Source organism: Amblyraja radiata, chromosome 15 (assembly GCF_010909765.2).
Source record: "Amblyraja radiata isolate CabotCenter1 chromosome 15, sAmbRad1.1.pri, whole genome shotgun sequence".
NCBI lineage: Eukaryota > Metazoa > Chordata > Chondrichthyes > Rajiformes > Rajidae > Amblyraja > Amblyraja radiata.
In genome coordinates this window covers 36,489,761-36,604,969 of record NC_045970.1, presented here as the reverse complement: position 1 = coordinate 36,604,969, position 115,209 = coordinate 36,489,761, and the positions used below count along the sequence as shown (strand labels likewise).

The 115,209-nt window shown below is 45.5% G+C and overlaps 3 protein-coding genes and 2 long non-coding RNA genes across 7 annotated transcripts; 2 read left to right on the top strand and 3 right to left on the bottom strand.

Annotated features, from left to right (window-relative positions):
• Positions 1-3,770: 3,770 nt before the first annotated feature.
• On the bottom strand, positions 3,771-22,637 carry LOC116981209. Its single transcript, XR_004414183.1, has 3 exons — positions 22,627-22,637; positions 15,755-15,764; positions 3,771-4,160 (listed from the first exon to the last, which is right to left on the bottom strand). It is a non-coding gene; the product is annotated as an uncharacterized LOC116981209 (long non-coding RNA).
• Positions 4,589-15,560, bottom strand: borcs7 (BLOC-1 related complex subunit 7). Its single transcript, XM_033034049.1, has 5 exons — positions 15,383-15,560; positions 10,390-10,452; positions 9,237-9,280; positions 8,370-8,390; positions 4,589-5,052 (listed from the first exon to the last, which is right to left on the bottom strand). Exons 1-5 carry the CDS (start codon positions 15,512-15,514, stop codon positions 5,001-5,003), a joined length of 312 nt encoding a protein of 103 aa, XP_032889940.1. The 5' UTR covers positions 15,515-15,560; the 3' UTR covers positions 4,589-5,000.
• A 1,496-nt stretch (positions 22,638-24,133) lies between the features above and the next one.
• Positions 24,134-42,251, top strand: LOC116981207 (steroid 17-alpha-hydroxylase/17,20 lyase). The gene is made up of 8 exons (XM_033034048.1): positions 24,134-24,796; positions 27,345-27,483; positions 29,374-29,603; positions 30,212-30,298; positions 33,543-33,752; positions 35,817-35,986; positions 37,574-37,677; positions 39,492-42,251. Exons 1-8 carry the CDS (start codon positions 24,488-24,490, stop codon positions 39,761-39,763), a joined length of 1,521 nt encoding a protein of 506 aa, XP_032889939.1. The 5' UTR covers positions 24,134-24,487; the 3' UTR covers positions 39,764-42,251.
• Positions 42,252-48,491: 6,240 nt separating this feature from the next.
• On the top strand, positions 48,492-49,505 carry LOC116981206. The gene is made up of 2 exons (XR_004414182.1): positions 48,492-49,356; positions 49,403-49,505. It is a non-coding gene; the product is annotated as an uncharacterized LOC116981206 (long non-coding RNA).
• Positions 49,407-111,145, bottom strand: wbp1l (WW domain binding protein 1 like). 3 transcript variants are annotated; one of them, XM_033034045.1, is made up of 4 exons: positions 110,929-111,145; positions 59,539-59,647; positions 51,703-51,864; positions 49,407-50,799 (listed from the first exon to the last, which is right to left on the bottom strand). In XM_033034045.1, exons 1-4 carry the CDS (start codon positions 111,064-111,066, stop codon positions 49,985-49,987), a joined length of 1,224 nt encoding a protein of 407 aa, XP_032889936.1. In that variant the 5' UTR covers positions 111,067-111,145; the 3' UTR covers positions 49,407-49,984. The 3 variants fall into 3 exon arrangements, with proteins under 3 accessions (XP_032889936.1, XP_032889938.1, XP_032889937.1); XM_033034047.1 differs by lacking the exon at positions 110,929-111,145 and adding an exon at positions 71,471-71,509; XM_033034046.1 differs by lacking the exon at positions 110,929-111,145 and adding an exon at positions 64,396-64,699.
• Between the last annotated feature and the right edge of the window lie 4,064 nt (positions 111,146-115,209).

Here is a 115,209-nt window from a genome sequence, read left to right as displayed (position 1 = left end):
AAGGTGAGGAGCAACTTTTTCCACATATATATGGAATATGGAATGAGCAGCCTGAGGAGGTAGGTACTACAACAGCATTTAAGAAACACTTGGGAAGGTACATGAATAGGAACGGTTTAGAGATAGATATGGGCCAAACGCAGGCAGGTGGGACTAGTGTGGATGGGCATCTTGGTTGGCATAGGCAAGTTGGGTCGAAGGGCCTGTTTCTATGCTGTATGACTATGACATTTGGATAGACTTCTTCTTGCATGTGGCGTGCAAAGCTGAAGGACAACTTGTTCTATTTGATCTCACTTGATTGTGCACACCAGGTTGATTGCATTCGTCGAAACAGGGCAGACCACATGAAGGTTGCAATCTCCCATCCCAATTTGGATAGACAAATGGATAGAAAAGGTTTAGAAGGATAAGGACCAAATGTAGGCTATGGGACTAGCTCAGTTTTGATCCTGACCTTGGGTACTTTCTGTGATGTTTACATGTTCTCCATGTGACCGCGTGGATTTCTTCCGGGTGCTCTGGTTTGCTCCCACATTCCAACGACGTACAGGTTTATAGGTTAATTGGCCTCTGTAAATTCGCCATAGTGTCAGATGCGAGAGTGGGAATACAATAGAACTAATGATCGATGGTCCTGGAAAGGATGTTTCTCCAGCAATGAGAGTCTAGAGCCACAGGGCACAGCCTCAGAATAAAAGGACATACCTTCAAAATGGACATGATGATGAATTTCTTTAGCCAGAGGGTGGTGAATCGGTAGAATTCATTGCCACAGATGGTTGTGGAGTCTAAGAAATTGGGTATTTGTTAAGGCAGAGATTGGTAGGTTCTTGATTAGGAAGGGCGTCAAAGGTTATGGGGAGAAGGCAAGAGAGGGGTTGAGATGAAAAAATAGATCAGCCATGATTAAATGGCAGAGTAGACTCGAAGGGCTGAATGGCCTAATTCTTATCCCATGTCATGGTTGGTGTGGACACGGAGGACCAAAGGGCCTAGTTCCACACTGTATCTGTAATGTAAATAAACTGAAGTACCAAGCAGCAGATCTTTGGGATTTAACACCAGAACAGTGTCATTCATTTATTCACAGTCTGACACAGAGTAAAGCTCTCTAGTTATGTACAAATGGGACTTCTAGTGCAATCGCTTACTCAGACTATTCACTATCAGCTTTTTGATTGTCCATGAGCAAATATAGATTTAAATCATAAAAATAAGTACAGTATTGTAGATGTAGAATCTTTATTTCAAGCCTTTTGAGTTTCAAGAACACTACAGATAAGGGATAAGCATGTTTACAACAGCTGTTACTGAGAGCGATAGAATGTGAAGCATCTTATCACTCGCAGTAATAACTGCGGTAAACAGATTTTCAAGGCTCTACAATGGAACATTTTCAAAAGGCAGGAGATATGTTGCAGAGCAAAGTTCAAGGAGTTGAATGGAAAGTTAAATCAGTACCAATAGTGCTGTAACTTCAGGCAGCTGCTGTTCATTCAGTTTGTAAAGTTACAAATACAGTTTTTCACATTATGAGTCCGTATTCCCCTCAAAGTATCTGCAGTGTGAGCTTGAAGGGAAAGCAAAATAAATTCCCTCCTAAAAGCAAAACAGACAACACCAGAAACACTCAAGTCAGGTCAAGCAGCATCAGTGGAGAGAGAAACTAAGTTACTTGGAGAAACTAATAAACATGGATGTGGAGAGGATGTTTCCATAGTGGGAGAATCTAGGACTAGAGGCCACAGACTCGGAATAAAAGGATGTACCTTTAGTGAAGAGGGATTTCTTCAGTCAGAGACTGGTGAATGTGTGGAATTTATGGAAGCCAAGTCATTGGGTATTTTATAATGTGCAGACTGACAGATTCTTAATTAGTAAAGGTGTCAGGGGTTATGGGGAGAAGGCTGGAGAATGGGGTTGAGGAAAAAAATAGATCAACCATGATTGAGTGGTGGAGTAAATTTGATGGGCTGAATGGCCTAATTCTACGTCTATAACTTATGAACTTAATGCTACAGGCGCCTGATATCGGGCAGTTTCAATCAAACTTTGCTAAAATCTGACCGCTGAAGTTTGGGCAACACAGAATTGCTGCCTCACAGCGCCAGAGACCCAGGTTCGATCCTGATGTGAGATGCTGTCTGTGTGGAGTTTGCACGTTCTCCCTTGCACGTTGGTTTCCTACGGGTGCTCCAGTTTCCTCCTACATCCCAAAGACGCAAGGGTTTGTAGCTTGATTGGACTCTGTAAATTGCTCCTGAGGAGTAGTGAAAGGGGGGTAACATGGAATTAGTGTGAACGGGTGATCAATGGTTGGCATGGACCTGGTGGGTTGAAAGACCTGTTTCCATGTTCCATCTCTAAACTAAACTAATAATATTCTGGTGGCAATTGAGGAGTAGCAGCCAGTTAATACTTTCCTGTTTTTGTTCTCAGATACACTTCCCAGGCTGGGAAAAATTCCACAAACACCGTCATGTCAGCTGGTAATATTGGTAGATTCATCCCAGTACTACTTCTGAGAGGCAAAGTAGACACAAGGAACTGCAGATGCTAGAACTTTGAGCACAAAAAAATACACAAAGTGCTGGTATAACTCAGAAGTGCAGGCAGCATCTCTGGAGAACATGGATGGGTGACATTTCGGGTCAGGAAGAAAGGTCTGAAGAAGGGTCCCAACCCAAAACGTCACCCATATTTTTCTCCATAGATGCCACCCGACCTGCTGAGTTACTCCAGCACTTTGTGCTTTCTGAGAGGTCTTGATTAAAATCACATCAGTTTAACACACAAAAAAGTTCAGAAACACAGAAAAAAAAATGTAATGCACATTTTACACACTTGCTTTAATACATGTAGTACAAGCAACTCTACAACAGTGACGAAAACTTTACTTTAGAGTTACAGCATGGAAACTGGCACTTTGGCCCAGTGAGTCCACGCCAACCAGCGATCATCCCATACACTAGCACTGTCCTACAAACTAGGGATAATTTACAATGTACAGAAGCCACTACAAACCTGCACATCTTTGGAGTGTGGGAGGAAACCGGAGCACTTGGAGAAAACCCACATGATCACAGGCAGAACGTACAGACTCCATACAGACAGCACCTGTAGTCAGAATCGAAACCGGGTCTCTGACGCTGTAGGCAACAATGCTACTGCTGCACCACTGTGCCACCCTATTTGATTTATACTTTTCTAGGACACTAGTTTACAGAAGCTACTGTATAACATTATGCATCCTTTGATGTCTTGTAAACACTTGCTGTCGCACAGGCCCAAGACAAGTGGAGATCCTGGCTGCAGTTATGTGTAGGCAGCAAAAGTTAAAATCAATACTGAAGCATGGAGAGACATACACAGATATGAAACCTGCCAGTAGAACGCTATGATACCACTTAGCTATCCATCTGAAGGATGATGTGACATGTAAACAACTTGTCCACTTAAGGGACGCGGCAACTGTACAACAGCAATATTATGCACAATAAATGTAATAAACTTTCAAAGATCCTTTTACAAAGCAGTTTTAATTCCAATAAATGTTCGATACAATATTGCAACTTTGAGCTTACATTAAACTCTTATAATTCCCCATGGTGAATTGACCGCTTGTGTTAACAGTTTGGTGGGTATACATGTAGAAACAAGGATATGGATTTACAAAAAATAAAAGACAAAGTGCTGGAGTAACACAGCAGGTCAGGCAGCATCCTTGGAGAACATGGCCGGGTAACAAAGAAGAGTCCCAACCCGAAACCACACGCATCCAGGCTGAGTTGGCGGGACCTGCCCGAAGGCTTGTCGTTATCGGGAGGGAGCTGGAGACATTGGATGTGAGGAGCAAGGGCCGGTAGGTGGGTGAACCGAGGGAGGGGGGTGGTGTGTGAACCGGGGTAATGCCTCCAGTGCCTTGGTGCCCAGGGGACACAAAGGTGGCCGGGCCGGGAGAGGGACGTTGGTTCGCGGGAAATGCCCCCACCAGCACATCAAGCAGGCGGGCTGACCAGACTTTGGAAATGGTGCTAAAATATGGCGGCGCCTGCATGTCTAAATGTGCAAAAAGAATTTCACTATGCAGTTAGATTTGTGACAAATAAAGTACCACTGAACAATATAACAGTCAATATCAACCAATAATGATGGACCTGAAGCATTCGGGAATCAGTCCTCTGTGACGACCCGGAGATCACCGGTGGGCTCCGGGGGTAGAGAGAGGACGCGAGGCCTAGGAGCTGAGGCTGACTCTGAGGCCGTTGGCTGCTGCTCTGGACCTACGCAGTGGGCTCCCAGGGGCAGGTAGATCATGGGGAAGTGAAGAGGGAGAGTGGCGGGATTGAGGGAGAGGAGGGGGTAGGGAGAGAGAGGGGGCGGGGGAAGGGGAGGTGAGGAGGGAGAGTGGGGGAAGAGGGTAATAGAGGGAGAGGAGCGGGGGAGATAGGAAGTGGGGAATAGAGGGAGCGCTTAACGTGTGTGCGGGGGGGTAGTTAGTGTGTGTTTGAGGTGGTTAGTGTGTGCGACGCCTTATGCCGCTCCCCCCCCCCGCGTTGGGGGAGACAGATCCAACGGGTCTGCACTTGATCTAGTAACTTATAAAGTTCTGAACACCAATGATTACATTATGTTGAAACAAGGAACTGCAGATGCTGGTTTACATAAAAGGACAAGTTGTTGGAGTAAGTCAGCGGGTCAGGCAGCATATCTGGAGGACATGGATAGGTGATGTTTCGGGTCGGGTCCCTTCTTCAGACTTCAAATACATTATGCGTTCAAGTTCAGAAACCGCTGAGCATTCCTTCTCAGCAGCAGATCTAACCCCACACTTGGTAAGGTTCTGGTTGGTGCCTTTTAGAGCTCAATGAAGATGCATCAACATCCACGATCCTTGCTATTGTGAGTGCACACCGCACTCTCCTTCCACCTCTCTTCCCCCAAATTCCAAGCAAGGACTTCATCTCCTGTGAAGAGTTATCTTGTCATCTTCCAGTTCACTTTAGTAGATGCTTCAGCTGGTCCTGAAGGTTTGTAGAAAGTTCAACGCTATTGAAACATTTGAGAGAAGAAACACCCATTTATATTTAACCTGGTAATATGCTTTCACATCAATGGTCATTTAAATGCTGTTATCAGGCAACTTAACCATCCCACTAACAACTAGAGAGCAGTCCTGAGCTACGATCTACCTCATTGGAGACCCTCAGACTATCTTTGATTGGACTGTACTTGACTTTATCTTGAACTAAACCTTATTCACATTATCAAGATGTAACTGCATATTGTGGATGGCTCGATTGTAATCAAATATTGTATTTCCACTGACTAGTTAACACGCAACAACGGCTTTTCACTGCACCTCGGTACATGTGACAATAAATAAACTCAAATAACAGAATCGTTCTTTCCGCTCTGATTTAATTTTGCATCATTCATGTTACAGATGATGAAGTAAATATATATTAAGTGCCTGTTTCATGTATGAACAAAAATCTTTTAAAATTTGTAGGCTGAACTACAAACTGCCTTGGTTGCACTAGAGACTTTGTGCTATGTTTTTCGCACATTATTGGGTTCATTTAGAAATTGAACTTTTCTTTGTTTATGATATTATCTATTGAGTATGGTGTTTACAAACTTGTTGTGCCTCATCATTTAACTCAACTCAATTAAGTGTCTCCTCAGCCTCCTCTGTTCCATACAATGCAACCCCAGCCTATCTAATATCTCCTCACAGCTAAAAATTTCCATCCTGGTAACATGCTCAAAAACCACCCCTGCGGTAAAGTTTCCCATACCAAGAAATGCAAACTCTTTATACAGCTCATGCAACATGGGTAAAACCTCTCCAGAACAGCTTGATCAATCGCAGATGGCATGGGGAAATAAAAAGGAACTGCAGATGCTGGTTTATAATAAAGATAGACTCTAAGTGCTGGAGTAACTCAGCGGGTCAGGCAGCATCTCTGGAGAAAATGGATTGGTGACTTTTCGGGTCTGGACCCTTCTTCAGACTGATTAGAATAGGGAGCAAAGCGTAATAAATTGAAGAAGAAAGAGGCAAGTGAAATGAAGGTGGAAAACAGATGACCTCAGGCGAGGCGGTTCCCTGAAATGCAGATTGTTGGATAGAGACTGGTGTGAGTCTAAGAAGGATGCATGCTGCGAAATGTGAAGCTACTTAACGGACTTTCAGTGGGGAGGGGGAAGAAACTTGAGTAAGGTCAGCCCGGGTTCAGGGGAAGGGAGTGGGGGTAAATATAGGGGATGGGAGACGGGAAGGTGTTCGTAGAAGTGACTTAATATTGGAGAATTCTGTTCATGCCATTGAGTTGTAAGCTACCTAAGCAAAATATGAGGTGCTGTTCCTCCAGTTAGCGTGTGGCCTCACTCTGGCAATGGAGAAGGCCCAGGACAGAAAGGTCAATATAGGAAGGGGAGTTAAAGTGGTTAGCAATCGGGAGATCCAGCGGACTGAGTGACATATTTCTGTGAAACGGTCGCTGAGTGTTTGGTTGGTCTCACTGATGTACAGGAGGCCACATCAGGAACATCAGATGCAGTAGATGAAGTTAGGGGAGGCGCATGTGAACCTCTGTCTCACTTGGTAGAACTTATGGCGTCCCTGGATGGAGGTGGGAAGGAGGTATAAGATCAGCTGTGGTTTGGGTGGGAAGGGATGAGCGAAGATTCCAGCATCTGCAGTTCCTTGTGAATTCTCTATGTGGTAGCCAGATCTAACGTTGTTTGATCATTCTCCTGTGGGACATCTAGGAATGTTTTACAATGCAATTTGCTGATATTTGGATTGTTTAGTTTATTGATATAGCATGGAAACAGGCCTACTGAGTCCACGCCGTCCATTGATTCCCAGTTCGCAGTAGTTCTATGTTATCTCACTTTCGCATCCGCTCCCTACACACTAGAGGCAATTTATAGAGGGCCTATTAACCTACAAACCCGCACGCCTTTGGGACGTGGGAGGAAATCAGAGCACCTGGAAGAAACCCGCGCGATCACAGGGAGAAGGGTGCAAACTCCACGCAGACAGCACCTGAAGTCAGGATCGAACCCAGGTCTCTGGCTGTGTGAAGCAGCGGTTCTACCAGCTGCACAACTGTGCCGCCCGCTTGAATTGAAACCACTCACAAAGTGTGAACAGCTGGAGATCATGAGAAAACGTTAGGACAGGTTGGGAACATCCTGTGAGAGAGCGGATCACAAACACGGAGCCGCAGAACATCTTGTTACGATGGTGATAAGGCACCTGTGAAACGACCTTCCCTCCTCATGCACAGTGGGGGAACATCAATGCTTTGGCCACCAGATGTTACCTCCCTCTCTGGGTGGCCGTCTCTTTCCTTATCTACTCTGGCAAGAAGCTGCAGGGAGCTCTCATTGTGTTGAAAAAAAGTGAAAATATCTTGAACCATAAATCTGGAATAGAAGGTCAACCTGCAAACTGTGCTGACCTGCCCCCAACTTTACAACATTCCCGCTAAGGTCTGTAAGACATGGGAGTATAATATTTGTCTATCCATGTGTTTATCACAGCGTTAGGAAACTGAACATAAATTTGGTGGAAGAAGCGTTTTGTGCACTATTGAATGTGCTGGAATTGCAGACAGCGGGGAAGGCTGTCAAAGTACACAGCTGGATATAGATCACCTATAGAATTGGATGGAGAAATAGCAAATGTGTGAAGAACCAGCATATTGGCTGGTTGCATCACAGCCCGCTTTGGCAACCCAAATACCCAGGAATGAATCAGATGTAAAAAGAGGGACATTGGTTCATGGGAACTACTCCAGTACATCGAGCGTGCGGGCCTACTGCACATTGAATAATGGCGGCACCTGCATGTGTAGTATATGCAAAAATATAATTTCACTGTGCAGTTGCATATGTGACAAATAAAGCACTATTGAATTATTGAACTGTAAAAAATGGTGAACACTGCCCAGTCCGTGTGAATAACTCTACCACTGCTCCACTGTGCAGAAGGTCAGCAAACAGTGATCAGCGAGCGAGTCTTAACTCCTCATATCAATAATTTAGTTGAGGGAACAGAAAGTCATGTTTCCAAATCTGCTTCTGATACGAAACTAGGTGGGACGTGAATACAGGAGGATGATTTAAAGAGGGTTCATGGGGAGATGGACGAGCTGAGGGGGTGGGAAAATGGCAGATAGAATAACATGTGGTTAAATGTGAGGGGATCCACTTTGGCATGCTCAAGAGAAAAGCAAAGTATTTGAGAGAAGAATGATTCACGCCCAGTGAAAAAAAGATGAGCAATAAGCACACAGTGGAATATTTTAATTAGAGTAGAGTTCATACAATGCAGTGCTGGAAATACTTACTTTTTCTGTATAGCCTCCTGCCTGTAGAAGACAACACAAACTTAGAAAGTCAGAAACTTAGTAAATGTATTAACTTATAAACCAAATGTAGTATATTTTATTCTTGACACAAAATGCATTTTAAATAAAAATAATTTTATTTTATTTTCAATTCTTTAATTCCTCATATTGGAAGGAGCCATTTTACACTGGTCTTGACCTTCTGAATAAAGGAACTAGTGGTAATATTTGTCAGTTACAACACAGATTAGTTTAGATACATAGCGGCACGGTGCCGCAGCGGTAGAGTTGCTGCCTTACAGCGCTTGCAGCGCAGGAGACCCGGGTTCGATCCCGACTATGGGCGCTATCTGTACGGAGTTTGTACATTCTCCCCATGACCGCGTAGGTTTTCTCCGAGATCTATGGTTTCCTCCCACATTCAAAGACGTACAGGTATGTAGGGTAATTGGCTTGGTGCATGCGTAAATTGTCCCTTGTAGTAGGATAGTGTTAATGTGCAGGGATCGCTGGTCGGTGCGGACTCGCTGGGTCGAAGGGCCTGTTTCCGCACTGTATCTCTAAACTAAACTAAAACTAAGCATGGAAACAAGCCCTTCAACCCACCATGTCCATGCCGGCCATCAATCACCCGTACTCAATAATTCTATGTTATCACATTTTCTCATCCATTTCCTACACACGAGGGGCAATTTACAGAAGCCAATTCACCCACAATCTGCACGTCTTGGGAGGAAACCCATCTGTGCATTTTTCACGAAGCTCACACTGGACATAGCATTGGCGTGTGAAATTGTATTGGGATGGAATGGATGGAGGGAAGGGGAATGAACAGGAATGACAAGTTATAAAAGGAATTATACTTACTGGTACTGAAGGTGTGTTGTTATAATTGACATTTTACGTAGACTCTGCCCAAAACACGAAGAAAATAATGAAGAGAGCATTAATGAGCAGTATAGCACAGTATAGTCGCTTATAGGTTTAATTTACGTGTTTTTGAATCACACATTGCTTTTCATGCAGGTAAAACACGGGGTTGTGAAAACATGAAAATATCAGCAAGAATAAGTGATTAGAGTGGCACAGCGGTAGTGTTGCTGCCTCACATCGTCCGAGACCCGGGTTCGAGCCTGACGACGGGTGCGGTCTGCGCAGAATATGATAGATCTAGCGTACGGGGTGACTGCTGGTAGGCGTGGACTCGGTGGACCGAAAGACCCGTTTCCACGCTGTATCTCTAAACTAAAGACTGATGGATACCAGGCAGTATGGAGGTCAACTGTTGTCATCCATCATGTTATTAAATGGATAGTTTGAAATTCCCTAAAGGAGCAGTTACCACATATCTACATTCAATTAATTAATGTTCAAACTTCACTTAGATCTCAGTAACAACAAAATTAAATTCTTATGCCATTTACATCAATCTGATACCAATGTTTAATTCAGATGAAAATACAAAGGGCCTATGAATCACTTGTAAGCGTAAGGTAGGAAACGTGACGTGACAGGATGTGAGGAATTTCTTTAGTCAGAGGGTGGTGAATCTGTGGAATTCATTGCCACTCACGGCGATGGAGGCCAAGTCATCGAGTATTTTTAAAGCGGAGATTGATATGTTCCTGATTAGAAAGAGTATAAAAGATTATGGAGAGAAGGCAGTAAAATGGGTTTGAATGGGTAACAAATAGATCATCTGTGGTTGAATGGTGGAACAGACTTGATGGGCCAAATGGCCTAATTCTGCTCCTAGAACGTATGAACTTGTGAATGACACAAATATTCAGCCAGCATTTGGACAGAGAGAGGGAGAGATCAGGTGAAGTATAAGAACATAAAGTGCTGGAGTAACTCAGCGGGTCAGGCACCACCTCTGGAGAACATGGATGGGTGACGTTTCGGGTGAGGACCATTCTTCAGACCCGAAACGTCACCTGAGATACTGCCTGACAAACTTTGTGTACTATGCAAGATTCCAGCATCTGTAGATCCTTGAATCTGTAAGATAAGTACTTACGTCCTCTGAGTGGAGTATGGAGTCTTCTTGCAGCACCATGTTTCTGGCTGCCTGGCCAAGGAGCTGCAAAAATGGAAAATCAGCTCACAATTTACTTGCTTACACACTGTAATGTGATGTCAAGAAGCACAAGTAGTCAGGATCATTTATTTCCTAGACACAAAGAACTGCCGATGCTGAAATCTTGAGCAAAACACAGAGTGCTGGAGTAAATAAACAGGTCAGTCAGCATCTGTGGAGTGAATGGAATGCCATCTTCAGAATTCCATTTCCCTCTACAGATGTTGCCTGGCGCACTGAGTATCTCTAGCACTTTGTGTTTTGCTCAAGATCCCAGTATCAGCAGTTCCTGGTGTCTATTAATAATTTTCAACTCAGCCTCTTTATTTCCCCCTCCTCTCCTTCTTCTCCTCTCCCCCATCCATCCCCTCACACATATCCTCCTTCCTTTCCCCATGCCTATCCCGTACCCAGCACGTCCCTCTTCCCTGCCCCCTTCTCCCCAACCCCCTCCCCCCCCTCTTGACCTACTCTCGGCCTCAATACACCTCCCCTCCCTCCATTCTCTCCCCCACTCCACTCTCCGTTCCCCTTCCTCACCTCCCTCCCATCTTCCCCTTCCCTCCCCCCTTAACTCAGAGCTCAGGGATCTGCTTGACGAGCACAATTCAGAACATCCTTGAGAGAGAAGGTGAACAGCCGGCAGTAGTTGTGCACGTACGCACAAACGACATCGGGAAGAAGAGGAATGAGGTTCTTCAACTTGAGTTCGGAGAGTAAGAAAGAAGACTGAAAAGCAGGACTTCTAGGGTGGTTATCTCTGGATTGCTTCCAGTACCTCGTGCTAGTGAGGACAGGAACAGGGAGATAGGGGATCTGAATGTGTGGCTGAGGGGCTGGTGCAGGGAACAGGATTTAGATTTATAGACAATTGGGATCTCTTCTGGGGTAGGGGTGACCTGTACAAAAGGGACGGGTTACACCTTAACTGGAGGGGTACCGACATTCTGGCAGTCAAATTTGCTAGGGCTGCACGTGTGGGTTTAAACTAAATAGTGAGGGGGAGGGATTGACAAATTGGGATTATAAAGATGGGAGTTGAAGGGGAAGTGACTACAGGAAAAATTACAAAAGATTCTCGAATTAATGGGAAGGAAAGTTCGAGAAGGGATAAAAGAGTAAGGTCAGGGCCAATTGCGAGCGATGCGAGGGGGGACGTGAATACGGAGGTCAAAGTGTTGTATATGAATACGCAAAGTATAAGAAATAAAGTGGACGTGCTTGAGGCTCAGTTAGAAATTGGCAAGTATGATGTTGTGAGAATTACAGAGACATGTAAGACAAGGGTAGATCGGAGGTGTCAGTGTTACAGTTGAATAAAGGGGACTATGGGGCCATGAGAGTGGAGCTGGCCAAAGTTGACTGGAAAGCTAACCTAGCAGGGATGACAGTAGAACAACGATGGCAGGAATTTCTAGGAATAATACAGAAGGTGCAGGATCAGTCCTAGGAGGCAGAAATATTCCAATGGGAGTAAGGGGAGACCTTGGCTAACAAGGGACGTCAGGGACAGTATAAAAATAAAAGAGAAGTACAACGTAGCAAACATGAGCGGGAAGCAAGAGGTTTGGGTAATGTTTAAAGGGCAACATAAGGTAACATAGAAACATAGAAACATAGAAAGTAGGTGCGAGAGTAGACCACCAGGTCCGTCGAGCCCGCACCGCCATTCGCTCATGGCTGAACACTAAACAGACACACTTACCCACAAACAGTAGACACAAGACACAGAACACAAGACACTACCCTCCCCTTTATACCGCTATCACCCCTCTCCACCCCAAGAACCGCGTGATCTCCTGGGGGAGGCAAAAAAACGGATAAAAACCCAGGTCCAATTCGGGAAAAAAAATCCGGGAAATTCCTCTCCGACCCCAATCCAGGCGATCGACACTTGTCCAGGAGATCACTCAGGTCTTACTATACTAACCATACCTAGGTCCATATCCCTGCCCTCTCCCCGTAGCCCCTTATCCCCTCGGCAGCTAAAAAACCATCTATTTTAGACTTAAATATATTTAACGTTTCTGCTTCCACTGCTCCCTGGGGCAGTGAATTCCATAAATTAACCACCCTCTTGGTGAAGAAGTTCTTCCTCACCTCAGTTTTAAAAGAGCCCCCCCTTATTCTGCAACTATGTCCCCTAGTTCTAGTTTCCCCGATCATTGGGAACATCCTCGGTGCATCCACCCGATCAAGGCCCCTCACGATCTTATATGTTTCAATGAGATCGCCTCTCATTCTCCTAAACTCCAAAGAGTAGAGCTCCAGCTTACTTAACCTTTCCTCATATGTCAATCCCCTCATTGCAGGAATTAATCTTGTAAACCTTCGCTGCACTGCCTCCAGGGCTAGTACATCCTTCCTTAAGTATGGACCCCAGAACTGTACACAGTATTCCAAATGTGGTCTCACTAATACTGTGTACAGCTGCAGCAAGACCTCCGTGTTTTTATACTCAATCCCCCTAGCAATAAAGGCCAAAACGAAAAAGACAATACGGGAAGAAAAGATGAGGTACGAAGGTAAGCTAGCAAAGAATATAAAGGAGGATAATAAAAGCTTCTTTAGGTATGTGAAGAGGAAAAAATTAGTTAAGACCAAAGTTGGACCCTTGAAGACCGAAAAAGGTGAATTTATAAATCAGAGCATTGAGTATAGAAGTTGGGATGTAATGTTAAAATTGTACAAGGCATTGGTGAGGCCAATTCTGGAGTATGGTGTACAATTTTGGTCGCCTAATTATAGGAAGGATGTCAACAAAATAGAGAGAGTACAGAGGAGATTTACTAGAATGTTGCCTGGGTTTCAGCAACTAAGTTACAGAGAAAGGTTGAACAAGTTAGGGCTTTATTCTTTGGAGCGCAGATGGTTAAGGGGGGACTTGATAGAGGTCTTTAAAATGATGAGAGGGATAGACAGAGTTGACGTGGATAAGCTTTTCCCACTGAGAGTAGGGAAGATTCAAACAAGGGGACATGCCTTGAGAATTAAGGGACAGAAGTTTAGGGGTAACATGAGGGGGAACTTCTTTACTCAGAGAGTGGTGGCTGTGTGGAATGAACTTCCAGTGAAGGTGGTGGAGGCAGGTTCGTTTTTATCATTTAAAAATAAATTGGATAGTTATATGGACGGGAAAGGAATGGAGGGTTATGGTGTGAGCGCAGGTATATGGGACTAGGGGAGAATATGTGTTCGGCACGGACTAGAAGGGTCGAGATGGCCTGTTTCCGTGCTGTAATTGTTATATGGTTATGGTTATTACGGGGAACAAGGAAATGGCAGATGAATTGAACAGGTACTTTGGATGCGTCTTCACTAAGGAGGACCCAAGCAATCTTCCTGATATAGTAGAGGCCAGAGGATCTGGGGTGACCGAGGAACTGAAGGAAATCCACATTAGGCAGGAAATGGTGTTGGGTAGACTGATGGGACTGAAGGCTGATAAATCCACAGGGCCTGATGGTCTGCATCCCAGGCTACTTAAGGAAGTGGTTCTAGAAATCGTGGATGCATTGGTGATAATTTTCCAATGTTCTATAGACTCAGGATCAGTTCCTGTGGATTGGAGGGTAGCTAATGTTATCCCACTTTTTAAGAAAGGCGGAGAGAGAAAACAGGGAATTATAGACCAGTTAGCCTGACATCGGTGGTGGGGAAGATGCTGGAGTCGATTATAAAAGATGAAATACCCGCACATTTGGATAGCAGTAACAGGATCGGTCCGAGTCAGCATGGATTTACAAAGGGGATATCATGCTTGACTAATCTTCTGGAATTTTTTGAGGATGTAACTAGGAAAATGGACAAGGGAGAGCCAGTGGATGTAGTGTACCTGGACTTTCAGAAATCATTTGATAAGGTTCCACATAGGAGATTAGTGGGCAAAATTAGGGCACATGGTATTGGGGGTAGAGTGCTGACATGGATAGAAAATTGGGTGGCAGACAGGAAACAAAGATTAGGGATTAACGGATCCCTTTCAGAATGGCAGGCAGTGACTAGTGGGGTACCGCAAGGCTCGGTGCTGGACCGCAGCTATTTACAATATACATCAATGATTTGGATGAAGGGATTCAAAGTAACATTAGCAAATTTGCAGATGACATAAAGCTGGGTGGCTGTGTGAACTGTGAGGAGGATGCAATGAGAATGCAGGGTGACTGGACAGGTTGGGGGAGTGGGCAGATGCATGGCAGATGAAGTTTAATGTGGATAAATGTGAGGTTATCCACTTTGGCATAAAAAACAGGAAGGCAGATTACTATCTAAATGGCGTCAAATTGGGAAAAGGGGAAGTACAACGGAATCTGGGGATCCTTGTTCATCAGTCTATGAAAGTAAGCATGCAGATACAGCAGGCAGTGAAGAAAGCGAATGGCATGTTGGCCTTTATAACAAGAGAAATCAAATATAGGAGCAAAGAGGTCCTTCTGCAGTTGTACAGAGCCCTAGTGAGACCACACCTGGAGTATAGTGTGCAGTTTTGGTCCCCTAATTTGAGGAAGGACATTCTTGCTATTGAGAGAGTGCAGCGTAGGTTTACAAGGTTAATTCCTGGGATGGCGAGTCAAGATAGCGGAGTCAAGGGATATGGGGAGAAGGCAGGAACGGGGTACTGATTGGGGATGATCAGCCATGATCACATGGAATGGCGGTGCTGGCTCGAAGGGCCGAATGGCCTACTCCTGCACCTATTGTCTATAATTCCTTCCTCTCTCCCACTCCACTCCTCCCCCACCTCTTTCCTATCTTTCTCTCCTCTCTTCCCCAATCTATCCTCTCTCTTTCTTTCTTCCTCCCTCTCTCTCTCATTCACCCTTTCCCTTCCTTCTCCCTATTTATCCCTCCCTCCCTCCCTCTCCCCCCCTCCGTTTCTCTCCACCCTCCTCCACCACCACCTCTCCACCCTCCTCCTCCCGCCCCGCGGTACCTCGGAGCTGCGGGAACCCTTCAGGATCTGCTTGGTGAGGGCGATCACGTCGGTGGTGCAGGCGGACACTTTATCGGAGAGATGCCCCTTCACCGACTGCCCGAAGCGGCCCTGCGTCTCGGCGGCCGCCATGTTGGTGGCGAGGGGATGTGATGTGATGGGCGGCCCGGAGCCCCGCCCCGGTACATGGAGGAGGGAGTGAGAGGGAGGGAGCTACAGATGCTGGTTTACACCAAAGATGCTCCTCTATAACCTTTGGTTTACACCGGGGGGACACACAACCAAGTGCTGGAGGAAGTCAGCGGCTCAGGCAACAGCGTCGCGGGGGAGAAGGAATGGGTGTCGTTTCAGAGTCGAGACCCTTCTTCAGACTTGATTAGGTCTGTAGAAGTGTCCCGGCCCCTAAACCATGTTCTCCACAGATGCTGCCTGACCCGCTGAGTTGCCTCAACACTTTGTGTCTTCTTTCACAAAGTCAGCATCTGCAGTTTCTTGTGTGTACAATAATAATAATAATAATAATAATAATAATCAACTTTATTACGGACTCAAGGTCCAGACAAGGGGCAACATTACATTAAAAATGCATTGCATATCAAATATCAAAAATATATATAAAATCATGGTATATCACATAAAAACATCATAATTTATATTTAACAAAAACCCACAATACTTAAGTTAAAAATCCAGATTAAAAGATGATCAATGTCCTACAACGAGACAACGATACCAGTGTCTCCACAACTGGGATTCGTAGCGTGTAGTGCTAACCCTTATGTTTGTCAAGGCCACAATAAGCACATTTTTAGAGTCATTTATCCTGCAAATGAATTTATACATGTGGTGTCTTAGGATAGCTTCTAAAGTACTGACTCCTGCAGCCACAAACATATTACCGGCACTACACCATCTAGGTTGCCTTAGCAGTGTTCTCCTGGCATCGTTATATGCCACCTTTATCTCTTAATTCACTTTAGTCTCTGCATACTTGTCTTTAAATAGTTCGACCACAGGTGCGCAGTGTAGAGGGGTGTGCAGTATGCTCTAAATAGCGACATCTTCACCACATCTGCACACGCACCAAATTTACGCAAGAGGATATTTGCCTGTACATACAGCATGCGTCGTTGCCTATAAATATCCTCATCATCTGTCATTGTTCTGTAATAAATATCCTCATCATCTGTCATTTGTACTGTAATAATATGCCCTAGATATTTTATCTTATTACAGACACTAAGATTGTTGTCAGACAATTTAAAAACAGGATATTTTAGGCATTTATCCTCTTTGGTTCTACAGACCATAACAGCACTCTTACTAGCATTATATTTAATGTCATGTTCCACACCATACACGGAACATATAGTAAGGAGCTGCTGGAGACCAGCGCTAGATGGACTAAAGACCACAAGATCATCTGCATACATAATATGGTTCACTAAAATATTACCAATCACGCACCCAGTGTTAGAGGCTTTCAATTGTTTAGACAGATCATCAATATCTATCTATCTTCTATCTATCTATCTATCTATCTATCTATCTATCTATCTATCTATCTATCTGTCTGTCTGTCTGTCTGTCTGTCTGTCTGTCTGTCTGTCTGTCTGTCTGTCTATCTATCTATCTATCTATCTATCTATCGTCTATCGTGTGATGTCACAATGCCCAATGCTCGCCGATGTCCAATCACAATGCCCAATGCTCGCAGATGTCCAATCGGAATGGATCAATTTACATGTACGGCTTCCGACTGCATTTCTTCCTTTGATTCCCTGCAACTCCGAAACCAGACGCAGAATCGCCGACATCTTTTCCATTTCGGTAGAGATTTCACTTTTCTTTCTAAGTATCCGCTCCTCATTACATTTCGTCGTGTTTAAGTGCACGTTTTTAATCAAATCCTTCTCCCCCCCCCCCCAATATTTCAAAAATAAACTGGCTTTTCACCCATAGAAGCAGCACCAGCCCCAGCCCCTGCTGAACGTTCCATCGTGTGATGTCACAATGCCCAATGCTGCCAACATTGTTGCCATAGAGGGAGTACAGAGAAGGTTCACCAGACTGATTCCTGGGATGGCAGGACTTTCATATGAAGAAAGACTGGATAGACTCGGCTTGTACTCGCTAGATTTTAGAAGATTGGGGGGGGTTCTTATAGAAACTCCTGATTACATTTCGTCGTGTTTATGTACACATTTTTAATCAAATCCTTCCCCCCCCCCACCAAATTTTTTTTTTTAAACTGGCATCTCACCCGTAGAATCAGCCCCAGACTCGGTTTGTACTCGCTAGATTTTAGAAGATTGAGGGGGTAACTTATAGAAACTTACAAAATTCTTAAAGGGTTGGACAGGCTAGATGCAGGAAGATTGTTCCAGATGTTGGGGAAGTCCAGAACAAGGGGTCACAGTTTAAGGATAAGGGATAAATCTTTTACGACCGAGATGAGAAAAACATTTTTCACACAGAGAGTGGTGAATCTCTGGAATTCACTGGCACAGAAGGTAGTTGAGGCCTGTTCATTGGCTGTATTTAAGAGGGAGTTAGATGTGGCCCCTGTGGCTAAAGGGATCAGGGGGTATGGAGAGAAGGCAGGTACATGATACTGAGTTGGATGATCAGCCATGATCATATTGAATGGTGGTGCAGGCTCGAAGGGACAAATAGCCTACTCCTGCACTTAATTTCTATGTTTCTATTTCCCTCTCCTCACCCCTCTCCCTCTCCCACCCATCACTCTCTCCCCCACCCCCTTCACTCTCTACCCCACCCCCTTCCCTCTCTTCCCCCGCCCCCTTCCCCGACCCCTCTGTCCCTCTTCCACCAGTCCCTCTACCCCTCCCTCCACACTTTTCCACTTCTCTCCGCTTACCCCACCCCTCTCCCTCCCACACCCCTCTCTCTTCCCCTCCCAGTCCCACCCCTTCCCCTACCCCTCTGTCCCTCTTCCACCACTCCCCCGTCCCTCTTCCACCACTCCCGCTACCCCTCCCTCCCTCCCCACTCTACCACTTCTCTCCCCCTTCTCTCCTCCCCCTCTCCCTCTCCTCACCCCTCTCCCATCCCTCACTCCCCCACCCTTCCCTCTCTACCCCACCCCTTCCCTCTCTCCCCCGCCCCCTTCCCCTCTGTCCCTCTTCCACCACTCCCCCTACCCCTCCCTCTCCCACTTCTCTCCCCTTACCCCACCCCTCTCCCTCCTCCACCCCTGTCTCCCCGTCCCTTCCCCTCTCTCCCCCACCCCTTCCCCTACCCCTCTGTCCCTCTTCCACCACTCACCCTACCCCTCCCTCCCCACTCTTCCACTTCTCTCCCCTTACCCCACCCCTCTCCCTCCCCCACCCCTCTCTCTCCCCCACCCCTCTCTCTTCCCCTCTCTCCCCCACCCCTTCCCCTACCCCTCTGTCCCTCTTCTACCACTCCCCCGTCCCTCTTCCACCACTCACACTACCACTCCCTCCCTCCCCACTCTGCCACTTCTCTCCCCCTTCTCTCCTCCCCGTCTCCCTCTCCTCACCCCTCTCCCCCATCTCTCTCTCCCCCACCCCCTTCCCTCTCTACCCCACCCCCTTGCCTCTATCCCTCTGTCCCACTTCCATCACTCCCCCTACCCCTCTCCTCCTCCCTCCCCACTCTTCCACTTCTCTCCCCTTCCCCTCCACTCTCGCTCCCCACTCTTTCCGCTCTCTCCCCCCACCCCTCTCCCCCACCCCTCTTCCCCTCCCTCCCTCCTCCCTCCCCATCCCCCCTCCCCCTCATCTCTCTCCCCATCTCTCACCCCCTACCCCGCTCTCCTTTCCCTCCCAAATCTGTCCCGTTTCCTCCTCCTCCTCCTCCTCTCCCCTCCCTCCCCTCTTCTCACCCCCCCTCCCCCCACCTGTGTGTTTGGGGGGTGGTTAATGTGAGTGTGATGCCGCAGCCCCCGCCCCCCCCCCACATAAACGCCATTTTGGAAACAGACCCAACGGGTCTGCACTTGGTCTAGTATAGATTAAAAAGGACTGGGGACAAAATTCCCCCTTGTCTAACACCATTGCTAACCCCAAATGGGGCTGAGACCCTATTGCCCCATTTTATTTGCATAGTCTGGTGGGCATACCAGTAGGCCAGAATTCTAACAATGTATTCAGGCACCCCTCTTTGACTCATTTTACCAAACAGCTTTCTGTGATTAACACGGTCAAAGGCTTTGGAAGCATCAATAAAGCACATAAGGATTGAAGAGTTTTGCCTCTATATTTGTTTACAATCTCCTTTAGGGCATATATGCATAAATCAGTGCCATGTTTAGCTTTAAAGCCAAACTGGTTATCTGTGGAGTTAACAAACTCATTTATTCTATCCAGCAGAACTCTTTCTAAGACTTTTGACAATATGCTGGCTAAAGCTATGGGCCTGTAATTATTTAGGCTGCCTACTTTACCAGCTTTGTCCTTAATGACCGGCACTAACAGGACAGACAACATTGAGTCTGGTAACAAGCCATGAATCATAAAGCCAGTAAAACAAATAGCTAGGAGAGGAGCTATCCTCATACTCGCATACTTAAGATGTTCAGCAGAGATATGATCCAAGCCACTTGCTTTGTTGTTGGACAGCTTGTTCATGGCATGATACACCTCATGTGACATAATCACCATCGAGTCATTACTCTCAATATTTTCCACCCTATACAAGTCACCCTATACAAGTATACCACACATCACCCCAGACTCTGGAACAGCTTCTTGATTTAGCTCTTAGGGCTAAAGGAATTAAGGGATATGATGGGGGAAAAGCAGACCGGGTTACTGATTTTGGATGATCAGCCCTGATCATATTGAATGGCGGTGCTGGCTCGAAGGGCCGAATGGCCTACTCCTGCACCTATTTTTCTATGTTTCCATCAATTAGTGTCCATTTCCCCCCTAGTACAGACCACCAGCCCTGCTGCACCATGCAGAGGACACAAAGTGCTGGGAGTCACTCAGCAGGTCAGGCGGCATCCCAACAAGGATCTGAAGAAGGGTCCTACTCCTGACCCTAAATATCATCTGCCCATGTTCTCCACAGCTGCTGCTTGGCCCACTGAGTTGCCTCAGCACTTTGTGTCTTCTTTCATAAAGTCAGCATCTGCAGTTCCTTGTGTCTATCCCACACATCACCCCAGACTCTGGAACAGCTTCTTGCCCTCTGTTTTCAAGCTTATGTGACAATAGACCATAGGTGCAGGAGTAGGCCATTCGGCCCTTCGAGCCAGCACCGCCATTCAATGGGACCATGGCTGATCACCCCCAATCAGTACCCCGTTCCTGCCTTCTCCTCACATCCCCTGACTCCGTTATTTTTAAGTGCCCTATCTAGCTCTCTCTTGAAAGCATCCAGAGAACCTGCCTCCACCGCCCTCTGAGGCAGAGAATTCCACACTCACCACTCTCTGTGAGAAAAAGTGTTTCCTCGTCTCCGTTCTAAATGGCTTACTCCTTATTCTTAAACTGTGGCCCCTGGTTCTGGACTCCCCCAACATCGGGAACATGTTTCCTGCCTCTAGCGTGCCCAAGCCCTTAACAATCTTATATGTTTCAATGAGATTACCTCTCATCCTTCTAAACTCCAGAGTGTACAAGCCCAGCTGCTCCATTCTCTCAGCATATGACAGTCCCGCCATCCCGGGAATCTCATCTTTTATAATTGACTCCAGCATCTTCCCCACCACAGATCACCTTGCTCAGAAGGTGAGAAATTGCAGAGTTGTGGACGCAGCCCAGCCATGAAAGATAATCGGTGAACATAGTAATAGGTAGAAACAAAGAACTGCAGATGCTGGTTTATGCCAAATCATGTATAAAATCATGAGAGGAATAGATCGGGTAGATGCACAGAGTTTCTTGCCTAGACTAGGGGAATCGAGCAGCAGAGGACATAGGTTCAAGGTGAAGGGGAAAAGATTTAATAGGAATCTGAGGGGTAAAATTTTCACACAAAGTGTGGTGGGTGTATGGAACAAGCTGCCAGAGAAAGTAATTGAAGCAGGGACTACCCTAACATTTAAGAAACAGTTAGACAGGTACATGGACAGGACAGATTTGGAGGGATATGGACCAAGCACAGGCAAGTGGGACGAGTGTAGCTGGGACATGTTGGCCGGTGAGGGCAAGTTGGGCCGAAGGGCCTGTTTTCACACTGTATCACACTATGACTCTATGACAAAGATAGATATAAGCACTGGAGTAACTCAGCGGGTCAGGCAACATCTCTGGAGAACATGGATAGGTGACGTTTTGGGATGGGACTGTTTGAAGAAAAGTTCCAACCAGAAATGTCACCTATCCATTTTCTCCAGATATGCTGCCTGATCTGCTGAGTTACTCCAGCATTTTGTGTCTATCTTTGGTACTATAAACCAACATCTGCAGTTCCTTTTTATTACATTTTGTCCCGCCTCTGCTCTCTTCCAGTTTTTTTCCCCCCTCCTACTATCAGTCTTCTGAAGGACCCCAACCCAAAACGTCACCTTTCCATGTTCTCCAGAGTTGGTGCCTGACCCGCTGCACGGTGGAGCAGCGGTAAAGTTTCTGCCTTACAGCGAATACAGCGCTGGAGGCCCGGCTACGAGTGCTGTATGTACGGAGTTTGCACGTTCTCACCGTAACCTACGTGGGTTTTCTCCGAGATCTTCGGTTTCCTCCCACTTTCCAAAGATGTACAGGTTTGTAGGTTAATTGGCTTGGTAAATGTAAAAATTGTCCCTAGTGGGTGTAGGATGGTGTTAATATGCGGGGATAGCTGGTCTGTGCGGACCCAGTGGGCCGAAGGGCCTGTTTCCGCGCTATATCTCTAAACTAAACTAAAAGATGCTGCCTGCCCCAGTCTTTCCACTTTGTGTCTTTTTTTGTAAACCAAGTTGTAGTTCCTTGTTTCAGCATTTCGGTAAACTTTTGTTGCACCCTCTCCAACGCCTCCTTAAAATGGTGCGGGCAGAACTGCACACAATACTCCAAATGCGGCCTAACCAAAGTCCTATAAAGCAGCAACATGAGTTCCTGACTCTTATACTCAATGCCCCGAACAATGAAGACAAGCAGACCATAAGCCTTAAAAAAACGGTGTGAGTTTTTCTTCGGGGCCTCCGGTTAGTTGGCCTCTGTAAATTTTCCCTAGTGCGTTGGATAGAACTAGTGTACAGGTGAACGTTGGACTCGGTGGGTCAAAGGATCTGCTTCCTTGCTTTATCTCTGAAGTAAACTAAACAACACAACACATGATCAAACCCAGGATAATGGAATCTTGGCGTTCGGGTACAACTAACTGTTGTCATACAGTATATAAGCACAATCCCTTGGTTAGTACACAATGTGCAGAACAGCCCACTATATGCAAGAGGCCACATTTTGGCACCATTTTTCAGATATGGTATATAAAGGCCCATTGCAGCCGTCACCTCCATTCCGGTCGTCCCCAAACAATCGTCCCTCTTCAGCCCTGGTTCCCTGGGGAGGAGGGGGCGGTGGAGTGCCTCCCACAGGCGACCTTGAGGGCGCAGAAGGTAAGACCCCCCACTTCTTCTTACGGGGGCCTTTGTCCGACATCCGCCGCCATCTCCCTCCATCCCCCTCTCCATGGATTCCCTCACCGGGTGGGATCTGGTTCCTGCCGTTGGGATACAGCCGCAGCTCGCCGGGATTCATTTTGCCATGCGTGGCTTGCCGGACACAAGGACACAGTGCTGGAGTAACTCAGCAGGTCAGGCAGCATCCCTGGAGTAACATGGCTAGGAGACGTTTTGGGTCAGGACCATATATATCGGCAAGACCAGGTGCAGAGAGGACGATCATTTTGTTAAACACCTTCCCTCAGTTTACCATGGCTTATGTGATCTCCCGGGTGCCAAACATTTTAAATGTCCAAAGACAGGCAGCTCGATTTGTTACTAACACCTATGAGAGAGAAGCGAGTGTCACCAAACTTCTGAATTCTCTGGGGTGGAACCCTCTCCAAGACAGACGTGAAACTCACCATTTGACCTGTTTTTACAAAATGTTAAATGGTCAGCTCGACATAGATTACAAGACCTACACCAAACCCAAACCAATTAGGAGCAGACGAGGGCATTCAATCCAATTTGTGATCCCAGCTACAAAGACAGATGTATACAGCAATTCGTTCTTCCCCCACACAATTAAAGCATGGAATAATCCCCACCCAACTATAGTTACCCAACCAGATGCAACTAAATTTAAAGTAGCTCTTTCTTCCCAATAACCCTTTCTGGCTTAAGCCCTCCCTTCACCACCTCCAGTTTAAATTCCATTTGGAATATTTTGGAGGACCAAGAAACCAAGAACCAATCAACCAAGAACTCCCCATCCCATTCCCATACTGACCTGTCCTGGGCCTCCCCCATTGACAGAGTGAGGCCAAACACATATTGGAGAAACTGTACCTCATATTTTGCTTGGCCAGCTTACAACCCAGTACATGAATATTGATTTCTCCAATTTCATGTAACCCTTGCATTGCCTCTCTCTTCATCCCTCCCCCACCCTAGTCGTTGTATTAATTTAACTGTCAACCTGCTGAGTTTCACTATTTGTATCACTCGTTATCACCTTCTCCGCAGCCAACAATGGACCATTGTGGGCTCCACATTTCCTTGATCATCATTGCTGGCTTTGATTTGTCCTCTTGCATATGTTCTATGTACCTTTGCATTCACATGTTCTATGTACCTTTTCATTATCTCTCGTTTCCCTCTCCTCTGACTCTCAGTCTGAGGAAGGATCTCGATCCGAAACGTCGCCTATTCCTTTTCTCCAGGGATGCTGCCTGGCCCGCTGAGTTAGTCCAGCTTTTTGTGCCCTTCAGCAAATTGTTTCAAAAAATGTTGGCGGTACACTGTTGGAATTATAGTGCCCTCTGCAGTTGAAGTCTGTACTGAAATCTTGCTGGGTAACAAAAACAGTGAGATATGAATTAAGGCAACAAGGGGAGGGATATCTCCTGTGTGGTTATTGAGCCTGCCAAGGCATTGACTTGCAAATGTATAAAAGGGTCCACATCCTTTGATCCACTGCAGTCTGAGAAGGTTCCAGTTAGTGCTTTGGGAGCTCAGTGAAAATGGATCTGATCGTGACGGCACTGATCCTTACTGTGGGCTTCGTCATCTTCTTCACCAGCCTCGTTCAGAGAAAGCTGAAGGGAGAGAAATATCCGAAATGTTTGCCTTCCTTCCCGTTGATCGGAAGTCTGCTGAGTCTAAGGAGCAATCTCCCCCCTCATCTCCACTTCCAAAACCTCCAGAAGACATATGGCAGCCTCTTCTCCCTCATGATGGGCCCACGATATGTGGTGGTGATCAATAATTACCAATACGCCAAGGAGGTCCTGCTAAAAAAGGGCAAATTATTTGCGGGGAGACCCAGTTTGGTAAGTTTTCATCGAGTGACGAAATTATTGTGTTTAAAAATTATATCATTGAAATAATGCAGTCAACAATGATCAGACTTGACTTGCTAGGTTTAAGGTTTATTATTGTCATGTGTACCGAGGTACAGTAAAAAGCTTTGTTTTGTGTGCTAGCCAAACAGATCAGATAATACTATGCATAAATACATTCAAGTCAAACTCAAGTAGGTTCAGTTTTATTATTGTCATGTGGACTGTAAAAAGCTTTGTTTTGCATGCTAACCGAACAGATCAGAATACAATACAGAATACATAAATACAATCAATTTAAACTCAGTAAGTTTAGATTTAGAAAGGTGGAACTGTAGTTGTTGGTTTACACAGACGGACACAAGGTGCTGGAATAACTCAGCAGGTCAGGCAGCAACTCAAGAAGTTTGAAAAAGGGTCCCGACCAGAAACATCACCAATGCATGTTCTCCAGGGACGCTGCCGGACCCACTGAGTTGTGTCCTTTTAAGTTTAGGTTTATTATTGTCACGTGTACCAAGTTACAGTGATAAACTTGGTATTGCATGCTATCTGATCATATCAGAGAATACTAGGTATAAATACACTCAAAACCAAACTCGTGCAGTAGAGAGAACAAAGGGGGAAGATACAGAGTGCAGGATAAGGTTCACAGCAAAGATACTCCGCTATAGGATCTTTGGTTCACAGCATTGTAGCACACCAGTTTCAGAGACCAATGTCTGCAATGGGCTCGAGATGAATCGGGCATATGGAAGGGCCGTTCCGATTAATGACTCACATCATCTATGTTTCTCTTTAAAGTGATTTTGCATTTGTTGTTTAATCTAAAAGATTTGATATTTTACATGACAGTTTTGTTTTGTCCTGTTTTTCAACCTCTAATCCATTTTCATAAGCAGAGTTCCAAGTTTCTTCCACAATGACCGTACAGAAATACTTACTCTTCTGAACAATTTATGCCAATTTTTAAACTTTCTCCCTTATCCCAGCCTCCCTACCAGTCAATGCACAAGAGAATGATTGAATGATACTTTATTGTCTCGTATACCTACGTACCGTGAAATGCTTTGTTTTGCAGAGTACCCAGACAGTTTGCGTGTCTGCTGCCAACAGAGTTACAAAAGCACTGAACAGTCCTATCTACTGCCTGTCGCTGCGTGTGGCAGCCCCCCCTCCCCTGCATCCCCCATCGCTCTTGGCAGCTTCCCCAACCAGTGGAGACACAAGAGGCGGCAGAAGCTGGAATCTTGAGCAAAAAAACAAAGCGCTGGAGGAACCCAGCGGGCCAGGCAGCATCTTTGGAGGGAAATGGACAGATGATGTTTTAGGTTAGGACCTTTCTTCAGACTGATGAAGGGTCCTGACTCGAAACGTGGTGCGTCCATTTCTCTCCACAGATGTTGCCTGACCCGTTGAGTTCCTCCAGCGAGGTTTTGGTTTTTTGCTCCTTACCAATAGAGATCATTTCTCTCTAGCCACTAGAGGGCAGCACAGTGGCACAGCGGTCGAGTTGCTGCCTTATTAAAGTGCCAAAGACTCTGGTTAGATCCTGACTCCGGATGCTGTCTGTATCAAAGATCAAAGACCTATGATCTTTGGTCTGTATGGAGTTTGTACGTTCTCCCCGTGACTTCGGGGGTTTTCTCTGGATGCTCCGGTTTCCTCCCACACCCCAAAGACATAAAGGATTGTAGGCTAAGTGTTCAAGAAGGAACTGCAGATGCTTGAAAATCGAAGGTACACAAAAATGCTGGAGAAACTCAGCGGGTGCAGCAGCATCTATGCAGCGAAGGAAATAGGCAACGTTTCGGGCCGAAACCCTTATTCAGACTCAGTCCCAGGATTGTAAATTGTCCCTAGCATGTGTAGGTTTGTGCTAGTGTACAGGGTGATTGCTGGTCGGCATGGACCCAGTGGCCGAAGGACCTATTCCCGCACTGTTTCTCTAAACTATACACTAAACATTAGTCGCTTTATTTGCACTAAACGTTATTCCATTTTATCCTGTATCTGTACACTGTGGACGGCTTGATTGTAATCATGTATAGGCTTTCCGCTGACTGGAGAGCATGCAACTAAATGCTTTCCACTGTATCTCGGAGCACACGACAATAAACTAAACTCTCGCAATTCCTATTAATACCTTAAAAATATTGACTGATCTTTTCGTTTGCCCTCTAAACACTGTCAATATGATTCTAATTTGTGCAGTCTGCTTAGTAATTTAACCCTTGAAGTCCCGGTGTCATTCTGGTCAATGATGGGCCCAGTACTCATGCCGCCTTCGTGCTGCTGGCAGGAAACCAGGTCACCCGAGAAAAAAAAACACACACGGTTACGGGGAGAACGTACAAACTCCGCACAGAGAGCACAAACATAGTCAGATCTCTGGCGTGCGCCACCGTACTGCGCCTGGCCGCTCATTCCATACACCCACTCTGTGTGAAGAATTTAATGTTCATACCGTTGGGTTGTAAGCTTCCCAAACTCTTCCTCCAATTTGAGTGCATCTCTCAATTGTTCTCTCTCTGCTCAGGTGTCAACGGACTTGCTCTCCAGAGACGGAAAAGGCATTGCATTCGCAAACTACAGCCCAACCTGGAGATTCCACAGGAAGCTCGTTCAATCGAATATCTATCAATGTGGCAATGGTCTCGAAACTCTTGAGGAACTAAGTGAGTGTGAGCAGTATAACATGGGGCACAGTATCTTGGTATTTCCACCAGTGGAAGAGTCTAGGACCAGGTGGCACAGCCTCAGAATAAAAATACCTACCTTTAGAATGGAGATGAGGAGGAATTTCTTTAGCCAGAGGATGGTGTATCTGTGGAATTTATTGCCACAGATGGCGGTGGAAGCCAAATCATGGGGGAATTTTTAAAGTGGAGATTGATAGGTTCCTGATTAGGAAAAGCATCAAAGGTTACAGTGAGAAGTCAGGAGAATGGGGGTGAGAGGGAAAGATAGATCAGCCATGATTGAATGGCAGAGCAGACTCGATGGGCCGAATGGCCTAATTCTGCTCCTACTGTATGTCTTATGGTGTTGGCATTGGACAGTATAAAAGAGACCCGGACCATTTATTTGGAAGCATGAATTTACATTTCATTACAGCGAACAGAGAACTGAAAATCAAGTAATTCAAAATAAAATTCAGGGATAAATATTATCGGAAATGTTAACCCTGAAACTACCAGATTGTTGCAAGAACTCGTTCCTTTCAGGAAATAAAAATTCTCATTCTTATTTAATCTGAATTCCTGCATGAAACCAGCAGTACCATAGCGGCGACCAAGGCCCCCGACCACGGGCGAACAAAGGAGGAAGACTGACAAATGTCTTGCCCGCGGTGAATGTTTATGTAAACATTCTATTGGGAATTGTGTTCTTTTTAATTATATGGCTGAATGGTAACTCATTTCACTTTACCTTAATTGGTGCATGTGACAAATAAATGTGAACCTTGAACCTCTAACCTACCTCCATGAAACCAGACCAGCTAATGTGGTTAACTTGTAATTGCCACCACTGTTCAAACATAATTTGGCATTGGCAATGTTCATAGGAGCAGAATTAGGCCATTTGGCCCATCGAGTCTACTTCACCATTCAATCATGGCTGATCTATCTTTCCCTCTCAACCCCATGCTCCTGCCTTCTACCCATAACCTTTGGCAGCCGTACTAATCAAGAATGTGTTTAAATAGTCACTTTGCCATCCATTTCCTGTGCATGAATAAATAAAAAGAAAAATCCCAGCCACCAGCAGAGGTTTAGGGTTCCCAGAATCATGGAGAAAATAACACAGACACAAGCCCTTTGACCATCGGCCATCCATTAATACTATTCCATTTATTTTATTCTCATCATCTCCTCACCAGATTCTACCTACACACTAGGGGCAATTTATAGCAGCCAGAAGGTCACCACTTTGGGATGTGGAAGGAAACTGGAGCACCAGGTGGAAGCCCATGCAGTCACAGGGGAGAACATGCAAACTTCACACAGGCAGCACTGGGGGGGTCAGGCTTCTTTAGACTTTAGAGATACAGCGCAGAAACTGTCCATTCGGACCACTGAGTCCACGCTGACCAGCGATCACCCAGTACACTAGCACTACCCTACACACTAGGGACAATTTACAATCGGCAATTAACCCACAAACCTGCATTTCTTTGGAGTGTGGGAGAAAACTGGAGATCCCAGAGAAAAACCACATGGTCACGGGGAGAACTTACAAACTCCATACAGACAGCACCCATAGTCAGGATCAAACTTGGGTCTCTGCCACTGTGAGGCAGCAACTCTACCCCTGCGCCACTGTGCCGCCCTAGAGGAACAAACATGCTCAAGTACAAGTGTGTACAATAGCAGGTTACGCTGAGACAGTACACAAGAGTCGCCACGCTTTCCGGCGCCATCTTTTACCATCTACCCATGTGGCTGGCACTATGAGGCAGCAGCTCTACCTGCTGCACCACTCTGCTGCCCTTTAACATATTCAGTGAACATACCTGCAATGGCTCTTCTTCCAATGATAATATTCTTCTTTCTGTTGGTGAACAGTTTGTAAAGAGGTGACTTCCATTTGCACCATGCTTGAACAGTTCGTAGACGCCCCGCTCGACTTAATGACCGAGGTGTCACGGATGGTGACAAATGTAATCAGCTTGTTGTGTTTCAACTCATCCTATGAAAAGGGTGACCCAGAGTTCCAGAAAATGCTTGATTACAGCCAAGGAATTGTGGAGACTGTCGGAAGAGACAACTTAATGGACGTCTTCTCCTGGCTACAGGTAATCTCTTCCCAATCATCATCTCCATCCATAACATTTGAATGTTTACGCCCAAGTGTTTTCATGTTTTCTTTAGGCAGTCCCTGTGTCGACTTAAGATTTTTTAGATACATTTTGTTCATGTTTTGTGAAACAGACCCTTCGGCCCATCAGGTCCATGCCGACCATCGATCACCTCTTTGCACTAGTTCTATGTTGTCCCATTCAGAAGTTTAGTTTAATTTAGAGTTGCAGAGTGCAAACAGGCCCATCGGGTCCATGCCGACCATCGTTCACCTGTTCACACTAGTTCTATGCTATTCCATTCAGAAGTTTAGTTTAGATTTAGTCTTGAGATACAGCGTGGAACAGGCCTTTAGTCCCACAGAGTAGACGCTAACCAACGATCACCCATTACACTAGTTCTATCCTGCGCACTAGGGACAATTTACAGAAGCCAATTAAACTACAAACCTGTACGTCTTTGGAGTGTGGGAGAAAACCAGAACACCTGGAAAAAAACAGCACCCATAGTCAGGATTGATCCCGGGTCCCTGGCTCTGTATGACAGCAACTCTACAGCTGCGCCACTGTGCTGCCCTTGTTATTTCTCACTATTTTTATTGCAGTATTTTCCCAACGAGGCTCTTCAAACTCTGAAACGATCCATTGCTTCTCGAGACAGTATCCTTCACAGGAAATTTGAAGAGCACAAGGTAAAGTATGCAATGTGCAGCATCTCACTATGATTGGCATGGCGGTTCCAGCTGAACAGATGTGCTGTGGCCCTTAGAACACAAGAATAGGCTGTTCGGCCCACAATGCCTGTGAAACACATTGTAACAAGTTAAACTAATAGTCATAGATTGATACAGTGTGGAAACAGGCCCTTCGGCCCAACTTGCCCACACCAGCTACACTAGTCCCACCAGCCTGCACTTGGTCCATATCCCTCCAAACCTGTCCTATCCATGTACCTGTCTAACTGTTTATTAAATGTTGGGATAGTCCCTGCCTCAACTACCTCCTCTGGTAGCTTGTTCCATACACCCACCACCCTTTGTGTGAAAAAGTTACTCCTCGGATTCCTATTAAATATTTCCCTCTTCACCTTAAACCTTTGTCCTCTGTTCCTCAATTTCCCCACTCTGGACAAGAGACTTTGTGCATCTACCTGATCTATTCCTCTCATGATTTAGAACATCTCTATAAGATCACCCCTCATCCTCCTGCTTGAAGGAATAGAGACCCAGCCGACTCAACCTCTCCCGAAAGCTCACACCCTCTGGTCCTGACAATATCCTTGCAAATCTTCTCTGAATCCTTTCAAGCTTGACAATATCTTCCCTATAATCTCCTCTGCCTGCACGTGATCCATATCCCTGCATTCCCTACATATCCATGTGCCTGTCTAACAGCCACTTAAACGCCACCATTATATCTGCCTCCAGCACCATCCCAGGCAACGTGTTCCAGGAATCCACCATTTTAGTTTAGTTTGGAGATAAGGCATGAGTTCAGTTTAGTTTTGAGATACAGCGTGGGATCAGGCCCATCGAGTCCTCATCGACCAACGATCACTCGTACACTAGGGACAATAGAAATATTCTGCACACTAGGGACAATTGACAAATCCACTCTTCCTCGGAATGTGGCAGGAAACCGGAGCACCTGGAGGAAACCCACATGGTTATCAGGAGAATGTACAACCAAATAAATCAGGGAAGGTAGTGCATCCGTGGATAACAAGGGAAATCAGGGATAGTATCAAAACAAAAGATGAAGCGTACACATTAGCCAGAACAAGCAGCCTACCAGAGGACTGGGAGAAATTCAGAGTCCAGCAGAGGAGGACAAAAGGCTTAATTAGGAAAGGGAAAATAGATTATGAAAGAAAACTGACAGGGAACATAAAAACTGACTGCAAAAGTTTTTATAGATATGTGAAGAGGAAAAGATTAGTTAAAACAAATGTAGGTCCCTTGCAGTCAGAAACAGGTGAATTGATCATGGGGAACAGGGATATGGCGGACCAATTGAATAACTACTTTGGTTCCGTCTTCACTAAGGAAGACATAAAATGCTGGAGAAACTCAGTGAGTATTGCGTACAGTTTTGGTCTCCTAATCTGAGGAAAGACATTCTTGTCATAGAGGGAGTACAGAGAAGGTTCACCAGACTGATTCCTGAGATGGCAGGACTTTCATATGAAGAAAGACTGGATAGACTCGGCTTGTACACGCTGGAATTCAGAAGATTGAGGGGGGATCTTATAGAAACTTACAAAATTCTTAAGGGATTGGACAGGCTAGATGCAGGAAGATTATTCCCGATGTTGGGGGAAGTCCAGAACTAGGGGTCACAGTTTAAGGATAAGAGGGAAGTCTTTTAGGACCGAGATGAGGAAAACATTTTTCACACATCTCTGGAATTCTCTGCCACAGAAGGTAGTTGAGGCCAGTTCATTGGCTATATTTAAGAGGGAGTTAGATGTGGCCCTTGTGGCTAAAGGGATCAGGGGGTATGGAGAGAAGGCAGGGATGGGATACTGAGTTGGATGATCAGCCATGATCATATCGAATGGCGGTGCAGGCTCGAAGGGCCGAATGGCCTACTCCTGCACCTATTTTCTATGTTTCTATGTTAGTCAGGATTGAGTCCGGGTCTCGGGCTCTATACAACAGCAGTTCTACCACTGCATCACTGTGCCGCGTCTTCACTGTAAAAAAAACTTTCTCTGAACTTCCTGACCTCTCGGTGCTTCTCATGGCTGTAACTGTCAGAATTGAATGCAATATTCCATTGTAGCCACGCACGGATACAGATTATGTCCCTGGATTTTGTGAGCAGCCTAGTTTATCCTTGCAGCTGGGAATTTGTGTTTTGTTCCCCAATTGTGTGGCTTTGCTCAGATGGCATGAAGTTGCAGAGAGTTGTAGATGTAGCTCAGTCCATCACACAGATCTGACCCCACCACTGACTCCATCCACACTTCACGCTGCCTCGGAAAAGCTGTCAACATAATCAAAGACTTGTACCACCCCGGTAATTCTTTCTTCTCCCTGCCCTCAGTGGCAGAAGGTACAGTAGTCTGAAAGCATGCATCACCAGACTCAGGAACAGCTTCTTCAGATCTTCTATAAGCTAGGGTACTGTCCAATTCACCTCTACCCCATTGTGGACATTGCACTAGGTCTATGGAATTGATGCGCTACAATGTTGAGAACTACAGAGAACGGGGTTCGATCCTGACTACGGGTGCTGCCTGTACGGTGTTTGCATGTTCTCCCTGTGACCACATGGGTTTTCTCCATTTCCTCCCACACTCCAAAGACGTGCACGTTTGTAGGTTAATTGGCCGGTTAAATTGTCCCCAGTGCATAGGAGAGTGTTAGTATACGGGGTGCTAGTCGGCGTGGGCACGATGGGCCGAAGGACCTGATTCCACACTCTACCTCTGAAAGTGTAAAATAAGTAAAAAGCAATGCTTTTCAGTGTACCTGGATACATGTGAAAATTATAAATCTAAACCTAAATATAATGTCCCTTGATAGACACAAAATGCTGGAGTAACTCACAGGTCAGGCAGCATCTGTGGAGAAAAAGAATAGGTGAAGTTTCAGGCCTGAAACCTTCGACTGAAGGAGTCGACTTGAAATGTAACCTATTCCTTTTCTCCAGAAATTCTGCCTGACCCGCTGAGTTACTCCACCATTTTGTGTCTATCTTCGGTGTAAACCAGCATCTGCAGTTCCTTCCTGAGTTTGAGTTTAGTTTATTGTTACATGTATCGAGGAACAGTGAAAACCATTGTTGAATGCTAACAAGTCAGCGGAAAGACAATACATGATTATAATCCAGCCATCCACAGCGTACAGATATGTGATAAAAGGGATAATGTGAATAACGTTTAGTGTAAGATACTGAGACACATAATATCCCTTGGTTCCTCTTTCCCAGGCAAATTATAACAGTGAATCCATCAATGACTTACTGGACTCTCTGCTGAAAGCTCAGGAGAATGTAAAGAACAACAACAGTCCGATCCCTGGACCACACCTGACCGACGACCATTTGCAGATGACCATGGCAGACATATTTGGAGCGGGGGTGGAGACCACGAGTACTACTATCGCCTGGATCATTCTCTACCTGCTCCACCATCCACAGGTAAAAGGGATTATTGCAGAACAGGCCACTTCACTCTACAATGCAGTCTGTGTCTTAGTTGGGGCACTAACATGGGCAGGGCCTACACAACGGTAGGCCTCTGGAGAGTGCAGGTACATACAGTAGTTTGTTGAAGGTGGCGTCACAGGTAGACAGGGTGGTCAAAAAGGCTTTTGGCCTTCATCAGTCAGAGTATTGGGTATAGAATTTGGGGGGGGGGGGGTCATGTTACAGTTATAAGATGTTGGTAAGGCCGTATTTATGGCATTGTGTTCAGTTCTGGGCACCATGTTATAGGAAAGATGTGGTCAAGCTGGAAAGGGTGCAGAGAAGATTTAAGAGGATGTTGCCAGGACTCAAGGGCCTGAACTATAGGGAGAGGCTGAGCAGGCTATGACTATTCCTTGGATCGCAGGAGGATGAGGGGTGATCTTATAGAGGTATACAAAACCATGAGAGGAATAGATCGGGTAGGCACAGAGTAGAGGAATCGTGAACCAGAGGACATAAGTTTAAGGTGAGGGGGGAAAGATTTAATAAGAATCTGTGGAGTAACTTTACCACACAAAGGGTGGTGGTGGGCATATGGAACGAGCTGTTGGACGAGGTAGTTAAGGAAGGTTCTATCACAACAGTTAAGAAACATTTAGACAGGTACATGGATAGAATAGGTTTTGAGGGATATGGGCCAAACGCAGGCAAGTGGGACGTGTGTAGATGGGGCTTGTTGGTCGTGGTGGGAAACGTGGGCCGAAGGGTCTGTTTCCACGCTGTATGATTCTATGACTGTATAGGATTACAATTAAGCTGTCCGCAGTGCTCAGATAAAGGATAAAGGGTATAACATTTAGTACATTATGTAGCAACGTTACAAAATTTAGAGATTTAAAAAATCAAGTCTGCAATTTATCCCATCAGATAAAGCATAAGAAGTTTAATTTGACACCTAATTCACTTTCATATCTTCAGTATTAAAAAAGTTATGGCCATTTTCATACTGAAATTAGCATCTTGTTCCCTATTGCTTTTCCATTGACAACTCAAAAGCTGTGATCGAGGACAGTCTAAAGCCCATAACTTTATTAAAAATTAAGAGAACTGAAAGACATTTTCAGTTATTATAGATTGAAGCATTCTGAAACAAATATGAAACAATCTTACTTGGATGACCTGAAATTAAAGCAGATAATTAGTTAGTTACCTAATTGTAGCTAATTACAAAATTCAATTACTAGATCTAAACATCTATCCATTTCTTAAGAAAAGGTTAATATTTTTGAATTAGCCTAAGTGTCCAAATAACATTCACACAATAATTCACAATATAACATGATTTTTAAATCTCATTGTCATGAATTTATAGGCCAAATGGAAGGAATTTAGTGTTTAATTCCCATAAATTAATGGGCATTTTAATCATCTTGCGAGTGGGTTTTTGTGGAACGCGATCGATTGGAACGTTGCGGTTTGCAGTGAATTTGAACCCCCATATCGGCAGGAAAAACACTGCCGGTTCGTATGAGGCCCAAATCACATTTTCGCAAAGTGAAATTTTGATTAAAGGCATCCTAAGAAGCAAGTTTATATGTAAAATAAACGGCTTACCTTGCTTCGTATGTGAGATCCGTCCCGTTATCGGCGTTGACGGCATTAGAAGTCGATTTTTATTTTACTCCAGCGCTGAAATTGTCCCGCGGTTTTTAAAACAAAATTCCGAGAACGGCAGTCGGAACGAATTTTCAGCATTAGGTAGAACGGCATTTTAATCCCGCCCCCCTCCTCATAGGCGCCAAAGTCACGCACACGGCCAGTGACAGAACTGCAGCGCCGCTGAAGGTAAGTTTTGTAACATACCTACATTATGCACATATGCACCCAAATATATTCATACAACACACACATATATTATTGAGCTGCAGGATATGCTGTTTTATTCCAGTGTGGGCTTTTAATGTACGTTGATAGACACAATGTGAACGTTACATGGGTAAATGCGACAACAAGCTGTCAGTGTAAAACATAATTAGTAAGACAGTTGAATAATGTGACTTTCTTCTATTGTAGGTGCAAACTAAAATACAGGAGGAAATTGAGAATAATGTAGGACATGAAAGACCCCCTAAAATAAGTGATCGATGCAACCTGCATTTTCTCAATGCGACCATAAGTGAAACGCTGAGGATCCAGCCAGTGGCACCTCTCCTCATCCCTCATGTGGCTTTGGTAGACACCAGGTAAATGCACCTGAGAGATCCAGGCTCCCATTGGGATCAGAGCGGCACGGCGGGTAGAGCCGCTGCCTCACGGCGCCAGACACCCCAGTTCGATCCTGACCTCAGAATCTGTTCATGTGGAGTTTGCACGTTTTTCCTATGACTGCATGGGTTTCCTCTGGTTTTCTTCCACATCCCAAAGGCATGTGGATTTGTACATTAATTAGCCTCTGTAGTTAACTAGTTAGTTAGTTAGTTCAGTTTATTGTCAGGTGTACCATGATACAGTGAAAAGTTTTTTAACAGTGTGTTATCCAGTCAGCGGAAAGACTACACATGATTACAATCAAGCTGTCTACAGTGTACATATACAGGACATAGGGAATAACATTTAGTGCAAGGTAGAGTCCAATTAAAGATAGTCCGTGGGTCACCAGTGAGATAGATGGTAGGTCGGGAAGCTCCCTGGTTGGTGATAGGATAGTACAGTTGGCTGATAACAGCTGGGAAGAAACTGTCCCTGAATCTGGAGGTACGTGTTATAGGGAGTGGATGAAAAATGGGATAACATAGAAATAGTGTGAATGGGTGATGGATGGTCGGCATGGACTCGGTGGGCCGAAGGGCTTGTTTCCATGCTGTAACTGTCAACTAAACATGGGAACATTATTTAACCACTTCAGCCCTGTTCCAGCATTCTGCCAGTTCATGGCTGATTCCTGTTGGACTTGTTTCCCCAATGCATTCATCCCCCCAACACACAGAACCCCAGATGTCCTGAAGTCCAAGCCTGGTCAACCTCCCTCTGAGTGGGAAAGTTGTCTAAAATATTTGCATAACATTGAAGCACGATTTTAATATTCACTAGACCAAGTGCAGTCTGTTCCTCCAAAGCGCGGTGGCGGGGGGGGGGGGGGGGGGTGGCCTGCGACATCACACACACTAACCACCCCTCCCCCCCACACACACTCATTACACCCCTTGATATTATCTTAATTTTATTAATTGGCTTCTTTTACCCCATCCCCACCCTATCCACGGACGAATAGACCTCACCTCGCAGGTGCGTCTAGAAGGGGGGGGGGGGCAGAGAGAGAGTGCAGAGACAGAGTGGAAGAGAGAGAGAGAGGGCACAACGTCTGCTTGAATCGAGAGCGGGTGGCGGTGCCCTGAGCGCAAGGGCATTGTGGCATCCGCAGCTGGGCGGCGGCTCTTTGAAAATAAATGTTAATGTTAAACAATTAGTCCAGGACTGAGTGGGGGGGGGAGGGGGATTGAAAGTGCGATGACAGCGTCTGCTTGAATCGAGAGCGGGTGGCGGTACCGCGAGCGCAAGGGCATTGTGACGTCCGCAGCTGCTGATTTAAAGATAACAGTAAGTTTTGTGAAGGATTTTATTGAAAATGTGTACAGAAAATTTCCCAAATTTAATGAGGAGTGGATATGCGATTGTAAAAGTAAAATCGCTAGCGAAATGGTAAAAATCTCGGCGTTTTTGCGTCTGGTTTTTGCGGAGTAACGAATCAAAGGCAAAATGCCGTACACACACACACACACACACACAGAGTTTTAAAAGTATATAGAAGATTCCAATGTATTTGTTTATAGCATTGGTGACTACACAATCCCCAAAGATTCAAATGTGATCATCAACCTCTGGGCTATTCATCACGACGAGAAGGAATGGAAAAGTCCAGGCACCTATGATCCAAGTAAGTATTGCATTGAATAGTAAAGAAAGCAAACTCAATGCTAGCATTTATTTCAAGAGGGCTTGTATACAAAAACAGGGATATAATGTTGAGGCTCTTTAAAGAGCTGGGAAGGTCGCATTTGGAATATTGTGAGCAATTTTGGGCACCATATCTGAGGAAGAATGTGCTGGCACTGGTGAGGGTCCAGAGGAGGTTTACAAGGATGATCCCAGGAATGAGTGGGTTAACTTCTGATGGTCGTTTGTCAGCAGTGGGGCTGTACTTGCTGGAGTTTAGAAGAATGAAGGGGACGTAATTGGAACAGAATAGTGAAAGGCTTGGATAGAGTGGATGTGGAGAGAATGTTTCCACTAGTGGGAGAGTCTATGACTACAGTTCATAGCCTCAGAATTAAAGGATGTTCTTTTAGGAAGGAGATGAGAAATTTCTTTAGTCAGAGGGTAGTAAATCTGTGTAATTCTTTGCCACAGAAGGCTGTGGAGGCCAAGTCAACGGATATTTTAAAGCCAGAGATAGATAGATTCTTGTTTATTACGGGTGTCAGAGGTTATCGGGAGAAGGAAGGAGAATGGGGTGAGGAGGGAGAGATAGATCAGCCATGATTGAATGGTGGAGTAGATTGATGGGCCGAATGGCCTAATTCTACTCCTATCACTTATGATCTTATGACTAGACTTCATCACTCTACACCCAAGGGTCTGTTTCCATGCTGTATCAAACATTCAATCTATGCCCTCTATCTAGTCTTTGACATTTCCACACCAGAAAATAGATTCTGACTATACATTTTCCTAAAAGCTATTCTGTGATCAGTTTATCACAGGCATGAAACAATAAGATTGTTGCTCTTGCCAGCTAGAGGAAACTACATCTGGGCAACCATCTTGTCACGATAGAGTCAGGAGCTGGGAGGTGATCAGTGGAGACACTAGAGGCTGCAGAAGGAGGAATCTGATAGGAAGGAATGTTAGGTGGAACCAGAGGAGGGAGGATGAGGAGCAGGTGGAACCAGAGAGGGAGGGGATGGAACTCATAGTGGGTTAAATGTGTGTGTGATAGATAGAACAAGGTGAAGGGAGGGGAATGTTATTGGTTGATGTGGAGGAGAAAAAGGTGGATGAGGGAACCTGGGTACAAACAAAATGAAAGGCAAAGGACCACAAGGGGGATGGGTCACTTTGAAGTTAGAAAATTCAATGTTTATATCATTGAGGTGTAGGCAGAACATGAGTGAGATAGAGTCATACAGCAAGGAAACAGGCCATTTGGCCCAACTCGTCCATGATGACCAAGATGCCCCATCTGCCGTGTTTGGGTCACGTCCCTCCAAACCTTTCCTATTCATGTACCTGTCCAAATGTCTTTTAAATGCTTTTATAGGCCTAAGGTCAATGGTTCCTTTATTATCATGTGTGCCAAGTGAAATTCCTTTTTTGCATTTAGATCAGTAAGCTTATTGCCATTCATAAGTACAATTCCCGATTAAGTACCATATGTACAGAAATAGCCCACTGAGTATGTATATATATATATATAATGCACCAAAGTGCGTGTGTGTGTGTATATATATGTATATAGATATAAAAAAATATTTCTAGATAGACAAATGTATAGGTAGATAGATAGGTGCGTGTGCGCGTGTGTTAAGATGTGTGTGTGTATGTATATACACACATATGCACACACATACATGTTAGTATATACATCCATACATGCACATCCAAGGTCTGCCACATAGACGTTCTTGAAAAAAAAAACCTTGGGGTGGGTATTTCTATATATTTCTATAAAACCATCTTTATTTTCTCCAGCTCGTTTTTTGGACACAGAAGGAAAGTACATGCACTCACCTTCGCCCAGTTTCCTGCCCTTTGGCGCCGGCCCAAGAGTCTGTGTCGGGGAGGTGCTGACAAAGATGCAACTATTCCTCTTCTTTGCCACCTTCCTCCAGCGCTTCACCGTGGAGGTTCCCGCCGGGCACCAGCTGGCGGGCCTGATTGGGAAATCTGGGATCGTCCAGCAACCAGAGAAATTCAAAATCCAACTCAAGTCCAGGAAGGCGTGGAAAGGCTGCGTCTCGTAAGACTGACAGCAAAGTGTTGCCCCGTTTGCAACCTTCCTCAGTGAGAAGGAGCATGGAGAGTAACTGTAAACCGCTGAGCCCCGTATCTTCTAAATGTTGTCATTCGCACTTGGCATGCGCATGTTATGTCCAAAGTGTCTTTGTAAATTTTCTCGTGTATTCTCCACTGGAAAGAGCAACAAAATGTTACCTTCAACCTTGTGTGGAGAGGTTTGCAGTTGGTGGGGTGAGGCCTTAACTTCTCTTCGGGTTTACATGACTAGGTGGAAAGACTTGGCTGCAGGGTCTGCCCCATTAGAGTCCTCGTAAATAAAAGCCTCGAAGCGTCAAATGGAAAGCTCTTGTAGAATGAGGTTTACTGTGATTGTAAATCAGATCTCCAATCTCAACACCAGGAGAACATCCATTCCCTTTCCCTCAACGAGGCAACTCAAGTCGACATTCACGTGCAACACCCACAGCCTTTGAGTAGTGAGGGATTTTAAGGGCCTGTCCCACTTTCACGACCTAATTCACGACCTTTTTTACTCGTGGACATTTTTCATCAGGCTAGAAAATAGCTCCGACCTACTTGATGCCACGAGTACCTACGATTAGCATCACGACCTACCTACGACCTCCTACGACCTTGTGATGACCATGCTGCGAGTATGAGTCAAGGGCAAACTCGGCAGAGGTCGTGAATGTGGGACAGGCCCTTTAGCAGGCAGCTGCTGGTTTTAGTTTAGTTTGCAGATTTAAGCGTGGAAACAGGCCCTTTGGCCCACCGAGTCCACCCTGACCCTCGACCACCCGTTCACACTAGTTCCATGTTATCCCACTTTCACACCTGGCCTGGCATGTGTTTGTATATAGTGTAGAACTCAAAGTGCAGGAGTAACTCAGCGGGTCAGGCAGCATCTCTTGGAGAACATGGGCAGGTGACGTTTTGGGTCGGGACCTCAGTCTGCTGATTATAGTCACGGGGGGGGGGGTGGGGGGTAGAATATTGGAAAAGAGGTGGTGGTGGGACAAAGCCAAGCAAGTGGTAGGTGGATGCAGCAAGGGGCGTGGGAGGAGTTGATTGCTGCAAATCTCCATGCCGCTCTCTCCCTCACCCCCCCTCTCTCTCCCTCCCCCCCTCTCTCCCTCCTCCTGTCACCCACTTTCCCTTTCCTCCTCTCTCTCCCTCCCTCTCCCTGCTTCTCTCCCTCAAGCTTTTCACTGTACCTTGATATACGCAACAATAAACTGAACTCAAACTCAATGAGAGAGGGATTGAGCAGATACTTGGTTTGACAAATGTTGCAGCATCGACATATTTGAATAGTTTAGTTTATTATTATTCTCATTTGTTCTTGATTAGTACGGGTGTCAGGGGTTATGGGGAGAATGGAGGAGAATGGGGTTAGGAGGGATTGACAGATCAGCCATGTTTGAATGGCGGAGTAGATTTGATGGGCCAAATGTACTAATTCTGCTCCTATCACTTATGACCTTTTGAATCCTTGAATATGGAACAGTCCCCCAACACAAAGCCGTTTTGAAGTATCATACATCTAAAATAGAAAAGTCTGCTAAACACGTATTTGAATATTAATAGCCACATTTTCTGATAGTCAGAAGCTCTGCCAGTCAGGTACTGAGACGCCAAATTGCTGGACATTACATTGGCCCTGGCGTTTTGATGTTTTGAATAAAAAGCCTCATTCTCCCATCTGAAGATAGGTGAATCCCTCTCAATCTTCTGTAGCAAAAACAAGTACTGCTAAAATTGTCACATTCAAAGGCAGGTAGAACCCGGCAGGTCAAGCAGCATCTGTGGAAGCAAAATTTAGCAAGTTTGCAGGGTTTTGAGCCAAAATATCGCCTATTTAATCTACTTTAGTTGAAAAATACAGCACGGAAACAGGCCCTTCGGCCCATCAAGTCCACGCCGACCTGCGATCACCCCTTACGCTAGCATTATCCTACATACTTTACTAAGCAGGACAATTTACCGCTGCGACACAGTGCAGCCAATTAACCTACAAACCTACATATTTGGAGTGTGGGAGGGAACTGGAGCACCCAGAGAAAACCCACGCAGGTCACAGGGAAAACATGCAAACTCCTTACAGACATCAACCGTAGTCAGGTTCGTACCCCATGTCTCTGGCGCTGTAAGGCAGCAACTCTACCACTGCGCCACCGTGCTGCCCACATCTGACATCTTTTGCCTCCATAGATGCTGCTGGACCTGATTTCTTCCATCATTCTGATTTTGTTCTAGATTTCAACATCTGCAGTCTTTCAAGTCATCACATTGATTCTTATCTTGTAATTATCTCTCATTGATGAATACTTCAGGGGGTCACAGCTTCACAGTGACGGTCATTCAAAATCATGATCCAAAGCTTGGGATGTTTATATTAAATATTTGCATGAAAAAATTCTATATAAATATATATTGACTATTACTACTTGATTTCATCTTTTGAAGCTCAATAAAAGGTGTGGTTAATGGTGATTTGTGGTCTTTCGTTCTCCAAACGACTTTCAGAAGTTAATCCCCAGTCTTTGTTTTAGAGATGCAGCTTGGAACCAGGCCCTTTGGCTCACCGCGTGCGTGCGTGCCGACCAATGATCACCTGTACACTAGTTCTATGTAATCCCAGTTTTGCATCCTACATGCTCGGGACAATTTACAAAAGACAGTCAACCTACAAATCTGCACGTCTTTGGAATGTGGGAGGAAACCGGGGCACCCAGAGGCAAACCCATGCGGTCACAGGGAGAACACACAAACTCCACAAACACAGTGCCCATGGTCAGAAACGAACCCACTTCTATGGGACTATCAGGCAGCAACTCTACCGCTGTGCCTCCTTATAGTATTGAGGTATTCATCCACTGACCAAAGTCTAACGTCCGCAATGGGGTAGAGGTGAATCAGACAGTACTCTAGCTCAGTGGTTCCCAACCTTTTTTAGCTCATGGCCCCCTTGGGATCTTTTAATTTTTCTGTGGCCCCCCTGACATTATTAGCGGAAAAAACGTACTTCAATATTATAATACCTTCCATAAAAATATCAGTGTCTATTAATTGCACTTATATTCTCTTTTATTCTATTCCCCAAACATCAAAATATATTTCAACTACATAGATTTAAATTTATTAGAACTGAAATTTAGGAGGCAACAGGGTGGTAGCTCTGTGGCCCCCTTCATTAAACCTGTGGCCCCCTAAATCCCCCAAAAATTTCTGTGGCCCCCCTGAAATTTGCCATATGGCCCCAGGTTGGGAATCACTGCTCTAGCTTATGGAAGGACCGATCAGAACTCTGATAATAGAGGGGAAGAAGCTGTTTCTGAGCCTGAAAAGTGATTTACAACAGCCAAGTACTTACCAGTACATCTTTTGGTTGTCGGAGGAAACCGGAGCACCCAGGGAAAACCCAGAGAGAATGGGCAAACTCCGTACAGACAGCACCCGAGGTCAGGTCTCTGGCGTTGTGAGGCAGCAACTCTACCTTAGCGCCAGTATGCTGCCCTGTACCTCCTTTAGTTAGCTATTTTAAGACTCTGATCAAGGTTTTAATCACCAGTCAGAGTGATAAGGCCTGGGATACTGCTGTTCAATAACATGTCTATGAAGGGCATTGAAATGACCGTGGTGTGTAAAAGGTGCTGAACACTTGCATTATAGGTACTGACACCAAATGGCAGTAAAGTAACAAGAACTAACTGAATAATAACTATTATAGCACAGTTAATCTAACCAAACATCCCAACATACTGCACACAAGAGCTTAAAAAGCCGAATGTTTTTCTCTCTGCCTGCCTTCCTCTATCTCGTCTGCACTGCTTCACAGCAGTAGAGTTGCTGCCCTTCAGTGCCAGAGACACGGTTTCTATCCTGACAATGGGTGCTGACTGTGTGGAGTTTGTACGTTCTCCCTGTGAAATGGATATTCTCCGGGTGCTCCGATTTCCTCCCACACTCAGAAGACGTAGAGGTTTGTAGGTTAATTGGCTTTGGTAAAATTGTAAAATTGTCCCTGGTGTGTCGAATGGTGCTAGGGTAAGGGGATCGCAGGTCGGCGGGCTGAAGGGCCTGTTTCTGCGCTGTATCTCTAAAGCCTAAAGTCTAAAATGAAGGTAGGAACAGGGCTGCCGACTCTCACGCTTTGAACGTGAGAATCACGCATTTCAACCAATTCTCACGCCCTCACGCCGATGACAGAATTCTCACGCTGTCTTCAGTCCCTGCACAGTTTGTCTCTTTGCGTCACATCAGGGCGATCTGTACGGTCTGGGGAAGCGCATCGGTCGACGGCTGTGAGTGACGTCACATTTCTTCTCTTCTCTTCTTTCTTGTTTGGATGTGCAGCCGCCGACAACATGAAGCACCCGGAGATGGAACTAACCAGGTGAATTGGTTGTAAAACATGGGGGGGACCCAGCTGTTATTAGGCAACTGAACTATCCTATCACCAACTAGAGAGCGGTCCTGACCTCCCATCTAGCTCATTGAATCTTTAATCGGTCTTTACTGGTCTTTAACTTGCATTAAATGTTATTTCCTTTATCCTGTATCTGTACACAGTGGGCAGCTTGATTGTGATCATATATTGTCTTTCCTCTGACTGGATTGCCCGCAAAAAAAAAAGCTTCTCACTGTATCTCGGTACACGTGACAATAAAAAATTATCAATTATCATGTTCGGGAAGCATTTGTGGAGAGAAAACAGAGCTAATATTTCAGTGCAAAGACCCTTCATCAGAACAGAAGACCTCAACCTCTTCCAAATGGTGCTTTAGCGAAGGACTTAGAGCATCTGCCTCACAGCAGCAGCAACTTGGCTCGATACTGACCTGGTGTGGCATCATGTGGCGTTTCCTTGTTCTTATCCCATAATCCACATAACTGGATATGGAGTGGATGTTTCCACTAGTGGGAGAGTCTAGGACTAGAGGTTATAACCTCAGAATTAAAACAAAGTTCCTTTAGGAAGATGAGGAAGAATTTCTTTAGCGGTGAATCTGTGGAATTCTTTGCCACAGAAAGCTGTGGAGGCCAAGTCAGTGGATATTTTTAAGGCAGAGATAGAGAGATTCTTGATTAGTACGGGTGTCAGGGGTTATGGTGAGAAGGCAAGAGAATGGGGTTAGGAAGGAGAGATAGATCAGCCATGATTAAATGGCGGAGTAGACTTGATGGGCTGAATGGCCTAATTCTGCTCCGATCACTTATGACCTAACAGTAGGGATTTCTCCCGGGTGCTCCAGTTTCCTCCCACATCCTTAAGGCATGTGAGCTAGTAGGTTAATCTAAATAGATTGTAGATTAAATTACTCTATATCTGTCACTGACCTGCACAACCAGAGTGCAGGCGAGTGGGAGAATCTGGAAGGAGTTGGTAGGAATGTTGTTATTATAAAGTGGGATTACTGTAACTGGGTGTTTGATGGTCAACGTGGACTTGGTGAGATGATGTGCCTGTTCCTGTTCTGTCTGAATACCATACCTCTGGTTTCCCCCTCCCTGTCTCTCAGTCTGATGAAGGGCCTCGACCCGAAACATCACCTATTCCAGAGATGCTGCCTGACCCGCTGAGTTACTTCAGCTTTTTGTGTCTATCTTGGCTATGATCAGTTGCTGTGATGGACCTTTCTACCATAAGCACAAGTACAGATTGTTGACAAGAAGGAAAGGTCACCCTAGTGGTAAAAGAACATGTAGACATAAGGGAACTGCAGATGCTGGAATCGTGTGTAGAACATAAAGTGCTGGAGTAACTCAGCGGATCAGGCAGCATCAATGGAGGACATGGATAGACGACGTTTCGGGTTTGGACACTTCTTCAGACTCAGACTGAAGAAGCATCTTGACCCAAAACGTCATCTGTTCATGTCCTCCAGAGAAGCTCCCTGACCTGTTGAGTTACTCCAGCACTTTGTGATCTCGGTAAAAGAACATGGATCACCACACAAACACTATCAACAACACCTGGTAGGAAGCAATGACCTGGAAATCATACTACAGCACGATACTGGGATGAAGTACACCGTTTGCACTTTGATCTACCTTTCCATATTCTATTTCTTATTCTTTCCATGTATGTACCAAGAAACATAGAAAATAGATGCAGCAGTAGGCCAATCGGCCCTTCGAGCCAGCACCGCCATTCAATATGATCATGTCTGATCATCCAAAATCAGTACACCGCTCCTGCTTCCTCCCCATATCCATTGATTCCGTTATCCCTAAGAGCTAAATCTAACTCTCACCAACTACAAACTGCCTAGGTTGCTCTAGAGACTTTGGGCCTTGTATTGTTTTTGCTTTATATTGGGTTTTTAATTTATTTAACTTTTTTGTGTGTTTAAAAAGCCACAAAGTGCTGGAGTAACTCAGTGGGTCATGCAGCACGTCTGGAGAACAGGTGACTTTCCAGGTCGGGACACGTCTTCAGATTTTGTTCGTTTGTTGTGTTATCTATTGATTACAGTATTTCCGCGTCTGTTATGGTGTGGCTGCAAGTAAGAATTTCATTTTTCCGTATCGACATAAGACAATAACAGGGCGGTACAGTGATGGAGCAGCAAAGTTGCTGCCTTACAGTGAGAGATCTGGGTTCGATCCTGACTACAGGTGCTGTCCCTACGGAGTCTGTACGTTCTCCCTGTGACCGTGTAGGTTTTCTCCGGGTGCTCCGGTTTCCTCCCACACTCCAAAGACGTGGAGGGTTATAGGTTAGTTGACTTTTGTTAATTGTCAAATGTCCACGCTGTATCTCTATACTAAAACACTCTTCACACTGGACTCCTCTAGGTGGACTGACAGTCTTGTGGAACCTCCGCTGCCTGTATGGAGTTTGCACGTTCTCCCTGTGACCACATGGGTTTTCTCCGTTTTCCTCCCACATTCCAAAGACGTACAGGTTTATGGGTTAATTGGCTTCAGTTAAAAAATAAAACAATGTAAATTGTCCCTACTGTATAGGATAGTGTGCAGGGTTTGTAGGGTCATTGGTCTCTCTAAAATTGCCTCTGGCAATTGTGGATGTGAAAGTGGAATAATATGGAATTAGTGTGAACAGGTGATTGATGGTTGCCGTGGACAGTGGGCCGAAGGGCCTGTTATACATGCTGTATTTTTCAATCAACCAATGCTAGAGTATTAGAAGTGTCTGCTGGAGGTGGGTGTCATTGAGTGATACAGTGTGGAAACAGCACAACTTGCCCACACATGCCCCATCAACATTAGTCCCACCCGCCTGCGTTTATCCGTCTCAACCTGTCCTATCCATGTACCTGTCTAAATGTTTCTTAAACGTTGCAATCGTACTTGCCTCAAATACCCCCTCCTGCAGCTCATTCCATGCACCCACCACCCTCTGTGAGAAAAAGTGCGTGGAAACAAATCAATGACTTCAATATTGTGGCTACTTAAAAACGAAAAATAATGACCAGGACATCACAGGGCTCTATTGATTTTTTAATAAATCATTAAAATATCTATTGAAAAATTACAATGTGATGTTAAAACCAAGTGCAAGCGAGCAGTTGGCAGAAGCACTGCACGTGTGAATCTCCACATGAAAACCACAATTTCTTGACCACTCTTCTGTGCATTATGAAAGTATTTTTGCATTCTGTAGGTTATGTCTATATACGCTCCAAATTCTGTTTGAAGATAAAAAGTTTTCAAATCGAAAAAAACAAACCTAATTTTAAACCCGCACGTAGCCAGTTGACGTTAGTGCTGCAGAGATGTTATTTCCCCACTTCACATCCCTCTTTTTAAAAAAAAGAAAGAAAAGAAAACCTCAAAACTGGTCGTGAATGGACTGGAAGGCCATTCCCTGAAAAGGTCTTTGTGCTTTGCCCATTATGGACCTCAACATTGCAGTGCTGTTCTCCCAGCTCAGCTCCCCCTACACCAACAAATAATAGGGTTACTACAACAGCTGTGTTGTCAGTTAGTCCACCTCAAGGTCTCAATCGCCCACAACGGTTGCTGATGAGCAGCCAATCTATAGTCTACTGCTTTGGAGAACTTCCCGAGTTCCTTTGGCTTTATTGCGCATCTTGGTTTGGTCGAAATGAAAGTGTTTTCCTGCCTGGTGTCACCCTTCCCTGGTCCACCAGTCAATGGCTTCCTTCCCCCTTGGGAGGGGGGGGGAGAGGGTGGGAAGGGGGGGGGGGGATGGTCAACACCCCAAGGTTACACATACGGACCCTTTTCCAAAGCAACTGAGACCAAGCCGTTGGGTGGATTTACCACAAAGCATCTCCAACATGGAGAGGAATTAGTCTTTCCCCAAAGTCACTGAACATGAAACAGAAGATGGGCAAGTCAAAACATGGATATTAATCCGAAACTCAGCGTGTAGTAATTGATATGATGTGAGTAACAGGAGCAGGTGGGGACAGGGAGGAGGAAATCGAGGAAAAGTGAGCTGTCAGCCACACAGTGGTGTGAACCGATGGTCACGGATGGACTACAGAGGTGTGACTGGTTCTATTTCAGATTTGGCATCATTGTGTGCAGTCAAAACAAAGTAGGCACACATGCAGATACAAACTCAAGTTCACCCACCCTGTCCCGTTTGGACTCGGGCATGTTATTGCACAATTGAAGGAAACATCGTATGGCTGGGATTTATATTGACAACCCATAGAGGAGTGGATGTGTAGGAAAGAACTGCAGATGCTGGTTAACACCGAACAATGGCACAAAGTGCTGGAGTAACTCAGCGGGTCAAACAGCATCTCTGGAGTAAAAGGGTTTGGGTCAAGACCTCTCTCCAGACATGAGAGTCCCAGACTGAGAAGTAGAGGAGTGGAGCCGTATCTGACCTCTCGCCAACCCTTCCCCCTCAACCAACAACCTGCAACAGAGGTGGTCATTTGGCCTCACAGCTGTTCGAGAGAGCCTGCTGTGTGCAAATTTGAATGCCAAGTTTCCTGTGGTGCTTATAGTGGCTTGTTTTCAAAAGTACTTGGTTTGCTGTTAAGCGCTTTGGGATATGCTGAGGTCATGTATGCAATTAAGAGCCTACCCTTGCCTTGTACACCCACACTTTGTGTACATGGTGTAAAGAAGACAAAACAGCCTGCAATTCTGTTGCAAGGTACAAACACACACACACACACACACACACAAGTGCACACAAACAGGTGTACATGCACACACGCGGGAAATGTTCTCCTGTCCAAAGGATCGTAGGCATAGGACTAGCGGAGTTCGCCTGCTCTGCTGCCGAGTCCATCAACCGCTCCAGTCAAACACCATTCATAGGCACCCAAGTTTCACATAGGAAACACTTAAATCATCTCTGAAACTGCACTCACATCAACCAGGCACTCTCCACACTACGGACATCTTTATACCGAAAGATCTAGCAGAAGTTTTAAAAAGTATAAATTGCATATCCCAGTACATTTCTCACATTCTTTTCTTTTTTTTTTGCTAGGTTGACTTCCAGCCAACTCCAGGTGAGGAGGTCACATTGTCACTCGCTGCACCTCCTTAATCTTCCGACGCGACGCAACGAATCGTGGACGCAAAACTGTGACAAGCAAGTAAACCCTCATGTTTCGGTACAGAAAGAGTGCGTGTGTGTGTGTGTGGGAGAGAGAGGAGAGAGTAAGAGAGGGAGAGGGAGAGAGGGAGAGAGGGAGAGAGGGAGAGAGGGAGAGAGGGAGAGAGGGAGAGAGGTGATGCAGGAGGATTGCCTTTTATGCAGTTTAAAGCTGTTGTGCATAGTCCCAGGAGAAAAAAAACCCATCACCCCCCTTCTACAGGAAAGTACACAGTGCATCAGATCCAAAGCCTCCCACATTGTATTAGACCGCTTGCAACTTCAACTCAGACGGACAATACCGTCACTCCTACAAGGACACAAGTGGTCTCTTCATATAACTCAAGGTGAACAAAGGGTCACAATCCCATGCAAATACATTTTGATTAAAATTTTAAATGCTGGATATAAAATTCCAGTTGCTGTTATAATTGCTTCTACGCCACCATGTCTTGTGCACGGAGCGACATTGTTGGTGGGGTTCAGTACTGTCGATGCCAGCGTAGTTGAGCAGTGATCCCACCCAGTGCTTTGGCATCTGCTGTCTTTTCCTTCAACCCCATCCAAGTTACACTCGACACCGGAAGCGATTGGGATGAAACAAGAGCACAAGAGAGCCCTCGAGTGCGACACATCAGACCAGGGCGGCGGAGAGTCGGGGCCGCGAGTTTTAAGTCTGGGGGTCGTGCCGTTGGTGGGCTTGCAGCAGCTCGTTCTCATTGATGGTGTCCAACAAGAGGCAGACGGGCTCGTCCAGCCCCGTGCCGTGCTGCTCCTTACGCTCCTCGGCTGTGCCATCCCCTTCCTCCTCCCCTTCTCCCTCCTCCCCCGTGTCCGGACGGGGACATGCGTCGCAAACGTCGCAGGTGCTGCAATACTCCACCGCGCCACCCGTGCCGTCCATCAGCCCGTCCACCTCCCTGGCATCGTCCCCGTCCCGGTTGCAGACGCACACCTCGATGCCCGAGTCTCCGGTGAACCTGCGGTGCCTCCCGGGGGTCTTGTCCGTGTCTTTGATCTCGGGGCTGGGCTGATGTTGCTGTTGCCAGGTCTCGATCTTGGAGGATGAGCCGGGATAGTAGTCGTTGAGCTGCTCCTTCTCGGGGCAGTCAAACTCCTCCTCCTCCTCCTCCTCCTCCTCCTCCTCCTCCTCCTCGTCCTCCTGCTCCAGGTCTGGGCGACAAGCCCGCACCGGCTCCCGCTCTGAGCCCAGCACCAGCTCCTCCGCCCCGCCACCGCCGCACGGTGCCTTGAACGACCGCCGCGGCGAGTCCAGGCCCAACGAGCTGTCCTGCCGAGGCACTGCCTCGCACACTGTCAGCACCGCGTTACCGGGGGCGGCCGGAGCCCGTGGTGGCTCCGAGATGGAGGGGCCGTTGCACTGCGGGACGGGCTGCTGATGGAAAGCGCTGTAGGGGGGCGGAGGCGTGACGGGCCGGTTCACCACTTCCTCGTACGGAGGCAGCAAATAGCTCGGCAAAAACCCTGTGGGTTGGAACGGGGTGAGGAGAAGAGAAGGGAAAGAAAAGCTTTTAACTAATTGATTTTTCTAATTTCAAGTAACCCCTGCATTTCCTCTTTCCCCCACGAGTTTTACTGCTCGCACCCTTACAGCCCTTCCATACCACCTCTTCACCAGCTTACAATGGGCCATTATGGGCTCCACCCTTCCTTAATCATCGAGTGCAGGCCAGGACAATTACAATACAATACAATACAATTTATTTGTTGTCATTTGAACCTCATTGAGGTTCAAACAAAATTTGGTTTCTGCATTCCTTGGAGCACAGGGGGATATGGGGTGATTTGATAGAGGTGTACAAAATCATGAGAGGAATAGATTAGATGCACAGAGTCTAGTAAAGTTGGAAAGGATAGAGAGAAGATTTACGAGGATGTTGCCAGGACTTGAGGGCCTGAGCTATAGGGAGAGGATGACTTGGCTGGGACTCTATTCCTTTGAGCGCAGGAGGATGAGGGGTGATCTTATAGAGAATATACAAAATTATGAGAGGAATGGATTGGGGAGGATGCACAGTCTCTTGCCCAGAGTAGGGGAATCGATAACCACAGGACATAGGTTTAAGGTGAGGGGGAGAAAGATTCAATAGGATCGAGGGATAACTGTTGCACACAAAGAGTGGTGGGTGTATGGAGTTGCTGGAGGAGGTAGTTGAGGCAGGTACTATGGCAACATTTAAGAAACATTTGGACAGGTACATGGATGGAATAGGTTTAGAGGGATATGGGACAAATAGGCAGTGTGGGACTAGTGTAGATGGGACATATTGGTCAGTGTGAGCTAGTTGGGCCGAAGTGCCTGTTTCCACGCTCTACGACGAAGCATCATTTTCACAAGGAACTAAAAAGCAAGAAAGAGACACGTACTCAGGTAGAGCGGGAGCAGGGAGTAGTTGCGTGCTCCCTGGTAGGCAATGAGGTTGATCTCGCGCTGCCTCTGTTGTTGCTGCAGTCGCAACTTGGCCCGTCGATGGTGACAGATGCAGCAGCAGCTCAGGATGATGATGATGGTCCAAACAAGCCAGAACCCTGAAGAGAAGAGAGGAGAAATATCAGTAATTGTTGACACAAGCAACTGTAGATAGTAGACAAAATTGCTGGAGAAACTCAGCGGGTGAGGCAGCATCTATGGAGCGAAGGAAATAGGCGACGTTTCGGGCCAAAACCCTTCTTCAGACTGAAGAAGTGTAACGGCCCCTCCATCTCGGAGCCACCACGGGCTCTGGTCGCCCCCGGTAACGCGGTGCTGACGGTGTCTGAAGGAGGGTTTCGGCCCGAAACGTTGCCTATTTCCTTCGCTCCATAGATGCTGCCGCACCCGCTGAGTTTCTCCAGCAATTTTGTCTACCTTCGATTTTCCAGCATCTACAGTTCCTTCTTGAACAACTGTAGACAGTGGTCTGTGAAGCAAAACAAAATACACAAAGTGCTGGAGTACTTCAGCAGGGCAGGCCGCATCTGTGCGGCACGGTGGCGCAGCAGTAGAGTTGCTGCATTTCAGCGCCAGGGCCCCGTGTTCAATCCTGACTATGGCTGCTGTCCGTACAGAATTTGAACGTTCTCTCTGGGACCATGTGGGTTTTCTCCAGGTGCTCCGGTTTCCTCCCACATTCCAAAGAGGTTAATTGGCTTTTGTAACCAGTCCCTAGTGTGTAGGATAGAGAGACTCAGCTCTATTTCAATCCCTAATTTAAATCTCTGGAGAACATGGATAGGTGAAGTTTCGGGTTGGGATCATTCTTCAGACGGATTGAAAAATGTTCACACTCTACACATCTATTTGTGATGACCTTTCAGCAAAGCAATCATTCGTACACCTAAGGCACCAGGAATGAGATGGATCTTTGAGTTAAGAGCCATTTTAACCCCTCTTGATTTGCTGGTGTCTTCCATGCTGAGTACTATATTCTGCACTCTGTATCTTTATCCCCATTGCTCTATCGTATTTGAGTTCAATTTGATTGTATTACTTGATTTTTCTAGATAACATGCAAAACAAAGCCTTTTGCACTGTACCTCTGTCCACGTGGCAATGATAAACCAAAACCTACTCATGACCATGACGAACATAAAGTGTCGGAGTAATTCAACAGGTCAGGCAGCATCTCTGGAGAATATGGAAAGGTGAAGATTTGGGTCGGGACCCTTCTTCAGACAGATTGTAGGGGCACATTCAACATGGCATGCATGGACAAAAGCATTGGTCAGGAATGAGGAGGAACTGGGACCATGGAAGTGAGAAAAAGTGGGGGCACAAGGAACTGCAGATGCTGGAATATTGAGCAAAACACGAAGTGCTGGAGGAACTCAGCGGATCCGTGGTGGGAACAAACAGGCGATGCACCAAGTTGGGGAGCCGTCCTCATACCCAAAATGTTGCCTATCCATCTCCTCCACTGATGCTGCCTGACCCGTCGAGTTACTCCAGCATTTTGTGTTTGGCAAGTGAAAGTCAATGTCTGGAGAAAAGCAGCCGACAAGTTTTCAGTGCTCCTGTCTAATTATGTAAGGGTCATGAAGTCAGGGCGAGGAGGGGAAAATTTGTTTTTGTGTGCAAGTTATTTTATAGTCCAATAAATAAAGCAGTCTGGCAAAGAATTTTAGCAATGCTATCTATTTGGTGGTTGATCATTACAGGATCAGTGCACTGGTTACAATGCATCACAGCTTTCTGGAACTTGTAAAGCCTTTTACTTCAGCACAATTAGTCCCGAGAAGTATGTTTATTTGCGTGCAGAGGGGCCAGTACTAGAGATTATGTTTTAGGAAGCACATTGCCCTGCTTGGAACAGCTGTCTCTCACACCATGTGCAGAAGCAGAACTAACTCAGCAAATCTCTCCCTCCACACAGGATGTATAAAAAAAGAGCCCTCTAATTTTCTTTCCAGGCTTCAAAAGGACACGCACGTGCTGCTTTCCCCACTGCCTGCTCTTCTTTTCCCACGCAAGTAGATTCAACAAGCCTGTCTTTCTGGGCCTCATAACTGAGCGATGTTGTTTTGCATTTCATGATCGTATGTTCCAGGAGCAGAATTAGGTTATTCGGCCCATCAAGTCTACTCCGCCTAGTCTACTCTACTCTAATCTACTCCATCAAGTCTAAATCATGCTGATCTATCTATCCCTCTCAACCTCATTCTCTCACCTTCTCCCCACAACCCCTGACACCCGTACTAATCACGTATCTGTTAAACTCTTCCCTAAAAAATATCTATTGACGGCTTCTGTGGCAATGAATTCTACAGATTCACCACGCTCTGACTACAAATATTCCTCCTCATTTCCTTTCTAAAGGTACGCCCTTTAATTCTGTGGCTGTGGCCCTCTGGTCTCAGACTCTCCCACTAGTGGAAGCATCCTCTCCACATCCACTCTATCCCGGCCTTCGACTATTTGGTAAGTTTCAATGAGGTCCCCCCTCAACCATCTACATTTCTCAGTTACGTTTTAACGCTAGCTTTGTATAACAGCTTAATCATATCATTATATTCTGTCAGGTACGGTGGCGTAGCGGTAGAGTTGCTGCCTTACAACGCCAGACACCCCGGTTCGATTCTGACTACGGGTGCTGTCTGTACAGAGTTTGTACGTTCTCCCCGTGACCCGCTTGGGTTTTCTCCGGGTGCTCCGGTTGCCTCCCACACTCCAAAGACAGACAGGTTTGTAGGTTAATTGGCTTTGGTAAAAATTGTAATTTGGCCCTAGTGTGTGTAGGATAGTGTCAGTGCGTGGGGATACTGGTTGGCATAGAGTCGTTGGGACGAAGGGCCTGCTTCCTTCCGCGTTCGATCCTGACCACGGGTGCTGTCTGGATTTTTACGTTCTCCCCGTGACTGCGTGGTTTTTCTCCGGGTGCTCCGGTTTCCTCCCACATCCCAGAGACATACAGGTTTGTAGGTTAATTGACTTTGGTAAAATAGCATTGTCCCTAGTGTGCAAGATAGTGTTAGTATATGGGGTGTTCTCTAGCTGGTGTGAACTCGGAGGGCAAAAGGGCCTGTCTCCACACCGTATCACTGAAGTCTAAATTACAAAAGAGTTCTTTACTCAGTGATAAATGCCTTGGAACATTCAAAGATCATTAAAAGTGGAAAGAGTGTTTTTTCTTTTTACTGGCTTGTACTTTGTTAGCATTGATGATAAATCTTTGCTGCAGTTGCTATTCCACAGAGAGCAACCTTGATAGGGGGCATTGAGCTTCCTGTCTAAGCAGAGCTACATTAATAAAAAAAACAATCCCAATAAAAAAACAACCTACTGTGGCCAACGGAAACCATGGAACTTCATGACGTAGGGGATGTATTACAACTTGGTCTGGCAACTGCTCTCTGACCAAGGCCGCAAGAAATTACAGAGAGTTGTGGATGTAGTCCAGTCCATCACACAGACCAACCTCCCTTCCATCAACTCCATCTACACTTCACGCTGCCTCAATGGTACTTTATTGTCACATGTACCTTGGTACAGTGAAATGCCTTTCAGCATACAGTTCACTAAAAACACCACTATACAGAGGCACAATCATACTCGTGCAAGAGTGCAGGACAGTAGATTACACTGAGGCCATGTGTCCGACACCAACTTGTACCCTTCAAGTTCAGAATTGTTAAAATTGTTTCAGTCTTACATTCGGGAGAGCAGCCAACATAATCAAGAGACACTCGCACCCCGGCCATTCCCTCTCCCGTCAGGCTAAAGATACAAAGGTTTGAAAGCATGTACCACCAGATTCAAGAACATCTTCTGCCCCACTGTATCAAGTTATTGAATGGACCTCTCATATGCCGAGGATGAATTCTCGATCACCCAATCTACCTTGTTTCGGACCTTACGCTTTTAATAAATAAATCTGCACTTTCTCTGTAGCTGTAACACTACATTCTGCACTCCGTTTTCTTTTTGCAATACTTGTGCTTGTGTAGTTCATAAGTTCTAGGAGCAGAATTAGGCCATTTGGTGCTTCAAGTCTACTCTGCCATTCAATCATGGCTGATTTACCTTTCCCTCTCAACCCTTCTCATGCCTTCTCTCCATACCCCCAACACCTTTACGAATCATTATGAGGAAACAAGGAACTGCAGTTGCTGATGTCCGCAACGTGTGCGGTCCGATTGTACTCATGTATGGTGCAATTTGCCTGGATAGCACACAACGTTTTTTTTACTGTATCTCTGTATACATGTCAATAATAAACCAATCCCAATAATTGCCATCTCAAATGGACTTTCCCCAGATGACGGAATTCCATTCTGTGAAGAATAGTCATGAAAATCTGGGAACATTCTCCTTATAGCGGACGTGATGCTAGAAACTAAAAGAAATGCTCAATTATAGACGTGCTCAACATTTGTACCCGAGTAGTGGGCGAGAGGGGGGGAGGGAGGGCACATTCGTGGGTCGCTGGAGGCCCTGCAGCAGCCTGGGCCTCAGTTTGAACAGGCATTGCTCCAAGAGGCAGAGCTTGTGGCTCGGATGCAGCGTACTGTGGTGGAGCAGCAGTGGAGGACATTAACAGCATTACAAGCTGACCTCTGCAACTGTAACCCAGTGCCCCCGCCAGGACAACGGGCCCATATGGTCAAGTAAAGGCTCTACTTTCATTTATACACACAAATAGGTCAAGTTTTAATGATGTGGAACAGATTGACAGAAAGAATGGGAGGAGATGCAATGGCAAATTCCAAAAGGGAATGAAAGATATTTTTGAAAAGAACGCTCTGGTGAATGAGGGAGAGCAAGTAATGTTATCTGGCGCTACATGTTAGTCCCTTTATTCTGTACCTGTACACTGTGGGCAGCTTGATTGTAATCATGTATAGTCTTTCCACTGACAAAAAAGCACGCAACAAAAAAGCTTTTCTCTGTACCTCGGTACACAAGAGACAGCAGAGGCTTGTTCAGAAAAAAAACTACGATTCCAGACCCCAAACGTCACCGGTCCAAGTTGTCCAGAAATGCTGCCTGACTCGCTGCGTCACTCCAGCATTTGATCTTTCTTTTCTCTCGTAATCAGCACGCCACCTCATCCCGCACCCATTCACATGCGATCATTCACATCTTGCAACATCTAGTAAAACTACAAGTTATTCTCTCGGCATTTGGGCCCACAAGACGCAGGAGGCGCAGTCGTCTTTCTTACAGTTTGGCTTTCTTCCCAACCAATTGTTCAAGCGCTTTTGATTGCAACATGCGCCTTAATTTAGTTCAACAAAGAAACTGACAAGTTACTAAAGAACTTGGATTGGTCGTTCCAGTTTCATTATTTATGTAATTAGCTGCTATTTTTAGTTTTTATCTTTAAACTTCCTCAGTTGGAAATGTTTGAGCTGAGGGACTTTTGCCTGTCCTTGGAAAAACTACCTAAATCAGCTTTAAAAAAAAAAACTTTGACAGTTTGGGAAATGAACCAATTTAAAAGGTAAACTGAAACTGTTCCCAATCCCGATTTGCCTCAAATCAGGAAGGGACATTTAAATGCATCATTTCCTGTTCCTCGCCGTTTGCTTATTTCTCCTAAATCAAGCACCAGTAAATGTGAAACGTTTGAACTTTAGAGATACAGCGTGGAAATAGACCCTTTGGCCCACCAGGTCCATGGCAAGCAGCCTTCACCCCATACACTAGCACTATCCTACACACCGGCAGGAGAATGGGGTTGAGAGGGAAAGATAGATCAGCCATGATTAAATGGTGGAGTCGACTATACAGACTAAATGGCTGAATACTGCTCCTATAAATTATGAACCTACTATGTGTGTTTAACTAACCCGTGTGTGTTTAACTTCTCAACCTCCCCTTGAAGAGTGCAACTGAGCAACAAGTCAATTAAGTTCCCAGAAACTACAGAGGACAAAAAGTGCTGGATTAACTTAGTGGGTCTGGCAGCATCCCTGGAGAACATGGATGTGTGATGTTTTAGGTCGAGACACTTCTCACACCTTCTCAGTCAGAAGAAGGGCTCTGAAGCAAAGCGTCACCTATCCATGTTCTCCAGAGATGCTGCTTTACCCGCTGAGTTACTCCAGCACTTTGTGTCCTTTTGTATATACAAGAATTTGCAGTTCCTTGTTTCTACCAGAAACAGTTAAGCATGATCACAGGCTGGAAACACAAATTAAACTCTTTGAACCCTTGACTTGCAAGTAAATGTGAACAGAAGGCTGTGGGCAAATGACCATTTTAAATTCTATCAATTATTGACAGTTTATACTGCGGACAATACTATTTTTTTTTCTCTGGAACATGGGAGATTAAGGGAAGTCTTGATAGAAGTATACATTATTATGAGAGGCATAGATAGGGTAGTCAGAACCTTCCCCCGGGGTGGAAATGAACAACATTAGAGGGCATTGCCATGAATTGAGAGTGGGAACGTTTGATGAAGATAAGGGGAGAAAGTATTTTTAAACACAGAGAGTGGTGGTGCCTGGAATGCTTTGCCAGGGGTGTCGTTGGCGGTGCCGTTTAAGAGGCTTGTAGCTAGGCGTATGGAAGTGCAGGGAATAGAGGGATATGGCTCATGTACGGGGCAGATGAGATAAATTTAATTAGGCATCATGTTCGGCACAAAGATTGTGGGCCGAAGCACCCGTTCCTGTGATGTACTGTTCTATCTACTTGCATTTCCTCTCTCTACACAGTCAAGGAGATGTTTCTCATACCTAGCCACTGCACATTTAGAGTTCACAAGTTACAGGAGCAGAATTAGGCCATTCAGCCCATCGAGTCTACTCCGCCATTCAATCATTTGGTTCCAGAGATGTACACAATACAAAGGAAGCATGGACAAGAACTGCAGATCCATTAAGTTGTTCCATCTCGACTCAACTTAAATCTTCAAACACCATCACACCTCAGATTTACTTAGTGTTTTAGTCATAGATAGATGGATAGAGGATTGCATCGGGGGGGAGGGATTAGCATTTGGGGTGGGGTCAGATCCTCTGATAAATTTGTAGCTGCAACACAATATTTTGGTTTGGTATTTTTCCCTTTTACTACCTGTTGCATTTGCGTGCCTTGATTGCAATCATATACAGTGTGATTTGATTGGATAGCATGCAAAATGCTTCACTGTATGTCGGTACATGCCACAGGTTCACTGGTGCTTTATTGCCACATGTACCGAGGTGCAGTGAAATTCCTTTTTTGCATTCAGTCAGCAAAATCTTACTACACATAGGCACAATCATACTTGTAGGTTAAATTACCCCGAGTCCGTAGGGAGTGGATTAGAAAGTGGGATAACATGGAACTAGGGTGATTGATGGTCTTCGGCCCAACTTGCCCACGTCAACCAACATGCCCCATCTACACTAGTCCCACCTGCCTGTGTTTGGCCCACATCCCTCTAAACCTGTCCTATCCACGTACCTGCCCAAATGTTTTTTTTTAAATGTTGTGATAGTACCTGCCTCAACTACATCCTCTGGCAGTGTGTTCCATACACCTACCACCCGCTGTGTAAAAAATGTTGCCCCTCAGTTTCCTATTAAATCTTCCCCCCTGCCTCACCTTAAACCTATGTCCTCTGGTTTTTGATTGCCCTACTCTGGGTAAAAGACTCTGTTCATTTACGCTGTCTGTTCCTCTCATGAGGTGCCCATTCACAGAAGGCAGACATATTCCAAAACTAACAACACAAAAAAAAATCATCCTCGCGCCTATCAGAAGCTGCCGGGATCCACGGGGGCAATACTTACACCAGAGCTCATAATAGTAGTTACAGCATTGCGATTCTCCACAGCAATGCCCCGTTTCACAGAAATAACTCTGGTTGTTTACGCCAACACATGCTTCTCTACCTTGAGGCTGCAAGAGAGAAAAAAACACAATTATATTGGAGTTGTGGTGTGATGGTTGATACATAGTGGTAACTATTTTAACCATGTTCAGGAGGTTGCGGGTTTGAGTTTAACTTTAGTTTATTATATCACGTGTACCGATGCTAGTGAAAAGCTTTGGTGCATGCTAACCAGGCAGCGGATCGAGCCATCCACAGTGTAGATAGAAGGTACACAAAAATGCTGGAGATACTCAGCAGGTGCTTTAGTAACTTGTCAGTTTCTTTGTTGAACTAAATTAAGGCGCATGTTGCAATCAAAAGCGCTTGAACAATTGGTTGGGACGAAACCCTTCTTCAGACTTGCATTTCCTCTCTCTTCACAGAAGAAGGATTTCGGCCCGAAACGTTGCCTATCTCCTTCGCTCCATAGATGCTGCTGCACCCGCTGTGTTTCTCCAGCATTTTTGTGTACCTTCGATTTTCCAGCATCTGCAGTTCCTTCTTAAACACAGTGTAGATAGATACAGGATACAGGGAATAACATGAATAACGTTTAGTGCAAGAAAATGCCAGGAAAACTTGATCAACGATAGTCCGAGGGTCTCCAATTATGTAGGTGGTAGTTCAGGACTGCTCTCTAATTGTGGTAGGATGGTTCAGTTGCCTGATAACAGCTAGATTTAACAGCTAGATTTAAGCCCACTCTGGAGACTCTAGTGCAGAACCCTATGTTGTCGCACTCCAATGTATTAGTTTAGAGATACAGTGTGGAAACGAGCCCATCGGCCCACCGAGTCCACATCACCCATTCACACATCATGTCCTTTTTTGTAAACCAGCACCTGCAGTCGCTTGTTTCCACAGAGATGTCTTTCATACAGTACAGGAGTCTAGTCAGCCCACCAGTTCCATCTCCCCTTCATTTACCTGTATCCTATTCTCTCTCGAATCCCCATAAAGGCCGATTAGTTTCAGAGACCGTGGAACTGAGGAGGTGGCAGGAGATTCGGGACGTTAAGTTTCCCGGAGTGAAATTCCCTGTTGGTGTTTTTGATTGATTGAAAGATATACCAGAGAAGCAGGCCCTTCAGCCCATCGAATCCGCACTGACTATCCCACTTTCTCATCCACTCTCTGCACACAATCTACAGAAGGTCAACTAACCTACAAATCCACACGTCTTTGTGACGTGGGAGGAAACCGGAGCACCCGGAGGAAATCCAAGCAGTCACAGGGAGAACGTGGGAACTCCACACCTAGGGAACCCAGGGCCAGGGAGGCAATGGCTCTAGTAGCTGTGCCATTGTGTCATCCTTTGTAGTGAAAGGAAGGCAGGCACTAGCAGAGTGGGCAATTTTGAGAGAGGCTTCCACTGAGGGTAAGTGCTGCGGCTTTGGCTCAGGAGGCTTCGGCGAGAAGGCTGAGCAGAGGGTGAAAGTAAAATAAAGTATTTTTAACTTGTACTACAGTAGCTGGAAAGTGGGGTCTCAGTTAATAAAAAATCATGGGGACTTCCATAAATGTACGGTAGTAATTTAGACTGGGAGATGATGTGTCTTTGGTCACCTAGTTTTACCCATGGTGAAAACCCAGAATTTAAGCAAGTCAGACTGCATCTCTGCAGAACGTGGATAGGTGACGTTTCGGGTCGGTTTCGAGTCTCCAGACCAGATGTAAAGTAGTTTACTGTGTTATTGGAATGTAAGAAAAAGAAAATGAGTTCAATCTCTGTTTTTAACTTTCCTGAATTTGTGTCATCCCGCCTCAGTTTCAGTTTCAACTGCAGAATGACTCACCCGGGTTGATTGCTGGCTTTCTCTTGTTAGGTCTGGCCTTTTTGAACCCAAGTTTGAAAGCGCAATGCTCTCGTAATTGATCTTTTGTTTCCCCTCCTTGCCTGCACGCTGCTACTCCCCACAACTTGGCCCTTTGTGCTGGGCTAATGAAATAACTGGGCAGAAGCTGCCAAGTTCCGTAAGGTAACCCATGCCAGTACATACACAGCAGCGTTCAGGGCCTGTCCCACTTGAGAGTAATTTGCGTGTCATTTATGCAACATCCTAAAAATTGTTTGGCACTTTGTAAAACGCGCATGGCACGTGGTGAGCCGTGGTGGCGTATGCAGTGACGCGCGGTAACTCGTGGCACCCCAGGATTTTGGAATGCTCAAAATCCTCGCGAGCCACCTGTGTGGCGTGCCCCTTGCGCAAGCTGACGTACTGGTGGCGTACGTGTAGCGCGTGGTGACGCATGGTTACGCACGGCGACGCACGAACATTGCCTATGTTAATTTATTATGCGTCACCACACGTCAACGGCCGTAACCATGCGCCGCCCGTACGCCATATGCGCGTCATTTGAGCGCCGCACCACGTGACCACCCGGGTATAAAGCATGCGTAGTTTCGAAAAAATTTCACTGGGAAAATCCTTGCCATGGAGATCGGACTAAATTAACAGTGCAGAACGAATGACATCGCAATGTCTCTCAAAAGAAGCAGGGCCCTCAAGAGCAAAGCACGTGACTGTCTTACTGCTAGACGATTTTCACGCGACTGTTGCGCGTCAGTCACAACCGGCCTGTCGCGTAAATGTCGCGCAAATGACGCCCAAGTGTGACAGGCCCTTTAATGATTATTGGATATGCCGTAACACTGAATTATCCCGCATATAATGACCAGGCAGGTCGACAGCTGGTGAGGATACCTACATGCCTGGATAGAGTGGATGCAGAGAGGATGTTTCCACAGTGTGAGGGTTTAGGACCATTGGGCATAGCCTCAGAATAAAAGGATGTAGCTTTAGAAAGGGTATGAGGAGGAATTTCCTGAGTCAGAGGGCGGTGAATCTGTGGAATACATTGCCAGATGGCTGTGGAGGCCAAGTCATTGGGTATTTTTAAGGCAAAACTGACAGATTCTTGATTAGTAAGGGAGTCAAGGTTTATGGAGAGAAGACAGGAGAATGGGGTAGAATGGGGAAAAATAGATCAGCCATGATTGAATGACGGAGGAGACGCGATGGGCCAAATGGCCTAATTCTGCTCTTATGCCTTGTGAACGTATAAACACAGCAGCTTTTCACCAGGGGTTAACACCTTCAGATTGAATACATTACTATGATCACATCTAAAATGAAACAAAACCCAGCTTTAATCTGAAATCCCCATCTGCTTTTCTCATCGCTCTTTGAATCCATCAAAGGAAAAAAATGGAGGTGTCGGATTTGGAGGAACACAAACATCAAAAGGTAGTAGATTGACAAAGATACCCAATTTTGGGACACACTATGATGATGTGAAATATAAATAAGGCAAAATTTACAATTAAATGCATAATATTTTCCTGCTGTTGATCTTATTCAAGAGCTGTTGCCTCATTATGACCAGAGATCCGAGTTTGATCCTGACCTCGGGTGATGTTTACACATTCTACCATTCACCATGTGGGTTTCCTCCCACATCCCAAAGACGTGTGGGTTTGTAGGTTAATTAGCCTCTGTAAATTGCCCCTAGTGGATGCGAAAGTGGGATAACGTAGAACTAGTGCGAATGTATGATTGATGGTCTGCATAGTCTTGGTGGGCCGAAGGGTCCTTTTCCACGCTGTATCTTTCAATTCTAAAATTGAAACATAACAATCCAGAGCTTGAGGAGAAAGAGTAATGTAGAAGGGAGACTTCAAAGTGGAAAATATTAATAATGGCATTTAACTACAGAGTGAACACATGTTTGCGCAAAGTTCCTACGCCAAATACATCATATGGATTCTCATTATATAAAGTAATAAAAAGCACAACTCAAAAACAATGAACGCAGAAGGTAATGTTTCCAAGTGAATATAATTTAAAGGTCATGATATCAAACTACTCAGGTTCAGGCTTGTTAAAACTCCTAACTCAAACATTTTGGCCTGGTGTTTAAAAGGATGTCAGTGTAAAAGCCAGCATTTCCAACAGGTTATCAAAAAAAAACCCACAAAAGTCCAAAAATATTATTTTTCTAGTTTTGGAGATGCAGCGTTGTACCAGGCCCTTTGGCCCACTGAGTCAGTGCCGACCAACTATCACCCATATACAACTTCTACTTCAACAATGGGGACCCAGAGCCCTGGCCTCAGGGGGAATTGATCCACCGACCGGCACAGAAGTCACCCTATCTAGATGCCTTATGTTCGGGGGGACTTCAGGGGTCGGGGAGATAATTTAATGCGCTCTTGTAACTTTGTCCAGAATAAAGGGGGTGCTGGACCACCGGTTGCCAGAAAATCGATGGTGAACCAACACTAAGTTCCTGACGGTACACAAAAAAGCTGGAGAAACTCAGCGGGTGCAGCAGCATCTATGGAGCGAAGGAAATGGGCAACGTTTCGGGCCAAAACCCTTCTTCAGATACGTCTGAAGAAGGGTTTCGGCCCGAAACGTTGTCCATTGTGTACCTTCGATTTTCCAGCATCTGCAGTTCCTTCTTAAACACTAAGTTCCTGACTTTTTGTTCAGTTCAGTGGTACTTTATTGTCACCCGTATCCAGGTACAGCGGATTTTTTTGTATACACGTCAGGAAATCTTATTATACATAAGCACAATCATACTCCAGTACATGAGTGTAAAAACACTGAGGCAGTATGCAGGAATCGCCACCATTCCGGCACCACTTGTACCCTTAAAAAAGCTAAGAGTCTTAACTTGGCTATTAAGGCCTGTTGTCCTGGCAGCAGCACTGGACTTAAACCAGCTTTCTTATCCAGAAACATTCTCGTTCTCCAAGGGTTCTTACCTTAGCTAACTGAAGTGCAGCCATATGAAGAGAAGGCTACAAAATCCTTACACCACAAATTCACTGCACTGCTTGAGCGAGATTCAGGATTCTAAAACCTTCCCTCACTATATCCTCGGCGATCATCCAAACACAGGCTGGGCCAAGTTTCGCCCCAAAACCGCTCCAGACAAGTTTCTGCACCCACTGGTATCCATCCGTGCAGTATAAAGTGATTTAGTTTGTGAAAAGAAATCTCTCAGGAGGAAGTTTGCAGTGCCACCTCCACTACAAACTAAGCTGCAGCCGAGAAGAATGGACAATTGTGTCAAACGCTGATTTATGTTAAAAAATGTTCATGTAACCTTACGTCTAGTTTTCCATTAATCCAGAGTAAATAGATATGTAAAACACTGAACATTTTGCAATCCATTTACTGCAATCCTGGATTTACAATTATCTATTGCGATTGAATATGCATGTTAAGAAACATTGGACATTTAAAATTGGGGAATCTATAAACCAGTTTGTCTCTAGTTTTACTCGCCCCTACTCCATCAAATTCGAGTTGCTATATTAAATTCAAGTCTACAATATACTGTCCCTGGATCCAATATGTTTCACATTTTGTGTTTTTCCCACCACAAGAATGAGGATAGAAATCCCATGGAAAAACAACAAACCTGCTTCTCACAAGAAAAAGATCTGATTCAAGAAAATATATTTAATGGAGATGAGAAGTTGCACAAAAATTCCTCAACAAGTAATTTTCAGTGAACCCTCTTTCCTTAAATGCTTCATATATAACAACTTATTTGAAGTAAAGTGGCAGGGTTATGCAGGCTACATTACGTCATGGTCACTTTCATAAATGACCGGAAACTCCAGATCAAATCCCAAGTGTTCCCAGATTAAAACGGAGTCCTCGGTGATCCATGCTATGGCCAATATGTAAACCTCAGTAAAACACTGATCAACTACCACAGTCCAACCACATTCACTCCATTACAACTGCAGCTAATCTTTAAAGTTTACTTTAGTTTAGTTTAGTGATCTGCCCTTGTCCCATACAAAACTTATATATTGGACATTTTTCATTCAGGTATCTCACATTGCCACCTCTTCTGCTTCCAGGAATATCTAAAAGGATGGGTGTGCAACTTTAGCATGCTATTCAAAAGCCACAAGTACAATTCTTTATCCTGAACACTTCACACCAACCCCCCATTATTTATTGTCATTTTTTCCCTCAGGTAACACTATTCTCGTGAGAATAGACTCAAAAAGCTGGAGTAAGTCAGCGGGGCAGGCAGCATCCAGGCAGAACTCATGGACTTCATCAACTTCACCACCAACTTCACCTCCCTCCCCTTCCTTGATCTCACAGTCTCCATCACAAGAAATAGACTATTGACAGACGTCTATTACAAACCCACTGACTCCCACAACCATCTCGACTACACTTCTTCCCACGCCGCTTCCTGCAAAGACTCTATCCCCTACTCCTAATTCCTCCGTCTACGCCGCATCTGCGCCCAAGATGAGGTGTTCCATACTAGAACATCCGAGATGTCCTCATTCTTTAGGGAACGGGGGTTGCCCTCTCCCATCATAGATGAGGCCCTCACTCGTGCCTCCTCAGTACCCCGCAGCTCCGCCCATGCTCCCCCTCCCCCTAGTCGCAACAGAGACAGAGTCACCCTTGACCTTACCTTCCACCCCATCAGCCGTCGCACACAACACATAATCCTCCAAAATTTCATCCACCTCCCACCACCAGCCACATTTTCCCATCTCCACCCTTCCGCCTTCCGCAGAGACAGTTCCCTCCGCAACTCCCTGGTTGACACATCCCTTCCCACCCAAATGACCCCCTCCCCAGGTACCTTCCCCTGCAACTGCAGAAGATGCAACACCTGTCGCTATACCTCCTCCCTCGAAACTGTCCAGAGACCTCGACAGTCTTTCAGGTTAGGCAGAGGTTCACTTGCACTTCCTCCAACCTCACCTATTGTATTCATTGTTCAAGAGGTGGACTCTTATACATCAGCAAGACCAAACGCAGACTGGGCGATCATTTCGCGGAACACCTTCGCTCAGCCCTCGTGAACCAACCTGATCTCCCGGTTGCTGGACACTTTAATTCTCCTTCCCATTCCTACACAGACCTTTCTGTTCTCGGTCTCCTCCATTGCCAGAGTGAGGCTAAACGCAAATTGGAGGAATAGCATCTCATATTTTGCTTGGGCAGCTTACGGCCCAGTGGTATGAATATTGATTTCTCCCACTTCAGTTAGCCCCGGCATTCCCTCTCTCTATAACCCTCCCACACCCAAGTCACACTCGCTTCTCATTTTCACCCTGCAAACAGCTTATAATGGCCTGTTCCCTTTATCATTGGTACTTTTTTGCATATCTTTCATTCATTTTTCTTTATCTCTCCACGTCACTGTCCAGATGGGGATCATTACAGAAGCCTCCTCATGGCAATCCCCGGAAATGACGACACGATGCACTTTGTGACGCGTCGGGTGACCAATTCTGTCAACATGTTTGACGATGACGGAAGCCAACAGCGAGCTATGCGTCGTCTGACACACGAGCGAACGAACTGTATAGATCTCTCGTTTCCCTTAACCCTAACCAATCTGAAGAAGTGTCTCGACCCAAAACGTCTCCCCTTTCTTCTCTCCAGAGATGCTGCCTGCTGAGTTACTGCAGCTTTTTTTGTCTATCTTCGGTTTAAAACAGCAAAATTCAAGATTCCAGAGAGTTTATTGTCATGTGTCCCAGATAGGACAATGAAATTTCTAATTTCCTGCAGTTCCTTCTGACACTATTCTCCTCCCAGGTCATAATGTCCCAACTTATGGAACACACTCAGCTGTGACCTCAAAGCACCAGAGAGGTGTCATCAACGTGTGACAAAATGCACACATATTTCCCCAAATTCACAGGCAGGGGATGAAATCCAACCTCAAGTGTTGTCTCCCAGACTAACATCCCTGCACTGAGGCCCCAAGTTATGACACTAAAAGTTACGGTAAGTTTTTGATTGTAAGGAAACGCCAAGAATTGGGAGGAGCTCTTAATTTTTTAGATAAGGAAAGAGTACAATTTTATTCATGAAGCAGAGATGGGCTTTAATTGTGACAAAGACGCAGAATAAGTCTGCAGGAAGGCGTACCTGCCGTATGTTTGAGGTGGTCATGTGGGAAACAGAATAAAGACCCGAGGACAACCACTATGAACAACCATGTTCTCTCTCAGGCAAGAAAGGATTTTAACAGAAACTAAAGGTGGGCGGCACGGTTGCGCAGCAGTAAAGATGCTGCCTTACAGTGCCCCCGACCTGGGTTCGATCCTGACTATGGGCGCTGCCTGCATCTAGTTTGTATGTTCTCCCTGTGACTATGTGGGTTTTCGCTGGGTCTCCACAGTTTCCTCCCACACTCCAAAGATGCACATTCTTGTAGGTTAATTAGCTTGGTAAAATTGTCACTGATGTATAGGATAGTGTTAGTGTACGGGTGATCGCTGGTCGGCGTGGACTCAGTGGGCTTGATTCTGTGCTATATCTCTAAAGTCTAAAGAAGTTGAACAAGGATGAAGGAATACATAAGAGAACCAGAATCATTCAAATAATTTGAAATCCAAGTACTTAGTTTAGAGATACAGCCATTGAAACAGGCCCTTCTGCCCACCGAGTCTACACTGACCATCGATAACCCGTTCACATTAGTTCTAAGTGATCCCACTATTGCATCCGCTCCATGCACACTAGGGGCAATTTTACAGAGGCCAATTAACCTACAAACCCGCATGTCTTCGGATTGTGGGAGGAAACCGGAGCAGCTGGAGGAAACAGGGAGAACGTGCAAACTTCACACACACAGCGCCCAGGGTCAGGATTGAACTCGGGTCTCTGGGTTCGATGCTGAGAGACAGCAGTTCTACCAGCTGTGCCACTTGGCTGCTATCTGCAGCAACAAGCAACCAAACCCTTCCTCACCCCCTCTATTATTCTATCTGTTATATAATGGCTGATGAATGAGACATTGGGATGAGAGATTCAGGGAGTCTCTGATGGAAGCACTTGGAGCTGAAACATTCTTTCCATGGAAGTTACCTGACGTGCTGGGCGTTTTCAGTATTTTCTAGTATTGTTTTGGAAATCATAGGTACGAGACATTTAAAAACAATTCATACGGGCAAGTGGGGAGAATTTTTAGACGTTATGACTTCTGAGATACAGCACAGAAACAGGCCCTTTGGCGTAGTGAGTCCGCACTAACAGGTGATCACCCCGTACATTAGCACTACCCAACACACACTAGGGACAATTTACAATTTTTTACTGAAGCCGATTAACTTACAAACCTATACGTCTTTGGAGTGGGGGAGGAAACGCACGCGGTCACAGGCAGAACGTACAAACTCTGTAAAGACAGCACCCATAGTCAGGATTGAACCCGGGTCTCTGGTGCTGCAAGGCAGCAACTCTATTGCAGCGCCATTGTGCCTCCCGTTTCATAACATCTCGCTTTCCCACAGCAGCATCTTGCAACGAGGAATGTCAAACAGTCTGTCGTCATCGGCAGATGCTTCAGGCAACGACTTGGAGAGGGTTAGGATTAATAGCAGGACTTGCGGTAAACAATCCCTCTTGCAGCAATGTCGTTCTAAACAGCGTACTAAATGCACACAAGGAAAGTTCAGAGTCTATTTAAAAAAAAGCTTGACAAGCTAAAGAAACTGAATCGCAATATCATGCAATAAATGCAACTGCTCCCACTGCCAAAACTTTAACTCTTTGCCACCTCACACCAAATGAAGTCAAATGCTGTAATCCCCACAAAAACATACAAAGTGCTTGCTGGTGGTACTCAGTGGGTCAGGAAGCATTTGCAGAGGAAATGGATAGGCGATGTTTCGTGTTGGGAACCCATCTTCAGGCCGATTGGAGGGGGGAGGGGGGGGAGAAAGCAGGAAAAGGGAGGGTGGGGGGATGAGGTAGGACAAAGCCTGGCAAGTGATAGGTGGATAGTGAAAAGGGGGGGCTGTTGATTGACATAGGGATGGAGTGAGTGACAAAAGCTACAGATGGGTGGAGTAGGTGGCAAAGACTGTCCACCTATCACTCACCAGGTCTCCAATCAATCTAGTTTTATTTTTACACAAATGAATACACCAATGCATTTTCCTTGCTGCAAGGTACTTTGGGTCAATGTGTCGTGAAAACTGCTACGTAAATGCATGTTGACCTTTCTTTGACAAGTCGGATCAATCTGAAGAAGGGCCCCGACCTGAAACGTCACCTATCCATGGACTCCATTGATGCTGCCTGACCCGCTGAATTACTCCAGCACTTTGTAAACCAGCATCTGCAGTTCCTTGTTTTACATTCTAAAAAAAAATCTTTGCTTCTGGAGAAAGATATGGAGTAATCGAGCCATACAGTATAGAAACAGGCATTGCGGCCCAACATGCCCACATTGACCAACATGTCCCATTTACACCAGTCCCACCTGCATGCGTTTAGCCCATACACCTCTAAACCTGTCCTCTCCACATACTTGTCTAAATATTTCATAAGCATTGCGATAGTACCTGCCTCAACTACCTCCTCCGGCAGCTCGTTATGAAATTTTATTTCACCGAAGTGATACGTTAACATGTACAGACATGGAAAATAAACTGATGCAATTTATAATCTTTCTCAATGTTAATGACAACAGAAGAAGCCGTGACCTTAAAAGCTCAATCAGAATAGAGTCGTTCTCGCGACAAAGGGAAATATGAAGCAGCTGGGTGAAGGAACTGCATTACTGGGTGTGGTGCCAGAGAACAGCAAGGAGGCAGGCAACTCTACACCAGCTAAATAAATCCTGCGCACAATACGAATTACTGCCACCTAGATTGTCAAGTTCCTACCAAAACTGTCAAGTTCCTACCAAAAGATGCCCCTTCACTGTCCATCTTCAAATCCTCCCTAAAAACACATTTTTATTCTTTGGCTTTCGACACTGGCTGAGGCATTGCTCCTGTTTTTAGTGCTTTTAATGTCTTTTAATTTTTAGTGTGTTTTTTATAGTCCTTCGTTTTACGGTTTTTAATGGTTTTTAATTGTTTGTAATAGCTTTTTGTTCATGAGTTCTCATGTACAGCACTTTGTGGCAACTGCAGTTGTTTAAAGTGCTTTATAAATAAAGTTATTATTATTATTATTATTATTAAAACGCTGACATACAATGACTACGACATACTAACATACGAGCACCAAACACCACAAACCAACCCCCTTATTCATAAATCACCGCTACCATTTGATCATAGTTCAGTTCTTTCTTCCTCCAGAGGATATCTACATTCCATCCAAGCTCACTTTATTTAGTTTAGTTTAGAGATACAACACCGAATCAGGCCCACCAAATCCATGCCTACCAGCGATCCCTGCACACTAACACTATCCTACACACACTAGGGACAATTTAACTGAAGCCAATTAGCCTACAAACCTGTGCGTCTTTGGAGTGTGGGAGGAAACCGGAGCGCCTGGGGAAAATCCATGCAGCTCACGGGGAGAACGCACAAACTCCGTAAACAGACAGCACCCGCAGTCAGAATCGAACCCGAGTCTCTGGCACTGTAAGGCAGGGACTCTATCACTGGGCCACCTACACGTGCACTCTTTTCATATCCGCTCAAGTCATTGACTCCCATTGGCCTTACATTATCAGCTTTGGCACAGGCCACGTCCTTCGCTCGGCCCAGTTTCACCCAGCCGTTCTGCATTAGGAGACAATGATTCGAAGTTGCAACATCAGTTGCAGTCACCGAATACTCGATTCAGACGATGCAATCCGTTTCCACATGATGCGCACATTACCAGGCATGCAAGGTTGCAGAAGCAAACGCACAAGGCAGGGAGTGAGAAAGGGACAGAGGTGGATTCAAGCAAATTCCAGGCAAAAGCAAGAAGTCAACTCCATTACCTGTCTATAATTCAGAAGGGAAGGCATACTGAATTGAATTCAAACCTAGGTAAGGAATGAGAAACTGAATGTCATGTCATCCTCGTAGAGAGACTACTTACCGGCATCTGCAGTACAGGCCCCATCGCATGTTATTTTGATGCTTGCACAAGTGCCAGAAAATGTCAGTAAACAACCTCACAGGCGAGGCTCATATTGGACATGGCTGGGACCTGGTAACAAGGTTTGCTGCCAAGAATAAATTACATCGCTGCACACCCCAGACTCATCCCAAGTCAGCTGTTCCACTTTCGAGCGAGCGGCAGAAGTTCAAAACTACATTGGAATTCGTTTTCCTTGCACCATCCAGCGCTGTAATACGCTGTGATACTCGAGGGCATAAACAAGCAAATGGCTATAATGACTGGGCTATTTATGACTAAATGTTTAATCATCCGTCTCCTGTGTTCAGTGCTGCAGCCATAAACATTCGTTGTTTAGTCAAACTCTCAAACATCAACCAGCTTTCTGTCCTGTCCGTGCCTCCTCATCCTAAATTAGTCTAGATTCCTGCACTGAAACCATTGCCTGCATTGGACTTGCAACACAGAACGGTGTTGCACAGGACAAGCCAGTTCAGAACAAAAGGAGGAGCCGGCGTGCTTTGTAACTTTGTCAGCGCCGTAGGTGGCCGCTATTGGGTACACAAGCAACGAATCTCACTGTGCCTAGTCATATGTGACAATAAAATATTCCATTCCAATCCATAACTATTGTATCTTCTTCTTTGGAATCCCTGTGGATTCGGAGGTGGCATTAGACACCAACATGGGTCAGGTGGTGGGTGATATGGCCAGTGAGTGTGACTGGGTGGCACAGTGGTGCAACAGTAGAGTTGCAGCACCAGCAGGGTTCGATCCCGTCTATGGGCGCTGTCTGTAAGGAGTTTGGATGTTCTTCCTGTGACCGCGAGCTTTCTCCAGGTGCTCCGGTTTCCTCCCACACCCCAAAGACGTACAGGCTTGTAAGTTATTTGGCCTCAGTAAATTGTACATTGCACCTAGTGTGGAGGATAGTGCTCGTGTATGGGGTGATCGCTGGTCGAAGCGGACAAAGGGTCTGTTTCCACTCTGTATCTCCAATGTCGAAGGTCCATAACAAGAGGGAGTAGACAGTACCTACAGCCAATACCCATCAGCAATATTATGTGCAAAATCCTCAATATCCATTTGCAATTAAATAGCACATTTAATACAGTGAAAAAGGCTAAATCGACTCACAGGAATATGAGCAAACAAATATGTGACACCAAGCAAAATAAAATCTATCAGGTAGATGCACTACAGATTAGCCAGAGAGCGAGGTTTTAATTACATGTCAACAGGTTCTGTAAAATGTTCTGGACACCACACCTTAGGAAAGATATTTGGGCGGATTTATGATTTAGCCGACTATTGTATATTCTGGCAGATTTATGTCGTGTTGGTTTAGCCGACCAGTACAAGGACTCCCAGTTACAAGGAGAACCTGCAAAAACATAGATAATATTTGCTGGAATTTCAAAGATCAAGAGACGAGTTGATTAGAGGGTGACAGAGATGAACTGTTTCCACCGAAGACTTTGGAACTAGGGAGGTAGGGTCCAAAGACTGGAATTTCACCTTTCTGGAATTAAACTTCGGGAATTGTTCTGGATTTACCGAATAAAGTCCTGGATAGACTTACTGAATGGTGAATGGCTGGATAGAGTGGATGTGGAGAGGATGCTTCCACTAGTGGGAGAGTCTAGGACCAGAGGGCACAGCCTCAGAATAAAAGTATGTACATTTACTAAGGAGATGAGGAGGACTGTCTTTAGTCAGGGGGTGGTGAGTCTGCGGAGGCCATGTCATAAGGTATTTTTAAAGTGGACATTGGCTGATTTTTGATTGGTAAGTATGTCAAAGGTTACGGGGAGAAGGACGGGGAATGGGGTTGAATGGAGAAGGTAGATCACAGCCATGACAGAATGGCAGAGTAAACGATGGGTCGAATGTCCCAATTCTGCTACAATGACTTATGAACTAACGAAAAACTGTGAAAGGTACTCGAGAAATACAAGTATCTTTTAGACGTTAGAGCCACAATCTATAAATGTGGGGGGGAAACCGGAGCACCTGGAGAAAACCCACGTGATCACAGGGAGAAGGTGCGAACTCCATACAGACAGCACCTGTAGTAAGGATTGAACCCAGTATCAATGGCAACTCTACTACTGCGCCAATCTGCCGTCCTTAATAGGAAACTTGTCGGAGAGCAAATATAGATCAAAATACAGAAGGAGCATCTCCTCAACATAAAATACTCCTTTAGTGTAGTTCCTGGCAAGAATTCATCTAGCATTTCCACCAGTCCAACATCAATTTAAAAGTGGATGTTCTCCACTTACTGAGAGCTATCATCAGTTTCTGATGAAACAAAGCAGGAAATTTGGAATGGTCACGTTACCTTCATAGGTTCATGACGGCTCTGTTCAGCAACTCTGAACACATTCGGGGAATAAAATCAATGCATTTCTTGTCTACTAAACTTTGCTTTCTGTTTCCTATTTTTGAAATCACTTTCTTTTCATTTTAGGACACAAAGAGCCGGTGTAACTCAGTGGGTCAGGCAGCATCTCTGGAGGACACGGATAGATGATGTTTTGTCATTATCACAACACATCATGTGCGGCAGAGTGGTGCAGCGTTAGAGCTGCTGCCTCACAGCACCAGTGATCCGGGTTCCATCCTGCCTACGGATACCGATGTCTCGGTTCGGGACTCTTCGTCAGAGTGGACCTCAACCAAAACGTCATCTATCCATGTTCTCCAGAGATGCTGCCTGACACACTGCGTAACTCCAGCACTTTGTGTCCTTTTATGTAAACAAGTATCTGCAGTTCCTTGTTTCTTCTATTCATTTTTGTTTGTTCAAATGGTTGGGGTGTAGTTGCAGGCTTGGCCAGCAGGTGCTTCCGTCGGTCGCTTCTTTAAATTCGTCATATCCATTCCTTCAATTTGCCCAACGTACGAAAGGGTGCGATTCATACAATTTCTGTTTCCCTTTCGCAATGAGCATCGTCAAATTTTACTCAAAACAGCAGAGATGTGCCAAAAGATAGCAAGGGATTGGTTAATTTAATGGGAACTTGAACACTCGACACTCAATGGAGACACAAGGAACTGCAGATGCCGGAATCTTGAGCAAACCACAAAGTGCTGGAGGAAGTGGTCAGGCAGCATCTGTGGAAGGAACGGTCTGTCGGCGAATCGGGTCAGGACCCTTCACCAGACTGATGAGTCTAGCACCCTGATGAAGGGTCCCAACAAAATATGTTACTTGTCCGTTCCCTACACAGGTGCAGCCTGACCCGCTGAGCTCCCTCAACGCTGTGTTTTACCGTACTCTGGAATTTCTGCCAAAAATAGTTAGAGTTATCTGATCAGGTGACAGCTCCAAACTCGATAAACTGGATCACCAATTAGTCATGCAAAATGTTAATCTAGCCAAACCATATCCGGGAATGCATCAAACTTTGTCATCGAGGCTGGGGAAAAAATACTATTTGTATGGGTCCCAACCCAAAACATCACCTATGCATGTTCTCCAGGTATGTCACCAGACCCGCTGAGTTACTCCAGCACTTTGTGTTTCTTTTTGGTAAGCCAGCACTATGGTACTAGGAATTGCAGATGCTGGAATCTTAAGCAAAACACAAGGTGCTGGAGGAACTCAGCAGGTCAGGCAGCGTCTGTGGAGGGAACGGAGAGACATTGTTATGGGCCGGGACTCATCTACCTGCACACGTTACATATCTCTCCATTTCCCGCATATCCATGTGCCTAACAAAAAGCTTCTTAAACACCACCATCATATCTACCTCCACCATCATCCCTGGCAGTGCCTTCCAGATATCCACCACCTTGTGCAAAAACCATGGCCCATAACTTTAAACTTTGACCCTCTCACCTTTAAGCTATGCCATCCAGTCTTTGACATTTCCACCCTGGAAAAAAAGTTCAGACTGTCTATCCTATCTCTGCCTCTCGTAATTTTATATATTCCTATCAGGGCTCCTCCCTCAACCAGATGTGGAGAGGATGTTTCCACCAGTGGGAGAGTCTATTCTAGGCCGAGCCTCAGAACAAAAGGACGTACCTTTAGAAAGATGAGGTATTTCTTTAGTCAGAGGGTGGAGAATCTGTGGAATTCATTGCCACAGACGGCGGTGGAGGTCAAGTCATTGGGTATTTTTAAGGTGGTGATTGACAGATACTTTATTGCAAAGGGTGTCAAGGTTTATGGTTAGAAGGCAGGAGAATGGGGTTGAGAGGGAAAGATAGACCACCTATGATTGAATGGCGGAGTAGACTCGATTGGCCCAATGGACTACTTCTGCTCCTATGACTTATAAACATCTGACGATCCGGATCAAACAATCTAATTTTGTCTAACTTCTCTCTCTACCTCCCATTGTATCTTTTTACCTTGGTTGGGCCAATGTTCTCGGCACAAAGCAAAGAAAATGTATGTAACATACTTTAATCCTGTTAAACTGTTATTATTTTGCACAGAATTATTCTCAAACTTCCTCAAACAGAATTTCTATTTGAAGCATTAATGATGTGAATTATTACCACAGCAAAAAATAAAAAACTGGTGCCATTCAGGCAGTAAAACAGCTTCCACATGAAACTCAGTTGTACAAGAGACACAGGAAGTTGCAACAAAATAATTCTCAATGAGAATAATATTTCTTGTCAGGCTTTTTGCAGTCTGCTATGATTATCTAGAGGAGGAATTCAAATGCCAATAGCAAAAAAATAGCATCGCTTCAAATAAATTGCTAATTTTGAGGCAAATTATATCAAACACCTGTACAAATGAAAACTAGAAAGAGTTGGAGATCACCATGTTCTCTCACTAAAGCTGCTTTCAGAGTGGTGTGACTTTCAGAACATTCTCATTCCTAGGAGGCACAAGGAACTGCAGATGCTGGTTTACAAAAATATATATACAAAGTACTGGAGTAACTCAGCGGGTCAGGCAGCATCTCTGTAAAATACGGATCAGCTACCTTTTAGGTCGGGACCCTTCTTCAGCCTAAAGGAAGGTCCCAATGTGAAATGTCGCCTATCCATGTAACGTCCAGGTTCAGGAACAGCTCCTTCTTTAACAATCATCAGGCTATTCAACATTACAAACTCTAACTAAACCACAGACTGGCTGGTTTGTATTAGGAACTTTGGAATTTGATTGTTTTTAGACTGTATTGGGTTTTGCATTTATTGAATTTTTTATGTTATTATATTATTTATTTATTTATTTTATTTTATTTTTTAATTTTTTAATTTTTTTAAATCTTGGTGCATAGGGGGATGAGGGGGGATCTTATAGAGGTGTACAAATTCATAAGAGCAATAGATCGGGTAAATGCAAAGTATTTTGCCCAGAGTTGGGGAATCAAGAACCAGAGGACATGGGGGGGGGGGGGGGGGAGATTTAATAGGAACCTGAGGCTTTTTTTTACACAAAGGTTGGTCGGTGTATGGAACGAGCTGCCTGAGGAGTAGTTGAGGTAGGTACTATCGTAACTTTTAAGAAATATTTAGACAGGTACATGGATAAGGTAGGTTTAGAGGGATATGGGCCAAATATAGGTGGATGGGAATAGTGTAGATGGGATATGTTGGGCGGCGTGAGAAAATGCTTTATACTTTAAACTTTAGAGATACAACGTGGAAACAAGCCCTTTGGCCCACCAAGCACCAGCACTAGCATACACACTAGGGATAATTTACAATTTACAAAAGCCAATTAACCTTCGTCTTTACAGTGTTGGACGAAACTGGAGCACCCGGAGAAAATCCATAAGGTCACATGGAGAACATACAAACTGTGTGTAGACAGCACCCGTAGTCAGGATTGAACCTGGGTCTCTGGATCTGTAAGAGACTCTGATCTTACATCTGGAGCTGTACGCCAGAAGCTCTACCGCTGCACCATTGTGCCGCCCCATGCTCTTTCAAGATCTAGCACAATGGGCCAAATATCCTTCTCATAACTTTAGTCACAGGAGCAGAATTGGGCCATTCGGCCCATCAAGTCTACCCCGACATTCAATCATGGCTGATCTATCTTTCTCTCGCAACCCCATTCTCCTGCCTTCTCCCCATAACTCGACACCCTCACTAATCAAAATCCTGTCAATCTGCACCTTAAAAATACACAATGAGTGCCTCCACAGCTGTCTGTGGTAATGAATTCCACAGATTCACTACTTTCTGGCTCAATAAATTCCTCCTCATCTCCTTTCTAAAAGCAAGCTGAGTGGCCAAATGGATGTACAGGTATTGTTATATTGATGGGCAGTTTTAAGAGTGGATATAGAGGGGATGTTTCCATGTGGGAAACACTTTAACTTGAGACCACCATTAAAGAAAGCCACCAAGAGACATAAAAGGAAATCAGAAGTAACTTTAGGAGAAATGTGATAAGAATTTGGAATCTCCCATCACAGGGTGTGTCAGGGCAAATAATACAGATACATTTACAGGAATTTATGACCAGCATATTTAGGAGAAAAGAATAGCAGGTATGCTGAAGAAAAATAGCAGGAAGCTTGATAGACACTGTTATTCAAGTTAAGAATTAAACCATTCACTTTTGGTTTATCAAAGCCAGGTAAAAGCAGGCATGTCATGAAGAAGGTTCAATTAAGTTGGAAGAGGGTGGGGAGGAACAAGCTGCATCTGAGATTTCAACTTATCACCAAAGAGGAACGTTTATGGTTGCAGAGGAACAATGCTAGAACTTAGGACGGCACAGTGGAGCAGCGGCAGGGTTGCTGTCTTACAGCACCAGAATCCCATGTTCAATCCCGACTCAACCTGTACGAAGTTTGTATGTTCTCCCTGTGACTGCGTGGGTTTTCTCTGGGTGCTCTGGTTTCCTCCCACACTCCAAAGACGTGCAGGTTTGGAGGTTAATTGTCCTCTGTAATTTGTAAATTGTCCCGAGTATGTAAGATAGTGTTAACGGGGTGATCACTGGTCGGCACAGACTCGGTGGATCAAAGGGCCTGTTTCCACGCTGTATCTCTAATGACCTGACTACAATGTCTATCAGCCCATTCAATGTCGAAGAGAGCACAAGAGCAACGAAATGGACAAGTGCAGATGGCGAGGTAGAAGACACCAGGACTGTGCAGTTTTGGTCCCCTAATTTGAGGAAGGACATTCTTGCTATTGAGGGAGTGCAGCGTAGGTTCACCAGGTTAATTCCTGGGATGGCAGGACTGTCATGTGCTGAGAGAATGGAGCAGCTGGGCTTGTACACTCTGGAGTTGAGAAGGATGAGACATATAAGTTTATTAAGGATTTGGACACACTAGAGGCAGGAAACATGTACCCGATGTTGGGGGAGTCCAGAACCAGGGGCCACAGTTTAAGAATAAGGGGTAAGCCATTTAGAACGAAGATAAGGAAACACTTCTTCACACAGAGTTGTGAGTCTGTGGAATTCTCTGCCTCAGAGGGCGGTGGAGGCCGGTTCTCTGGATACTTTCAAGAGAGAGTTAGATAGGGCTCTTAAAGATAGCGGAGTCAGGGGATATGGGGAGAAGGCAGGAACGGGGTACTGATTAGGGATGATCAGCCATGATCACATTGAGTGGCGGTGCTGGCTCGAAGGGCCGAATGGCCTACTCCTGCACCTATTGTCTATTGACATGCAGTTGGTGGAAACATGTATTCACGGTGACAAAGAGGTAGAGGCCGAGAGAAGAGGGAGCTTGGTCATGTTGGGAAGAAGAAAAGTAACAGGTCATGGCTTGCAGATCAATGGAAAATTACCAGAATTTTACTTATAAAAGATGCTAGAAGCATGTGACTCTGGTACTGGCATTGACAGAATAGGCAGACACAAAATGCTGGAGTAACTCAGCGGATAAGCAGCATCTCTGGAGAGAAGGAATGGGTGACGTTTCGGGTCAAGAGATGAACAAGAGCGGGACTGTGGTAGAGCTGCTATCTCACAATGCCAGAGACCCGGGTTCGATCCTGACCTCAGGTGCTGTCTGTGTGGAGTTTGCACGTTTTTCTTGTGACCGTGTGGGGTCATTTTTTGGTTGCTCTGGTTTCCTCCCACATCCCAAAGACCTACGGGTTTGTAAGTTAAATTGGCTTCTGTAAATTTCCCTTCGTGTGCAGGGTGTGAAAGTGGGATACCATAGAACTAGTGTCAATGGCTGATCAATGGTTGACGTGGATTTCGTGGGCCGAAGGGCCTGTTTCCACACTGTATCTCTAAACTAAACTAAAAATGTGCCTGAACAGGGAACAAGAGGTAACTGTGAAGCTGACAGTCCAAGAATTATGTGGAAACTGTACGTCAACTGGCTCCAAAATACCTTTGTAAAGCAAGTTATTTGCATCACATACTTAGTGGGTATTCAATATCAACAAACATAAGCATAACAGTTAATTAAAAAGAAAACAAACACTAACTGTAAAAATCAATACGAAGCTGGTGGTTTATCCATAACATCAATACCAAGCAGAATTTTTCCAGGCAGCTGAAGATTATACACAACTTTATTCCTCCATTCCCCAAAGAACATAGGTGTCTACCAATCTCAGGGACTAGTATTTTGGACAATGCAGGGCAGCATGGCGGTGCAGCTGTAGAATTGCTGCATTACAGCGCCAGAGACCCGGGTTCGATCCTGACTACTGTACGGAGTTTGTACGTTCTCCCCGTGACAGAGTGGTTTTTCTCCGGGTGTTCCGTTTTCTTCCCACACACCAAAGACTTACAGGTTTGTAGGTTAATTGGCTTCTGTAAATTGTCTCTAGTCTGTAGGATAGAACGAGTGTACGGGTGATTGGTGGTCGGTGGGCCGAAGGACCTGTTTCCAGGCTGATTCTCTAAACTAAACTCTCCCTCTTAACCTCGACCCCTCTCCAGTCGTCTTTCTTCCCTGACCTCTCTCCACAGAGGCAAGAGTAAGGACAGCACCCTCACACATGCAGTTCTGCAGTCATGCAGCTCCGCAGTCATGCAGCTCTGCAGTCATGCAGCTCCGCAGTCATGCAGTGGCATGACTTTTTTTTGTGATTTTTCCAGTCTCAGCCAAAGATTTTCCCAGTGGTTTTAAGGGTCATCCCAAGCCAAGGCGCTCTCGAGCTCCAGTTCCTAATATGTACTGGTAGACTGATGACAAATGAGGAAGCCAGAAACTCTGTTACTGCACAACTGACGTCTTTGAACCTCACAAAATTGTTGGGAAAGTATAGAAATGTATTGCCCACCCCCTCCCCTTTCTGCCCAAAAACACCCTTTCTCCTCTCCCTTCCCATGCTCTATTGGGACTTTTTTGCCCCGTTTACCCCTGGCAGCTTTAATAGCACATAACAATGTTACTTCACATATTTATAAACCAAACACAGTCAGCCATGAGAAAAAATATGTACAAAACCAGAATCAACAAATTCTCCCCGTGGCGAGGTGAAATTTACCCCAGGTTGGGAACCCTTGCTCTACCCCATCTACCTACAATCCTCTGGTTTCACACTTCACACTCCTTTTGTCTCACAACTTTGGGTTTTATTATTTCTGGCTTTGTACAACCGCCTGCCTATGTTCACCTATTATCTGCCACACTTTATCAGGTCCCTCTTTTCTTCCAGCTTCCCCCCCCCTCCTCACCACTATCAGTCTGAAGAAGGGTCCCGACCTGAAATGTCACCTGTCCATGTTCTTCGGAGGGGCGGCATGGTTGTACAGCGGTAGAGTGGCTGCCTTCTAGCGGCAGAGACCGGGGGTTTGTTCCTGATATTTGGGTGGAAGATTTCAACCTTCACGTGGTTGAAATCGGTCATGCAATCAACCTGGTGTGCACAATCAAATAAGAACAAATAGAACAAGTTGTCCTCCAACTTTAGGCTGTGCACGCCATACGCAAGAAGAAGAGGAAGAATTTCCTGATTACGGGTGATGTCAGCCATGGAATTTGCACATTCTCCCCTTGACCGCGTGGGCTCTCCGGTTTCCACCCACTCTCCAAAAGCAAACCGGCTTGTAGATTAATAGTCCCTAGTGTGTGTAGGATACTGCTAGTATACGAGGTGATCGCTGGTCAACATGGATTTAGTGGACCGAGAGGCCGGCTTTTGCGCTATATCTCGAAACTAAACTAGACTAAACTCCAGGGATGCTGCCTTCCTTGTTGAGTTACTCCAGCACTTTTGTAAACCAGCACCTGCAGTTCTACAGAAATACAAGTGCGTTTGCTTTTAAAAAATGAAAGAGTAACGCAACTGGATCTCTGCCAAGTTGCACAACTGGAACCAGAGAGCATTTGATGCTCCCATTCCTGATCATTGTTCAGTGACATCAGAGGGCCTGACATGGGGACATGACACACACACAGATATTTGGCTCTGGCTGCAGGAACTATCTTAAAAACAGAGTCGGATCATGAACAACAAAATAAAATACTGCAGATAGATAGATAGATTGAAAGATAGAGTCCACGCCGACCAGCGATCACTGTCTATCTGACACACATGGGAGCAATTTACAGAAGCCAATTAACCTACAAAGCTGCTCGTCTTTGGGACATGGTTAGGAAGCCGGAGAAAACCCACGCGATCACAGGGAGAACGTACAAACTCTGTACAGACAGCACCCAAAGTCAGGATCAAACCTGGATCTCCGGCGCTGTTAGGCAGCTACTCTACCGCTGCGCCACCATACCTACTTACATCAGGCCTGTAAACACACAGCTCATAGATAACATAAGAAACAAAAACAATTCAATAAATTAAAAATCCCAATATTAATGCAAAACCCCCCCCCCCCCCAAAGTATTTAGTGCAACCAAGACAATTCATAGTTTAGTTGGTGTTTGTCGTGTTCCAAGCCTGATGGTTGTCGGGAAGAAATCTATGATGGTAGCAGGACAGATAAACAAGGTGGTTTAAGATGCCGTGTGAGATACGCCGGCAGGAATGCTGTGCCAGAACCTGTGTAAAATACTGGTTCGACCACAGGTTGAGTACAATGCACCAACCATTCTGGACAATTCACTACAGAATAGATGCGATAAAATTAAGGAGGATGCAGAAAATCTTTTACAAGAATGTTGCTCGGATGGAGAATTCTACGGGCAGTCTCTGGGTGAACTATAGAACATTACAAAACTCAAACAGGATTTTCAGCCCACAATGTCTGTGCAGAATATGATGTCGTATTAAACTAATCTCTGCCTGCACGTGATCCACATCACTCCATTCCCCTTGTATCCGTGTGCCTATCTAAACCGTTCTCAAATGCCATTATCATATGAAGGAATTTCATATGAAGAAAGACTGGATAGACTCGGCTTGTACTCGCTAGAATTTAGAAGATTGAGGGGGGATCTTATAGAAACTTACAAAATTCTTAAGGGGTTGGACAGGCTAGATGCAGGAAGATTGTTCCCGATGTTGGGGAAGTCCAGAACAAGGGGTCACAGTTTAAGGATAAGGGGGAAATCTTTTAGGACCGAGATGAGAAAAACATTTTTCACACAGAGAGTGGTGAATCTCTGTAATTCTCTGCCACAGAAGGTAGTTGAGGCCAGTTCATTGGCTATATTTAAGAGGGAGTTAGATGTGGCCCTTGTGGCTAAAGGGATCAGGGGGTATGGAGAGAAGGCAGGTACAGGATACTGAGTTGGATGATCAGCCATGATCATATTGAATGGCGGTGCAGGCTCGAAGGGCCGAATGGCCTACTCCTGCACCTATTTTCTATGTTTCTATCTTATCTGCCTCCACTGCCATCCCCGGCAGCATGTGCCAGGCGCCCACTATGCTACGCAAGGACTTGCACTTATATCTCCTTTAAATTCTGCACCTCTCACCTTGAAGCTGTGCCTGCTATAGTCTTTGACATTTTCACCTGGGAAGAAGAGGAGGAGCAGTGATAGAGGGTCTCACAGAGAGAGGAATCACTGAGGAAAGATAAGTCTTTGGTTATGTTGGCTGTCTTTCCAAGGCAGCGTGAAGTGTAGATGGAGTCAATGTCAAGAAAAGATGGATGTAATGGCTAAAGGACCACTACTAGAATAAGAAGAATGCCAAACAGTACTAAATGAGAGGAATGACTGGTGACACTGGGCTGACTGAGATGACACAGATATGATTGAGTGATGCAATGAAGTTACTTTGAAGGGATGATAATGGTTTGAAGTTGTATATTAAGGAACTGCAGAGCAGAGATAGACACAAAGTGCTGGAGTAACACTTGGTGCTGGCAGCATCTCTGGAGAAAAAGAATGTGTGAAGTTTTTGGGTTGAGACCCTTCTTCAGACTGAAAGTAGAGGGGAAGGGAAATGGAGGTAGGAAAAGGCCAGAACAAAGCAGGGCTGGCAACAGATGACCAAGGAAAGGTGGAGCCCACGATGGCCCATTGTTGGCTGGGGAAGAGCTTTGAGGTTTACTAGCTACAGGAGTGTAGGGAATCAAATCTGTATACATTTCGCCTTTAAGAAAGCTGCAGCTCCTTGTTTGGAGAAGTCTTTGGGGCAAGGTTACTGAGGAACAGTGTGGAGTTTTATGAACATAACAAGCACTTGTTTATTGCAGAACCACTTGGCAGAATGTCAGCAAATTGCACTGTTCAGTACGGCCAAGTCATAAACAAGACAACAAAAGATCAGCTTTCCAATATTACCGAACACAATCTCATGCAATGATACAAGCCTAGAACAGCAGGCAAAATGAGTCCTATAGTCATGGAATAAGTCAGAAGGTCATAAGCGATAGGAGCAGAATTAGGACATTCGGCCTATCAAGTCTACTCCACCATTCAATCATGGCTGATCTATCTCTCCCTCTTAATCCCATTCTCCTGCCTTCTCTCCATAACCCCTGACACCCGATCAAGAATCTATCTATCTCTCCCTTAAAAATATCCATTGACTTGAATAGTATAGTGACTTGGAAATAGTATAGTGGGAAAGCAACAGTGTTAAGCACAGTGAAATGTGTTGAGAGACTACATGGAGTTTAGGTTTAGTGTTTAAACAATTGCTTACTAAATGTAGATGAAAGTCTGCAACTGTATCTTTTTGTAAACAGGTTTGGATCGCCAGTTGAATACCTCCCCCACATATTCTAATTACAGTTTTAATGACAGAGGCATGTAAAGGCAATGACATCTGAGGCTTTTTCAAAATGAGTGCAGTGGCTTGTGATGACTCTTTGCATAAACACCTTGAGGGGGAGGTTACAGTGACATGCGCAAAAACAATGGGACGAGGAGTCACACCATATGACGTATCTCGGACAACCCTATTGTTTGTTTAATATAAAACAGACACAACTACCTGAAAGGCCTGGATAGAATGGATGTGGAGAGGGTGTTTCCACTAGTTGGGAGAGTCTAGAACCAGAGGCCGTAGCCTCAGAATAAAAGGACGTACCTTTAGAAAGGAGATGAGGATGAATTTCTTTAGACTGAGGATAGTGAATCTGTGGAAAGCTGGAAGAGAGGTCGGGGCGGAAGAAAGTCCGGGAAGTTTTCCCACCGCGCCCTCACCAAGACCACCCACCTGAGCTAACCCTATTTTCACATGTGGCCCATATCCCTCTAAACTTTCCTATACATTTACCAATGTTGCCAATTGTAGCTGCAGATGGCCGAAGAGGTCAAGCCATTGTGTATTTTTAAAGTGAAGATTGACAGGCTCTTGTTTACAATACAATACAATCAGTTTTATTCGTCACTTGCACATAAAGTGCATGTGAAATGAATTTGCCAGCAGCGGTACAATGAAAAAGAACACACAAAAACACAAAAAAAATTTAACACAAACAGCATTCATCACTGTGGTGGAAGGCACAAAATTTGGTCAGTCCTCCTCCATTTCCCCCCGTGGTCGGGACCTCAACCCTCCGCAGCTGCGGGCGTCCAGATGTGCAGACAAGATAAAAAGTCCAGGTAGGTCCTGAATCGGTGCCTCCCCACCGGAGACCGCGGCTTCAGGTTGGTGTAGGCCGCAGGCCAGCGGTCGGAGATTTAAAGTTCCCGCAGCCAGAAGCACCGCAGACCACAGGGCCGGCAGTCGACGCTCCCCTCCAGTGGTCCCCGGCGAAGGACCCCGCTCCTGATGGTAAGTCCATGCCGCGCCCGCGGTAGAAGTTGGCCTCGGACCGGCAGTCGGAATCGGAGCTTCTTCTTCTCCCGGGTCCCCAGCGAGGGATCCCAGGCTGCGGACACCGCGGGCCAGCGAACGGAGCGCTCCCCTCCTGCGACCCCCAGCGAGGGCTCACCCGCTCCACGCCGAGGGTCCACGCTGCGCCCGCAGCTGAAGCCCCGGGAGTGTCTGCGGGAAAGGCCGCACCGATCCTTTAGTAAGGGTGTCAAAGGTTATGGGGAGTAGGCTGGAGAATGCAGTTGGAAGGGAACGATAGATCAACAAAAAGGATAAGGGGGAAATCCTTTAAAACCGAGATGAGAAAAACTTCAGAGTGGTGAATCTCTGGAACTCTCTGCCACAGAGGGTAGTTGAGGCCAGTTCATTGGCTATATTTAAGAGGGAGTTAGATGTGGCCCTTGTGGCTAAGGGGATCAGAGGGTATGGAGAGAAAGCAGGTACGGGATACTGAGTTGGATGATCAGCCATGATCATATTGAATGGCGGTGCAGGCTCAAAGGGCCGAATGGCCTACTCCTGCACCTAATTTCTATGTTTCTATGTTTCTAACCCTGATGGAATGGCAGAGTAGGTTCGATGGGCCAAATGGCCTAATTCTGCTCCTATGACATGAAATTCCTCATCTGATAGCTCGTTCCATACAACCACCACCCTCTGAGTAAAAATGTTTCCCCTCAGGTTCCTGTTAAATCTTTCCCTTCTCACCTTTAACCCGTGCCCTCTAGTTTAGTTTAGTTATACAGTGTGGAAACAGGCCCTACTGCACACCGACCAATGATCACATCTACACTAGTTCTACCCTACAAACTAGGGACAATTTTATAGAAGTCAATTAACCTACAAACCTGCACGTCTTTGGAATTTGGGAGGAAACCGGAGCACCCGGAGAAAACCCATGCAGCCTCAGGGAGAACATACAAACTCCATACAGACAGCACCCATAGTCAGAATCGAACCTGGGTCTCTGGCGCTGTGAGGCAGCAACTGTACCTCTGCACCGATGTGCCGCCCTATTCCTGTTTTCTTGATTTCCCATGCCCTAGTAAAAAGACTTTGTGCATTCACCGCGTGATTTTAAACGACTTTACAAGGTCACCCCGGGGCCCCCTGCACTCCAAGGAACAAAATGCTGGCCTGTCCAACCTCTGCCCCACAGCTCAATCCTTCCACTTGTCACGTCATTGCATTAATAACTCCTGACATGTCACCCAATGATCCATATTTCAGGTTCTATTAACGAATCTGGATTTAAGAAGCCACTACCAGTAAAAGTGAATTGAAAGCACCAGACTTATCATGCACTTGCCAATTCTGAAATCAAATCAGGGAATATTGAAATCAATTTCCCAATGTTTGAAGATAAAGTAACATTTTAGGTGTGAACGCTTAGTGATTTCTGGGCAGTGGGCAGGTGCTATAGACCTGCACGGGAAGGTAGATGCCCCCGCCCCCACGAGTCTCGGGCAGATGGGGCTCGTCAGCCTGGGAAGGCAGTCCATCCAGGAGAGGGAAAACTCTGATTTAAAACCTCCACTGCCTTGTGACCATATCCAGTCATGGAAAAGGCTCCAGGAGTAAACCTCAAGAAAATCCGGAGTCGGAGCCCCTAAGGCAGTTCGTCGTTGTCTACAATCTCGCCCTGGCAGCTCCTGAGACGGCGCTGGTGCTAAACTGTAATGGCCCTGCTGTTCCTTTGGATCGATCAGCGACGTGGAGACGTGATGCATGGGCAACAACCTGTCCTCCATATGACATCGCCCAGGCTTGCATCTGACCAGGATGCATCACCCATGGTCAGTCATGACCGAGGGGGGCATGCAACTACTACTATTACTTGGTGATTTTAAAAAAATGCATCTAGAACTCAAACACCAACTCTTTACAAGAAGCGAGACCTGGGACTTGGATTAAATTAGTGGCAGTATAAGAAAAAGTGCTCACGAAACAGAGGAACAGCACTTCATTTCTTACATAATAACATCACTGACTTCAATGTGTCGAGATTCAACATCTCAGCTCAGGGACAAACATGTTTTTTTGGGTGTAATCACTTACATTCCTCCCGCAAGTCGGAATTGAAACATAAATCTTCATACAAATTCAACACTTATCCTTAAAGTACAAAAGTGATTCCAGGAATGATTGGCACTGAGCCTGTACTCGCTGGAGTTTAGAAGGATGAGGGGTAAAGGGGGGCTCATTGAAACTTACAGAATAGTGAAAGGCCTGGATAGAGTGGATGTGGAGGGGATGTTTCACTCGTAGGAACTCGGGGGAGAGTCTAGGACCAGAGGCCATAACCTCAGAATAAAAGGATGTACCTTTGGAAAGGAGATGAGGAGGAATTTCTTTAGTTTGAGGAATTTTAAAGTGGAGATTGACGTATTCTTGATTAATAAGTAGGGTTCATTGCTAGCTGATTTATTCAACAAGCATTAAGAGTTGGGGCTGTAAAATAGGGATGAGCATCCATAGGAGGAAGAATGGTAAGGACTCGAACAAAAAAGGGTGCAGGCAAGAGAAAGAATTGGCCTTGACTCCCCCTCCACGATCTGGAATATCATGGTGGCGAAGAGGACATGCGCTCCATTGTTAAGATCATTGATGCTTGGGCAGCTTACAACCCAGTGGTATGATTATTGATTTCTATTACTTCAAGTAACCCTTGCATCCCCTCTCTCTCCGTCCTTCTCCCACCCTAGTCGTCGTATTAGTTTCATTGTCGTCCTCTTGAGTTTCACTGTCTGCATAACTTGTTATCACCTACCTCACAGCCAACAATGGACCAACATGGGCTCCCGGTTTCCTTGGTCATCTTTGCTTTTTGCATATCTTGCATTCATTTGTTCTATTTATCTTCTATATTTCTTGTTTCCCTTTCCCCTGACTCTCGGTCTGAAGAAGGGTCTCGACCTGAAATGTCACCTATTCCTTTTCCCCAGAGACGCTGCCTGACCGGCTGAGTTACTCCAGCTTTTTGTGTCTATCCTCCCATAATCATACAGCTGCCAACAGCTGGATTTAGCTAAACGTTGTCAGTGTTCCCAATAGCGATCACACCCACAATGTTTAGCATTTAGAGTTATGGATCAAGACACTGACTGGTGCATGCTGAATAGCACTCTGACCATTGAAGGCTTGCTGGCTAAATAAAGTACAAGGGGAATGTTGGGGTAAGGGCTGAAGAGGGGGGACAATAAATATCAAAACTTTCTCAATAACTTCATTTCAAACATCTTTATTTCCCAAACCAATACTTTGTCTGTGGTTAACATTATGAAAATATGTGTAGAAAGCAACTGCAAATTCTGGTTTTGATCGATGATAGGCACAAAAGTGCTGGAGTAATTCAGCAGATCAAGCAGCATCTCTGGAGAAAAAGGATGGGTGACGTTTCGGTTCGGTCTGAAGAAGGGTTCCGACCTGAAACGACATTCCTCTTTTCTCTCCAGATACACTGCCTGACCCGCTGAGTTACTTCAGCACTGTGTGTCTGTCAACACAAAAACTAGTAATTGAGCCACACAGCATGGAAACAGGTCCTTCAGGCCAACTCGTCCATGCCGACCAAGATGCCCCATCTACGTTAGTCCCATATCATATCCATACAATTTCTGAGTATCCTTTAAATGTTGTTATAGTACCTGCCTCAACTACCTCCTCTGGCTGCTCGTTCAATATACCCACCACCCTTTGTCTGAAAAAGTTGTCGCTCAGATTCCTATTAAAGCTTGTCCCTCTCATCTTAAAACTATGTCCTCTGGTTCCTGATTCCCATACTTTGTGCATTCACCCTATCTATTCCCATCATGATTTTGTACATCACTATAAGGTCACCTCTCAGCATCCCAGCCTCCTGTGCTCCAAGAAATCCTAGCCTGCCCAACCCCTCCCTATAGCTGAGGCCCTCGAGTCTTGGCAACATCCTCGTAAACTTCTCTGCACTCTATCCTGCTCACTATGGATAATTGTGCATATGACATTCTCAAGTTCAAAAAGACATGGGGTTTTTTCTGTATTTGAATAGCAAATACAATTCAAAATCTTAGGGACTAACATCTTAGCTTTCCATTAGGTGCTTTGTAACCTTTTGGATTGAACCGTGGAGTTCAACATTTTCCTATCGCACGCAATGCTCCATCTTTTACGCTCACCAGCCACTGGGAATGTTTGACTTTCATTAATTACCTTCCTCCTTACAACATTCCAATCTCCTCTCCCCTAATAGAAACAAGGAAAGGAAAACGCTTGTTTACCAAAAAAAGGACACAAAGTGCTGGAGTAACTCAGTGGGTCAGGCGGTCAGGACCTTTCTTCTGCCATCTGACGAAAGGTCCCGACCAGTATCATCACCCATCCACGTTCTCCAGAGATGCTGCCTGATTAACTGAATTACTCCAGCACTTTGTGTCCTAGCTTGGAATTATGTTTACTCAAAACCCATAAAATTTCCAATTCTTCCCAATTCGAACGTTACGGACAAGAAACATCAATTGTATCCCTACACAGATATTAGCAGACTTTGTTTCCATTTTTTTTTTAAATCCACTGTCTCAAAAGGTGCATCAGAAATTCTGATAGTACAACAGTGATGCAGCAGTAGAGTTGCAGCCTTTCAGCGCCAGAGACCCGCGTTCAATCCTGACTGCGGATGCTGTATGTACAGGGTTTGTATGTTCTCCCTGTGGCCGCGTGCATTTTCTCCAGTTTCCTCTCACACTCCCAAGGCGTACAGGTTTGTACGTTAATTGACTTTTGTAAAATTGTAAATCGTCGTGTAGGATAATGCCACTGTACGAGCCGGTCGCTGGTCGGCGCAGACTCAGTGCCCAAAGGGCCTTTTTCCGCGCTGCATCTCTAAACTCTATTCTTATTTGGACTACACACTAATTGGTATGTGTACATAATTATGAGCATGTACACACTTACACGGGAGTGTGCAAAAACGTGTGCTTGTGTGTTTCATCTGTTTGTTTAGTTAGAAAGATAGTGTGGAAACAGGCCCTATTGTGTCCATGCTGACCAACAATCACCCATACACTGTATCTCTTATGTCTCTAAAGTCAAAACACAAGGATCTATCTACAAAACGTGGCAAAGCATCAACTGCAACAAGTTATCTTTTAGCTTCAGTGATACAATGTTACCAATGTCAAGTATGCGACATTTAGAAACATTGAAACTGTAACTAAACTGCACTTGCCAGCAAGTGCTGCAAACACTGCAGGTTAGGCAGTATCTGTGAAGAGAGAAAATTAACTGATGTTTCAGGGCAAAGACCCAGCATCAGAACCAAAATGATCAGAGTACAGACCGACAACATCAACCTCTTTACAGATCAGCACTAGACATCATGGCAACACAGCTGGTAGAGTCGCTGCCTCACAGCTCCAGAGACCCAGGTTCGATCCTGACCTCGGGTGCTGTCTGTGTGAAGTTTACACGTTCTCCCTGTGACCGCGCAAGTTTCCTCCGGGTGCTCTGGCTTCCTCCCACAAAGACATGCAGGATTTGTAGATTAATTGCCCTCTGTAAAATTGCCACTGGTGTGTAAAGTGGACAAGGAAGTGGGATAACATAGAACCAATGTGAAAGAGTGATTGATAGTCGGCACAGACCTGGTGGGCCGAAGGGCTTGTTTCCATATGTAGGAAGGAACTGCAGATGCCGGTTTACACCAAAGATGGACACAAAATGCCAGACAGGCAGCATCTCTGGTGAAAAGGAATAGGTGACATTTCGGGTCAAGACCCTTCTTCAGACTGAGAATCAGTTGAGTCTTGTTTCCATGTAGTATCTTGAATCTAAACTAAACTTCTTATCCAGGCACAAGCTACTGGAAGAAAACCAACGTTAAAAATATGAACAATCCCACAAGGAGCTGTATAGCACCTCAACCTGCATCATAATTAGTATCTGTGAGAGAATCTATGTGCCTCCACTTAAAAACACCAGGACTGGTTTGACAAGATTGACTGGATATCAACTAAGAGTTTAGAGATACAGCATGGAAACAAGCCCTTCGTCCCACTGAGTCCACGCCTATCTTCTATCATCCATTCAACTCGTTCTAGGTTATCCCACTTTTGCATCAACGATTTCTGACAAATCTTCTTGCACCCTTTTCAGTTTGACAACATCTTTCCTATAACACGGTGACCAAAACTGAGCACAATACTCTAAATGTGGCCTGCACCAGAGTCGTACATAACTGCAGCATGACCGCCCAACTTCTATCCGTAATACTCAATTCAGAATGACTCCGAGTTCCTTTTTTGGGGAGTGCACACATGGAACGTTGCAAGTAGCCGACCATCTCCCAACATGCCTGTGGACTTCGTTCATCCAACACCTTCATCCTTCACTTTGGAACCCACAGAAGAAGCACAAGCAAGTCTCTATGCACTTCCTAAGAGAGGAGGGAGATGAGTGAGAAACACAAGACACTCACAGCATGGACACCCATTAAGACACTACCTGAACAACTTTGGACATCACAAGTACTCTCTTGTCTCCCACATCAGGATCTATTCCGCTTGGGTAGCTTACAACTCAATGGTATGAACATTGAATGCTCCAATTTTGGGTACACACAAAACCATTTCCCCTTCCTCCCCACTCCCTCCTTTCTTCCACACTTCCCTCCCGTGCTGCCACCTATTTCTCCCCTTCCACCTACACGGTGATGCAGAGGTAGAGTTGCTGCCTTACGGCAAACCCAGAGACCCGGGTTCAATCCTGACTGCGGGGACTGATTGTACGGAGTTTGTACATTCTTCCCATGACCGCGTAGGTTTCTTCCAGGTTCTCCGGTTTCCTCCCACACTCCAAAGACGTACAGATTTGTAGCTTAATTGGCTTTGGTAAAGAAGATTGTAAATTGTCACTAGTGTGTAGGATAGTGTTAGTGTTCCAGAATTGCTGGTCGGCGTGGATAGTGGGCCGTTTCCGCGCTATATCTCTAAACTAAATTGCATTCCTTCCTCTAGCTTCACAATTCTTCAATCCTTTTGTCTCACACCTTTGGTCTTTTCATCTCTGACCATTGTCCAATCATTTCCCTCTCAACCTCAACCCCTCACATCCCACCCCCCAGCTCACCCATTATCTGCCAGGTTTTGTCCTGCCCCTCCTCTCTTTTTTCCTCCTCGCAATCAGTCTGAAGAAAGATCATTAGTGTGGAAACAGGCCCTTCGGCCCACTGAATCCATGCAGATCAGCGATCACCACATTCACTAGTTCTATCCTACACATTGGGGACAATTTACAATTACAGAAGCCAATTAATCCACAAACATGTACGTCTTTTGAATGTGGGAGGAAACCAGAGCACCCGGAGAAAACTGATGCGGTCACAGGGAGAACATACAAACTCCGTACAGCCAGCAGCCGCAGTCAGGATCGAACCCGGGTCTCTGGCGCTGTAAAGAAGAAACTCTGCCCCTGCGCCACCATGCCGACCAAAACATTACCTATCCATGTTGTCCAGAGATGCTGTCTGACCCACTGAGTTACTCCAGCACTTTTGTCTTTTGTACTATCCTTATGTAACTGTTCAGCTTCCAAGATAAAAATTGATTCGATATGTCGTCAGGTCACTGCTACTGCGGCCTGCCATTAAGAATCTAACTTTACTGATCAATTCCATTAATTTGGGATTACCCTTACAATAAATTGAGATTTAATTGATGAGATGTCAGGTATCAAGTGAAAACAGATGGCTGGAAATCATTGTTTACATATTCCTTAGGGTATGAAGAAGCTCATATTTCAGTAGTTTAAATGGCACAGTGACACGGGGGCAGAGTTGATGCCGTACAGCGCCAGAGACCCAGGTTCGATCCTGACGATGGGCATTGTGCCTGTGACAGCACCTTCATTCTCCCTGTGATCATGTCATTTTTCTCCGGGTGCTCCGGTTTCCTCCAACATTACAAACACGTGCAGGTATGTAGGTTAATTGGCTTCTGTAAATTGCCCCTAGCGTGTAGAGTAGAACTAGTGTATGGGCGATCATTGGTCGGCGCAGACTCAGTGGGCCGAAGGGCCTGTTTCCAAGCTTTTGTTCGATTATCATTTAGCCCATTTTAATGTATGAAGATAACTTAAAGTATAGCCACATGCTCCCCCCCCCTCCCCTCCCCCCCCCCAACCCTTTCCTCCTGTCTGTCCAGCATTAGAAACTCAGAGAATTGGTGAAAGATTACTCATTTTACTTTAGTCTTGGATACAGCATGGAAACAGGCCCTTTGGCCCACTGAGTCCACGCTGACCAGCGATCCCCGTACACTAGCACTCTCTAGTACTTATCCAAATTACTTTTAAATGTTGCTATTGTACTTGCCTCAACTAGCACACTCGGGACAATTTACAACTTTACTGAAGACAACTAACCTACAAATCTTTGGATTGTGGGAGGAAACCGGAGCACCCGGAAAAAGCCCCATGCAGTCACAGGCAGAACATGCAAACTCCGTACAGACGTTCTCCCGTTCAACATCTTTTCAAAAGAGTGAACAAAGAGGCTGCATACTCTTTGATTTGAATATAGGTGTGACTCGAGTGTGCACCACTATTTACATCCCACTTCTGTGAAATTATTTGCAAGCCAGTAATTATATCCAGGTACCTTAGCCCGAACATGAAAGCATGAGTTTTGGAATAAACAGAATGAGCAACACAGACATGCAGGACTATTTTGCACTCGACTTGCAAAATAAATAGGTGATGCTCACGTGATGCTTGCACTCGTCTGGGGCAGAAGAATGAGAAACAAGTGTAGATCACTCAACCCTCAGCCTTGGTCAGTCATCCAGGTAGATGGTGGCTATATTTTTAAACCTCAGTGTTGGGTCATTGTACAGAGGCGGCACGGCGGCACAGCGGTAGAGTTTCTGCTGCCTTACAGTACCAGAGATCTGTGTTCGATCCTGACTACTGGTGCTGTATGTGCGGCAGACAGCATGTAACCGCATGTTTTTGCCCCAGATGCTCCGGCTTCCTCCCACACGCCAAAAACGTACATGTTAAGGGCCTGTCCCACTTGGCGATTTTTTCAGCGACTGCCGGAATCATTGACTGACGTATCAGGTCATCGAAAAAGTCGCGGCATGATGACGTATTGACGCACGGTGTCTCCTCATTTTTTTTGTCCCCGCTGGATTTTAAAATATTCAAAATCTTTTGGCGACGCTAATACGACGCCGGCAGTCGCCGAAAAAATCGCCAAGTAGGACAGGCCCTTTAGTAGGTCAATTGGCTTTGGTAAAAATTGTAAATTGTTCCTAGTGTGCACAATAGTGTTAGTGTACGCGGGGGGAGGATGAATGGCACGGACTCGATGGGCTGATGGGCCTATTTCTGCGATGTTTCTCTAAAAGTATTTAAAAGTTTTTTATAATAGGGTGACAAGACGATGGGTGCAACCCAGACGGAATCTAAAAGCTGCTTTCAATCAGGATAATTAATAGCTAGCCCTTGATAATTAATAGTTAACCCCAGTCCCCTTCTGGCTCAACGCTCCTCAGATCTTTTTTCACGAGAGAGAGCTCTCAGAAAACGGCCGGCTGGATGGAGCCCCTGGCATCTGAATTCACGTGCCAATGAAGTGGTCTTTATTGAAATCCTTCAGCCTCTCGCTTCACTACCCACTGCCCCTCCGTCTGCTTCAAGGAAATCTCCACCATTCCAATGTCAAGAAAAGTAAAGAGACCCGAGTAAACACTCGACCTGAATAACAACCATCATTGAAAGATTGGTTAAACAAGGAACTGCAAATACTAGTTTACAAACATTCATTTGTGTTATTTGTGACGGGTGGAAGTATCGTCAAAGTTGACTGCCCTTTTCTCCTCTTAGAAGATACAGGAGCTTGAATGCACGGAACAGCTCCTTCCCCATGATTAGACTCCTAAACCAGTCATCTCATTCACCCCTGTTCCCAAACGTGCCACTATATAGTCAGTTATAGAGTCTTACAGCGTGGAAACAGGCCACACCGACCAACATGTCCGATCTACACTAGTCCCACCCAGCTGCATTTGGCTCATATCCCTCTAAACCTATCCTATCCATGTCTAAATGTTTCTTAAACATTGCAATAGTACTTGCCTTAACTACCTCCTCCAGCAGCTTATTTCATACACCCATTGCCCTTTGTGTAAAAATGTTATCCCGTCAGGTTCCCATTAAATCTTTTCCCCCTCACCTTAAACGTATGTCCTCTGATACGCGATTCCCCCACTCTGGGCAAGAGACTGCATTTACCCGATCTATTCATCTCATGATTTTGGACACCTCTAGAAGATTACTCCTCATTCTTCTGCACTATAAGGAATAAAGCCCTACCCTACTCAACCTTTCCCTATCCCCTGCACTCTTGCATTCAATTCCACTGATGGTTATTCCTTTATTATACTTTACTATTCTTTTACACTAGATTAGTTTAGATACAGGGTGGAAACAGGCCTTTCGGCCTGAAGAAGGGTCTCAACCCGAAACGTCACCCATTCCTTCTCTCCAGAGAAGTTGCTTGACCCGCTAAATTACTTTCTATCGTTCTATCCTGCGCACTAGAAGCCAATAAATCTACAAATCTGCATGTTTTTGGAGGAAACCGGAGCACCCGGAGAAAACCCACGCAGGTCACAGGGAGAACGTACAAACTCCATTCGGACAGCACCCGTAGTCAGGACTGAGCCCGGGTCTCTGGCACTATGAGGCAGCAACTCTACTGCTGCTCCACTTTATCACCCCACTACTAAGGATTGCACTAGAATCTTGCACCATTCTGCTGTTTTGCACTCGTCATTGTGTTTATTGTTGTATTTATCATTACTGCATGTATATTATTTACTGCGCACCATTGAACAATGGATTTCATTGCAGCTTGATGTATATGACAAATACTAATCTGAATGTGATCATGAATGTACACCAATCTATAATGTGCACTTGAGACAGCAAACATTGAGCAACATTTGAAATTGATGAGTTAATATTAAGGAACAAAAATTAATAGGCTTTATAGGTCACAACTGGAATCCCAACTCCTGTTCAATATACATTAACTATTATTGAAAGATTGATTTTTGAATCATCCAAAGGAAGCATAGTAATGCACTTAAGAGAAAAAAGTGCCTGCTGACACAATGTCCATGACCATCAAAAGAATGATGATTTGACTGAGGGAAGCTGTGAAAATAAAATCTGATTATCCGAGATAATATTTGGCTGGGACGCAAGGATTGAGTTTGCAATTGGCTAAAGTGGATGTGGAGAGGGTGTTTCCACTAGTGGGAGAGTCTAGGACTTTAGCCTCAGAATCAAGCAACATACTTTTAGAAATGTAAGGAGGAATTTTTTTAGTTAGAGGGTGGTGAATCTGTGGAATTCAGTGCTGTGGAGGCCAAGTCAATAGTTATTTATAAGGCGGAGATTGACAAATTCTTTATTAGTACGAGTGTCAGGGGTTATGGGGAGAAGGCAGGAGAATGGGATTGAGAAGGAAAAATAGATCAGCCATGATTGAATGGTGGAGTAGACTTGATGGGCTGAATGGCCTAATTCTGCTCATAATTTATGAATTCGTTGAGATTGTACATTAATTGGCCTCCAATGATGGATTGATGGATAAATTACAGCACGGAAACAAGCCCTTCAGCCCACTGAGTCCACACTGGCCATCGATGACATGTGCACACTGGTTCTATGTTATCCCACTTTCTCATGCATTCCCTACACACTGGGGCCAATTTACAGAGGCAGATTAACCTACAAACTCGTTAACTGTCTGGGATACAAGGATTGAGATTGGAATGCACAGCCTGACAAGGTGTTGAAGGTAGACGAAAATGCTGGAGAAACTCAGCGGCTGAGGCAACATCTATGGAGAGATGGAATAGTCAATGTTTTGGGTCGAGACCCTTCTCTCACAAACACTTACATACGTACTCTCACTTAAGCAGTATCTGGCAAGTCATCGTATCGTTACAGCAATTAAAGCTATGGACTAAATGCTGGTAAATGGGATTTGCTGGTCCATATGGATGTGGAAAGCCAAGGACCTGTATCTATGCTGTACAAATCCATGAAGCCACCATGTCCATTCAAAATAACACCATGGGATCATCTATGTCCAACATTCAAGCCCTGGTTTGACATCGTACATTAAATACAGTACCTCCAACATTACACCACTCCTCAACATTGGACTGGAGTTCGCTTTGACTTTGTTGCTTTGATCTCTGGAGTGAAACTTAAACCAAAACTTTGATTCAGAGGATTCAGAGGGAACAGTCTCTGCGGAAGGTGGAAAGGGGTGGAGATGGGAAGTTCCATCTTCCATCTACTGGGAAGGGGGGTTCCCTTTTTCCATCATAGATGAGGCCCTCACACGTGGCTCCTCGGTACCCCGCAGCTCCGCCCTAGCTCAACCTCCCCCTAGTCGCAACAGGGACAGAGCTCCCTAGTCCTTTCCTTTCACCCCATCAGCCGTCGCACACAAACCATAATTCTCCAACATTTGCACCACCTCCAACGGCACCACACCATCTTCCCATCTCAACCCCTTCCCACTTTCCGCAGAAACCGTTTCCCTCCGCATCTCCCTGATTAACTCATCCCAAGTCGCGCACGTTTGTAGGTTATTTGGCTTCTGTAAAAATTGTAAATTGTCCCTAGTGTGTAGGCTAGTGTTAGTGTACAGGATGATCGCTGGTCGGCACAGAGTCAGTGGGCCAAAGGGCCTGTTTTCACTCTGTATCTCTAAAGTCTCAAGCAAACTAAACACTGTGCAGATGTGGACTTATCTGCCAGAAGCTCCCAGTTTATCTTCGCACTGCATTCCCCTGCCCCATCACTTCAGCCATGCATTCACCTGGGCCACACACGCACAATCCAGTGATTGCAACCTTCTTGGCCAGGATAGAGTGGTTGTGGAGAGGATGTTTCCACTAGTGGAAGAGTCAAGGACCAGAGGCCATAGCCCCAGAAGAAAAGGATGTACCTTTACAATGGAGATGAGGAGGAATTTCTTCCGTCAGAGGTTGGCGAATCCGTGGAATTATTTGCCATGTCATTTGGGTATTTTTAAGGCGCAGGTTGACAAATTTTTCATTAGTATGGGTGTCAGGGTTAAAGGGGGAGAAGGCAGGAGAATGGGGTTGAGAGGAAAAGATAGATCAGATGACTGAATGGCAGTGTAGACTTGATGGGCCGAATGGCCTAATTCTGCTCCTAGAATTAATAAACTTATGAACACACACACACACACGCATGCTATTTCATGGCATCAGTAACAATACAGAAATTGCAACCTCCGAGAACCCATCACTAAACGGCAACACAACGCCCCACCTGCAGTGACCCAATTCACGTGCTACTGAACCCGCTTTTATCACCAGTGCCGGTTTTCATCTCCTGATGACTGTTTGAAGACAGAACCTCTTGGCGGAGACTGATTGCGGCTTGAGGGAAGAACAGTACGCACTGTTTCTGCAGTTCAATTTGCATGCTCCAGATAAGGCAGAACACATGCCAACTCGAGAGGATACAAAATAACAAATCCGGAGTCTTCAGTTTGTATCTGCATCATCAACTTGTTCAACTCCAGCTATGATCCCACATCACTGCGTGATCTTGTTTTTATTACAGGGAGTGGAAGAATAAAAGCCACGAGATATACAACTCAAATTCCCGTTAAAATGCCAATAAAAACCTTGTAATTACATGATTTTGTTTTTCCCTGTTTACTTGGAAAAAGAATGATGAGTATAAAAGACCCCATTTACTACAAACAGAACAAAACGTAGCAAAGTGCTGGAAGAACTCAACGGATCAGGAAACAGCTGTGCATGAAATGAACCCTTTCTCAGCCAGTTTCAATCAATCTGAAGAAGGGTCCTGACCAGAAATGTCGCCTGTCCATTTTCCCTCCAAAGATGCTACCTGATCTGCTGAGTTCCTCCAGCACTTTGTGTTTTGCTCAAGATTCCAGCATATCGATAGATATAGAACAAATAAATGAATGTTTTTCAAAAAATTTACCGATGATAAAGGAAATAGGCCATTTATAGTTGTGGGCTAGGTGAAATGGGGTTACATACAATGAGACTCAACAAGACAACTTTGAAACTAGTACAAGACTTGGGTGGGGGGGGGGGGGAGAGACGGAGAGAGGGGGGATGCAAGGGTTACTTGCAAGTAACAGCTCCATCCAAGACTGAAAGAAATTGCACAGAATTGTGGACGCAGCCCAGATCATCAAGCAAAATAACCTCCCTTCCATTGACTCAATTTCCACATTGTAAGTTAGCTATTGGAGACCCTCGGACTATTTTTGATCGGACTTTACTGGATTTTATCTTGCGCTAAACGTTATTCCCTTTGTCATGTATCTGTACACTGTGGATGGCTCGATTGTATTCCTGTATTGTATTTCCACAGATTGGTTAGCACGCAAAAGCTTTTCACTGGACCTCGGTACACATGACAATAAACTAAACTAAAAAAAAGGAGAATAAAGCATGGAATTAAATGAGAGAGGTAAGGTGGGCAGATATGAACAGTGGGGGGGAGGGCAGTCATTGAGAGTAGGGTCTGGGTGATGATAAATGGAATGAGTGGGGGAGGGGAAATAACCGAGTCAGAGGGGTTGGGGTTGCTGGTGTCCATGTGAAGAAAAGTAAAGGAGAAAAACTACTCCCAAAATATTAGTGTGCATAAGTTCTAGGATACATCCTCGCCATGTCTACTCTATCGAGGCCTTTAACTACTATGTATGTTTCAACGAGGTCCCCCTCATCCACCTAAACTCCAGCAAGTACAGGCCCAGCACCTTTAAATGCTCATTATATGTTAACCCAATCATCCCTGGGATCATACTCGCAAACCTCCTCTGGACCCTCTCCAAGGCCAGCACATCCTTCCTCAGGTCTGGGGCCCAAAACTGCTCACAATACTCTAACTGAATTTGATCGTTGCCTTATAAAGCCTCAGCACTGCACCCCTGTTTATGTATTCTAGCCCTGTCGAAATAAATGCTAGTATTACATTCACCTTCCTTACTACCGATTCGACTTGCTAATTCACTTTTTGGGAATCGTGCACCAGCCCAACTCCTAAGTCCCTCTCCTCTGCACCTGCGATTTCTGAATTTTATCCCCATTTAGGAAATAGTCTACGCCTTTATCCCTACTGTCAAAATGCATGTCTCCACACTTTGCTGCACTGAATTCCATCTGCCACTTCTTTGCCCACTCTCCCAACCTGTCCAAGTCCTTCTGCAGAGTCCATGCTTTCCCTACACTACCCCTCCACCTATGTTCTGACAGTTTTGCATGCTGAGGTTATCTGCATCTGTAACATGGTTATGACAATTAGGCACTTACTTCGCTTGTTTCATCAAACCAATATTTCAAGTACTAGAAAAACTGCAGAGATTTCTATAATTGAAGCTGCTTATGAAACAGAGGTTCACAGGAGGTCAGTAACTTGCTCATAAATTTCATACTGCAGCTCACAAGGAGCCAAATAAAATATCGTCATCTTTTTCCTTTCAATGTCACTTTTCCAAAGGAAAAGATTACTTTGCTTTTCATATGTTATCTTTTGTATTTACTTTTTAGGATCTGGGCATTCTGAGCAGAGATAGAATGAGAGAGCAGTCGAAACATAGAATGAGAGAGCAGTAGAAACAAAGAACTGCAGATGTTGGCTAATACACAAAAGGGCACAAAGTGCTGGAGTAACTCAGCAGGTCAGGCAGCATCTCTGGAGAGCATGGATCGGTGGCGTTTCAGGTTGAGACCTCTTGGGGCTGATTAGTCTGAAGGGTCTCGACCTGAAATGTCACCTATCCATGGTCTCCAGAGATGCTGCCTGACCTGCTGAGTTACTCCAGCACTTTGTCGCCTTAAGACTAAGAGGGCTTTCTGTTCACTGGACCTTAACACATAGATCTGATGAAACATCTCTGGGGTTTGGCAGGTTGGATACAGGTTGTTGACTCTTGGTGCAGGGATTAGGGATCGGCCATTAAGGGCAGAGAGAATTCCTGACTCAAAATGTCTCTGAATGTTTAACATTCTCTTACCCACAGGATAATGTATTTAAGATGGATGTTTGGACACGATGAATAAACCGAACATCATGACGAGTTGTGTGCCTCACTACGTATAGAAGCTTTGGTGTCACATGCGTGGAATATTTCGACTGAAGTGCATGACCTCACATTATATTCCATCTGTCATGTCTTCGCCCATTTACTTAACCCTTGAAGCCACTTTATACCTGTAGATGGTTTATGCATGCAACCTATAATGTAGCTACCTCAATACCACTAACCACACCCAGTCATCTCAGTATAACTGTGATATATTCCCCATGCTCCTCCCTTTGGTTCCAGTACGCCTGAAGACTCGATGCAGTCAGTACTGGGACGTGTTTGACATGTGCCTTTATTAAAGACTCAGTAAAGTTACAGTGTGTCAGACTGGACTCCTTTACATGGTGTCAGCAAGTTAAACGCACGCCTCCTGTTTATCGGGTTTTATTTGCTCCTAGTTTTACTAGTGTTTAATCCCCTATTTACTATGGCATTCTCGTGCCGCAAGCCCTCTCCCCTTGTCTTTGACGCTGACATTGCGGAGCGATGGGCTACTTTCGTGATGGACTACAACCACTTCATCAACATCGTGCACCGAACGACCCTGATGCGGTCAAAGCCTCACTCCTGCTGAACCTTGCCGGTCCCGATGCTATGAAGCGTGCTCAGGCTTTCACTTACAATCCAGTGGTCCTGGATGACAACGACCAGGTCGTCGAGCCGGCGGAGTCTGCCAACGACCCGGTATGTCTCTTACGCAAGTTTGCGGAGATTTGTGACTTGCCCTCCAACCGTATATTGGAGCGGGCTAGATTCTTTATAAGGAAACAGCAGCCTGATTAACCTGTTGAATGTTTTATCGCTGACCTGCGCTACCTTGCTCAGCGGTGCCGTTTCGAGAACATGCGTGATCAGCTCACCAGAGATATTTTGGTCACCGGCATGCTAGATCAGAGCTGCTGCGAAGACCGGATCTCACCCTGACTGAGGCTATGCATGCATGCCGAATAGCTGAGGTGGTTGCCCCGCTACATGGGCAGAGGGGATCTGACAATCGGGCTATTAATCTGACTGGTGTTGCCATGCCCCGTCGCAAGCAAGACAACGTTCGCCCTGCACCGCGGCTGACTTATGCCGCTCGGGTCCCGCTTGTCAAGAAGTGCCCCAACTGCAATTATGTCCACTCTATGCAGTCGCAGTGCCCAGCATTTGGTAAAGCTTGTAATTTCTGTAAGATGATGAACTATTTCTCAGCTGCCTGTCGCTCTCGTGGGAACGTTCCTCCAGCTCCCAGACAAGTTTTAAACAACCTTCAACAAGTTGATAACGAATTCGGTTCCCAGTCTTCCGTCGACACTGCCCTCGACTCTGAGTCCAGTATTTCCATGGGAGATGCCAGTGTTTATTCCCTCCTTCATAATCAATCTCACCTCAGACTACATTGCCACCCTATTTGTACCAGCAAAACTTGGATTTTTTAATGTATTGGATCAACTCTGATAGAATCAAAGGGCTAATTCTCGAGCTTACGGTAGAGAGATGAACGGACTGTTCCAGCTGCTACGGTCAGGCAAACGCCTCCGTTGCCATGCTGTGAGAACGGAGAGGTTGAGAAGGAGTTTCTTCCCAGAGGCCATTAGGACTGTAAACTCCTATCTCACCAGGGACTAACTTTACTGAACCACTCTACTGTTTTTTTTTAAATTGCTGTTTTTTTTTGTTTTAGCTTTTTTTTCTCCCTTTTTCCTTCCGCCCACAATATTTAATATGTAAAAGTATATGTGATTCTGTTCCATTCTGTTTGTAGTTTGTTTGGGTGTTTGTTTGTTTTTTTGTTTGTTTTTTTGCACAAAGTCCGTGAGCATTGCTACTTTTCATTTCACTGCACATCTCGTATGTGTATGTGACGAATAAACTTGACTTGACTTGACAAGCGCAAATTGCAGTTAGACAATAAAAAGTTCCACAGGGGGAGAGGGGGTTGGTTGGCAGCTATTTATTATTTTTATAACAGGTTTGGAATACGATGGGGAAAAGTGTTTAATTTTGCAAGCAACATTGAAAAAGAGGGTTGGGTAGTGAGGAGACAGTGACAATAACATTAACCAATCTTCAATAATACAAAGGAGGCATTGTCCCTCAGGATCAATGCACATTATTCAATTGAGCCAAGGATAAAATAATTAATCATAACCTAGAATACATAACACATAATTCAGTAGTTTGCATGACCTAAGATTAGGAATAGGATTAAGAATGAGCCCAGAAATTAAATAGATAGATTGATAGATTGTTGGCTCCATGTTTCGCTAACAGTCAAGTAAACAAGTCAAATGCCTGAACATGCAGCCAAGGATGAGAGCTAAAATCAAGGTCATGCATTCTGCATCTGGCTTTCTCAAAGAATAGGTGGTGTATTGTGTTAAATTCAGAACTATTTAAAAGTTTTAGTGTGCAGCCTACATGGATGTAACAGCATTTATGAGGATTTTACCAGGACTAGAGGGCCAGAGCGGGCTAGGGGTTTTTTTCCTTGTAGGACAGGAGGATGAGAGGTGATCTTATAGAGGTGTACAAAATCACGAGAGGAATAGATTGGGTAAATGCACACAGTCTAATGCCCAGAGTAGAAAGAAAGAGAGGACATAGGTTTAAGGTCTGAAGAAGGGTCCTGACCCAAAACATTATGTATGCACGCTCTCCAGAGATGCTGTCTGACCTGCTAAGTTACTGCAGCATGTTGTGTCTACTTATTTTCCAAGTTTGCCGCCAACACAAAAAAAAAACTGACAAAGTGCTGGAGTAACTTAGCGGGCCAGACAGCATTTCCAGACAACATGGATAGGTGATGTTTTGGATTGGGTGCTTTCTTCAGACTGATTGTAGTGGGTGGAGGGGGGGGGAGAGAATGCTGGAAAAATGGAGGGACGGAACAAAGTCTGGCAGGTAATAGGTGGATACAGATGGGAGGGGTTGATAGGCAGATGGTTGTACAAAGGCCAGAGATGAAAAAACAAAAGGTGCAAGACAAAATGATTGATGATTTGCGAATTGTGAAGTTGGAGGAAGGAATGTAGGCGGGAGGGAAGAGGTGAAATAGGTGCCTGGATGGACACAGGGCATTGGGGGTAGAAAGGGAGGGGAAGAAGAAAGGGGGAGGGGTGGAAAGAGAGGTTTGGTAGATATGTAAAAGTGGAGAATTCGATGTTCGTGCTGGTGGGTTGTGAGCTGCTCAAGCAACCAATACAACTAGGTGGGACAATCTGTAGTGCATAAAACTGATTCAAGGAGACAGGAGCGAGTCGATTGTTGAGTCATACAGCTTGGAAACAGGCCCTTCGGCCCAACTAGCCTATGCTGACCATCATGCCCCATCTAAACTAGTCCCACCCGCCTGCATTTGGCCCATATTCCTCTACACCTATCTTATCCATGTACCTTTTGTCCAAATATATTCTAAATATTGTGGCAGTATTGGCATTAACTATCTCCTCCAGCAGCTCGTTCCTTACACCCACCAGCCGTTATGTAAAACAGTAGATCCTGAGATACAGATTAAATCTTCCCCCTCCATCACCTTAAAGTCATGTCCAATCTTTTCGACTTTAGAGATACAGCTTGGGAACAGGCCCTTTGGCCCATCTGTACACTAGCACTATCTTACACACTAGGGATAATTTACAGAAGGCAATTAACCTACAAATGTCTTTGGAGTGTGGGAGGAAAGCAGAGCACCCGGAGAAAACCCACGCTATCACAGGGAGAATGTGCAAATTCTGTACAAGACAACACCCATAGACAGGATCGAACCTGGGGCTCTGGTGCTGTGCAAACAGGAACATGGAATATAATATGCAAAAATGCGAGGTCACACTAGGAAAGCAGAGTGTTTATTAAATGATGAAAGTGTTGATGTTCAAAGGGTCCTTGGAGTACTTGTACACAAATCACCGAAGGCCGATATGTAGATGCAGTAAGCAATCGAGAGAGCAAATGGCACATTAGCCTTTATCACAAGGTTTTCATTAGAGCAGTTAAATAGTCTTATTGCAGTTAGACTTGACTTTAGAGATACAGCATGGAACAGGCCTTTCGGCCCACTGAGTCCCCAATACCATGTGGGTTTTCTCTGGGTGCTATGGCTTTCTCCCACACTCCCAAGACGTACACGTTTGTAGGTTGATACAAAAAGCTGGAGTAACTCAGTGGGACAGACAGCATAGACACAAAATGCTGGAGTAACTCAACGGGTCAGACAGCATAGACACAAAATGCTGGAGTAACTCAGTGGGACAGGTAGTATCTCTGGATAGAAGGAATGGGTGACGTTTCAGGTCGAGACCCTTCTTCAGACTGAGTCAAGGGAGAGGAAGATACGGAGATAAGGAAGTATAAGGTGTGAAAACGAGACAAAGGGGATGGAGTGTGGAAACAGGAACCTTACGCTTCCTTATCTATGTATCTCCCTCTCCCCTGACATCAGCCTGAAGGGTCTCGACCTGAAACATCACCCATTCCTTCTCTCTAGAGATGCTGCCTGTCCCACTGAGTTACTGCAGCATCTTGTCACTATCTCCTTTTCATATCGTTTAATCATCATAATCATACTTAATTAGCCAAGTATGTTTTGCAACATACAAGGAATTTGATTTGTCGTACAGTCATACTAATAAAAAGCAACAGAACACACAAAATACATTTTAACATAAACGTCCACCACAGTGACTCCTCCACATTCCTCACTGTGATGGAAGGTGAAAAAAAAGTTCAATATCTTCCCTTTGTTCTCCCACGGTCGGGGGCCTTAAGCTATCCGTTGGCGGGGTGATCAAGGGGCGATCAAGCTCCTGAATCGGGGGGGGGGTAAATCTCAGCTCCCCCGCATCGGATGATCGGACCCCGGGTCAGAGCTACTTTGTCGCTCCCGACTCGGTCTCTACCCGAGACTGTGTGCCACGCGATGTTGAAATCTGCAGGCCGCGGTTGGAGCATTGATCCCAGGCAAAGAATCGGCTCCAATGGCAAGTCCACATCACAGTCAGTCCCGAGCAAGGCCTCCAGCTCCATGTTGTTAGGCCGCAGAGCGACCGGAGATACGACCCGGAAAACAATCGTATCTCCGGCAAGGGTAGAGATTGAAAAAAAAGTTGCCCCCGACCCCCCCCCCCCCCCCCACATAAAACAGGAGCGGGTTTACTACTATATAATCCACTAAAGTCTTATAGAATCACAGATCAATCTCAGGAGGCAAATTGGTTTGTGCATCAGCCAATATATATTACTAGAACACATTCGCAAACAGCTTATTTTGTTTTATGTGATTACCTAGAACCCCCCTGTGCTTTACTATCTAGTAATTACTTCTCCACATGGAGGCATCGTCATTCAGAACCTCTGCTCATCCGGTCAAGATGCCCCATCTACGCTAGTCCAATCTGCCCACGTTTGGCCCATATCCCTCTAAACCTTAGAGGCATGAAGAAGGGTCTTCTTCTTCTCTTCTTATTGCGTATGGCGTGTGCAGCCTAAAGTTGTAGGACAACTTGTTTTATTTGATCTTATTTGATTGTGCACGCCAGGTTGATTGCATTCGTTGAAATAGAGCGGACCACGTGAAGGTTGCAATCTCCCACGCCAATAAGGGTCTGAAGAAAGTTAGAAGAAGGATCCCAAGCTGAAACGTCACTTATCTATGTTCTCCAGAGATAGTACCTGGCCCGCTATGTTACTCCAGCACTGTGTGTCCCTCTAAACTCTTCCTATTCATATATCTGTCCAAATGTCTTTTCAATATTGTTATGGTATCTGCATCAACTATCTCCTCTGGCTGCTCGTTCCATTTACCCACCACTCTCTGAGTGAAAAAGTTGCCACTAAGGTTCCTATTCCCCTTTCCCCTCTCATCTTAAACGTATGCCCTCTGGGTCTTGATTTCCCCACCCTGGGGGAAACCAAGAACCAGGGTAGGGGAATTTACTCTCAAGTACCTCTGGCAGCTCATTCCATACACCTACTGCCCTCTGAATAAAACCATGGCCCCTCAGGTTCCAATTAAATCTTCCCCATCGCGTTAGAATAATAGGGACTACTACATCTGTCAGTCTGAAGAAGGGTCCTGACCCCAAAACTCATCTGTCCATTCTCTCCCTAGATGCTGCCAGACTCGTCGAGTTCCTCTATCACTTTGTGCCTTGCTCAAGATTCCAGCATCTGCAATCTCTCATTTTCTCAGTCCATCTGCTACACCTGCATGTCTGGCAGCTGCACAATACAATATTGAATGTGTTGCCTATTCACAACAATCTCCATCTTAGACTGGACTCATACAGACCTCCTGTGTAGAACTTGGGGAACCACAGTTTGCTGTTCCTACTTCAAGTATCTCAACACTCATCACAGTATACAGGTCCACCACTGATTTTCTGCATCCATGGTTCCAGAGTCTCTCTGGATTATCTGTTTTGTTGGACCAACAGAGGTCACGGCCCCCAAGAGGAGTCAAACAGAACCAGAATGGTCCACCTAAGCCGGCGAGGAACTGAAATACCGGTTTGCAAAGTCGGCCTCAGAAGTCGGCTATGGGAAGGGCTCTGCCGGTTCTGGCCGGCACAGAGTTCCAGAGCCAGGGACAAACTCGACCCGCCGAGCGGCACCGAAGTCCCGATGAGGTCGTGATCGGCCGCCTCACCCGACCTAGGACCACATTTTAGGGAGGGGGGTGGGGAGGCGTTCCGGGGAGGGATTTCAACTGCGCTCTTGTAATTTTGTCCGGATTAAAGGAGGTGCCAGAAAATGGGTGGTGCTCTTGTATGAACCGAATAAGTCAAATAGCATCCTGGAATGTCATTTCCTGCAAGTAGTCTTCTGTTTCACTGAACACCTACACTCAGTACGCCTTGGCCTACACGACCTCCCGGTTGCCAAACATTTTAATTCCCCTCCCCATTCCCACACTGACCTTTCTGGGCCTCCTCCACTGTCAGAGTGAGCCCACATGTAACTGGAGGAACAGCACCTCATATTTTGCTTGGGCAGCTTACAACCCAATGGTATATATTGAATTATTTAATTTCAAGTACCCCTTGCATTCCCTCTCTCTCTCTCTCCATCCCTCCCCCACCCTAGTCATCTTGCTAATTTCACTGTTCTTATCCCTTCATTTTCATCTCCTTCTCAGCCAACAATAGACCATTGTGGGCTCATTGGCCACCAGAACAGTCTCTGCTTTGTTCTGTTACTTTTCATACCTGACGTTTCGCTGACTATTGGTCTGAAGAAGGGTCGTGGCTCGAAACATCACCCATTCCTTTTCTCCAAAGACGCTGCCTGACCCGCTGAATTACTCCTGCATTTTGTCTATCTTCGGTGTAAACCAGCATCTGCAGTTCCATCCTACACACCTCAACAAGAACAGCACATCTTAGCTTCCTGAACGTTTCACCATATTATCGTGAGGGAATCACCAGAAGATCTGGTGAGGACTAGTAGCCATAGAGTTATACAGCATGGAAACAGGCCCTTCGGCCCAACTTCCCACACCAACCAACAGGCCCCATCTACACTAATCACTCTACCTGCCTTAGGTCCATATCCCTCTCAGCCTATCCTATTCATGTACCTGTTTAATTGTTTCTTAAACGTTGCGATAGTCCCTGCCTCATATACCTCTTCCGGCAGCTTGTTCCATACACCCACCACCCTTTGTTTGAAAAAGTTACCCCTCAGTTTCCCATTAAATTACACCCCAGCTTACACCTATTTTTTCTGGTTCTCAATTCCCCTACTGGGCAAAATACATTGTGCGTTTACCCCATCTATTCCTCTCTTGATTTTGTACACCTCTAAGAGGATCACCACTCATCCTCCTGCGTTCCAAGGAATATAGTCCTAACCTGCCCAACCTCTCCCTCTAGCTCAATCCCTCGAGTCTTGACAACATCTCGTAATTTGCTTAAATTAGTGAAAAATGACAAAATACCAGGCTATCATTTAGCCCCTTACTCATGCCAGCCCCTCAACTAGATCAGCCATGATTCAATAGCGGAGTAGACTTGATGGGACAAATGGCCTAATTATGCTCCTATCCCTTATGAATATTAACTTATTTTGGAATTTGTTATACATTTGATATACATTCATGATGTATCTCTGGCTTCCACCTGCCACATCAGGGCAAGGATAAGGGACAACAGAACATAGAACATAACAAACCATTGTTTTTACCCCTAAATTATACAAATTGACAGCATGTTAGATAATTCCAAAATATCCAGTATTTATTTAATTTAAATAGACCACAACTGTTTAGAAAACATTCCCACTGTTAAAAATTGAATCCATTGTTACCATAGAGCAATTAATATTAGTTGAAAAATGGCTTGCGTTTCATAAAATAATCATACACACACAATGTCATTGCATCAAATGCACATGCAAGCAAGGCCAATCAACCACGACAGCCCTCTGAGGAGCCGTTTAATAACTCAAATTCCCTCAAAATACTTGGCATACAATGAGTGAATACCTCAAAGTGTAATAATTCACTGAAGAACATGCACCAGCCATTTTGCACACATCCATTTCATAAAAATGCAGATACAATGAACGGGCAATTACTATGAAGTTGAGCAGCATCGCAGGTAAACTTCCATGTTCTTTGAAATCAGCTGATCTACCAGAACTGAGATCACATTCGCATCTGCTCCAAAAGATGAACACACAACCACCCACACCCCAATCTCACCCCCCAAAACACACCGTTCATTTTGACAGTCCACTCCATTCACATGTCATTGGATGGTTGTGCAGACTCTAAGTGAAAAAGCTTAAAAAGACACAACCTCTTGAATTAGGAAGATTAGAAATCAACCCCAAACACACGCACTCAAGCTATTAGGAACTATGCCCATAACCTAACACAAAGTTTAAAAAAACACAGCAACACATTGAATGAGGAAAACAAAACAGGACGAAAACATTATGCTTGAAAAAAATTTGCGATTTTCAAAAGGAAAGCAAATGAGCTAAAGGGAATTCAAAGTGAATTTCAATCTGTGTATATATATATATATTTCTGCAATTAACATAGACAAAGCGAGATTCACGCAGTTGGGGGGAGGGGGAATGTAACAGATGTTGATGAACCCGAGGTGGCTACAATGTAGCGAGCAGAACGAGTAGCTGAGAAGGGTTCGTGTTTTAAATGGAAATGATATTTAAAAGGCCACGGCGCTTTGTTTCCGCTTACCTGAGCTTGCACCCCGGCCAGCTTGACAGGGAAGATGTGAGGGAGCAAGACCACTATTCTGAGCAGGATCTTGTCCATGTCTTTCCTTGTGGCGGCGGCTGCTGCCCCGGCCCCGGCCGCTGCTGCAGGCTCCATCATCCCCTCCTGTCCTGCTCCTGGCTCCGGGGAAGAATCGCAACACTCGCCGCCGCAGCCGCCACCGGCCGGCCAGAGTCCCGCCCCCCTTCCCCCACCCCATTGGCCGCCCGCCTCGCTCCGCATCTCCATTCAAAACTTTCCCCGCCCGCTATTGGTCGCCCGGGCTGTCACTCAGGCCGGTTCCAGGGCCTGGCGTCACGCGCCTGCCAGCAGGGGTGGGGACCACTAGTCGCTTGTTTTTGCAAACCAAGAACCATCATCGCCTCATCATGGCAAGCAGAAAAGCTTTTGCTTTCTCTTTTATTTCTGTACGCCGCCTCGGATTCTTGCAAAAGTATTAATATAAAACGAGCACATCCTCAATGAGCCAGCATTCTTGTATTCTCTTCCTGGGCACCATGAGCCATATTCTTACCACACACAAGTTAGACACAAAATGCTGGAGTAACTCTGCGGGACAGGCAGCATCCCTGGAGAGAAGGAATGGGTGACGTTTCGGGTCGAGACCTTTCTTCAGACTGAAGTTACTCCAGCATTTTGTGTCTACCTTCGATATAAACCAACATCTGCAGTTCCTTGTTCAAAAAGGAACTGCAGATGCTGGAAGATCGAAGGTACACAAAATTGCTGGAGAAACTCAACGGGTGCAGCAGCATCTATGGAGCGAAGGAAATAGGCGACGTTTCGGGCCGAAACCCTTCTTCAGACTGATGGGGGGGGGGGGGGAGAAGGAAGGAAAGGGGGAGGAGGAGGAGCCCGAGGGCGGGCGGATGGGAGGGTGGGAGGAGACAGCTAGAGGGTTGAGGAAGGGGAGGAGACAGCAAGGACTAGCAAAATTCAGAATGTCTCTCTGCAGTTCCTTCCTACACTTCTTACCACAAGTTCAAGTTCGGTCCCTTTTGAAACGTGAGCCCAGACATAATGCTGTCAGTTAGTGGCATTTTCCTGTTTTATTGCACAATATTACCTTTGCAAACATCTTCAAGGTAACTGAACCATCTTACCACAACTGGGAAGCAGCCCTGAACTACTATCTACCTCATTGGAGAACCCTCGGACTATCTTTGATCAGACTGGCTTTATCTTGCACTAAAACTAAAGTTATTCACGTTATTCCCTTTATGACATATCTGTACACTGGATGGATCAAATGTAATCATGCATTGTCTTTCTGCTGACTGGTTAGCAGGCAACAAGAGCTTATTATAAAAGCTCGGTAAATGTGACAATAAACGAGTACGGTATTCCGAATAATGCAAGGAATCATGGGAGTTGTCAAAGGTCATTCACTATAAAGAAAAAGCGAATGAACGCTGGCTGTATAAACTGTATAAATTCTTATCTTTATTCATGATTTATGTGTAAAAATATATTTAATCTGAGAAACGGGGGTGCCAGGTAGTGGGAGAGCGGGGTGTAACAGCAAGAGAGAGGGGGAGAGACTTTGACCGGCAGAGAGACATTCTCGGCAGCTGCGCACACACAGACCCGTGCCTCATCCACAGCCAGGATCGAACTCGGGACCCCGGCGCCACAAGCACTGCTGAACCACCACTGGACCATCCCCGTCCTCCCTGAGCAGAGTCGAGCCGGAGCCAGCGTCCCCCACTCCACGCCGGCTGCAAGTCCTGGGCCGCCACCGCTCCGGGCCAGCCAACCCGGTGGGACAGTCCAGGGCTGCAGGCCAACCCGGCCGGACAGACAGAGCCAAGCTGGCGTCAGCACCTCACCCCCCGTGCTGGCTGCAAGTCCTGGGCCGCCAGGGGGGCGTGGGGGAGGAGGGGGGCTGTGGGGGAGGGGGGAGTGTGGGGAAGGGGGTGGTGTGGGGGAGGGAGAACCTTCAAAACATTCATAACTTTTGTACTATTTCAACGATGGGAACAAAACTTATTTGACTTGCAGCAGAGGAGAATGGTAAGTAAGGTGGAGAAAAATCGTAGTGCTATGGGGGATTTTTTTTGCGCAAGTTTAATTACAATGCTGACAGGATGTGGTCAAGATGAGAGTTTTAGTAATATACTAGACTAAGTGGGACCCGTTGGGTCCCATGTTCACACGGGAGGGCTGGTCCCCCAACGCAATATTCCACCTCCACCAATTCCAGTATTGGTGGCCAGTGGAGGGGGGGGGGGGGGGGGCTTTCTGGAGTGCTGATATGGATGTTGTGGGCTGAAGGGACTGGTCTCCAGAGGGCTAGTTTGGACATTGTGGGCCAAGTGGATTCTTGTGGTGGCAGCTCAGTCCCTTAAGCCTGATGTGCTGGCAGCTCACTCATGGTTGGTGGGCTGGCAGCTGACTCACGGCTATTCCTTGAAATTCCATTTCAAGCAGGGTGCAAGCAGGGTGCAAGGCCACCAAATTCAAATCTATTTTCCTACCGTTTCAAGCAGGGTGCAAGGCCACCAAATTCAAGTGCAGTTTCATACCACTTCAAGCAGGGTGCAAGGCCACCAAATTCAGGTGCAGTTTCCGACCACTTCAAGCAGGGTGCAAGGCCACCAAATTCAGGTGCAGTTTCCGACCACTTCAAGCAGGGTGCAAGGGCGTGATGTGTCGGATGTGAAACACTATTAACGTAGAACTAGTGTAGGGTAATCATTGGCTGAAGGGCCTATTTCCACACTGTATCTCTAACTTAAATTAAACCAGTAGAATCTATAAGGTGGCACAGTGGCACAGCTGGTAGAGCTGCTGCCTCGCAGTGCCAGTGACTCAGGTTCGATCCTGACCTCAGGCAACGCCTGTGTGGAGTTTGTACATATCGTAAAGTTTAAAGTATAGAAGTGTGACAACCATATATTTCTACAGACATACAGTATGGTGCAGGTACACAAAATTGCTGGGGAAACTCAGCGGGTGCAGCAGCATCTATGGAGCGAAGGAAATAGGCGACGTTTCGTGCCGAAACCCTTCTTCAGACTGATGGGGGGTGGGGGGGGGAGAAGGAAGGAAAAGGGGAGGAAGAGGAGGAGCCCGAGGGCGGGCGGATGGGAGGGTGGGAGGAGACAGCTAGAGGGTTAAGGGAGGGGAGGAGACAGCAAGGGCTAGCAAAATTGGGAGAATTCAATGTTAATGCCATCCGGATGCAAGGTCCCCAGACGGAATATGAGGTGCTGTTCCTCCAATTTCCGCTGTTGCTCACTCTGGCAATGGAGGAGACCCAGGACAGAGAGGTCGGATTGGGAATGGGAGGGGGAGTTGAAGTGCTGAGCCACCGGGAGTTCAGGTAGGTTATTGCGGGCTGAGCGGAGGTGTTCGGCGAAACGATCGCCCAACCTACGCTTAGTCTCCCCGAAGGGGAGTATGGTACAGTATGGTGCATATTGACTGATTGTGTCACAGCCTGGTTCAGCAACTTAAACGCCCGGGAAGGAAGGATACAAAAAGTGGTGGACAATCACAGGTACCAACATCTCTATCATCTGCAGGAGGGATCTACAGGAGGCACTGTCTCGAAAAGGTAGCCAGCATCATCAAAGACCAACACTACCCTGGCTATGCTCTCATTTCACTCCTTCCATCAGTAAGAAGGTACAAGAATAGTTTCTTCCCAACAATTCTTGAATACTACAAAACATTAACTAAACTATAAACTATGGACTAGTAAGTCTGAAGAAGAGTGCCAACCCAAAATGTACCCACCCATGTTCTCCAGAGATGCTGCTTGACCCACTGAGTTACTCCAGCAGCTTGAGTCTTTTTTGTAAGCCAGCAACTACAGTTCCTGATGTCTACAACTATGGGATTGTCTTTGGTTGCACTAGGATTTTGGGGCTTTTTTGCACTAGTATTGGAGCTACTATTTTATTATTTTCATTGTGTTAATTATATGTTATCCAGGAGTATAGTGTTTACAGGCCTGTTGTGCTGCTGCTAGTAAGAATTTCATTTTTCCATTGTCATTAGATATGATTATAAAACACTTTTGACTCCCAGTTCTGCACATGTGCCTGGCACAAACATAATTTGTCTGTGGCCAACTTGTAAGTGCCAGAACATTTTGCAAGTCTCCACATTATTGGCATGTGACTTTCAAAATCCAGACAATAACTGACTAAAGATTCTTATTTTGAAAATAATGTTAAGGCAGTGAGAAAATAATTATTTTCCTTTCTCATTCTCACAACTAAATCTATTCCATAG

What these genes read in the sequence shown, in the direction of transcription:
- borcs7 (XM_033034049.1), bottom strand. Translation starts at nt 15,514, where the DNA reads ATGGCGGCCGCCGAGACGCAGGGCCGCTTCGGGCAGTCGGTGAAGGGG. An exon ending in AGGGTTCCCGCAGCTCCGAG is followed by an intron (nt 10,453 to 15,382) that starts GTACCGCGGGGC and finishes CCATTTTTGCAG; the next exon opens with CTCCTTGGCCAGGCAGCCAG. An exon ending in CCATACTCCACTCAGAGGAC is followed by an intron (nt 9,281 to 10,389) that starts GTAAGTACTTAT and finishes TGTTTTGGGCAG; the next exon opens with AGTCTACGTAAAATGTCAAT.
- LOC116981207 (XM_033034048.1), top strand. Translation starts at nt 24,488, where the DNA reads ATGGATCTGATCGTGACGGCACTGATCCTTACTGTGGGCTTCGTCATC. An exon ending in TTGCGGGGAGACCCAGTTTG is followed by an intron (nt 24,797 to 27,344) that starts GTAAGTTTTCAT and finishes CTCTCTGCTCAG; the next exon opens with GTGTCAACGGACTTGCTCTC. An exon ending in GTGGCTTTGGTAGACACCAG is followed by an intron (nt 35,987 to 37,573) that starts GTAAATGCACCT and finishes ATTTGTTTATAG; the next exon opens with CATTGGTGACTACACAATCC.
- wbp1l (XM_033034045.1), bottom strand. Translation starts at nt 111,066, where the DNA reads ATGATGGAGCCTGCAGCAGCGGCCGGGGCCGGGGCAGCAGCCGCCGCC. An exon ending in CTACTATTATGAGCTCTGGT is followed by an intron (nt 51,865 to 59,538) that starts GTAAGTATTGCC and finishes TCTTCTCTTCAG; the next exon opens with GGTTCTGGCTTGTTTGGACC. An exon ending in CCTGCTCCCGCTCTACCTGA is followed by an intron (nt 50,800 to 51,702) that starts GTACGTGTCTCT and finishes TCCAACCCACAG; the next exon opens with GGTTTTTGCCGAGCTATTTG.